General features: G+C 41.3%; 1 protein-coding gene and 2 pseudogenes across 4 annotated transcripts; all 3 read left to right on the top strand.

Moving 5' to 3' along the window:
• The first annotated feature begins 1,451 nt into the window (after positions 1-1,451).
• LOC150002604 (small ribosomal subunit protein eS6 pseudogene) lies at positions 1,452-2,242 on the top strand (annotated as a pseudogene).
• A 23,770-nt stretch (positions 2,243-26,012) lies between these two features.
• On the top strand, positions 26,013-94,254 carry ARK2N (arkadia (RNF111) N-terminal like PKA signaling regulator 2N). Of its 4 annotated transcripts, none has more exons than XM_090285564.1 (6): positions 26,013-26,315; positions 50,064-50,836; positions 73,721-73,903; positions 85,582-85,708; positions 88,711-88,771; positions 93,859-93,921. In XM_090285564.1, exons 2-5 carry the CDS (start codon positions 50,122-50,124, stop codon positions 88,736-88,738), a joined length of 1,053 nt encoding a protein of 350 aa, XP_090141690.1. In that variant the 5' UTR covers positions 26,013-26,315; positions 50,064-50,121; the 3' UTR covers positions 88,739-88,771; positions 93,859-93,921. The 4 variants fall into 4 exon arrangements, with proteins under 4 accessions (XP_090141690.1, XP_090141691.1, XP_090141689.1 ...); XM_090285565.1 differs by having other exon boundaries at positions 88,711-88,778; positions 93,859-93,919; XM_090285563.1 differs by lacking the exon at positions 88,711-88,771 and having other exon boundaries at positions 93,859-94,254.
• Positions 59,160-59,836, top strand: LOC150002603 (uncharacterized; annotated as a pseudogene).
• Positions 94,255-139,424: the final 45,170 nt, after the last annotated feature.

Genomic DNA, 139,424 nt, shown 5'->3' with positions numbered 1-139,424 from the left:
TTCCTGGCTGGTTTGGCTCAGTGGATTGAGCGTCGGCCTGCGAGCTAAGTGTCGCTGGTTCGATTTTCCAGTCAGGGCACATCAGAGAAGGAAAACTCTGACTCCAAAAAACCTCCGCTGCCTTGCGGCATACCTCTTCAGGGGAAAGGCTAAGGGAGTAAACCCCGACAGAAAATTCGGAGCCCGGAGTCCCTAAGGCGGTTTGACGTTGTAGTCAACACCGGCAACTCCTGCGGCGCACCTGAAGCCAAGCTGTATTGACTCCGTCTTTCCCTTGGACCCTTCAGCTGCGAAGAGAGGGGGGGGTCTGCTGCATGGGCAACAGCAGACCCTCCATATCACCCTGCCCAGGCTCTGTAGCTTCAGCTTCACTGGAGAGGACACTCCAGCGTCATCGCAAGATGTCGATTCAACACGGGAGGAGACAGATACCGTGTCACTCCCGAGTCGGACTGCACAACCATTCTCGGCGGTGCAGATAGACTCTTAAGAAGCTACACCATCGCCTCTCGAGACGGACGGCTGCCGACGACGACGATAATTGCCCAGGCTTGCTGCACACAGAGTTTCTAGTCCATAGCTCAGGGAGGGAGAACCCAGGCAGCCTGGCAGTCTCATTCAGTTGAGGAGAATCATGAGAATTTCAGGAAACCAAAGTAAAATTTGAAATAAAATCCTGAAGTGCTCTGGAGAATCACAGAGGCATTTTCTCAAGTCTGGTTGAGCTACTGATTTACATATACACACGAGGAGACCACATGAAGCCAGTGGAAGAACTACTGAAAATATGGAACATGCAAAAGGCTGGACTATTTCGCATTCCTAGGAGCCAGAGTGGGACCACTTTCTACTACAGAGAACATTGAGTAAGGTCTTCTGAAGGGTATTTGCCTTAGTGGCACCAGTGAGTGTGGCTGTGTTCCAGTGAACTATTTACAAAAACAGATGGCAGGTCAGATTTAGCTCACAGGCAGCAGTTTGCCAACTCCTGCCCTACAACAGTAACTACAAAACTAAAACAAAGGGGTATAGCTGACAAGCTAATCATGGAGATAAAATGGAAATATGAAGAAAAATGGAAGAGAAGGCAAGAAATGAGGGGAAAGGAACTAAGGAGAGATGAGACAAATGGAAACCAAATAAAATGGTAGATTTACACAAAATCATATCAATAATCACATTAAATGTAAATGGCTTAAACACTAAAAGGCAGAGACTGTCAGCTTGAATTAAAAAATCAAGACTCATTTAAATACTGTCTACAGGCAACTCACTTTAAATAAAAAGTTAAAAGTAAGATCATGGAAAAGTATACAATTAAACAGTCTCTGGTAGGGAAGGCCAGAGGTGCTGCTAAATATCCCACAATTCACAGGTCGGCCCCTCACAACAAAGGATTAGCTACTCCAAAATGTCATTGTTTTGCTCTTTTTCGTGGCCCCTCAGAGACATTCGGGTGCCTCAGAATGAAGCTGAACATCTCTTTCCCAGCCACTGGCTGCCAGAAACTCATTGAAGTGGATGATGAACGCAAACTTCGTACCTTTTATGGGAAGCGTATGGCCACAGAAGTTGCCACTGACGCTCTGGGTGAAGAATGGAAGGGTTATGTGGTTTGAATCAGGGGTGGGAACGACAAACAAGGTTTCCCAATGAAGCAGGGGGTCTTGACCCACGGCCGCGTCCGCCTGCTGCTGAGCAAGGGCCATTCCTGTTACAGACCCAGGAGGACTGGAGAGCGAAAGCGCAAATCTGTTCGGGGCTGCATTGTGGACGCCAGCCTCAGCGTTCTCAACTTGGTCATTGTGAAAAAAGGGGAGAAAGATATTCCTGGTCCCATTGATACTACAGTGACTTGGGGCCTGGTGCCCAACAGAGCTAGCAGGATCCGCAAGCTTTTCAACCTCTAAAGAAGATGATGTCCGCCAATGCGTTGTGAGAAAGCCCCTAAACAAAGAAGGTAAGAAACCTAGGACTAAAGCACCTAAGTAAGATTCAGCGACTCGTTACTCCACGTGTCCTGCAACACAAACGTCGGCGCATTGCTCTGAAGAAACAACGTACTAAGGAAAATAAGGAAGAGGCTGCAGAATATGCTAAACTTTTGGCTAAGAGAGTGAGGGAGGCCAAAGAAAAATGCCAGAAACAGATTGCCAAGAGACGCAGGCTGTCCTCTCTGAGAGCTTCTACTTCTAAGTCTGAGTCCAGTCAAAAATGAGGTTTTCTAAGAGTAACAAATAAATAAGAAATAACATTTTTTTAAAAAGTCATTGTTTTATTAATCCTTCTACTATCAATGGATATTTGTGTTGTTTACCTTTGAGGTTCTCATGAATAAAGTTGCTATGTCTGTTCTCATGTCTTCTGGTATGTAATGTGTTTGCATTTATGTGACGTATATACCTGGTACATTCAAATTTAGAAAACACTGCCAAAACGTTTCCTAAAATGATTGTATTAATTGACACTCTTATCAGCTGTGTTGTGAGAGTTTGAATTTCTCCACATCTTCCTAAATCCTTGGTATTGCCATTAAAAAAATTTTTAGACCATTTTGTGGCTGTTATTAGTGTTTCATTTTAGTTTTAATTTGCAGTTTTTTGATGATTAAAGAAGTTGAGGACATGTTCACATGCTTGTTGACTATTTGAGTACTTTTTTGGGTGTGAATTACCTGTCTTTTGCCTAATTTTCTATTAGTCTGTTTGCCTTTTTTTTAAAAGTGATTTGTAAGAGTTCTTCATACAGTCTGGATATGAGGTCTTTATCAGCTATAAGTATTGCAAATACTGCCTCTTGTTCTGCAGTTGGCTGTTTTACTCTTTCAAGAACATCTTTTGGGAACAGAATTAATATTAACATCTAATTTCTCCATCTTTTCCTTTTTGGTTAATGCTTTTCACCTTCATTTTAAAAGCTATCTTCACTGGGTTTAAAGTTATATTGGCAAATATTTTGTCTTAGCACTTGAAATATATAATTCAGATATTTTCTTACTTCTATTATGTATTAGTTTCCTATCAATGTATAATTGATACATTCTAGATTAGGGGCTGTGAATACAGGTCATCAGCATCCACTGGGAACTTGTTAAAAATGAGAATTCTTGGTCCTAACCCAGAGCTGTTGAATCAGAAACTCTGGACAGGTCCCAGCAATCTCTGTTTTAACAAGCCTACCAGGTGATTCAGAAGCACATTCAAGTTTCAAGACCACTGCACTTTATGATACCATCTTCCTCCACACAGGATGTCTCTTTAACTTCTGGCAGACAGTTTGAATAGGAGCAGGGGTTGAGTTGAAGTAAGGCTGAGTTTTAGCATGAGACCTATTTCATTTCCCATATGCCCTTACTTCGAGGTGTAGTCCTTTGAGCTTCCTTCACACAAGCCCTCCACTATGGTGGCCCTTGAATTCCCTTAACTACGAGACTGCTGATTCCCGGACTCAGTCCTCTACCACTTGACCTTAAGGAGAAAAAGCAATTCAGACTGTTGAGTTCACTTCTCTGAATTTTTTTTTCTTTCTGGATCTTGGCATCTCAATTTCTGACTGCTTTGGTTTTCCAAAACTCTAGGTTTTTTTCTTCCCAGACCATTGAGACCACCAAAAGCTTTGCTCACAGTCCTACCTCTTGGCAACCAATTTTCATTCAGCTTTTCAGCCTCTCTATCCCACAACATTTATGATTCAGCACATTCCTCATAGAGGGAAGACATAGACATTGCTTAGCTCCTAGAGTTTCTCTTCTCTCTGGAATCTTGGCTCCTTGAATTCTGGCTGCTTGGGCGGCTCTCTGGTGCCTACAAACAGAATTTCCTTTTTTCATTTTTCCAGCCTTTCTAGTTATTATCAGCAAAAGGATTGGCTTGAATTTATACTTTCACATAGATTTCTCTGTACCCTACCTTGTCTGAAGTTTACCACTTCAGTTCACATCCTTTTAAAGGAAGCAAATGTCATCTCACAACCATGCTATCAATCAGACATATATTTATAACTGACTCATAGGCCTCAGCAACACTGTGGACATATAAGTGCAAACCCTGTAATCCATTTTTCATCTCCCCTTTTATTATTTACATGGGAAGCAGGTAATAACACATCTATTCAAATCAACAATAGGTAGATGAAAACCTGGTGGGAAGACCTCCACACCTTTCGATCATCTAATAAAATCATTGCCTTAGGCGAAATTTCAGAAAGGAGGCATTCAGTCTGGTTCTCTGAGCAACAGCACCTATTTGGAATAAAATGAATTTCTCAGGAAAAGTCATGATGGGGGGTACAGCTTGGGGCCTCTAAGATGACCTCCAGTGACCCAGCCTTCTGGTACCCTCTTCTTTGTCTAAACCCCTCACCTCAAATGTGAGCTGAGCTTATTGACTTCCTTGTAACAAATTGAACTTATGGGACATAGTTACACTAAATTTTTCTTTGTCATTTATCTGAAATTCAAGTTTAACTGAGCATCTTGTATTTTCATTTGCTAAACTGGCAAGCAGTGTGTATTCTTAACACTGCTGGTTTCTTTAAATTAGAATTCTAATCATGGGCAGCCAATGTTATAGAAATCTTTTTTTTAAAGATTTTATTTATTTGTTTTTAGAGAGGGGGAGGAGGGGGAGAAAGAGAGGGAGAAAAACATCGATGTGTGAGAGATACAGAGATACATCAATCGATTGCCTTTTGCATTCTCCCAACTGGGCACCTGGCGCACAACCCAAGCATGTGCCGTGACTGGGAATCAAACCAGTGACCTTTTGGTTTGCAGGCCAGTGCTCAATCCACTGAGCCACACCAGCCAGGGCTCAATGTTATAGAAATCTTGATAACGGGAGTCACAACTTTGATTACTCATTAATGCAGCTAAAAAGTGGAAAGAAATTAGATTTTGAACCCAATGTTTATTGAATTCTCTTACTGTTCTAATACTTTTTCAATTGATTCTCTTAGCTTTTCCAGATATGTAATTATTTCAGATGCAAATAATGATAAATTTACTTCCTCCTTATCAATTTCTGTTCTTCTCTTTTTTTTCCTTAGGAGGTACTGTCATGTTATGGTAATATCAATGTGGTAATGACGGTAACAGTAAATGTTTTAGTCATTATTGTTGTGTAACAAACTATCCCCAAATGGGCATAAAACAATCACAGGTTCTGTGGGTGAGGAATCTGGACAGGGCACAGGGTACATGGCTGATCTTTGCTCCTTACTACCTGGTGCCTCAAGCTAGGAAAATTTAAAGGCCAGGGATGATTCAATAGCTGAGGGCTAAAATCATCAGGAGAGCCCTGGCTGGTGTGGCTCAGTGGATAGAGTGCTGGCCTGGGAACTGAAATGTCCCCAGTCTGATTCCCAGACAGGCCATATGCCTGGGCTGCGGTCCGGGTCCCCAGTTGGGGGCGTGCGAGAGACAACCTAGTGATGTATCTATTGCACATCAATGTTTCTCTCTTTCTCATTTTCCCTCCCTTCCTCTCTCTAAAAATAAATAAATAAAATCTTAAAGAAAAAAAGAAAAAGAATCATCAGGAGATGTCTTCAATCACGTGTCAGAAAAATTCTGTTCACTCTTGGCCAGAGTCTCAGTTAGGCTGTTGGCCTCTGGCTAAAACTCTACACATGGCCTCTCTGAGTGGTTTCTCCATGGTGGCTGATTTGGGCTTCTTCCCAACATGGTAGCTGGCTTTTACTAGTGAACATCTCAACAGAGCAAAGCAGAAGTGTATAGCATTTTTATGACCTGACCTTAAAAGTCCAGATGCATCACTTCCATCATATCAAATCAATTGAAGCAGTCACAAAAGTCCACCTACAGAGTCAAGATAAAGGGACAGAGACTCCCTACCCAGGGGGTGTATTGTCAGTATTACACTATCAGAAGAGCAGGTGGGATGGGAGATATTGTGGCCACTTTTGGAAACCGCAGTCTTCCCAGAACAGCCTGCTGTGTTTGGCTGATCTCTGCCCTCTAGTGGAAATTCTTCCACTAACAGGGCTTTTTACCTTTTAAAAATTATTTTTATTTATTTATATTTAGAGGGAAAGGGAGGGAGAAAGAAAGGGAGAGAAACATCGATGGGAGAGAAACATTGATTGGTTACCTCTCATAAGTGCCCCAGTCGGGGCTGAACCTACAACCCAGGGATATGCCCTGACCGGGAATTGAAATTTTGACCTTTTGCTTTGTGGGACAACATCCAACCAACTGAGCCACACATGTCAGGGCAGAGCTTTACCCTTTGAGGCATGCCTGCAATTCATCCATTCATTCAATAAGTATTTATGAGCACTTACTGTGTGCCAAGACACCTTCCTAGGCATTAGGATAAAAAACACTGGGCCAGAAACGAGGTGGTTACCAACCCTCAGGAAATTTATAGCCAGAATGATCCAGATCCAATTAGCTACTTGAAGTCTAGTTTTTGTGCCAACAAACACAGAAAAGAGGTATTACTGCCCACTCTCCCACCTAATCCCGAACAAACTCAGTAATCTGATCCAGTAACTCATTCCTGTGACACCAAGTCACTTGTCTGGATCATATTTGAAGGGCATGGGTCATTTACATATATAATTTTAGCCACTAGAGGGCAGTCATGCTTTAAAAATACCCTTAAAGGAGAGGAGAAAGGACAAACGCTTTTTGTAAAAAGACTGTATACCTGGGGTTCAGGAGCCAGAATCAAATCACTTGGTGCGATTCACTTCTAGATGGGGCAGAGACCAGCCAAACACTGTCCTCCTTCAGACCTGCCGACTGCGCCAATTCATCACCACGCTCCAGTCTCTTGAGTGGAGGATTATGTAATGAAACTTGACCAGGCCATAATGAAATAGATCAGAGGGTGGCCCAAACCAAACACCTCGGAGGAAGTTAGCTGCCCAGGAACCTGTAGAGGGAGGCAGGAGGCGTTCCCACCACCTTTCAAATCCTCACTGAAAAGAGTTAATTAGCATTTGTTGGGTATTACCTCCTCTATTCAACAACCAGCTCTGTACTGGGCCGCAGACAGGCTTGTTTGGTTACAGACAGAGGCCTCGCTTGCACAACATTCTGAGACAGCAGCCCCAAGCCAGTGCCCAGTCAGGCTGCCCCTTCCCACTGGGAGACCGCCCAAGACTCCAGCTTCTCTAGGCGCAGCGGGCAGCCCTTTCCCATGGGGACCTGCCAGCATAGATGTGCTCCCAGGACCCCCAGCCCATCTTGCTCCTCTCCCTAAGCCTAGGGTGAGGGATTTATTTCCAGTATTTTATTTATGGGGGGATGGAGGGGGGACAACGATGGTGGGTGGTGTTTGCTTGTCAGAATGGTTCTCAAAGCTCTACATCCCCTCCCATAACTGGCTGGGGCTTGAGCAGCTTCGGGAACATATAAACAAGATTTATAGGCTCTTTGATTTCTCAGCCTCCTCCCACCCCACATCAGTGACTGCAGAGCCCACCTGAATGAGAAGAAGGAAAGGGGAGGAAAGGAGCTAATATTTCAAAAACATTCTTCTTCCACTGAGTTATGAGAGTGCACATGACTTAGCATAGGGCAAGAACTCAACAAATGGTAGTTATGTGTCCACAATCCCTTCCTGGAATCTCCAGGGCCCCCAGAGCTCTGAAAAGTCAATGGTCTTTCATAATTTATTTGGCAAAACCTAATCTGATCTGAATTCATATGGTGGCAAAATCTCACCTGAACCACCATGCAGCTGAGTGCTTGGCATAAGTACTCATATATTTATTTCACTGATTATAGAGTGCCGTCCAGACTCCACTGAAAGTTTGTAAGTCTAGGGTGTAAGCATCTGAGTGACTTGTAAAATCAGGAACATTCTGAATTCTGAAACATAACTGGCCCCTGGGACCTATTGATGGGGGACTCAAATGTTGGAAAATTTTAGTTTCGGGTAACAGCTAATAAGCTTAGTAATCAATGTAGGTAAAAAGCTATTGTTTCAGGAACTGGATGTATGACTCATCTTGACTCCAGGAGACCATAAGCAGTCCCACCTGTGTGCCTCAGGAGGCTTGCAAGCCATCAAGACGGTATCTGAGCCACTGTACTCCTGGGTGAGAGACCACCGCCCAGGGCACAAAGACCAGGACACAAAGACCACCGCCCAGGGCACTGACAAAAACCTCATCCGGGATACAAAGAAAGACCACTGCCCAAGGCACAGATGAGAGAATGCTGCAGCTTTTATCTGATTAATTTCTCCCTGAATTCCAAACCCCTCACCTGCACTTTCCTTCTCCTAATAAAAAGAGTCCATTTATAATGGAATTGAAGACAGTCTGTTAGGGTACAAACCCACTGTCTTCTCAGATCACTGACCATCTGAATAAAGCTCCCATGAAGATTCAATCCCTGTCTCTGCTTATTGGATCTGGTAGATGACAGGCAGCATGAACACCGGCATTTCTGGTTTCACTATTTCTATATGAAATCTAGTTCCCATGTCTTATCACAGCTACTAGCTAGGTTTATGATGTTAGATGTGGTAGACAAACCCTAGGGGAGCCCTAGGATTCATATGCACTATTCATGCCCAGTATAATCCCCTCCCTTGGAGTGTGGGTGGGATCTGTTATTTGCTTCTAATAGAATATAACAAAGATGATGGGATTTTGAAGATGTAAGATCTCAAGTCAATTGGTTTACTCAAAGGGGCCATTACCCTGGGGTGGGCCTGTCTTAGTAAGGGAAAAGCTTTTAAAGGGGGAAATGGGCCTTCCCTGAGGTCAGAGATTCCCAGTTGTTGGCTTTAAATAAGTTGATAGGCTCTGACAAGGCCTGTGGAGAGAGCTATTTGGTAAGGAACTGTGGGTAGCCTTTAGTCACTGAGGGCATGTAGCTGACCACCAGCAAGAAAATGGGGACTTCAGCTCTGGCCAGTGTGGCTTAGTTGTTTGGAGCGTTGTCATGTACACCAAAAGGTTGGGGGTTTGATTCCCACTCAGGGCACATACCTGGGTTTCGGGTTTGATCCCTGGTTGGGGTACATATGGAGGCAACCAATCAATGTTTCTCTCTCACATCAATGTTTCTCTCTCTCTCTTTCTCTCCCTTCCTCTCTCTAAAATCGATAAGTGTATTTTTTGAAAATTTAATAAAAAAAGAAAGAAAGAAAATGGGAACCTCAGTCCTGCAACTGTGAGAAAATGAATTCTGTCAATAATTGGGGAAGATTGGAAGATCTTTCCCTACTTGAGCTTCTGATGAGAAAGCAGCCCCAGCTGATCCCTTGACCTGGTGAAACCCTGGAAAAGGGGACCCAGCTAAGCCAAGCTCAGACCTCTGACCCATGGAAACTGAGCTAATAATAAGTGTGTGCTGTTTTAATCCACTAGACTAGTGCCATTGGTTATGCAATATAGAGAACTAGTACATTACAGCCACCCCTAACCCTCCCTGGGCTCCAGTTGGTCATCTGTAAATTGGGGAGAAGGTTGGACTATGTCTCACCTAGGAGTCTTTCCAGCTCTACCTTTTGGAAATTCTCTGAATGAGGCAGATGCTGGGTGTTTGGGTGTTGGAAAAGGGGAGACTGGTCCTATTGGGAGTGAGCAGATGTGGGGCTGGGGGCTGTGAGTGCCAAGAAGGTATGCTGTTGAGGCAGATGGTGCACAGGCAGAGAAAAGTGCAGACAGCTGAAGACTCACCCTGAGTTCCCAATGACCCATCTGCCAGGCTAGATGCTGACCGCAGCTGGCACCGCTCCTGGCTGCAGAGACGATCAGTTTTCAAAAGCAGGAAAAACAAGCATCCTCTTTTCCCTGCTCTGTAAGGGAGGCTGTAAGGGAAGCTCCACCACGCTGGGCACCCAACCCCATGTCTGCCAGTTTAGGAGGGGGCAAAGGGTCCATCCTCAACTCTCTTCATCCTGAGACACCTAAATCTGATGACCATAGGAACTGACCTAGGGAATTCGCAGAAAGCTGAGTCAGAACAGCATCGGGTTTCTTGTCAGCTCTTGGTAAACGCTGCAGAGGGAGGTTGTGCTTCTCTGTCCTCCCACCAGGCTGGCCTGCCAGGCCTCCCTGCTTTCCACACCTCTCTCCCTGTCGCAGGGATCCCAGACCACCGACGTGTCCCAGAGGTGGAGCATCAAATTGCTGCCTTCCTCCCCCAAATGCTCTTTCTGCTACAGCTGACACTCATTCTACTGGCTGGAGCGATTGTCCTTTACTGAATTCCTGGGGGGATGATCTCATTAAGTCCTCTTATGGGTCATTTCTATTTCAGGGAGAATGAATTGGTGAGAATCTTTCTATGGGCAGCAAGTTAATTGAAACTTGAAGTAGGGGTTGCCGGAGGGATAGGCTTGGGTGGGGTGGTAAAGAAAGCCTGAAAGGGTGGGGCATGTGACTGGCTGAATAAGGAGCTGGAAGCTAGTTGAAAGAAGGCAGAGGATCCATATGAGGGGAGCCGATAAGGCAGAAGACACAGGCTGTGGAGGGGAGGGAATAAGAACAAGTGTCCACCACAGCCTGATCTGCTGAGATAGCCTCCTAGCTGTCTCCCAGGCCTCAGTGCTCAACCCTGCCCAGACACCTGAGTCCAGACCAACATGGAATGATAAGGGTCTAGGCCAGGATTGTGGCAACAGAGATGGAAAAGAAGGAGATAGGAAAGAACTTGGAAACAAATTTGATATAGAGACACATGGAGGAGAGGAAAGATCCCAAGATGACCTTAAAAGATGCCTGGAGAAAGGGGAGATGGACCAGAGTACAAGGAACAGCCTTGGCCTGGGATCAATGCCAAGTTCACAGCTCCATTGTTTGAAGAATCCCTCTTCATCCACTTCTGAAAACATGACATTTTCTATCTCCAGTCTTGTGGCTCTTCAATCATTCATTCATTTATGCATGCATGTATGCAGCTAACATGAATTGAGTACTTACTGTGGACCTTTTGCAGATATAAACAAATACACTTCCTTTAAAAAAAAATTATTTATTTATTTATTTCTAGAGAGAGGGGAGGGAAGGGAGAGAGAAGCATCAATTGGTTGCCTCTCAAATGCCCCCAACTGGGGGCCTGGCCTGCAACCCAGGCATGTGCCCTCACTGGGAATCAAACCGGTGACCTTTTGGTTCACAGCCGGGGCTCAATTCACTGAACCACACCAGCTAGGGCACAAACACACTTCTTAGATTGAGTGAATGAGTCCATTCAAAGAAGTTAGCCACTCTCAGAATCTCTTTTACTTAAATTATCTTTCAATCAGTGTGCTGATCTTTAGGATAGGTTCTACAGAGAAGATATAAAGATGAAGAAAGTTTTGTGTTGGGGACCTTAAGTCAAATGAACTTGTACATTTGGTAGTGACCACTAACCAGTTGGTTGGCTCTTGGCTCGTCTCTTAAACTTATAGGCTTGGATTCTTTCATCTGTAAGAGCAGGGAGGAGGATTAGGTGATTTTCCAGAACTCTTATATCTTTCTTTCTGTGCTTTGTTTTATGGATGTGAAAGTGCTTTGGAAAGTTTGATTTGTGCCTAAGTGTGAGAGAGCCCTTCATTTCAGAAAGCAATAGTAACCAATGTGAGCACACACACACACTGGATGTGGGGGTGTGCCGTGGAACCTCCATTTGTACCCCTGTATTTCTGTGTGGAGGGCATTCCACTGAGCTACACTCCTGGGGTCTCTGGCCTCTCTACTGGGGAGAAAGACCTATCTGATTGGAAAGTCTGAGGGAAGGAACTGAGCATGCCCTACTAAGACCTGCTGGGTACTTGTTATGGGCTCAATTGTATTTCTCCCAAATATATAGACTGAAGCCCTAACCCCCAGCACCTCAGAATGTGACTGTATTTGGAGATAAGGCCTTTAAAGAGGAGATTAGGTGAAAATGCGGTTGTTATTTGGGCCCTAATTCACTATGACTGGCGTGCTTATAAAAGCAGATGAGGATGGAGACAACACAGACTGAGGGGTGACCACATGAAGAAACAGAGGGAAGGAGGCCATCTGTAAGCCAAGGAGAGAGGCCACAGAAGAAACCAAACCCGTTTGACACAGGGAGCTTAGACTTCTAGTTTCCAGAACGGTGAGGAAATAAATTTCTGTTGTTTAAACCACCCAGTCTGTGGTTCTTTGTTAATGGAAGCCCCAGCGAACTAATACAGTACTCTCTTTCGGACATGCCTCCCTACAGAGGGAGTATATTCTGGGCTGTTCGTCCTGTAGCAAACCTGCTGGTGGGGGAGGGGAAGGGCTGAGGTTGTCCAGGTCTATCTGCAGCTGCGTGAATGTCTGTCTACAGAGGCCATGACATATTAGGAAGTCCATGGGGACTGCACGTTTGCATTTTATCTACCATAAGCTTGACATGTAAATGTTTACCCATTTCCTGTGTCTTATTTCTCAATTGGTTCCAAACTTGAGGAGAGGAAGAGAGAGGGCTATTTTTTTCATTTCCACTCCCTCCCCAGCAAGAAAAAAAGGAAAAACCATCATAGCCTTTCTTGGGGATTTTTTTCCTAAACTCCTCTCTTACTGTTGCTCTCAGCCAATGAACACTCTGCCTCTTGTTCCTTGAAGAATGGCTTAGCATTTTGATTCAACTCTGGTATCTGCCTAGAATGCATTTCCTTGTCTTCTTTCTGCTGCAAAATTCTCTTCATTCTCAAGGCCTTGGCTCAGAGGTCTCCTCCTTAGGCGAGGACTCCCTGGGGCACAGGCCAAGTTTGTAGCTTCCTTGTCTCAGCTCCTGTAACTCTCGGTACATATTTCTATTATGTTGTCATATAGCCCTAATAATAGATGACCTCCTGTCTGTCTTCCCCATTAGGACAGACTAGTCTGAGCACTGAACCTGGGAGAACTTCCTCTGGCCACATCTGTGTTCCCAGTGCTAGCATGGCCGTGGAGCCTGGCTCCAAAGTAGGTGTCCATAGAGTGCAGGAGAATGAATGAGTGGCAGGATGACAGTTTGACATATTAAGTTGTGTGTTCCTCATAGTATTTTACCTACTCTTCTATTTCAAGTAGACTGCCAGGTTGGTAATTCCTTGTTTCAGAGATTTGGGCTTGGCGAAAAGCAGAAGGACCCTGAGGTCAATGACCGCTCCTGTCCTTTGAAACAATTCTAAACTCACTGGGTTTTATGTGTGTTGTGGGGGAAAGGGAAAGGCTAGGGAGGGGAGACCACGTCTGAGAGAGAAGAAATCATGAGGGCCTGGGACGGGAGAGAGTTGTGGGTGCGCTCTGTCCTGCACAGTCATCCGTGATGGGGGTGACCAGCAAGGCTTCACGCGGAGAGAGGCCTTTGGGGATCCCAGCCTTGGCAAAGATTTCTGCTCCCCATATTTGAGACCAAAACAGAGCCCAGCTACTGTTTCTTCCATTGTGCCTTGGAAAATGACATATCTATGAGGACGGAAGTGTAGACGCCACCCTAACTCTTCAGGCACTTGGGTTCTAGGGGTCCTGGGTGGGGGGGGGGGGTGAGGCCTCAGCAACGTCTGATGCGGACTTTCCTGCCAGGTGAGGGCCTTCGAGTAGAAATTAAATTGATTTACAGTCTAGAGAGAATGGTGTTTCTTACACACTTGAATTAGAGTGAGACAGGGTATGTGGCTAAACAAAACGGCTGTGACTGATAAGAGCTACAGGGACTATGGAGGAGATAGGAAGAACCAACCACCAATGAATTTATGGCCTAGAATCAGCAGAAGACCAGCTCGATACAACATGGTTACTAATTTCACCTTGTAGTAACCCCTAGCCTCATTATACACTCACTGTAACACATTAGCACTCTAAATAACACACCGTGACGCCAGGATCAGAAATGGAAAGCCCATAAATGGTCACAAAATGGCCAGTGCAGCTCTTCGGAGAAGTCTCCACCCTTTTCTCTGAAAAATCCTGAATGTTCCTTTCTCTTATTTAAAGCCCCAGCCCTCAATTAAATGAGCCTCAATAAAAGAAGTAAATTCTGCTAGGGAGGGGCTGCACTGCCTATGGAGTAGCCTTCTGTCTGTCCCAAGGCTTCGCTAATAAACTCTTTCATTTTAAACTCTATGCTGATTCGTATTTGAATTCTTTCCTATGTGAAACCAAGAACACACAGCGGGTCGTGGACCCTCCAATGTCCAGACCCCCAGAATACCTGCACCTGGAAGACCAGATTATTATCCAGTACAAATGAATTCTGGATCTTTAAAAAAAATGATTTTTAAATTTTTATTTATTATTTTCAGAGAGAAGGGAAGTGAGGGAGAGAGAGAAACATCTATGTGTGAGAGAAACATCAATCAGCTGCCTCTCGCTCGCCACCAGCTTGGGTCCTGGCCTGCAACCCAGGCATGAGCCCGGATAGGGAATCGAACCAGCTACCCTTTAGTTAGCAGGACGGCACTCAATCCACTGAGCCACACCAGTCAGGGCTGAATCTTTCCTTTTTTTTAAATGTTCTGAATTGTTGCTCCCCCTCCCCTTCTTTCACCCCAGAAATTTTTCCAAGGCCTGAGCTGACCCAGAATTTACTCCATTCTCTCCTCACCTGTTGCCTAGAATGTGGCAGATTGAGGAGTGTTTATCATTCTCTAGACTTATGGTAATATGTTCTGGAAGCAGTCTGAGACAGCCCCAGAAGGGGAATTATTCAGCTGATGGGTATTTCCTGCCAGAGACTGAAGGGCTCAGTAAAGAAAGTTCTATCTGTTGTTGCCTCAGTGAGGATGGAAAGTGAAGGGGCTGCTCAAGGTCAAGCTGCAACCACTGGAGGGAGAGGTACCCTGGGGAGGCTGGAGAAGAAGGCTCCAGGAACATGAGCCCAGGTGAGATGAGATGGGGTGCTGGGGGTAGGGGAGGTTGTGCAGGATGGGAAGAACCCCTCCAGATAGCACCAGGCCTACTTCCAGAGAATAAGATACCCCAAAGAACAAAAGATAAATAGATTACTCTCTCAAACCTGACTAGTGTTGGGGTTCAGAATGAGTGCCCTAAGAGATGCCACTCTGGAGTGCAGATTATTTCAAACTGAAAACAATCAAGGCACAAAAGTTTCAGGAGGAAGCTTTGACCTTCCCCTTTACTGCCTAAGAGAATTTAGACAAAGGCCTTGCTCCAAGAAGAAAACTATCATCACAGTTGATTATATTTTAATATCAACTAAGTGTGATTGACAGGGAGGAACCTAGCAAAACCCATTTGACCAAAGTCCTCTCTATGCTCTGTTGTTTCAAGATGGCCCAAAACACATTTGTCTACTAAACAATAACTCTTTTGTGAATTGCCTTACTTCCCCTTCCATAGTTCTGAATGACATATATACATCATTTTGCCTTATTATCTTGGGAATCTTCATACTCATGTAAATTCCCTGTGTGCAAATATTAAAATGTAATTTTCTCCCATTAATCTGCTGTATGTCATTTGAGTTATTTGACCAGTTAAAAGAACTAAGATGTTAAAGGGGAAAGTTCCCCTGTACTTGACACTAATCACTTCTATCCCAACTAAAACTTCTTAGAAATGTAACTTCACAGAAATGTCATTTCTTTAACATGACCCTTTCTCCTTTCTGTCGGTCCACTCCTTCCTTAATCATTAAGCCTTAGGACATCAGATTCTAGTCAACATCAAACTGTCTTAAGAACAAAGCCTCAGGTCTGGTGACCACAGAAACAAGAGTTTCAGTCAAGCGAAAGACAACATCTTGACTTGCGTTGTGTTTCATCCCCAGGCCCCGGAAAGTAGAATGGCCTGACATATCATACCCGCATGAAACCAGGCACAACACTGCCATGGCTGATATCAGCACCTGAAACAATGATCAACAGCTCCCTACCCGGGCCCCAACCACTCAGTAGAGCCCATGACCCCAACTTGCTTAGTCACCAGGTTTAATGATTTTTCTCCTATATAACCTAACTCCTGGAAGCCATCGGGAGAGCAACAACTTACCCGTGGACTCTAGGTTTGGTGCCATTTTCTCGACAAATAAACCTCCACATTGCTGCACATTCCTGTTCAAATTTGATTAAGCTTTGATGCAGGAAGGTGAACAAACCCCTTTCATGTGGTAGCAGAAACCACAAGTGTGTCTGTCCTCTCCTTACCCCTTGTCCCTGCCACCCTCCTCTACCTTGATGTGATGACACAGAGATCAAAGCTCCCAAGGAAGAGTGTGCTGATGGAATCTCTGATTTCCTCACACTCAGTCAGCCTAGAACATACTGTCTCCAAGGTAGACTGGGGAGGGTAATATACACTGAGAGGAAAACAGAGCAGTAAAGAGAAGAGGTTGGAAGCCCAGCAAGAACTGGGAAGGAAAGGAGATTTGTGGCTTTGGGTTCCCCTCAAAGCAGAGTTGAAGACAAAAAGCTTGCACACAGACAGTCAATTTTAGGAAGTACCCCAGGAATAGGAGGGTGGGACAGGGAATTGCTGCACAAAGAAGGAAGGAGAGGCATTCCTGGGGTGTTGTGTTACCAAGTTAGTCTCCATGGAGGGCACCTGGGGTGTGGTCTTGCTGTTTGCCTCTGAGGATCCCTGAAGAATGGGATGGAGAAATGTCCACCCAGGGGAAAGAAGATGAGATGTTTACCCACCAGTTCTTGACCCTGCTGGTCAACTGTCACCCTGTGGCCCTTCTCTGTTCCAGGTTTGTTTATGGTCAGTCCCAGTGTCCCAGGAGGGAAGTCCCAGAGCAGGTGACAGCACACAATTGGAGTAAAGATATTGTGGACAAAATGAGGATACATACTACAGTTGACAAGCTCAGGGGAGGCCTTACAAACTCAGAGACCTGAAGTTACTACATAGGATGGTCTTAAATTAAAATTGTTTAACTAAAAGAAGTTTATGGTGGGTAGGCAGGTCCTAAGCTAGAATCTTCCCTGATGAAAGTCAGCCTTTACCTAAATTGAGCCTGTCCATTGTCTTCTTTGCATCTATGATATTGAAACCAGAAAAGTCAGTGTTCATGTTGCCTGTCACTGCCAGAACCAATAAGTAGAGACAAGGATTGAATCTTAATGGGCGCTTTATTCAGGTGGCTGGTGATTCAAGAAGACAGCGTGTTATGTACCATCAAAAACTGTCTTCACATCTCATTTCAAGCTGACCTTTTTATAATGAGAAGAAAGGGTAGGTAGGGGGTTTGGGAAAAAGCTTAATTGGATGAGAGTGGTAGTCTAGCACAATTTTCCTAGTATTCCTTTATCTGTTGATTAACAATTCTTTATCTGCATCACAGGCACCTGGTCCATGGAACACAATGTCTCAGATACCATCTCCATCACGCAGAACCCTGGAACACAAAGGTTGAATTGCTTGTCACTTCCTGGAGTCATGTGGTCGTGCATTCCAGTTCCTGGAATAACAGCTTTCCACATGCATTAATCACATAAGCCAATCAACTAAGGCTAAAATCTTTAACTTTTTAACCCTATCAGTAACATACCTTTGGAATGTCAAAGTAATTTGCCTTTTTCCAAACCTCTGGGCCACAACCACCATACCAGAGACCACAAATCCTGTATCCACCTATATAAAAGAAGTATGTGTCTATCATTTTACTCTTTTATCTAATCCCAGAGGTTTTCTTGCTTTGCTTTCTATCACCTCCCTAATCTATCACCAATGGATTTCAGTAGCCCCCTTACGCCTCCTCTATTGATTGTAATGTATAAAATAAGGTGCAAAACTGCCATATTCAAGAGCATTTCCTCAATTTGTTGAGGTTTTGCTTCCTAGCAATTGTCGGTTTGACTCAAATAAATTCTTATAAATTTGGACATTTCTTACATTGATAATGGGAACCGGGGTACAACACAAGAGAGGAGAGTGAAGAAGATACAGTAAAAGAATGGAGACAGGAAGGAAAGGAGAGAGTGGTAATGGGGAGGAGAGGACAAGATAAAGATGAACAGTCCCTGTTTTGTGGAAAGATTCAGCAGGGCAGAGGCAGTCCTTCAGCAGCTGGGGATGCTCTGCAGAGCTCCTGGGACTGGCTGTGGTAAGCCTTTGGTGTCACAGTCAGGCCTACATGCAGGGACAGGGTAGCCTTGGCAGTGACTGTACCACCCCACCTCCTTGTAGCCAAGAGCAATCTCTTTTGGGCCTCCCAAGAAGATAAGCTGTGTCTGTTGCATTCCTGGCTCTTCCAGTTCAACATGTTGACTTTGGGTTTCTGGGCACACGATTATACAAAAGGATCACAGCCTGCCAGAATGAAAGCGAGCTTCCTTCAGTCCTTGTGGCAATGGGAAATTCAGTTTGGATTATGGTTGTCCTTCCCCAACCCCTGACGTTGGGTGGGTTTGAAGAGACAGGCTTTAAAGCTCCTGAGGTTTAAGTGGAAATCTTGGGAAAAGTAAGGCTTTTGCCCTTCTGGTGACTTGAAGGTCTCATGGCAAAAACTACAGCAGAATTAAAAGACAGAGCAGCTCTAAGGACTTTAAGTGACACATTTTTTCTAAGAAGTAAAATTAGTAAAAGATACCATTTTTCTGTAAAACAAGAAGGTGATTTCTAAGGCCCACTTCTTGGCCTGATGGATACCAGTAAATGGCAATTACTCAAGAGGTGGAAATGCCTTGGAAGTTGGTTGAGGTCCTGCTGTCCTGGGGGCTTGCTTGCCTCGTTGGTGGGGGCCCTTCCAGCTGCTAGCTCCACACCCATTCTATAAATCTCTGCTTTGTCTTTCTTCTAGGGGGCCCCATCCTGCTTCCTTAGGTCCTGATGCCTTTGCACTGACTCCTCAAGAGAGGAGTCACATGAAATACTTTGCTTCCTTTAATTTGAAATTTTTGTTGCTGCTGTCAGTCTGTTGAAGTCTTTTGATGAATGCTTGCATTGTTCTGACACCCAGAGCCTTTTTCAAATGATCAGTACATTATAACACACAACAAGTCTAATTCCTTCCCCAACACACACACACACACAATGGCATTGCTAAGTCCCCCAGGTATACAGTTAAAGTAGTAAAAAGAGTCTGGGATTGGAGACAGCAGAGCAAGTTTTGGTCCTGACCCTTCCATTTAGTGCTGGTGACCTTGGGCAAGCCATTCCTTCATTTATTCATTCGTTATTTATGGAGAATCTCCTTGTGTCAGTCATGCGTATAATCTTTGCAAAGTTTTATCAATACCCACCCTCACTACCTTTTAGGACTGTTTAGAGAAGCCAATGAAATCATACTCTGAAGTATTCAAGGTAAGCTCTATACAAACGTATGTTGTTGGTACTACTCAGCAAAAAGATAAAAACAAAATTGGAGAGGTAGGGGATGAGGGTCCAAACCATAGCACTTGATAGATCAGTTCTACGAGAAAAACACCTATTCTGGGCCCTCAGGCTGTGCCCTGCACTCATGCCAGACTTCGCCCAGATACCGTTCTATTCATCTTCATCCTTGGACATCCTGCTTTTAATCCAAGGCCGTGGTCAAAAGCTTTCTCTTCCACAAAATCCTATTAGTTCTTGGGAATTAATTTCACTCTCCTACACGTCCCTTCTCTGCTTCGCAGATCACCATGTTCCACCTGTAAACTATTGCAATTTGTTTCCAGGTTGAGCCCTGTTACTAGACAGACAATAGTGTTCTTGAGGGAGGAAATGTGTTCTCTTCCAGGAACCCTGCCTCTGCCCCTTTAGCTCATGTGACTATGGTCCAGTGTACTGTCTTTCCCAAGCCTCAGTTTCTTCCTCTGTAGAACCTGCTTTTCCTTGCTGCCTATTGTGAGGATTAATGAAATATCACTTGTCAAGGGCCTAACACTTGTGCTTAGTGGGCAGACTTCCAACAGATGTCTTTTGAATGAAATTGAATGGCATGCATACTTTATAGGGCCCTCCTAACAAGATGGCCACTTAAAATGTGCAAATGAGGGGTGTTGAGACAATCCCCACCTAGTAACATTTTCCCCACCAGGATTTGGTACCTGAAATGGCACTGGGAAAGACTAATGATTATTTCCTCCTCAGAGGTTCCTTTGTGTTACAGTACTACTGGGAAAGGCAAAGCATTAAACCAATTCGCCTTCTGAGTTTTGGGTGATGGCAGCATTAGCTGTCAACGAAAAGGTGGACCCAGTCACAGCGAAGGACGAATCTGAAGAGTTGGCCTGGGACTGGTCTTGCTTAATGCAAGATGTTTGTTTAAAACTAAATATAACACTTATCAAAAGTCAAAGTTTTAGGATCCTTTGTTATTATTTTCTGATACCAATTCTCTGACAATGACTGGGTATACAATAATTCAGTTCAGTTCTGACATCGCCTATCCAGAGTTAGTGCAGACCCCATAGGTTTAGGGCTCAGCCCCACCAAACTGTCCCACTTCAGATGCCAGCCACAAGTGGGATCCCCAGACTACCCACTTACACTCTGCAGACTATAATTTCGGGGACTGCCATGACTCCTCTTCAAGTTCTAGAACACAAGAATGCATTTTACTCTTGTTGGTTTATTGGAAAGAATCCAACGCAGGAACAGCCAAATGGAAGAGAAACATGGTGGTGGTGGCAGGGGGATGGGATAGGACGGGCTGGCACGGAACTTCTGGGCCCTCTCCAGGTGAGTCACCCTCCCAGCATTTCAATAAGTTCACCAACCTGGAAGCTCCTCAAATGCCACCATTTAGGGTTCTTTATTGAGGTTTTATGATGTAGGCATGATTAATGAAATCATTGGCCATGAGTGATTGAACTCAATCTCTGGCCCCTCTCTCCTTCCTGGAGATGTGTTTGGGAATGAAAATTCCAATCCTCTCATCTTGAGGTTGGTTCCTCTGGCAACCAGCCCCCATCCTGAAGTTACCTAGGGGCTCACCAAGAGTCACCTCATTATCATCAACTGAAGTTGAAAGTGGTTCCTTAATTACTGAAGGCACTCTTATGGCTCAGAAAATTCCAAGAATTTTGTCCTCTGCCAGGGACTGAGGACAAAGACCATCTACATACTTTAAAATTATACCACAGATCCCCTGATGTTGTTATTACTTAAATACCATCGTTTTCAGAGCTGAGGAGGAGAAGGTGGAAGTCAGGGGATATCCTCCATAAAGTTGGTGTTTCAGTTGCTCTGAGGTCCTTAGAAGTTCTTGAGTCCTTTTCTTTCAAATCACAGTATGCCTTTGAGATGTCTTATCTGCCAGGCACAAGGAAGCTTCCTACGGTTGCAGGCCCTTCCCTACTTTCCTAATTAATGCTTTCCCTTCTTTCTCCCCTTCCAGCTGTGCCCAGTTTTAGCCCTTCCCTTTCCCGAGACCCGATTGAGCTTGGGCTCAATTGCTCTTGCCTCCCTATGTCGTCAGTGGGCCAGGGAGAGACCACTTTCTGCTGGTCTTGACAACAACACTCATTAGAAGACTAGGTGAGAATGTCATACCTGCTTCCCCATTACTGCTTAAAAAATGAAGCCCAGACTCCTTACACTCATATTCAGCTCCCCCACCTCCCTTCTGGCTTGATCTATCCTCTGCTGCCCAGCCATAGGCCCTCGAGTGGTCATCCTCCGAACAGCCCAGGGGATTCTCCACCTCTTCCCCCTTTTCCTTCTCTCCAGTTCGGCTTCTCTGCACTCTTGTCCTTTCAGTCACACACATATTTGTGGAATGTATCCTGCCTACCAGACCCTGTGCTGGATACCTAGGGCTATGAGGAAGGATGAGCTCTGTCCTGAAGGCACTGACTCTCTTCCTCTTTATAAACAACTGTCAGGCAGGCTCCAGGTTCTCCCCGAGGCATTCCCCAGTTGCCCTCCTCTCAGCCTCTCACCTACTTGGCACTTAGCACCACTTCCTTGTTCTGACATCCTTTCAGGTTTCTGAGTCTCCCCAGCTAGATGCTTAGGCGGACTTCCTCCATTCACATCTGTGTACTGAAGTGCCTGCCCCAGAGCAGGACAACATGGTCTAGCCCCTGCCCTATGGTCTGGTGTGTCGAACGGATAAGAAAGAAGAGTATGTATAACAGGTACACAGGAGGGCAAATGCTGTGAAGGGAACAAACAGTGCCGTGATGGGCAGCTGGTTCAGATGGGTTATCAGAGGAGCCCCTTTCTTTTCTTCCCACCCTGGGTGTCCCATGAGGTCAGGTGTGTCATACAGAGCTGTTCTTCTCCTTGAAACATGAAACACCGATACGTTCTTGATGAAAAAATTAAAGATGTCCTTTGCTTTTATTTTGTTTTTATTAGTAGTTACAGATTTTCAATATGGGAACAGTATCAGAATCGCCTGATTGGAAAGAGAGACTTGGAGCCCAAGACAGAGGAAGCTGAATTATCCCTCCCAGAGAATGGAGTGAGCTGGGGAAGATGTTCTTCCCAGTCATCCTTGGCCACTGAATGGCTCCATGTTCATGACATCCTTGTGCCCTGTTTCATTCTGGTTCCACATGAGCTTGTTGCTCTGGAAAAATTAGTCCATTGAGATGGCAATGCCACTGTACTTGGCCAGTGTATTTGTGTCTGTTGGAGGTGCTGGCCTGGAGTATCACCATCAGAATAATGGTCCTGTTTATAGAGCATTCTCTCTGAGGCAAGAATTATACTGAGGACCTTACACACATGAGATATTTCACCTGCAACCCTCACGAGAGTCTGCAAGGTAGTATCAGGGGTCACCTGCATTTGACAAGCGAGGACGCTGAGGCTCGGCGAGATTATAAAATTGAGGCAGAACCAGATCCAAATTCAGATCTGTCAGACTCCAGAACCCCTGGTCCTGACAACCAATTCAACTTCTGCTACTCACAATCCTTAGGATGCTTCTAGATGGCCTTCTATATGGAGCATGTAATTAAAGTCTGTGGAATAATGCTCTGAGGCAGAGCAAGTAATGTTAACTCTGGAAGTGGTGACTTGTCTGAGGTTACACGGCCACCTCAGTGCAGAGGTTCATTTCTGTCCGCAACCCCAATCCAACTACCTTGCAGGGGTGCTGGGAGATCTAGTGGGTGCTAGTTACGCTGGGGGCATGGGGGGGAGTGGTTGTGCTGAGGAAGGGGTAGCTCAGTTTTCAGCAATCTGATACAAAAAGAGGGGGTAGTCCAGAGATGAGGATTCTGCCTGTGGACCCCCCATGTTCCTCATCTAAAGAGTGATTTTAATAATAGTGTCCACCTTACAAAGGAAAATGGTAGAAGTAACCTGCTGGATCAGGAGGGAACAGACTACAGAATAGTTAAAGCAAGGCCAGTGACATTCTGGTGCTACTGCTCAGGTCACGATTTCTAAGAAGCACCTGCTGCAGGCCCAGACCCATTCCAGGTGGTGCATCATGAGCAAACAATAATACTGACAGGCTTGGCCTTGGCCTCTGGGGCTTTTAACGGAAGTTGAGAGGAGAACGACCAATATGATTTCAGTAGTAACATAGCAGAGAGGCCAAGGGGTAGACATATTTGTAGGACAGTGTCTGTGAGCAGAGAACACTTGACAGAAATTTCTGTAGAGACACCAGGATGGAGGGGGCTGGTAGGGGGTTGATGATGTGTGTGGTGTCAGGGCTGGGCTGGTTTTATGCAGGTGAAATTTCAGGAGCTAGGTGAGCTGACTATACGATGCACAGGAGATTCTAGGAGACAAATCTGAGGCAGCAGTAGAATCAATTGTCCAGCTCTTCATGTTCCTACAGAGGGGGCAGACGAAAGCAACTGTCCTTTTTAGCAATCTAAGTATGACAGTAATAGGGATAATTATAATTAGGTTACCAAATGCCTCAGCTTCCAAAAATATGCACAGTCCATTCACTGTAGGGAATTGATTTGTTGGTATTGTGGAAGAAAAGCAGCCACATATTAACCTGACAAGCTCCGGGGAGGCCCGTGTGGCAGCCTTACAAACTCAGAGACCTAAAGTAATCACAAAAGGTGGCCTGAAATGAGAACTTTCTAACTAAAAGCAGTTTACGGCAGTGGTCATGGCCAAGGCCGGTATTTTTCCCTAACAAAGGCCAATCTTTAAAGCCTGTCTGTTGTCTTTTTGCATCAATGAGAACACACCTTTGGAATGTCAAATTTCCTTTTTCTGGATCCCCCAAAGCACAGGCACCGCCCAAGGAGGAGACCACAAATCTCATTGTTATTGTTTTCATGTTAATTGTTGACTATTAACTAGTTATCCTGTACCCAGCGGTTTCCCTGTTTTGCTTTCTCTCACGTTCCTAATCTATCACCAATGAATTTCATGTAACCCCTTACGCCTCCTCTTTTTGATTCTAATATGTAAAATAAGGTGCTAAACTGCCATTCTCCGGACCAATTTCCAATGTGTTAGGATTTTGCTTCCCCGCAGTTGTCCTCAGTTTGGCCCTAAGAAACTCACCAAAAATTCTCTACAGGCCTGAATATCTCTTAAGTTAACAATACTAAACAGGAGAAGGAGCCAAGATGGTACATCAGGGTCCTACATGAGTATCTCTATAGCATTAACAAAATAAGACCATCAAGGAGCTGTTTTAAAATTGAATATATTAGTACACATTCATTCATTCAAAACCGACAGCTGTGATTTCAGTACTTATTTTCTTTTCTGTTTCTCCTGAAAGAGCCTGGGCTCTTGTCACCACCCCACAAACTCTCAAATTTCTTGAGGACAAAGGTAGCAGGGGAATGGATGAATGAATGAATGAGTGAAATAACCTGTATAGACAAAATGTTTACCTGACACACAGTATGTTTTCAGTTAATTTCAAGGAGGCAGTTGGTGGTAGTGGTTGAGAAGGCAGGCTCTGGAGTTGGGCTGACTATGTGGGAGTCCAGTCTTGCCACTTAACTGATTTGTGACCTTGGGCAGTCCATTTATCACTCTGTGCCTCAGTTTCCACATTTGTCACCATGGGCCAGTAATACAACCAAATCCATAGGGTCGTTGTGAGGCTTACATGAATCAATTTAAATGCATAGTAGGCATATAGTAGTCATTCAATGAAAATTAGCTATATTATAAAATTATTTTATCAACTTATTCACGTAGTTGGTGATGGGAAACTCCCAGGTTTACAGGCAGTCAGAATAAATGAGTGAACTGGGGGGAGCTGAAGGTCTTCATTTAAAGGGGAGACTGATTCTAATGGTGTTAATGGGAGACAGGCAGGGGGTCTGTGATTTTCAGAATCTCCTCCTAGGGATAGTCACACACGATCCCAGCACGGCTCCTGAAAATGTAAATACCTTTTACACTTGCTTCTCAAGTCCTTATTTATTTATTTCTCAAAACCCTGCTTTTACGGAGCGCAGCCTCTTGGCCAGATCTTCAGCAGTGTGGTCTGTTCTCAGCCCTCTTTTACCTGTCAGGTGGCCTGTGCCCATTTCACCTTCCCTCCGGGGTCCCGCGTCCAGCATGTTTCTCCCATGTCACACCTCGAGGAAGGGACTCAAAAACTCATATTGTGCGCCGGCGCGTCACCCTTTCCAGGGAGAACTGCAAATCAGAGGAGTGACTGTGGCAGAGGTGGAATTTGGGCTTCTCTTACGCGCCGAAGGGCGGAGCGGGGGTCTCCCTCACGGACCCTGTATCACCCAGCAGGTGGCGGTCTACCGGCGAGACCTGCAAGGTTCTCGTCCAGAAACTTGAACGGGATGGTGACGGCACTGCGTGAGTACAACCCAATCTCCCTGAGCTGAGCAGTGGACATCCGCGAAAAAGAGAGGAGAGAAATGTGGGGACTCCTTGTTGGGGTGACTCAAGCATTCAGACCCGACGAGCTTCACCCAGGAAGGCTTCAGAAAGGGTGAGTACGGAGCAGCCCACGGAAAAGGGAGCGCCGTCCTTTTCTTAAGGCATTGCCCTTGTCTTGCACTGACTGGCTTTCCGAACCTCCGAGAAAGATATTTCTGGAACGGAGGTGCCTGATCAGATAGAAGCAGCACGAGAAAGAATCCTGGGAAGGCAGTGCCTGAGCGCCCGGCTCTCTGCATCGGGAGGAGCGCGGATTCCCTGCAGACAGATGGCGCTGTCTGGCTTTCCCTTGGCCTCCTGCTCAGGTCCCTAGAGGCTCCCGCCGCAGCGGCCGCTCTAGCCGGCTGGTTTGGGCTCGGTGGTTCCGGGCGGAAGTGAGGCGCCGAGCGGGACGGCCTCTGGTGACATTTTCTCCGGGCGGCGCGGGCGAGTGAAGGGACTTGGTGGTGTAGCCTGCAGGGGTGGCGAGATTTCCTTTGGCCCCGGCGGGGCTCTGACCGCAACTCTCTGCTCGCCAGCAGGGCTTGGGCCGAGGAGGAGAAGGCGCCGGCGGCCGTCGCTTTCCGAGTCACGGCGGCCGGGAGAGTGCCGGCTGGGGGGTCAGTACGTGTTCCGACGGGGCGCGCGGAGCGGACGAAGAGGTGCGGAGCCGCCCCGGAGAGCAGGTGAGGCGGGAAGGGGCGCGGGGTCGCGGCTCGGCTACGGATCGAGCCGCGGCATTCGGGCTGGTCCCGGGGAGGGGTCGGGTTGAGGCGTAGGACAGCGGGCCGTGGGTGAGGGCTCTGCGGCGTCCGAGGGCCGGGCTTGTGACGGGTCCACAGGCGAGTGCCTGGACTTGGCGGGGGGCGCGGCCCGGGTGGGGGCTAACTAGAAGGGTTGGTTGCTCGCTCGCCTGTGGGTTGGTGACCCTCTCGTCCTCCCGGCTCGCTCGAATTGGCGGGCCGAGCCTCCCCCTCCTTCCCAGAATGCTGGGGCCCGGGCGAGGCCGGTCCCCTTCCCCCGGGTCTGAGAGGAGGCTGGAGGTGCCGCAGCTCTCGGGCCGCGCGGGGCAGCGGCTTTACGACCCTGGAGTTGCCTTCACGCAACTTTCCTGCGCCCGGGCGGGCGGGGGAAGCGGCGGCTGCGGCACCTCCGCCAACTCTGCGGGCTTCGCCTGCCGGGCTCTGGCGCCGACGTCTGCCCGTACTCCCGAGAGCGCAGGCGGCCGCCCCAGCACAGCGGTGGCCTAGGAGGAGGAGGGAGACAAGCTTTCTCAGGCGTGGTGCCTTCTGCCTCTGGGCGCTTTCTTTCGGTAGGCAGACGCCTCTGGTCCTCGGGAGGGACACGGCAGTCTCCAAAATTGACCTCTCCTGGCGAGTTTGTCAGTTCGTCAACTTTATTTAGAAAGCCGGCGACGATGTAAAGCGACGAGCCCCACGTTAAAGATCGTCGTCTTCTCTGACTCCTCCCAGAGTTTTCTCTTTTCCGCAGTAGCACTTGGTGCTTTATTTCTTGTACCACCGACCTCAGTGTCTTGTTGGAGCAGCAGCCCCCAACAGAACCAACGGCACGCCATTCATTCTGCCTTTTAGACCGGCCTCTTCGCTGTCGCGGAATAGAGGCTCGCAGGTCGAAGGAGTGAACGTCCGTACTTGTTCTCCCGCATTGAACCGCGCGAGCAGTTTATCCTTGGATAAGCTGTGGGTTTCTTGCTTGAGCTTTTGCTTTCGGAGTCCTTCCACGCAGTAGGATGAAAGTTCCACGGGTGATACTTTGTCACGGGGGACCTCTTGATGACAACTGCGTCTGGCAGTTTCGCTTGGGCTCTTGTTGTGTAGTGTCGTTGGGCACTTGCTAACCGTTGGAATCACTCCTTTTCTTCTCCTGGGATGTTTAAGAATGGAGGCTGTTAACTTTTCCAGTGTAGTTTTGCTGATCCTGGCAGTTTGGATTTTTCTAGTAAGAGCATTGCCTTTTGGTTTAACAAGCATTTTTAGAGGCCTACAATGGATAGTTATTACCCGATGTCCTGAGCAGTCACACTGCTAACCGTTTTTTAGTACGAAGTGTAATATTTTGGCAGAGTAACCTGGCCAATACAATGCCTAGTTGGGAACTTTATGCTCAGTAAATATAAAATTATGAGCTAAATATGAATTCAGGAAACTAGACACGCTTTAGATAATTTGTATGCTACTTTAAAAAGAGCCTTAGTGAAATTTCATACAGTTCCATGAAATGAGAAATAAAAATATTTGTAGACATTTCTAAACTACATTCTTTCAGAGTACTTTTCAATATCACTGTAATCTTAAAACTTCAAACTGTATCTTTTTCATAATGTTAATATTATAGACTTCAAAATAAGTGTATACAATATGAAAGGCAGGGAGAAATATCATGGTTATTATACCTAAAGCATCGGCTAAATATGATTTCATAATGGAAAAAATTTTTTCTGACATATTTTGGAGCTGGAAACTTTCCCATTATTAATTAGCTTCATATTAAGTTCACAGTATAGCTGTTAGATTACTCACTAATCAGTTTATATTACTCTTAAATGCATTTATGAAAGTATCATAATACTTCATTTTATAGTCTTCACGATTTATTCAAGACCTATATATTAAAGATAAATTAGGCTTTAAGTTCTAATTTAAGACAGTTCTTTTAGAAGTGAGTGCTCAATGTATGTCCTTCAAATGTTTCTACTTTCATAAATGACATTGGTACCTTAAATCTCCTTACTATATATGTGACTTAACTTCTGGGAGCATGTGTAGTCACTTATTATTTAAGGGATTGTTTTGCTGGAATCTTCAATCTTATGGTTTTGTTCTGATGTGTGCATGAATAGACTTGATATATGGGTAATTAGGATGTTTTTGTTTTTTCTCTTTAAAGTTCGAAGTTGGTATATGCTAGAGACCCAAACAAACCCTGTTTGTAACTTGGGTAAATCACTTGAGAACTTACTGATGTTTCTGGTTGTAACTAGGGACATATTTACTGAATTGATGATACTTGAGAAAACCTGTAAAAGATGAAAAATGTACTGTGGTATGTTTTCTTTTGAACCATATTTATTTCAACATTCTCCATTATTTTAGGAAAGAGTTTGGGGCCAAATAAAGTTTCTTGAGTTGCTGTAATTATATAGTAAAAATGAAATAGACATATTAATAACTGAGTAAAAAGCTCTGAGACTAGAAAGGTGAAAAAGCTATTGAGAAAACACAGATGACAAAACATTCAGTGGCACCTCTTTATTCTCACAACACTCATTTATTGATTGCTCCTGTGTCCCAGTAGTGCTTTATTTTCTAGAGCTGTAGTGGTGGAGAAGATTGACAGGCCCTGATGCTGTAGGAGCTTACACATTTAAACCTGAGGTTTGAGCTGATTGCCAGGTGCGACTTGCAGGCTAGGGAACAGCCTAAGCAAAGTCATGAGTATCAATGATCTTGAATGGTTAAGTGTGGCCAGTGCCCTCAGTTTACAGAGGGATAGGTAGTGTATAAGAAGGTAGGCCCAGCTTGTGAAAGTACGGTACCTTAGTCTTTTAATGAGTTACTACTTCTTTTGCACTGGGTGGGAGGGAACTCGGGTGGAATATAAGAGATCGGTATTCCTTTAGCCTTTATTTCAGTGAGTAGAAATTTTATTCGTTTTATTTTTTTATTTGAGGTTGACTCTTTGATAGTTATTTTTTAATTGTCAAATTTCAGTCTTATTTAAATTTGACTGTTGTCATGGAACTTTTCTAAATCTGTAGCCTTCAGCTTTAACTGTACCTACTTTCCCTACTGTTTAGGACTCATGATTGAACTTAAGGGAAATAGTGTTTTCTGCTTCTGTGTGGGCAGCTTCTCTCAGCAGAAGTGGGATTGATGTTCAGTCAGTTTTCACACCCAGCCTACAGGTCCTTGTGGGAAAAAGAAAGGAGCAGGGAGAAACTAAAAAACATCTTGCTTGTTTTATTTTCTTCTATATTCCTGAACTGCTGGGGAGGATTGTGTTGTATGTACTATATGTATTTATTGTAACATTAGTAGCAGTTGATAATAGTAAATGTAATTTTAAAGTACTGTAAAATAACCAGTGTAATTCATGTTCGATGGCTGTCATATTTAGGATTTGTAGATTTTATTTACAGTGTTTTAAGTTTTGTTTCTGTTCTCTTTCATGTCTATTCAAAATAGGGACCTCATTCCTCTTTGCTCTGATTCTTTCACTTAATAGCCAATAGACAGATGGTGTAAATCCTGTTATTATTTTGACTTTATTTAATTTTAAAACTACCTGGATCAGTATTTTCTAGGAGAGATTAATCAAAAGTAGAACTCTTTCCACAGAACTTAGTTTTATTTGTATGTGGGGGTATTTTTACCTGGTTAAATAAAAAAACCTCATTTACTGTCCTGGCTGGGTGGCACAGTTGTTTGGAGCATTGTCCTGTACACCAAAAGGTTTTGGGTATGATCCCTGGTCAGGGCACATATGGGAGGCAATCAATCAGTGTTTTTCTCTCTTACTCAGTCTCCCATTCCCCTACCCCCCAATCTAAAATAATTAAAATGTATCCTTGGGCTAGGATTTAAAAAAAAACCCACCAAACCATTTACTGAGCACTTAGGTGCCAGGTGGGATGGGTACAAAGTTAAAAGAAATCATTTCTGCCCAGGGAACTCAAATATAATGAATCATGATTTTTAAGTTTCTTTCCTGTTCTAAGATGTGGAGAAGAAAAGTAGGCTATAGGAGAAAAAACTACTGTGTAACAAAACATCTCTACTATGGAGTTAGTCTTCCTTTATTAAAGTCATTTTAAATAAGGATTTGGAAGATAGCTAGCTCTTAAATGGGTTTCTAAGCTTAAAAGAAAATGATTAGAGTCTTGAATGTTCTTTTCATACTGCCAGTTCACTTAGAAATTACTTTTTACTCTGCCTGGAATTCAAGACCATTTTTTACTGAATTAGTTCTGATTGTTGTTCAAAGAGGAACAAACTTAAGTCTATTAAAACTTACAGTGTATACAAGAAAAATAACAATTTATACAGCTATTCCCATGAATCTGGATTAACTAGGATTGTGTTTAGGTAATCTAGAAATTGAAAGTTTTCATTAACATAGTTAGCATTAGGGAAACAAGATACTAAAAGGATCAGTGGAAGTTATTTTTTACTGAGTTGTCTGGTTTAAAAAAAAGACTTTTATGATGTCCAGAGTCAGCATTTTGTTAGGTGCCTTATAATTAGAGAAAGATATTGTTGAGGAGAGGGAAGTTGGGTGTGGACTAAAACTGTAGGAAAACAGGATTGTTTTCCTTTCTGTATTAAGACCAAAACCTCATGTGGTTAAGATTGTAAGCAGTGTCCTGTTTGCCCAGAGTATAGAAGTATAGTTTATTTTTAAATCAACATTTTATCATCAAGGGTTTCTCATTATTTTCCTCTACTGCAGTCCACTGGAGAATTTGCTCTGTGGCTGAGGGCATGTGTAGTGGGTAGGTTCTTGGCCACATTTGTCTTTGAGACCTCAGGGCCCAGCATGTGGTGGCCCATCTTTTGTGGACTGTCTTCTTGGGGGAGCTAGAAAATGTCCAAAACAGAACTCTTGGAGGAAATCTAGAACCTGTGTTTTAAATTATTCTTGATTCACACTGTTGGTGCTTTTGAGTCCTTAGAGGGTCTCTCATTGGCGACGGTGCATTCTTTGCATTTGGTAACTTCTTGGCTTCCTACTTGAAGCTAGTTTATATACACAGTCCAGGGACTGGGCCAGAAACAAGTCAGTAGTGGTAGTGTCTGCCACATGAAGTGATTTGAGCAGCCATGATCACTTTTGGGCTATTTATAGAGCTTATATCAGTGGAGAAAAGGTTGGCTGGCAAGCAGGCAAAGCTGCTTCTCTCTTCCTGTCGTTGCGTTCTCAGAAGTTATGTTTCAGTTCTGGGTAGGCCAGATCATTGAGCTGCATTAATTTTTAGTGCTCCCCCAGTTTTTTAATCAACTTCACTCTTGAAGGAAAAAGAAAACCAAATAACTATTATCACACTGAAAGATAATTAGCAATAATTTCTTAATATCGTATGATATTCGGTGTTCAGATTTCTCTATTATCTCATAAATGTCTTTTTACAGTCATTGAGATGAAGAGTCAAATAAGGTCTGTGCATTGTTTTACAAACTATAGATTCCCCCTTCATTTCTTATTCCTGGCAAATTATTTGTTGAAGAAATAGGAGTTTTCCCAGTTTGAATTTGCCAGTTAAATTCCTGTGGTGGCGGTATTAAATGCGTTCCTCTGTCCCCTGGGTTTCTTGCTAATTGGCATTAGGTTTAGAGGCTTGATCAGATTCAGTTTCTGTAGGTATAGTCTCTTTCTTATTTTTTCTTTTTCTTTTTTTCCTTTGAGGGGGCAAAAATACTCTATAGTTGATGTTGAGTACTTGAATCAGGAGGTACATAAAGTTTGGTTTTATGTGATACTAGCAGATGTTGATGCTTCTTGACTAGCTCCATCAATTTATTAGTCATGATTCCTCACTGGGAATGCCTTTTATCATTCTCAGTTCTGACTCTTTTATACTGTGTCTTGTTTATAGCCTGTTCAACCTCTTCCTTTTGAGAGCTAAGGGAAGGGAAGGGAAGAGTTGCTGTGGAGAAGAGGGCCATCTTCTATATTGTAATTCTGTAATGTTTTTACTTCAGTCCTGATCTTCAGTTCCTGCATTGTCCAGGCTACAAGTTCTCAGTGGAAAAACTAAAATCAAATCCTGACTCAAAACAGAAAGATGTCTTTTGAAAGCAAAATCTGTTTTGCAGTTGGTGCTTATATAAGATAAGAGTACTGTTGTCATTTTAGATTAAGTTAGTGTTTATATATAAGAATTAGAAAAGAGGTTAATTTTTCTATTTAAAAAGATTTGGGCTCTGGCTGGCATGGCTCAGTGGATTGAGCACTGGCCTGTGAACCAACGGGTGGCCAGTTTGATTCCTAGTCAGGGCACATTCCTGGGTTGCAGGCCAGGTCCCCAATTGGGGATGTGCGAGAGACAACCACACATTGATGTTTCTCTCCCCCTCTTTCTCCCTCTCTTTCTCTCTCTAAAAATAAATTAATGAAATTTAAAATAAATAAATAAAAGATTTGGGACCATCATTGTTGTAGATACAATGGAATCTCTTCCGAGATCTAAATGCCTGGGAAGAGGGGGCTTCATTTTGGTGTTTAGTAAGATACTGCTCTCTACCTCTTTAGTTTTGTAGTGTCTGGTTTTTGCATCTTTATGCCTTAATACACAATCATTTTATAATACAGTATTTTAAGTGTATCGAAACACTTTGCTAGACTATTAACAGTTGTGTCAGTTTTGTCTTATGTTTTTATGTGGAAAAATAAAAGGAGAGTTACTTTATCAGAAATCATGTTGATCTATGTAATGGAATACATTTTTATATACAAATCAATAGTACTACTTTTTAAGCAAACAATGTATTTTATTAATGTCTGGGTGATTTTTAAAAATGATTCAGTTCATCAATTCAACAAATATTTATTAAATTTTATGTATTGGGAACTATGAGTGAACTGAAGATGATTAACATAATGCTTGTTTTCTATGAAGATTTGTAATATAATGGGGCTGAGGAGGGTGAGTGAAAATATTTACACCAATAACTTGGAGGCAGAAACTTCTAACGTAAGCTACATTTCTGTTGGTGGTTTTATGACTTTATTTTGTTTTAAAAGTTCATATAAGAAGTGTTTTCACAACAGTTTAAAAATAGTCTAATTGCTTTGATTTTTATTATTAGGAGTGCATCATTTTTTGACTCACAGATTCAGTAATAAACATGCATAGTCAAGTATTTAAACTCTGAGCCAGCTAAGGATTTTTAAGGTAAACCTGTTAAAATAACTTTTAACGATGTTTTTATTCTAGACTGTTAGAGGTTATTTAAACTGCAACTCTGTTGCTTAATAACTCCTTCCCTCTTTATATGGCATAGTTTTTACTTTTATTGAGTAACCATTTGGTGTGCCTTGGGCATAATTTAAAATAAGTACATGGAAAAGTATATACAGTTTTCTTCCAATATAAAGATAAAGAAATGATGTGGTTTCTATAAAATGAATCAAAATAATGGATGTTTTGTTTTTAGGGAACATTATCAAAGGAGTAGTCTTGTTTACCTTCTTAAGTGTAAAATGTAGTTATGCCTTAATTTATACAAAGGATATATTCTTGTATATTTGTGGGCAAAACCAAATTTTAAATATCAAACTTCAAATACATCAGGAAAACTTATTTTAAAGGAGTCTGTATTAAAACCTGACCTTTTAAATATGTAAACTTATTTAACTTTTGTAAAGATGCAGATGTTCAGAACTATTTTGGTTAAGAGGAAACTACTTGTGTAGGATGATCTGGTCTTAGGTTAAGAAGCAGGTTGGAAATTCAGAAACTGTTCTAAATATATCTGTCTAAATTTATCTAAATATATCTTAGCCATTGACCTACATATATATTCTTTTATTAGAAATGAGGATTATACATTTCAGGTTAACTATGAGCAATAATTAATAAAAATAATTTTAAAAGTTCTGAAAACCTAAATAGAATTGTTTAGATAGTTGTCAGTGTGGTTAGACCACTTCTGTGTGTCTTATTAAAGTACAACTTTTAAAAAATTATACAGACATGCAACAAAACCTTTATCGATTAAAAAAAAAGTTACTAATGACCAAAGCATTCTTTTATTGGGTTGTATTTTTAACTGAAATTGCCTGTATCTGCTTTTTAAAATATCACGTGAAACTCTGAAAACTTTGAGGTCTTAGAGAATTCGTGGTTGAGTTTTTATGCTGTATCTAAAATTGCCCAACAGCATGAGTAGTGCCACTTGGAGGCACTAGTTTTCCAATGCTGGGAAGCAAAGGCCAAGGTAATGCAGCTTGTTCTTATGTTGCCTTTTCCGTGAGGTCTACAAGTACAACCTTACCTACAGTGGTTTTCCTGTATGCTGTGACCCTAACACCTACAAATATGTTTATGCAGAAGATAACTAACACACACACACAATAGCTTTACATGCAATTTTTAAAAAAGATTTTATTTATTTACTTTTAGAGAGAGGGGAAGGGAGGGAGAAAGAGAGGGAGAGAAACATCCATGTGCGATTGGTTGCCTTTCCCACACTCGCAACTGGGGAACCTGGCCTGTAACCCAGGCATGTGCCCTGACTGGAAATCAAACCAACAACCTTTTGGTTCTCAGGCCGGCACTCAGTCTACTGAGCCATACCTGCCAGGGCTCACATGCATTTTTAAAAAAGCAAAAATGAGATTTAATCGGTTCATCTATCTGTGATAAGACCAGTGTGCAACTGGCCTCTGGTTTATTTGAATCTAAGAACTCATTTGATATCTGGGCACTATTTTTATCTCTCTGTGTGCTGACTCTACTGCTTTTCTTTGGGGGCTTTATTTTTTTGCTAGGCTTTTCTCTTCTGAGGGCAAAGTTGGCCCCCCGTAGCTCTAAGCTAAATGTTTCCTCAGCATTAAAATAATTTAATAATACACTTATTTTTTTTTAAAGATTCTATTTATTTATTTTTAGGCAGAAGGAAAGGAAGAGAGAAAGAGGGAGAGAAATACTCATGTGTGAGAGTAACATTGATCAGTTGCCTCTCTCACGCCCCCAAGTGGGGGGCCTGGTCAGCAACCCAGGCATGTGCCCTGAATGGGAATTGAACTGGCGGCCTTTCAGTTCACAATCCGGTGCTCAACCACTGAGCCACACCAGTCAGGGCTGAACTTATTTTTTTAGAGCAGTTTTAGGTTTACAGAAATACTGAGCAGAAAGTACAAAGGGTGTCTATACCACCCCCCCCCTCAGTTTTCTCCATTTATTAACACCTTGCATTAGTTTATGTTTGTTACAATGAAGAGCTAATACTGCTATATTATTAAAGCCCCAAGTTTACATTAGAGCTTACTTTTTGTGTTGAAAAACAGATACTGTGTTGAATAATATGGGTTAACAGTTCTGTGGGTTTTGACAAATGTCTAATGCCTGTCATTACAGTATCTAATAGAATAGTTTCATGGTCCTACTTGGCACCATCCTTTCTCATGTCCTATGTTTACTCTGTGATCTCAGGTTCATCCACATCTCTGTTGCCACTGCCATTCAGTCCAGAGCTACGGTACTTTTTTTGCTTTGCTTTCAAGTTATTTTACTGCAGTCATCTTTTTTTTTTTTTTCATTCAGTCTCCATTGTGCAGCCAGAGTGGTCTTTTTGAAGTACAAGTCATTTTAAATCTGTTTCTCCTCCCTTGTTAAATAGGCTCTTACTCATCCTCGGGGATGACTTCCTTGATCCCCTAGGCTATTACATTCCTCTTCCTGTTTTCCTTTCATGGTGCCAACATACCTTCCCTCTACCAAACATACCACAATAATACATTTTATATTTATTTGTGTGATTATTTGATTGGCTTTTCTTTAAACTGTAAGTTCTGTTAGGAAGGTAGTGTATATTTCCTAGTGCCTACTATAGTAATTGACACTGTGTGCTCCGTAAATATGTGTTGAGTGTATGAATGAACCCAGATGACTTTGATCATAGGGAAGTGGCTTACAAAGATTAAAAAATACTACTTTTTCATCCTTGACTTTGTGCTTGTTTTGCACTAGGTGCTTTAATGTGTTACTCATTTCATCCTACAAGGACTGAAGTTTTACAAACAAGGAAACAGAGGCTTAGAGAACATTAATAATTTGTCAGGAACACATAACAGCACTCCAGGTTCCCTTCTTTTCTAGCCTTAGCTTATATGGTGTTTTTATAAACGTTTTTTCTTTTCATTTTTAAAAGTTGTTGGATCGCCATATTCCATGGCGACCACCATATTGTATTAGGGCTGAGAGTGACATCAGTTTTGTTTCTGCAGGCTTATTGTCTTTATCAAAATAGAACTCTCATCTAAATCTAATCATCTTTTAAGTGATCTCAAATGAAGCTTTGAAATCCTTTCTTGAGTTTGAGTTTAGTACCTGTGAACTTGTTTCTTTTGATTTTTCTCATGTTTCTTCATATGTAGTACATAGCTTTGAAATTCTGTAGTAGACCCATTTATTCTTGTTTTTATTTATTGATATTATTCTTACCTTTATCGTCGTCGGCAGCCGTCCGTCTCGAGAGACGATGGTGTAGCTTCTTAAGAGTCTATCTGCACCGCCGAGAATGGCTGTGCAGTCCGACTCAGGAGTGACACGGTATCTGTCTCCTCCCGTGTTGAATCGACATCTTGTGATGACGCTGGAGTGTCCTCTCCAGTGAAGCTGAAGCTACAGAGCCTGGGCAGGGTGATATGGAGGGTCTGCTGTTGCCCATGCAGCAGACCCCCCCCTCTCTTCGCAGCTGAAGGGTCCAAGGGAAAGACGGAGTCAATACTGCTTGGCTTCAGGTGCGCCGCAGGAGTTGCCGGTGTTGACTACAACGTCAAACCGCCTTAGGGACTCCGGCTCCGGATTTTCTGTCGGGGTTTACTCCCTTAGCCTTTCCCCTGAAGAGGTATGCCGCAAGGCAGCGGAGGTTTTTTGGAGTCAGAGTTTTCCTTCTCTGACTTTATAAGACCAGTTAAATTACTATTCTCTTCATATACACACTTTTTTCTAGTTCTGAGTTCTTGTTTTTTCTTTTTGTTTTTTTTTAAGATTTTACTTACCTATTTTTAGAGAGAGGGGAAGGGAGGGAGAAAGAGAGGAAGAGAACCATTAATGTGTGGTTGCCTCTTGCATGCCCCCAACCAGGGACCTGGCCAACAACACAGGCCTGTGCCCTACTAGGAATTGAACCAGTGACCCTCTGGTTTGCAGGCCAGCGCTCAATCCACTGAGCCACGCCAGCCAGGGCAAATTTAGAGTTCTTTACACCTCTCCTATAGTACTTACCCAATTCCGTCCTGCTTGTACTCATCCAATTCATTTGTGTGAGCTTCTTACTCTCTTTATAACTGCCCTGAAACACTTTTAACAGTATGTTTTCAACAGATATTTGTTTTTGATTGTATTCAAGTGTGAGTACTGTGACTTACTCATTTTTTTAAAGAAAATTTTTATTGATTTTAGAGAGGGGAAGAGGGAGAGAAAAAGAGAGAGAAACATCAATTTGTTGTTCCACTTATGCATTCATTGGTTGACTTTTGTATGTACCCTGACTGGGGATCAAACGCACAACCGTGGTGTTTTGAGATGACGCCCTAACCAACTGAGCTACCTGGCCAAGGCTTGATTTATTCATTTTTGTAATCGCAAACCTAGCATGTTGCCTGACACATAGGTATTTGATACCTATCAGCTGAATTAAGTATCTTCTGTCCTGGTCTTTCTGTTTAAAATAGTTCTGTTTTTTTAATGAGTTGAGCTGGTGGTACAAGATCACATTTTCATATATTTTAAATATCTTATTTATTTTTAGAGAGAGGGGAAGGGAGGGAGAAAGAGAGAACGAAGCATCAATGTGTGAAGGAAACATCAGTTTCCTTTTGCTCACTCCCAGCTGGGTACCTGGCCCACAATCCAAGCATGTGCCCTGACTAGGAATTGAACCAGTGTTGGTTCACAGGCTGGCACTCAATCCACTGAGACACACCACCAGGGCCAGAGTTTTTAACAGAAACAGTTCTGGTTGCAATTGTAGTGATCAGGAGTGGATGTGGGGAGACCACTAATGTTATAATATTCTAGGCAGTAGTAGGTCATGGTAGCTTGAACTAGGCAATATAGAAATGCAAAGACTTGAAGATATTTGGGTGGCCAAATTGATAGGACTTGGTCATGGAGTGTAATTTGGAGGTATGCGTTTGGCTTTGGTAATGACACCAAATTAATTGCACATTAATAGTTTGGTAGGGCATGGACAAATTTGGCTTTTTTTTTAGCATCTTAAATTTGCAATATCTTTGATATAATTTAAATAGAATGTCAAGTAGACGATTGATCATCTGGGTTTGGAGATCTTTGGAAGAGCGTTTTGGACTAAAGGTATGAAATTGGGAGCTAGGAATGTGGATGATATCAACAAGATGTAAAATAAGAGAAAGAGAGCCTAGGACTAGGTCAAATTTAAAGAGATGAGAAGAATGAGGCAACAAAATAGATATAAGTAGGCCGAGTTGGAGAGGAAGGAGGCAAAACCAGAATAGTGTATAGTGTGATGGTGTAGAAGTCTTTGGAAGGGTATTTTCAAGAAGTGGAAATGATTAACAGTATCAGATACTGCTGAAAGGTAAGGAGTGAGAACTAAAAAAGTCTTGGATTTGGTGATATGAGATAATGGTAGAATAAAGGGAACTGTGGAAGATAAGGAATTAGAAATGCTGACAGTTCTTTAAGTTTGGCAGTTGAACTGAAAACAGAGCAAGAAAGATGTGTACTTTCTTTGTTTTTTAAGGTAAGACTTAGGCATACTGTTTAAACGTTTTATTCTCTTGACTCTTGCAGAGCACAAGTTTTTAATTGTAATAAAAGTCTGTATATCAGTTTTTTCTTTCATGCTTTGGTGTTGTATCTAAAAACTCATTGCCAAAGCTAAATTTTCTCTTTCAAATAAAAGTTTTATAGTTTTTTCATTTTTCATTTATATCTGTAATCCAGTTTGGTTCAATTTTTGAGAAAGTTGTACGGCCTGTGTCTAGATTAATCTTTTTTTCATGTGGCTGTTCAGTTGTTGTTCCACCACCATTTATTTAGAAGACTTTTTTTCCTCCATTGAATTGCTTTTGCTTTTTTGTCAGAGGTCAGTTGACTCTGGGTCTATTTTTGGGCTCTATATTATACTATCTTGATTACTGTAGCTTTACAGTAAGCCTTGAAGTTGGGTAGTGTCAGTCCTCCAATTCCAGTATTATCCTGGGCCTTTCCATATAAACTTTATGACTCATAATGTCAATATCTACAAGATAACCTTGCTGGAATTTTGATTGGGGATACATTGAATCAGTGAATCAAGTTGGAAAGAATTGCCATGTCAATCATAATGAGTCTTTCAATCCATGAACACAGAATGTTTATGTGATCTTGAATGTTAAGAACAGGAAGAATTGATTTGTGGTGGTAAAAGTCAGAATAATGATTACTTTTGAGGGACAGGTAATGTCCAGAGAGTGGAACAAAGCCTTTGGAATTTGGGAAATATTCTGTATCCATTTGCTCATTCCGTGGACACGTTAATTTTTAAAAAAATACACCAGGTTGCATGCTTATGATGTCTGTTCGTCTCTGTGCTAATATTTCAATAAGACTTTCTTAAAAAAGAAAACTTTGAGGACAGAATCAATTTTGATTTAAAGAGCAGGAAATTCAGCATACAAGTTTGTTTTGTAGTGGCCTCACGCCCACTTACTCGTACTTTTGAAAATTTGTGGGTATAGATTTTTTTGAGGGGGGCAGGGGAGGGAACTGGATAAAGAATCTAAATATTGAAAATAAGCAGACTCACTTGAAAGGTTGATCTTCAGTGTTTCTTGTGAAAACTGTGTTTATGTTGGATACATACGTTGATCACAGATATAGATAGAATTTTTATTATCAATTTTAAATAAAATGAAGGATACAGTAGACTAAATCTTGGAAAAAACTATGCCATAAATTCTGTTCGAAACAGTGTTCTCAAGGGAAGTTGGTATACACTTTATCACTTGGTTTTTGAAGCTAGAGTAGATGAAACAGAAGGTGTTCTATTTGGACCATTCTGCATTGCAAAGGAATAGACAGGATCACTTGTAAGGCTTTTTTTTTTTTTTTTAAACTAAAATTTCTGTGATGGGGAAATGTTATAGCCTCTATTCTAGTGTGAAAAAGCATTCTTGTTTTGTTAGTAAAGCATTGGCCCTCTTCAAAGTTGCTTTTTTGTTTATTAGTTCAGAATATTGTTTTGAGCAAGAGAACAAAGTTGGAATTCAGAGTTACCTAATACTATGGCTTGTACATGTGGAAAATCAGTGTAACTTAACTGGTTCATGTATAGATCATTTTTGAGGCATTAGCTGCTTGTATTTCTTCGAGTTTAGGGTGGTGATATGAGTAAACAGATGCAGGAGTGCTGGCAGTTAGAATGCCCCATTTTACATGATTGTAGAGCAAAATCTTGCCTAGAAGCAGTTTAATGGGCTGTGCTTCTGTCAGCTTGTGGTTTTAACTGAAAGTGCCTGTAGCAACAGTAAACTTGTAACAGCAAATTATTTCAGTTTGCATTTCTCACATCAGGAAGGACAATACAATATGTTTATTCATTCATTTTTGTGTCAGTATAGTGGTGTTAAAGATGGTTGTGCTCACAAAGGGTAAAATTGAAAGGGTTAAAAGGCAAGACTTTATTATGTTCAATGCTTAATGATTTTATACTTTGCTATGTCAAAACTCTCAGGAGGGTTTCTGTACATGTGGTTGGCCTTAGATAAGACCTCATTAATCTTGGTCATTTCTCATGGTTTAAGTCTATAGGAAATTGTTAAACATCTGAGAATGTATTGCAAGAAGGAAGACTTTCTTCTCTGTTTGTGCTTTGTAGATATCTTTTCCCTCCAAGATAATTTCTTTCTTTTTTTTTTTTTTTTTCAGATTTAATGTGTTTTATTGATTAAAATATTACATTTGTGCCAATTTCCCTTCCCTCTGCTCCCCTCCACCCGGTGGCCCCCCTCCCTCCAGTTGTCCCCCCCTTTTAGATTATGTCCATTAGTTGTGCATAAAGATAATTTCTTACCTACCAGTTTATACAATAAAGCAACTGGCTTGCTTTTTTCTTTTTTTTTAAACTTTAAAGTCTGTTAAAGTCTTTTTCTGTTTATGCTTTCTCCTTAGATTTACTGTTATACTCAGCTACCCTCTCTATTTGTATTTGTTTCTTTTCTTTGAGAACTTTGTGAGCATTATCTAATTCAAACCAAAGTTATTTTTTTCTCTTCCTGTAGTCCACATCTTAGTAATTTTTAAAAAATCCTTACCTGAGGCTATTCTATTGATTTTAGAGAGAGAGAAAGGGAGAAGCATTGATGTGAGAAACATTGATCGATTGTGTCCTGTGCGCATCCCAACTGGGGATCAAACTCGCAGCCTAGGTATGTGCCCTGACTGGAAATTGAACCCTCAGCCTTTTGGTGTGTGGGATGACGCTCCAACCATCTGAGTCAACAGCCAGGTGTATAGTCCACATCTCGCCCTATATCCAGTTGTATATGCCAGTAACCATCCAGGAAATGAAGTGTTCTATATGTAATTTGTATGGGTTGACTTGGTTGATAATGTTCAAACCTTCTATATTTTTGTTGATTTTCTGTTTAGTTTTATCACCTTAAAACTAGGAATCAATCTATTAGTGTTGAATTATCTTTTCATTCTGTTAGTTTTTGTTTTATGTATTTTAAACCTGTTAAGTGCATATATTTTTGTATATGATACATGTATAATTTTAATATTATCTTGATATCATTACAAAGTGTCCCTCTGTATCTAGTAATATTGTCAGAAGTTTATACAGACATTTCAGCTCTCCTATAGTTGCTCTTTGCATAGTATATCTTTTTCTATTATTTTCTTTCAGCCTAGTATATCTTTGAATCTAAGGTATGTCTGTTGTAGAGTGCCTACAAGTTGAATCTCGTTTATCCAGCCGGACAATCTCTGCCTTTTGATGGAGTGGTTAGGCCACTCAAATTTAATGTAATTATTAATATGGTTGGATTTGCAGTTGCCATTTTGTTATTTACTTTCTAATGTCTCTCTTTTTTTTTCCTGCCCCTTTTTTTGTTGTGATTCCTCTGTATCTTCTTTACTGCCTTAGGGGTGGGGGTCGTTAAATGATATTTTTTGAGTCTTTTTTTTAGTGGTTGCTTTAGGGATTGCATCTGTGTCTTTAGTTATCACAGTTGTCTTCTAATTAATATTTGCTTAATTCTAACAAAATATAGAAACATTGCTCCTGTATGGGAGAGCGTAATCTCTCTCCTTTTATGCTATTATGTTAATATATAACATTTATGTGTATTATAAACCTTGCAATACAGTGTTACAAGTATTGGCTTTGTACAGTTATACATTTTTAGAAAAAAGGTAAGAGAAGAAAAAATTACTGTAGAGTCTTTTATGTTAATATGCACATTACCACTTTTTGTTGTCTGTATTTGTTTTATGTATTTGAGTCATAATATGGTGTCATTTCCTTTCAGCTTAAAGAATTTCCTGTAAATTTAGGTCTACCAATGAAACCCATTCGTCTTTGTTTAACTAGGAATTTTCTTTGTTGTTTCTTTCCTTCTTCATTTTGAAAGAGTAGTTTTCTTGGATCTAGAATTCTTAGCTGATACCATTCCCTGCCCCTCTGACCTGAAGAAGGAGGGGTAAATGATTTTCTTGTTCCTCATTGCCACTTTTTCAGGTAATTTTTCACTTCCATTTGTCCATGTATTCTTGTCATCTTTTTACCCTGACCAACCCTTTAGTATTGTGATGATTTTTGTTCCTTGCTTAGTGTCATTTTGTCCACATTTTACCTTACTTTTTGGTGACTTGAATATATGCATAGATGATTCTTCTGATACTGCCTGTTCATTCTCCATAATGATTTATTCTCCACCTTACCTCAGCCAGTGTACTCCCATAGTCACACTTTAACCAACGCTTCTTGAACTATCTGTTGTGATGTCCAGTATGTATTTATTTCTGATGCATCATTGCTAGATTTTTTTGGTAAAATACAGTCAAAGTCAATTAGTAGGAAATTGAAATGCTGTTTGGTTATCACAACAATACCAAATTGTTGTAGATTTCTAATCATTTACTCTAATTTCTGCACTTCTTTCTTTGCAGTCAGTCAGTCATTTAGGGCAACACCTGGAGTAACACTATTTTAGGTCTTGTCAGTTACCAATAACTGCAACCCTTCTCTCATCTCAGTTTCATTCACGATCTCTTGGCACTACTGTCTGTCGTTCCAGCTCACCGTCTCTAGTACCCTGACTCCACTGGGTTGTCTGTTCCATTGTTGCTACCACATTTTTCACTGCCTTGTACCGTCTTAACGTGACCATTAAAGATCTTTTCCTTGCACACACACTTCTTTGCTTCTTTCTTGCTTTGTTCTATTAGCTTGGCAAACTGCAATTCTGATTAAATCCAGTTTCTAACTTCTTTGCCCTTGGATTTATACTGCTGAACTTGAAAGGAGAAGAACACACCCATGGGTCTCACTTAAGTTCATGACTATACGCTTAAAGTGGACCGGTGTTGTCTGGAAACCATGTACTGTACTTCTAGTTTCTTCATTTCTCACTATTGTTTCACGCCTGATCCTCAAATCAGCCTCAAACCACCTCAGTTATCTCAACTTTTAACTGATGACCTTGTCTACTTCCTTGATAAACTTGCTATCAGAAGTAAATTCTCACAGATTCCCTTTATGTCTGTCATTGAACCATGCAAGATTAGAATGACACTTTTTGTCTTGATAATAACTTTTACCTTAAGGTATGTTTTTGCCTGTTAATCATTGTGCAGTTGGGGTGGGGGGGTTCGTTATATAATTTTCTCTTCCTTTAAAACTTTGTGTGTTCTTAGGTATAGGGGATGGACATTTATCAATAACACAATTAACTACAGTTATGCAAAGTGCCGTGAGGGAAAATATGTGTATAAAATGTTTATTACAGGGTTTTTATTAGTCTGTAAAGTAACAAAGGCTACCCTAAGAAAGTAATAATTTATTCTGATATATATATGAAAAGTAGCAGTAAGAAGGCAAGCACAAAATGAGTGTGAAAGGTTAGAGATCTGAAAAAACTGTTCATGTGAAATTCTTTGTAGCTGGAGAGAGCTAGGGTATGAGTGGCTCTAGATGAAACTAGAGACACGGGCAGAGATTTTGAGCAGGGGAGAGCAATCACATCTCTCCCCCTTGCTCCCTTAAGTTTGTGTTAATAATCCTTACATAGTTTGGAAATCGAGTATTGTGAATTGTCGCCCCCCCCCTGCCCCCCCAATCCTCTGCTGAAGATATGTTTTTTGATTTTAGAGAAGAAGGGAGAGAGAAACATTAATGTGAGAGAAATATCAGTCAATCAGTTGCCTCCCCTATGCACCCGACCACGCTCAAACTTGCAACCTAGGTATGTGTCCTGTCCGGGGATCAAAACTCCAACCTTTTGGTGTATAGGATGATGCTCCAACCAACTGAGCCGCCTGGCCAGGACTGAATCGTTCTATTCTGTCAAATTTTTCTGTAACGTATGTTACAACCTTTTTCCATTTCTCACAAACTCTCATACCTGTCTTTTCTTTCACCTTGTATTAAGCTTTGCTTACTAAGGAGGTCTGACATGAAACAAACTCCCTCCAGATAGTCACAGTATCCTCATTCAGCCTTATACTTTCCACTTCCCTGTCTCCTCAGAGGGGGCAGCATATTGCTTCCTTTCTGTGGTTTAACTCTTATACCTGCCCCCATCTTAATTTCTTAACAAGTACAAGGACTGATAAATGCTGCATTTTAATTGTCCAGAATTAACATCTGGTTTTAAAAATTATTGCATATAATTATTTTTAAAGAAGAGAGAGAAAAATAAACAGATAAAGCTTAAGTTGTCTTTAACTACTCTCCTTTTGGTCATCCGTCTCTTCTTACCCTTTATAGGACATTAAAAAAATACTTTATATATGTAATTAAAAAAAGTTTCCTCGTATAAACATGTCATATTTGCCTTGTAAAAATATTGCTGTAGGAAGAACAGGTTGGTTGGTAGGAGCGTGACTAAATACAGAGAGACATGAGGTGATTGTCAGTCATGCCACTGAAGAGTAAATGGCGGTGGGTTGTTTTTAGAGTAGGTAACTGTGGAGATGAAAGACAGTGGATAGGCTAGAAATTTAAGGAGGTAGGATTGATAGGAGTTAGTGATTGAGGGGATGCAATGATTAAAGGAGAAGACATTATCAAAGGTAATCCTTAGGTTTTGGACAAGAGCAGTTGAGATAATAGTGGTGTTGTTTACTGAGCTAGAGAAGCTAGAGAAGGAGACAGATCACGAATGTGGTTTTGAACATGAAGAGATTGTGGTGCCCTTGTGAGATCTAAATGGAGATATTAGGTGGCCATTTGGGTGGATTGGTTTAGAGCTCAGAGAAGGTCTGAGATGGAGTGACAAAAATTGTTAACATAGGGATGGTATTGGAACCTGTGGATGCAGAAGAGGTCACTTGGGTGAGTAAAGGACCTAGTCCTAGGACTAACTGTTAAGATTTGGTAGAGAATATTAAGCCTACAAAGTAGGCAGAGAAAGAGCAGCAAGAAGAATAGGAGACATAAGAGCCAAAGACATTAGTTTAAGGAGGAGAGGTAGCAGTTAGGCATAGAATGCTGCTTAGACATTAAGTAAGATGAGGGCCAAACTGCGTCTGTTGGATTTAGAGATGTGGGGGGTCTTTAATGACCCTGGTAAGAAGTGTTATACTGGCTTTATAGAAGCAGGTATCACATGGGACTGGGTTGGAGAGGGAGGAGAGGTAAGGAAATAGAGGCAGGGTGTTTAGACAACTCTCTTAAAAAGGTTGGCTTTGAAAGAAGAGTGATACCTGGAGGGGAAGATGGGAGATTGAGATGGTAGGCAGAAGGAGGATTTTAAAAAATGAATAAACAATGAATGAATGGATGCATGTCCAGTTGAATGTGAGATATTAATAAGAGCCAAGGAATAATCACTAATGTAATGTTCTAGGGAGATGAGGGGGGGATGATTATCCTATATCATATTATATCATATCATATCATACCATATCTCCATATAGAAGAGGATTGCCTTTAGATTGGAAGGAAGAACAGAACAGGGGAAATGGCTGTTCTAATCCTATTTCATTGTAAGTTTTCTGTGAATATATAAACCAGAGAGTTGAGAGCCTTTTATTGTGTTTTTAAGATGCAACCCCCATGTGATAATTTTACCATTTTTTTACTGCTATCTGCTACTTTTGACTACCTGTACCAGAATAAAAGACTCCCCTCCGGCCCCACAAAAAACCCCCCACAATATATGCAGTAAATTATCTGGTTGGGCAGATTAATCTGTACATAAGACTTCATTCCCCCCTGTGTTTAGGGTACTTTATTTTTATTCCACTGCAGGGAGTTATTTCACGACTTGTATTTCCACTTCCTATGACTTTTCCCCCTTGTGTTTTATGAACTATAACAAAATTCCTCTATAGGAGGAAATTCTAGTAGGATTCATTGACCAAATTTGACCTGAATAGTAGTTGGTGTCATGAGCAGAAGCATAACTCCTTTTCTTCAGAAGACTTTTCATTAGACTTCTGTTTGAGTGGATTTTTGAATAGAGAATACTTGTATGTGTTATAAAATTCGAGAGGTACAGAACTACATACAGTAAGAAGTCTTTGATTCCTGTTTCCTCATTTATTTTGTTGCCAAGGCAGCTGGTGTTACCCTTTTCTTAAGTATCTTCCCAGAGAATCTGTGCATCTGTAGACATACTTAGATGTAATTTTGTCCTTATTGCACAAATGGTATAATGTACCTTTTTGATTCATTTAACATTATATACATATTTAAAATTGCTCCATATTAGTGTATAAAGAATCTTTATGTTCTTTGTGTCCACGTTGTAAGGACATTCCATAATCTAATTATTTGTGTTCTTTTTATGGTTGATGTCAATGTTTACGATTGATTTGGGCACATTTAAATGGTATGGACTGCAATACTGGTTTTTTTTTAGGCAGCTAAAGTCATTATAAATTTTAAACATTTAAATTTAAGAAACTTGAAATGAAAGGTAATTGATTGGTGTCATTGAAAGACATTGATATTATCATGTTTCCTTAAAAGGAATATAGACCAGATTCACTTACGCTATCCACACGATTTATTTACAGAAGAAACAATTTATGTTATTGTTAACCCTTTGAGTGCTAACGTCTCTGTGAGCAACGCTGACAGATTTTCCCAAAAGTGCCAGCTGTTGCTCCCATCAACTTTTTTCAATGGCTATCAATGTAAATAACAATGGAATACTTTGTATTTTATGTTTTCTTCTCTTTTTTTGTACCTCAGGTTATATATTGATTTTTTTTTTTTCTCATGTTCCAAATTTCGAATTACGCATGGCACTCAAATGGTTAATAAATTTACTTTTTAACCCAATGTTATATTATATACTTTGAAAAAGTCCAGTGCTTTCTGCTTTCAAAAGTTAATTTGAGGCTTTTGACACTTGTGCCTTATGGTTCACATTAATTTCATATGAGTATATTTCTCAGATAGTTCAACGTAAGGGAAAATTTTATTCCACAACAGATCGCTTCATTCTCTACAGAAGAATCAACTCTCATTTTTATTTAGTTAGGATATCTTGGTTTATTCCACATACCCAGGGGTATTTCATGTCTACGAATATTTTATTTCCCGTTTGTGTTGCAGTATGCTTTATTTATGACACTGGCAGTTTGTTGGTTTCACTTTTACTCCCTCTGTTGGCTTTCAGAGATGCAACATGCCTTTTGTAATGGTGTTAGGAATAACACTTATACTTACTTTCATTTAATTTAAGAATTAGTAATGACACAGATACACTTATGAAATAGGCTACACATGAGATTATTTAAATAATTTATTTTTAAATTTATTTATTTTTAGAGAGAGGGGAAGGGAGGGAAAAAGAGAGAGAAAGGGAGAGAGAAGCATTGATCCGGTTGCCTCTTGCATGTGTCCCACCAGGGATCGAACTGGTGACCTTTCCCTGTGCAGGATGACGCCCAACCAACTGAGCCACACTGGTCAGGGAGGGATTGTTTTAAATTAATAAATGTTTCTAGTGGCTATAAATGTTTTGGTTTTCATGAATGGGTTAAGGAAACTTCATTTAAATGCCTATTTTATCAGCAGCTGAGAAGAGGGCCATGGAATGTAAAAAACAGGTATACAGAAAATTTGTGTTTATACTAAGCAAAAAGTAGATGTGGCATGTTCGATTAATAAAAGGATTTTTCAGATATTTTCTAGTTGCTGCTTACCATATATTTAATTATCAAGTAACTTGGAGTGAAGAGATGTCTTATTGCACTTGACTAGCATACCATCTCGCTTAATATTTGTGTCTGTGTGTGACCTATTGGACATCATGATAATTGCTGCCTTTAACATCACATATACAGGGTGAGGTATTCACTTGCTTTGCACATTCTTAATATCCTCTTAAAAACTATCAGTTAATGAAGTTTGTACTGTGTGGGTCACAACTCTTGTGGTTAAAGATTATGTCCTGTTTCTTCATGTAAGTGGAATTGTAGAACACACAGTGGGGTAGGGTTGTTAGCTTCAAAAGTTGGTGTATAAGGTGGAAAACATGTGTAGGATGTTTTCTCTTAAATCCCTTAAATCATTCTTGGAATAGAGTGCACTAGGTTTTCTGGGTTTACAAAGTAGTTGATCGGTATTTAGTGGCTATTGCTTATGAAATAAAACATGTTTAAACACTAGAGTCATATTCAGCATGATGAGAGGTCTGTGGGAACTAGGACGACTGAGGAAATAGCAGGCCATTCATTCTAATGCCCTCTAGAGCAACTCCTATTGAGAGGAATGGCAGACAGGTTTGATGCACGTAATAACTTCGCTTGCACATTTGCCAAATGTACCTAGTTGAAGGTTTTTTCTTTAAATATAAGTGTATGTTTGATGCTTCACCACTGTAACTTCCCCTCTTGCCTTTCTTTGATGATTTGAGTGTAAAAGTAATCATTTCAGTTAACTTGTTTTCTAGACGAGTTTTTTAAGCATTTTTAAAATTTTGTTAAAGTCCTAATGTGCATAATAACTATCAAAATTTTGAGGATCCCTTTTGTAAACACAGTAAGTTTTAAAATTGAAAATCCTTGTTTGGTTGCTTGCTGGCCTTGCAAGTTCAGGAACAGAGGATTAATAATGTGCCATTTTTGGTAGCTGTGTATGCTAGTATTTGGATAGTAGTAAATTCTTTGAATTTGACTTTTTTTAAAAAAGGATTTTATTTATCTATTTTTAGAGAGGAGAAGGAAGGGAGAAAGAGGGAGAGAAACATCAATGTGTGGTTGCTTCTTGCATGCCTGCAACCGGGGACCTGGCCCATAACCCAGGCATGTGCCCTGATGGGGAATCAAACCAGCAACCCTTCGTTTTGCAGGCTGGCATTCAATCTGCTGAGCCATGCCAGCCAGGGCTGAATTTGACTCTTGGTGAATATATGAAGATACATCTGTTCTAAAGGCCTGTATGATGATAACTTTTGCTACCCGCTTAGAAAGGTAGGCATGTTGTGTTAATTAAATAATTTGCCATTTCTGTTTATTGATTTTGTGTGTTTTTGTCCAGGTTGCATCTTTGACATAGTTTCCTAGACCCTGCTCCATGATTATCTCAAAAGTCTGAAATGAAGATGGAGGAGGCAGTGGGAAAAGTCGAAGAACTCATTGAGTCTGAAGTCCCACCAAAAACATCCAAACAAGAGACAGCTAAGGAGGAAGATGGATCTGTAGAACTGGAATCTCAAGTTCAGAAAGATGGTGTGGTGGATTCTGCAGTTCTTTCTTCAATGCCCTGCTTGTTGATGGAACTGAGAAGGGACTCTTCTGAGTCTCAGTTAGCATCCACAGAGAGTGACAAACCAACAGCTGGCCGAGTTTATGAGAGTGACTCTTCTAATCACTGCATGCTTTCCCCTTCCTCTAGTGGTCACCTGGCTGATTCAGATACATTATCTTCTGCAGAAGAGAATGAACCTTCTCAAACAGAAACAGCTGTAGAAGGAGACCCTTCTGGAGTGTCTGGTACAACAGTTGGGCGCAAATCTCGGCGGTCACGATCTGAAAGTGAAACATCTACTATGGCTGCCAAGAAAAATCGGCAATCCAGTGATAAACAGAATGGCCGAGTTGCCAAGGTTAAAGGTCACCGGAGCCAAAAGCACAAGGAGAGAATCAGGCTACTGAGGCAGAAACGGGAGGCTGCTGCGCGTAAGAAATATAACCTGTTGCAGGACAGTAGTACCAGTGATAGTGACCTGACTTGTGACTCAAGCACGAGCTCATCAGATGATGATGAAGAGGTTTCAGGGAGCAGCAAGACAATCACTGCAGAGATACCAGGTAGAGGATGTTTTTTAAACTGACTGTAGAGCACCTGATGGCATTTCTCAGCTGTCAGACTCAGTTAGATGAGTGACACTTGAAAAAATCCAGGAGACCTGCAGCTCTGTGTAAATTTGAAGACTGCAGTGTATTACAAGACATGGCCAATTTGAAAACCTGTTCTGAGGTTTCCAGTGCACTTTAGCACATTAGTAAAAATATATTTAAATGTTTGATGGTAGGGACAAGATTATTTTTAAGTAATGGAATTTCTCAATGTCTATCTCTGTAACACATTACCTGAACTCCCATTATTGCCTTTTTAGCACTGCTTAGATTTAATACTCACTGCTCAGCATTATTACTAAGTACATTATCCTCAGGAATAGGCACCTTGCTTTATTATATAGTCACTGCACTTGGGCTTATGGTGTCTGAAAGAACATAATCCTATCTTCCATTAAGGTTTTCTGATAACTGTTTCTCCTAAAATAGTAGTTTATGTGTTTTTTTCCCTCATTCAGTGCATGATAGGCTAATTACCCTTGTTACATATTTTTCTGTTCTAAGTTGTCACTGGCATTGAAAGAATGTTTTGTTTTGCAAAATTTCCCCCTTATTCCCTGAAGCTTTAAAAAGTTTGATAGAAATCTGCTTGTTCCAGCTCTCACTGGTATAAGGGTCTAGTTTATTACATTTGACATATCTGCTCTTTCTGTATTATCACATCTGGTACTGTGCACTACATAGGCAGTCTTGAGATTTCATAGTGAAAGAAAGATGAAGTCTGAGTGCTTCTTAATTGGTGAAATCTCATTGAAGAGATTTGTGATTAGGAACATTCTGTGAACTACACGGCACTAACAGATCACAAGAGCATTGTTTGTTACTATATTAAATGGGGAAGTTTTGGTTTTCAAGGTTTTATGGGTGACACTCTTTATTTTTTCTAGTTTTCTGAAAGGTTTTTTTGTTTATCTACACATGAAAACAACGTTGTTAATAAACAAAGAATATTTGAAGAATAAAATATTGGTTAATTAAACCTGTAGCTAACCAAACTTATAAACGCAATAACAAGAATGATTGTTTTTAAAGCACTTTATAGGTCTTTAAATTATAATAAAAATCTCATCCTTATGGTATGTTAAATAGAGTTTTACAGTCATTAGAAACGCTTGCTGTTTTAATATCTATTGAATTCCTATGGTAGCTCCTTGTGTTAAAATTAATGGGGAGGGGATTTAATTGAATCTTATCACTTGAGTACATGAGAAAAGCAGATTTTGAGGTTGTTATAAGACAGGTTCTAGCTATATTTCAGTTTTGCATTTTAACATTTTTAAGAAAGCCTTTAATACTTGTAAAAATTGTTCATGTATTCTTATGTTCTAATCTATTAATCAACAACATTATGCACATCCTGATACAGTGCTTAATTTCACTCACTAAAAAAAATTTTATGTAACCACCCCAATACTTTGCCATTTTATGGGAAGAGAAAAAGAGTGGGTGAACAAAATTCTCTATGATGATAGAGACCCCATTCTAGAGGTAGCATGAGAAATATCTTCATGGGCACTCTCCCTATTTGGCTTACATGGGTTAGGTGTGCTTTGTTCATGTTTTCTAAATCTCTCTGCTATTTGAAAACTTTGACCAGTGTTTAAAACTAAAGTTTGTTTCTTGTCTATTCTGAATTGTATACTAATCAAAACCTCAGTAAATTATTTGGATCTCTAATTTAATTTCTGTTGTTCACACCATTTAGTAAGTTTGTGGCTTTTGGAAATATGTAGCTTTCTATGGTAATCTTGGAGAATCAGATGGTAGGTAAGGTGTAGAGTTGCTGTATATGACTGCCTAAGTTTCAGGAGGTGCTGTTCACTAAGACAGATAAGAATGGTCTTTCCTAGATTTCTGCAAAGCTGCGAAGATGGAATAGCCTATGTTTAAATATTAGGAAGTTCATTTCAACTCTCCATATTATTACCCCAGAAAAATTGTGCATTTTTGATATAAAAATTTGTACCTCATTCCTGAGTCATATGACTGTGGAGAAGGAAGATACACTCAACCTTATAGCAAGGGCAATTGAAAAGTTGTGTAAGTTGTAAAGCTGGGATAAATTAAGAACTGCCTTGAGTGCAACAATGTGGACGTTCAGGTGAACCTTAACTGGATGTGCCTAACAGAATCTCTTGGATGTTGAAATTTGAATCTAGCTTTTTACACAGAAATGGAAATCAAGAGGAAAAGTAAAAACTGAGATTCTTGCTATAATCTTTCATCAAGGTAATTTACAATAATTTAATAATTCAGAAAATGCTTTGTTTATAAGCTTTTGTCAGCAGCTTAAACAATGAAGGAATTATCTAAATGTTCTCTTATGCCAAATAATTCAACAGTAATGGATAATGGGATTTTTTTTAAGTGAAAATAAGTAATGATGCAGGCTTATATAATACATGATCATGCTTAATAATTGAGTTTGATATCTGGACAACAGGTGTTCATAAAGACTTTTTAGTTCACAGTTAACTAGCAGGCAGCTTAGTATGCACATTCTGAAGTCATTTTCTTCCTGAAGTTTTTGAAAATATATTACTGTTTAAAAAATTTGTTTGAAGGTATCCTACAAGATAATTCTGGCAATTCTTACATTTGGGGGATTTGGATGTGAGCAAATATAGAGTATTTTGTCATGAATATTAATATAAAAATACTCTATGTGGTGGTGATGAGTGTTCAAGGCTTTTATCAAATGTCTCATTTATCTTTACAGATGATCTTACACTATTAATCACTTGGCAGTTTTAGGAGTAGTGCTTTTTCGTGGAGGGGGGGTTTCTATGTAAAATCACTAAGTTGAGACTAGATTTTGTAAAGTTTGCTCTTGTAGGAAATTTTGATTTTAGTGAATATGAATAATGAACATCATACTTCATTCAGTTTAAGAAATTCTCTGAACAGATTAACTTATGTGCATCAGTGTACAGGGGTAGTGGGAGAAAGTTTTTTCAATAACTATTATTTTTCATAAATATTTACCCTAGAATAAAACCTCAGGGTCGCTTCACCTTATGTTGGCTAAAATGACCTGCTTTTGTGTGATTTAATAGTCACCATAGAAATGCCTACTCAGACTGATGTTCCAAAAATGTACCCACCTTGGTAGATAAGGGTCAGTTGTCTTGGCTGGTTTGCATTTCAAAAATCTGATTGGCCTGTTTTGGAGAATGGGAAGCTGTTGAGGACAGCTGTCTGAGATCACCTGAATTCTCAAAATGTAGTAGCCAGGCCAGGTTAGCTCCAGGAAGCCAGGATCTCACTGCCCATTATTCACCATGCACATTTATGCTCTGAAATGCATCATGATAATCTATCATCTCACCTCACAGTTTTTCTGAGGTAGAGACTTATTCTTGATCAATTAATTCTTGCTTGGAAATTTAAAAATAAACATTTTGAAGTAGTAGCCCTGGCTGGTGTGGCTTAGTGGATTGAACACTACCCTGCGAATCAAAAGGGTTGCCAGTTTGATTCCCAGCCAGGGCACATGCCTGGGTTGTGGGCCAGGTCCCCAGTTGGGGGCATGCAAGAAGCAACCACACATTGATGTTTCTTCCCTTTCTTTCTCCCTTCCTTCCCCTCTCTCTAAAAATAAATAAGTAAAATCTTTTAAAAAAATTTCTTTTGAAGTACAGTATTCCCTCACTTATCACGGGTATTACGTTCCAGACCCCCCTGTGAAGTAGGAACCTTATATTTATTCTACACTCTTAAACCTACATAACTTTAACAACATATGTATACAGTACCGCAAAACCCCGCGATGTAACGAAAAATCTGCGATAAATAAATAAAATATTTTAAAAAATCCTGCGATACAGTGAGACCGCAATAAGTGAATCGTGATATAGTGAGGGACTACTGTAGTAAATTCTTTGAAGAAATTTTGCAAATAGAAAAATGTGAAGTAGAAAATTAAAATCACTCCTAATTCTTTTGTTAACATCGAGTATGTTGCCTTCCATAATACATAACAAAATTTATCCTATTATGTTTATGTACTTCTGTTTTGCTTTCCCTCTTAATTGCATTTTGAACATTTAACCAAAACACAATATTCTTTCATGTATTTAAAAAAATAATAATTTAGCTAACTAAGAGAACTTCCCTAACGTTGGTTCTTTAGACTGTTCTTAGTTTTTGCTGTTATTAAAAAAGGGTAGGAACACTTGAAGGATCTTGACACACACTGCCAAACTGCTTTTTAAGAATATATTGTTTATTCCATCTAGGAGCTTCAATATTTGTTGCATTACATTCTTGCTATTTAGCGTTTTAAAAAAAAATTGATCATTAGTAGAATTGAAAAATGCTTGGCCACTTGTATTCTTTTGGTAAATAGTCTATTCATGTTCTTGGCATGTTTTCCTCCTGCCACATTTGTGTATTTAAGCAGTGGGGACTCATGGTGGAAGATAAGACCACAAACCCACACTGGGAATATCATGACCTTTTTCTTAGATTGACTATGAAGTGGCTAAAAGCCCCATATCCCCACTTTAAGCCTTCTATAATCTGGTTTAATTTTAGTAGCTATTTAGGAAACTCACTAAATACATTGGTGACAGAACAATGAGGTGGAGTACTCAGTTGATAACTGTCTATTTTCAGCTTAGTAAATGCAAATGAGGCAGGTAAAATCACTGCGGTTTTCAATCTGGCTGTATATTAGCATCACTTGGGGAGTACTAAAAAACCAGGATTCCCAGGCCCCACTTCAGACCAGTTAAATCAGAATCTCTGGGTCTGACCTAGGTTCAGCATTGCAATATAATTGACATATATAACATTATGTAAGTTTAAGGTGTATAACATGAATATTGGATAAATGTTTATATTGTGAAATAACTATCACAGCAAGGTCGTTTAATACACCTATCACTTTATGTAGTTACAGTTTGTTTATTGAGAACTCTTCAGATGTGTTCTTGTAGCAACTTTCAGATATACAGTACAGTAAATATTGTTAACCAGCACCATGCTATATTACATCCCTAGAACTTACTGTCTTATAACTGGAAGTTTATACCCTTTGATCACCTTCATCCCTCCCACCCCCAATCTGCTCTATTTCTCTGAGTTTAGTTTTTTAAAATTCTACATGTAAGTTAAATTATACAGTATTTGTCTTTTTCTGTCTGACTTATTTCACTTAGCATAAAGGCGTCAGCATTTTCCAGTTCCCCTAGTGATGACAGTCAGTAGCCAGGGCTGAGAACTCGGTTGAGCAGTGATATTTTAAGTCATAGCTAAACATCAATTGTGAAGCTGGTAGTCGGGTTCAGTTAAGCTTTGTTACTACTAATGGGCATCAAATTCTGAACAGGGGAGTCCAGTTTTTAAAAATTGTATTAGTTATAAAAACCAAAGCACATATCTATATTAGTTAACAAGCATAAGCCCTTTTACTCCATTTAAGTGATAATTTTAAAAGCATGCATTGTTTAAATGTGGTTTTCTCTATGCTGCAATGTCTGGATAATGTTACCTTAAAGTTAGAATCTTTGATATCCTTACTGGTGGCTATCCTTAGGCAATCTCTGATGCTAAAGTACCAAAGTATTATTTTTGGCCTGCTTTTCCTAACTTATTTCCTAAAGCGAGTGCCTATATTAACTTATATATGCAAAAGCATAAGCTTTGCTTTTGATAAAATTCTTTTTCTCAAAGCAGGATATATCTTAGCATTAATAAAAGAACATGTGTGTTTAAGGTGAGAATATGGTTCTAGATTTTAAATTTTTTAAATAGACTTTATTTTTTAGAACAGTTTTAGGTTCACAGTAAAATTGAGCAGATGGTACGAAGATTTCACATATGCTTCTGCCTCCACACATGCACAGCCTCCCCCACTATCAGCTTCCCTCACCAGAATCATGCATTTGTTGCAACTAATAAACCTACATTGATGCGTCATTGTCACTTAAGAGTCCATAGTTTACAGTAGGGTGCACACTTGGTCTTGTACATGCATTGGGTTTTGACAAATGCATAATCTCTTTTATTGACGATCTGGAATATCTTACTTATCAGTGTTGATTGCTGGTAGTCATTTTTATAAAGCTGCATCTTATCCAGCATAAGTATTTTCACAACATTTTCTGAATTCAGCTTTAAAATACCCTTTTTCATTATTAATTGAAAAATTAGTAGTGCCAGAATCTGTAACAAATCAAAGTAGCTATCTGATTTTCTATCCTATACAGTTAAGTTTACCCAGAATTTAAATGGGAATAAACTGCTTAAAGAAAGCTTAATATTCCTTAAATTCTACTTAGTCTTGCTATAAGTTAAGAATACCACCCTCAGGGGAAAGGTACATCTTCCTTGAAGAAGTTTACGCATAAACTATATATATTTTTAAATATGAAGGAAGGAGATGGAGTGATCAGGGGAAAAGGAAATAAATAAAGTTAATTGGGAAGATTGGTAACAAAACTTGAGGAGATTTTTATTTGCTAGGTAGAATGGGGCTAAAGATTTGTCCCATAGGTTTTTAGGCATTGAAAAAGGTGGCATGATGCATTAAGCAATTCTCATTGTCTAAGAGAAACGCTTCATACCAAGAACTGGGGCCCTGGCCTGGTACCTCAGTTTATTAGAGTGTTGTCACAATATACCAAGGTTGCAAGTTTGATATCTGGTCAGGGCACATAAAAGAATCAACCAATGAATGCATAAACAAGTAGAATAACAAATTGATGTTTCTCTCAAAAAAAAGACAAACAAAAAAACCCCACAAACTTGAGAACTGGTTAATTTTTCCTTTGCATCTTTGTAAAAAGCCACTGTGAGATAAAGTGAACCATATTTTCAGAAATATCTGGAGTCAATTACAATAGAGCATTTCATAGGGCTGTTATTTTTATAAGACTTCATGATACAGGTAGACGGTATAAGGCCAAGACTGATTGATTCCATCATCTTTTATGCAGCATTGGGAATGCAACTGTGAATGTAACTAAAATTCCTGCCCTCATTGAACTTAAGTTTTTTTTTTTAAAGATTTTATTTATTTATTTTTACAGAGAGGGGAAAGGAGTAAGAAAGAGAGGGAGAGAAACACCGATATTCAATCAGTTGCCTCTTGTCACACCCCCAACTGGGGACCTGGTCCGCAACTCAGGCATGTGCCCTGACTGGGAATCAAACCAGTGACCTTTTGGTTTACAGGCTGGTACTGAATTCACTGAGTCACATCAGCTAGGGCTGAACTTAAAAATAAATTTCTTTTTTTTTTTTTTTGAAGAGACAGATAGTAAATGAATTTTTAATATGCTATCAGGTAGGAATATCTACTATGGATAATAAACACCATTTTAGATAGTGTAGTCAAGTGGCTGAGGAAATATCATTTTTAATAGTTCTCTAAAGAAATGAAGAGTTCAGTATAGTATTTTTTAGAGACCCAAACCAAAGATGATCTGGCCTAATTCAAGAATAAAACAGTTTATGTAGAGAAGCATATCCTAAATTGAAATCCTATGAAATCACTATTTACTGGAAATTAATAGCTGTACACTATGTACACATCTGGGAAGTGCTGCATCATGTGGAAACAGGTTTCTTTACTGTAAGACAACTCAGCCATTTAGAGGGGGAGGGTATGATTTGTAGCATACTCCAAACTTAACCCCAAAACATTCTTTTTCGTTCTTTTTTTTTAAAGGCATATCTTGTAACACCTTGCACAGACTGGAGAGTTTGTAAAAACCTGACTCAGAGGTATACATGGGTTGTGTATATTCTTTATGGGGTTTTCCATAAGCAATTTTTTAAACTTAAAATGAGCATTTGATAAAACTGTCAGCTGAGAATTATTGTGTACTGATTATTATGGGTCAGCTACCAAAACTGCTTTTAGAATTTTAAAGTCAGAGCAATAAAAATATTCAAGGGTACAGTGGTTCTCAACTAAGGCTGTACATTCAAATCACCTGGGGAGCTTAAAACAAAACAAAGCAAAACAAACCTACAACGCCTTGGAGCCCTGCTAGATTTTGGTATTTGGTAAACCACTCCTAATTTTCTTATGTTGTTACAGATTACTACTTAGTTGTATAGTTACAGAATGCGTGTTTCTAGGCAGATATATTGAAGCTATGAAAAACGGTAGTGTTACTTTATTTTTCTTGGAATTACTTTCGTTTGGTTAATTAAGTGCTGCTTATCAGTGCTTTATTTATATAGCTGTTCTTAGTAATGCTTATGCTGTTTTCCTGAATAAGCATGTCTGAATAAAAATGCAATTTTCTGAATTAATGATGTTTTATCAAATGGCCTCAATGTCTTTATAAACAGTCATGCTGGGGGTTCTAAAGGAGTGCCCAGGGAAATTCCAGGATTACTTGACAGGGGTGCTGTGTGTAATAGAAACTGCATAGGCAGTGTCCTAGAAGAGGCCATGAGCTGTTTTTCCGAGATGCAGAGGCAGACAGAGCAGAAGTTCTGCGTGTGGATGGAAAAGTTCACTCACCTTGACACTGGCGAAGAGAACAAGCTGCTTCTGGAACCCAGGGAACTTAAGATGCAGCTAGTTGGCCAAAGCATTTCCCCTGTTGCCTCACCAGGTGCTTACATTCAGGTACCTGGTTCCCAAGAACTGCCACAGCAGCCCTTTGATTCTTATGTGACTTGACCAAATGTTGACAGTACATTAGAATTCCCGAAGACTTGTAACAGGTTTTCAATTAACTTTGCTGAAAATGGGAATATTTCAGAAGAACCCTTGAATCTGTCACAAAATTAATTGTGTTAAGTATCTGCTTTTTGGATTGTCTAAGAAAGAATATGCTTTTGCCCATTGTAAGTTTCTTTTGATGATGTTTTAAAAGTTACAGTAAACAGTTTCTTTTTAAGAAATTAGATATTCAAAACAAAGTAGAGTTTGACAGACTTCAGCTTGAGTTGCATATATGGTTGGAACATAGAACCATATTTATATAACAATGATCCTCATTTTATGCCTTTTCATGCCAAAAATATAAATAAGATATGAAATAAGGACTCTTAGTAAATACAAATAGGTAAGTAGTTAATTCATTTTATCATTTGTTTTCTACAAACACTGTTCAGTCGCTTTTGATTCCAGTGGGGGTTATCACGTAATTAATTCCACTCTGAAGACTATAAATGAACATACTGCATGAATGTTTTCATATCATTGTTCCATATATCATTTAATGAATTAGTTTGATTCTAGTCTTTAATAAATTATTAAATAGCATTTGTATACAGGAAGATTGAATTAATTTTTGAGCAAATATATACTATGTACCTACTGTGCAAGATACTGCAGGGAAAGCAGATTAGACTGGCATTTGGTATCATGCATGAGAAAAATAGTATTTTTCTTTGCTCATAGTTGAATTTTTATCTTGAGTTTTAAAGTAAAGCTCAGTGCCTGAGGCAGTAGTCTGACAGACATCTAGTGAAATTGTCTCGTACCCTAACTTAAAGGGTACCCTCTAGATGAGACAGATTGACATGGTCACTATTATGGGTATGAACTGAGTGAGTTTTTAAGTTACTACTGACTAAGTGAATTAGCTAATGCATTTTTGTTTTCAATCATGGACTGTAAATAAGTGGCCTTGGGCATGTTAAAGGGCCAATGGAGTGTGTCAAAGGAAGAACATATTCACAGGATTGAAAGTCTTGCAACATGGTATCTGTTTGTATGTGTAGTCTAGGATTGGGAAATATGGCTATTTTTTCTGCATTGCTGGGAATATTGTGAGAAACAGCTAAATTAGGATGAAATTTTTCAATAGGAATATGCTACTTTACTAATACTAACTTTTTTTAAAATTGCTTTATTGAATTTACTTAAAATAAAATTTTATTAGTCTTTTCAGTTTATAACAGTCATTTCTCAGCATAAAAAATATTAATTTTAAAATTTAATGAAGTTGAAACTTTGGAAAAATATAATTTTGTATTTTATAAGAGGAAGGATAGATATTATTTGGAGTTTCATATATAAACAATCAAAACTCAATTTATCAGTAACTTTACTCAGAAAAATTGTCACCACTCTTTCAGTTTTAATTCAGATATTTACAACTGGTAAATTAACTGTAATAGACTGAACCCATTTTTTTCTTTTTCTAGCTTTGAACTGAAAAATAACTGTGATTTGGTGTTTTCTTTTTAGAACTCATTGTATGAGAATTGGGAATTAACTTTGGGGAAGCCTTGTTAATGTACTCAGGTCTCATTTAAGAATATATGCATGAATTGATGAAAAAGACTAGAAGTTTTGTCTTTATTATGTAACAACTGTCAGATGTCTATGTAAAATTTGACAAAGCCCTGACCTGTGTGGCTCGGTTAGTTAGGTGGTGTCCCACAAACCGAAAGGTTGTCTGTGTGATTCCCAGTCATGGGACGTGCCTGGGGTGCAGGTTCAATCCCCAGTCGCTGATCAATGTTTCTTTCCCTCTCTTTCTCCCTCCCTTGCTTTCCCTCTAAAAATAAATAAATGAAATCATTAAAAAATCTGACAAATAAGGGTAAGATTTGAACATCAATGCAACTTAAAATATATTTCTTAATATACTAAGCCCTTGCATAACATTAGTATGAATTTTTAATATAAAATATATAGGCGTTTATTATAATGAATGAGTTTTTCTCTGAAATGATAATGCAGCACTTAAGCTAATATTTTTAAAATTGTTTTATATCAGTGGGAAGAGCATATTGGTTTTGGTTGACTGACCAGATTTTAAATAATTCATAATCTTGAAGTTGAGATGTTTTCAGGGAAGTTTGTTCTGTCTTCAGCTTTTTCCTGGGGTCATAGATTTCATTAGACATGGAATTCTAGACAAAAGAAAACATTAACTTAATTTCATCATGTTAACATGACTACTTTCCTATGCACGTATAAACTGCTCAACCATCTAACAGGTTTCTTTTTGTTTTATGATTTAACAGTTGATGTATCAAGCATGTTCTGAAATGCTTTTTTATTTTTAAAATAGGAAATATGAATTCATTTTGAAAGGGTAACATAGACAAATTATACCTAATATTCATTGGATATGTTCTAAGTTTTGTTACTAGATAAATGAGTAAGGGGTCTAGAGTTTTTTTTTCCCATTAAGATAAAAATGAAAAATCACAGTGGAATGGATTATTGAAGATTATATTTTATTTTTATTGAGGTGAAATAGACATATAGCAAATAAAGGTATATAACATAATGATTCAGTATTCGTATATATTGTACATTTATTACAATAAGTCTAACATCTGTCATACACAGTTACAGAATTTTTTGTGATAAGAGCTTTTTACATTAAAAAATATATATTTTATCGATTTTGCTATTACAGTTGTCCCAATTTCCCTCCCTTTGTACCCCTCCACCTGGTAACCCCATTCCCTCTAGCAATTCCCCCCTTAGTTCAATATAAAAGTTCTTTGGCTACTCCATTTCCTATACTGTTCTTAACATCCTTCTCTCTATTTTGTACCTACCAATTTGCACTTTTAATCCTTGCACTTTTTCTCCTCATTCTTCCCCTTCTTGACCCCGCCTGATACCCTTCCAAATTACCTTCATGTCTGTGATTCTGTAACTGTTTTGCTTGTTTGCTTAGTTTGTTTTTCAGATTCAGTTGTTGATAGTTGTGCATTTGTTGCCATTTAAAAGAAATTATTTATTTATTTATTTATTTATTTATTTACTTATTTTTAGAGAGAGGGGAAAGGTGAAAGAGAGGGAGAGAAACATCACTGTTTGGTTGCCTCTCACTCACACCCCCAACTGGGGACCTGATGTGCAACCTAGTCATGTGCCCTGACTGGGAATTGAATGAGCGATACTTGGCTCAATCCATTGAGCCACAGCAGCCAGGTCTCCCATTTGTTGCCATTTTAATGTTCATAGCTTTGATCTTCTTTTTCTTATATAGTTCTTTTTAACATTTCATATAATAAAGGCTTTGTGATGATGAACTCCTTTAGCTTTACCTTGTCTGGGAAGCACTTTATCTGCCCTTCCATTCTAAATGATAGCCTTGCTGGATAGAGTAATCTAGGTTGTAGGTCCTTGCTTTTTATCACATTCAATACTTCTTGTCAGTCCTTTCTTGCTGGCAAAGTTTCTTTTGAGAAATCAGCTGACAGTCTTATGGGAACTCCTTTGTAGATAACTCTGCTTTTCTCTTGCTGCTTTTAAGATTCTTCTTTATTTTTGGCATTTTAATTATGATGTGTCTTGGTGTGATCCTCTTTGGGTCCAACTTGTTTGGGACTCTGTGCTGCCTGGACTTATATGTCTATTTCCTTCCCTAAATTAGGTAAGTTTTCTTTCATTATGTTTTCAAATAAGTTTTCAATTTCTTACTCTTCCTCCTCTCCTTCTGGCACCCCATGATTTGGATGTTGGTATGTTTGGAGGTGTCCCAGAGGCTCCTTCTTGTTTTTTTTTAAATCCTTTTTTCTTATTGCTGTTCTTGTTGAATGTTTTGTTCTTTCTTGTGTTCCAAATCATTGATTTGAATCTCTGCTTCATCCCGTTCTTTGTTGGTTCCTTGTGGGTTTTTAATTATTTCACTTACTGTAACCTTTATTTTTGCCTGGGTCTTTTTTTATGCTGTTGCAGTACCCCAGTGATTTCTTTGAGCATCCTGATAACCAGTGTTTTCAACTTTACATCTGATAAGTTGCTTATCTCCATTTCATTTAGTTGTTTTTCTAGAGTTTTGATATGTTGTTTTTTTTTTTTATTTGGGCCATATTTCTTTGTTGCCTCAGTTTGTCAGTCTCTCTGTGTTTGTGTCTGTGTATTAGGTAGAGTTGCTTTGACTCACTGTCTTAGTAGCGAGGCCTAATGTAGCCAAGGCACCCATCTGGATGAATGTGGTTTCTTTAAATCCTTAGTTGTCAGATTTCCATACAGCTCGATTTTCAGATGTTTGTTTGTGTAGTTTAGTTGTAATTTTTGCTGTAGTTGTGTGTGGAGGTGAAGTGTGTTTACAACTTCCCCTCCATCTTGGCCGGAAGTCTCTGAATCTGCCTGAGGTCAGCCAGGTGGTCCAGGTGGCGGCGCCTTCTTTTTGTGTGATGAGAACTTTCAAGATTTACTCTTTTAGCAGGTTCAAATATACACAACAGTATTGATAATATGACTTATTTGTATTGGAACTGGAACTTTATACCTTCTGACTCCCTTCACTCACACACCACACCCCCATTCCTCTCCCCTTCACCCTACCTCTTGCCCACTGCCCCCTGCCTCTAGCAACCACCAATTTAATGAACTTGGTTTTGGTTTAAATTTGTTTTTTAGATTCCACATATAAGTGAGATCATACGATATTTGTCTTTGTCTGTCTTAGCATAATGCCCTCAAAGTTCATCCATGTTGTTGTAAGTGGCAAGAATTCATTTTTTTTAATGGCCAAATATTTGATTCTATATGGAACATTACTTTGTATTTATCCATTGATTCATTGTGGATAACATTATTTTCATGTCTTGGCTATTGTAAATAATGCTGCATTGAACATGGGGGAGGGCGGGCAGTGCATGTATCTTTTTCAGTTAGTGTCTTTGTTTTCTTGGGATCTATACCCACAAGTGGAATTGTAGTTTTTTATTTTTTGAGGCGCCTCCATACTGTTTCCATGGTGGCTGCACCAATTTATGTTCCCTTCAGCAGTACACAAGGGTTCAAATATAAGCTTTTTAATAACTGATATTTAAGATAAGAATAACATTTTGAGTATTTATTAGTATTAAATTAATAGTTTTGGGAAACCTTTCTATGTAATTTTGGATAAATATTTTGTGGAAAGATGTTTTTGTGAAAAGTGAAACACCAGAATACGTTGACTTATATAGAATATATGCCAAAATCTTAATTTATTTTAAAGTACAATGTGATATTTTGTGGTTTGGAGAGTTTAACATTAAGAACAATGTAGCAGAGACATATATACGAACTTTATCTTGATTTTCAGTTTCTCATAGGGCCTTGAAAATGTGTTGCTGTCTTAAGGAGTATTGTTTTGAAAATCAGTGTTTTTATGAATTGTGCTTTAAAATAAGTAGACCTTTTCCAGATTGCACAATTTAAAAAGTCCTCTTTCAAAAGTATTTGTTTCTTAATAATGCAGAAACATACGGACATTTAAAGAAACATCAAGTATTGAAAGTAGTTTTAATACTGTGTTTTTTTTTTTTTTTTTTAACATGACTGCTCTTGGAGGCTATTGAATTCTTTTACTGAGGCAAAGTCTATATTCCTAGGATTATAAGTACTTACTATTACTGTGAGGTGGGAATTACTTTTGCATTGTGTGGTGGCATTTAAAAAAAATTTTTTTTAATCCTCCACTGAGGATGTATTTATTGATTTTAGATGGGGGAGAGAGAGAGAGACAGGAAGGACTGAAGGGAGGGAAGCAAGGTCAATAGGTTGCATTCCATACGTGCCCCCACTAGGGATTGAACCTGCAACCTAGGTATGTGCCCTGATGGGGATCGAACCCAGAACACAGGATGATGCTCCAGTCAAGTGAGCCACCCATCCAGGATGTGACATTTTTATGTAGGTGTTGTTTTAGAAATGCCTAGTAGTCTTCCCTTAATTTCCCTGAATTCCCTTAATTTTTCTGGAATTTTAAGAAGGGTAAGAGTGTATTCTATTTGAACTCTTTTGTAATTTTTTTTTTCTTAAGATTTTATTTATTTATTTTTAGAGAGTGGGGAAGAGAGGGGAAAAGAGGGAGAGAAACACGGATGTGCAATGTGTGAGAGAAACATTAATACATGGTTGTCTCCCGCACACCCCGAACTGGGGACCTGACCCGCAATGTGCCCCGACTGGGAATCGAACCAGCGACCCTTTGGTTTGCAGGCCAGCGTGCAAGCCACCGAGCCACACCAGGCAGGGCTCTTTTGTAATCTTACAAAGGGCTAATGCTGGAAAGAAACTTCTTTCAACCCATAACATTAATCTAGACATGGTTGAAATGCTATTTATTTAAGAGTAAAATCTCATATCTGGATTACTTCATTTTTCTAATAAGTGCATATGGAATTTAGTTGCTGGTATTAAAAGAAGGCATTATTCCCTCACCAAAGGTAAATGTGTTTTCTGATAATGTCTGCAGATTGCTTTCTGTCTTGTTTGTACTAATTCAGTGTTCTAGGACAATAGAGATCTAATTATTTTAAGCAATTTTTAACCAGCAGATTAGAATGATCTGGTTGTTTGAGCCATTTATTAGATAATAACGCTTTTAATTCTATTGATGCATATTTGTATGTATTATTAAAATTGAGTGTAATAAGAGCCCAAATGAAAATTTAATTTAGAACACAACACAGTGAAATTAAAATCTTAAGATTTAGTATTTTGCATGAAGTGTTTTTTTTTCCCACTTAGAAGTAGAATAAAGGATGCTGTCTTTTAGGGGCTTCAAGAGAAAAACCTGTTTTTTTAGTTATCAATTCAGAGGAATGAGCCTAGTCTCAAGGGTGTGTATGTGGACCTCCTTCAGAATTCTGTAATCATTAATTCTGTGTTTTTATTAACATTATAGTTGACAAGTTGCTAGTGACAGCTAACTGTGCAGTAGTCTACATGGATTTTAATGGATTCATGTCATTAATATAATATCCATTGTTGGCTTCCTAAATGTAAGAAAAATTGTTGCCCACAGTAAAACTTAGTTAAGAGTTATTAAATTGGTAGGGAAAAAAAGTCATTTTATCTTTTTCTTTTAAAATTGTCTTTGAAGGAAGGGTTTTGGACCTCTTGTTTGGTTTCCCTAGCACACTGAGTAAAAGAATATAGAATTTATTTTGCTTTGTTGTTTTTGTCATTCCCTACTGGTATGTATGCAAAAGTCTTTGAATATAGGTATATCTCAGTGTACATAAACTAATATGCAAGCCAGCACATTAGAAATGAAATCATTTAAATCTGCTAGTTAATGAAAGAAATGCAGTAGGAATCCTTTTGTTGAGCAAACAAAGCATGCCAACTTGATATTACTGATAATTTTTTTAAAATATCAACTGATTTTGCCTGATGGTACAGTTAAATGGAAGTTATAGGAAAGATGGTATATAGGCTTTGTGTTATCCTCACTTGTTTAGAATAACAAATTATAGGCAAGTTATCTTATAGAAGGTAACCTTTTAAGTAGTTGTATCTGTTATATTTTGTTTAGCTTATATTGATTTTCTTTCCTGTTTGTATTATTTAAATGGTACATTGAGTGCACAATGAAAAAGATTTCATGGAATACCACATGGCAGAAAATACAGTATCAAACATTTCAGCAAAATTATTAAATTTTATTTATGATTAAATTTGTTATATAAAAATTCTTCTCAAAGAAAAATTCTTCTCAAAATCCTTTCCAAAAATGGTGTATATGCCCTCAATCATTGTATTGGTAAGAAAATTGTGTTTAAAATGTCTATAACAGTTATATGAATTATAAACAGCATGAATAACTTCCAAGTTTCTATGCATACTTTTAATTTTTTTTTATTTCTGTTTTTAATTCCTCTGAAGTTTAAGAAAGTTAGTGGGGATTGAAACCGAATTTTAGTGTACTAGTATTGAGTTGATCTTTTCGTATTATATTAAATTACCACAACATGGAATAGACTACATTCTAAAGAATGAAAGAATAATAATCCACAAGGAAGCTTATTATTTGATAACAATAATGTAATATTCATATTATAATACATAATATTCATATTAGAACTTCAAGATTTGGGAAGAATGTTATCAAATTACTTTGATTTTTATTTTATTGTAGTCTCTTTATATCCTTTATTTAACTGTGCATTTGAAGTATAATAGCTCACCTACATAAATAAAAATTTTAAAAAGGAAATGTTTCTTTTTACTCTGTTGAGGAGAGTGGTGTTATTTTAGCAATTCCCTACAAGTTAATTCACATTAGGTCTTCCTGAATTAACAGACCTGCTTTTCCATAATGAAATGGATGGTATTAGTTTGTAGTTAGTATAACTGATGATAGATTTTACATGTATTTGGGATAATTTTAGGTTTTTGGAAATTGGTATTTTTGAAAAGGAAAACAACAGAATACCAATGTTAACATTAAAGGTCAAGATTCTTTTCCTTTATATGTCCTACAGGTTATCCTATTAAAAATTGAAGAATATTTGAAAATAAAATTTAGACTATTCTGTGGAGTAGTCAAAATGGTGGAACAGATGAATCTTTAGCAGGGTCTGTCAGACATTTGGGTATGGCTAAAATCACATCTAATTTCTGTGTTTTTCCTTCATGGATGTACTGCAAGTATTTTAGTTTTGTTTTCTATAAACCTGAATCCTCAAAGCAGCAGGTCATGGATCTGTCCCTGAAATAGAAAGATGAATTGAAAGATGGTGACCTCTTCCAGTGCCCCGTTTTCTGTATTTATAGGTTCTCTTGAATATCAAGATAAATGACCTGTTACCTTTTGAATAACCTCTTGATTCAGTTTTCCCAAGTATATAGTTAGTAGTGAAGGGTTAAATTTAAATTGTTTTTCTTTCTTGTAATCAACTTTTTAACTACTGTGATAATCTTAAATATTTCCTTTTACCTTTCCTTTGATTATTCCAAAATGAACTCTTCATCAGTATTGCAGGTAACTTTTCTGAGTGAACAAAATGACCTGTCATTTACCAGGATTATATAAGGTCAGCCGTGTCCTTAAAATTTTATTTTTTGCTTATAACATCTAAATTTTTAGTCATTGAGGATGAGTATAATGGGAAAAGTACAAAATAGACATTGTTTTATTTAAAAAAATGACTTAACTCCCAAACATAATTTCAGTGCATATTGCTGCATTTCGTTTCTGTTTAGCCCTACCTTCTTGACACTTTCCTCTTTACTTAAATAGGTTTATTATGTTATTCTGAATAAGATATACACAAGGCAGTTTCTGGTATTTAAAGCTGTTTCTCTAGAGACAGCACTCTTTTTATATAGATTTTTGTCTTTTCTGGTTGATGTGATTATTCATCTTTTCTAAGAGATACTTTGAAAATGACAGCTTTTTATTTTTTCAAATTGTTAAATGTATATATTTTTAATTTTTTGATTGATAGTAAAAATACAGCATAAGTATCCTCATAAGTAGTCTTATTTGCAAATTTAAATTTTCATCTTGGTGAATATTTTGGTGTGTAATGAAAAAGCCATTTTTTCTTGGATGGGTTCTCCCAAAATGCAAATTCCTTTCTGCAACTCTTGAGGTTGCCCTTTTCCCCTCAATTCCTCGTGCCCACACCTCATTCAGCTGCTACTATTCCCTTATTTGGCCACACAGTCTTCCTCCTTAGATGCTTTGGCTAGGTAAGTGCTAAGAACTCTTTCAGGTGTAACTTAAAAAAAAAAAAATCTAACTAGTATCTGGATTGAGGCAGTGTGATTTCTATCCCCTTCCCCTTCTCTTGATGTGGTAGATAATGGCGCTGGGCCTAGGTCCTTTAATGACTGGGGCGACAAAGCCTGTATGGCATCTTTGGCAACCTAAAGGTAGATCTTTCCTCTCCTGGTGAGGGATTTTGAGAGATTGGCTGGTAGTAGGATGGAGAGAAGGAATTTTCTCTCGGCTTTATTGTGTTACTATAGCCATAGAAATGGGTGGTGAAGGGGAAAACCATGTATTGGTTCGTTACCCCACCCAAGACTTAGCAGTAGAGGAAGGAGGAAGAGGGACGTTTCCAGGTACCTGGAGGATACTGGAGGAATTCGTCTTTCCTAGGTCTAATTAGATTTCATACTGGGAGGCTGATAACACTTGAGTTAGTGGAAGGGCTCTCTGTAGGCAAAGATGATACTAAATATGAAATAATTTAAAATAATCTCTATTTGACTTTGAGACACTTTTATATGAATACATCCAAGCTGCCGTTTCTTTTGAAACAAAAACAAAAATAGGAAAGCCACATTTGTGATAATCCCATTAATTCCAGTGAAGCATTTGTTTAACAAGTTGGGTTAATCTATGACTAATATAAGGTAACAGCCCAGGCAGTGAAGTTTTCTCAGAGCTTTCATGCATGAATGCCACATATAGCAGAGTTAGTATACAAAGATAAGCAAACAAATAATGAAGTGGGGCAGGTGCTAATTATATGGAAAGGTGAGGCAAGGGACCAGTATTTGAATTCATATTGTGTTGTGTTACATCTTTAACCCTCACCATAACCCTGTGAAGACACTGAGTCATACAATTAGGAAAAAAGAGACAGGACTTCAATCTATGTGTTTGCTGCCAAAAATCTGTGTGCTTCCTATGCTGCTTAGTCTCATCCTGTATATTCCTCGTTCCCTCAACAGGGAGAACAAATGTAATATATTCTGGTTCCAACTCACTAGGATTCAGATTTCTTTTTTTTTTTTTTTTTTTTTTTTGTTTATTTTTTTTAATTCAGATTTCTTATCTGTAAAATGAGAGTGGTAAATTATGTAATTAACTTGTATAGTTTCAAAATTCTGTGCTTTTGATGGTTGGATTTGAAAAGAGGGATTTTTCAGGGATAAATGTAAAGTATTTTAGGTTTTATTTTGCTTTGGTTTTTGTTTTTGTGATTCAAATAGTTTCCATGAGATTAAGAAGAAAACATATTTGAAAGAAAACTAATTCATAAAATAAAACTTTGGATGACAATAATGCAGAAGGTTTAAGGTGGTGAAAGGGTTAAACCTCACTGTGTTAAGGAATGTGTGATGACACAGATACATCTGCATTTTGGTATTTAAAAAGGTAGATCCTATTTATAGGCTAGGAGGTCAGTAAGAGGGTACAAACCTATTTCTAGCATAAAATGGATGAGTTAATGTTCTTAAAGGTGGATTGCTCAACCTTTAATTTTTCTTGCCTTTCCATTGTGACAAGCAACAAAATTTCAAAATATTCCAATCAGGAAAAATAGGATTAGGGTTAAGGACAGACCAAAGAGTACTTAACTAATTGTGTTAAATATGCCTTTATAGAGAGATGCTTTTAATTATTGTAGAAAAACTAGTGAGTTCGTTATAAACTTCTGTTTTAAGATCGTAACAGAGGTTAGTTAGATAGGAGACTGTGTAGTTTGAATAACATGGAATATACTTACATCAATGACAGTTTTAAATTGGAAATGTGTCCATGTGTAACATTACTGGAAGTGACTAAAGTGGATGTTTCTGAAAGTCAAAATCATAGTAGTAGTGCTGCTTATTAATAGCATAGATAATCAAGGAGAGGCAGGACAGTATTTCCATGTTTATTCCCTCCTGTAATAAATTGATCAGTTATTGGAAGCATAGATTGCTGCTTCTGATATTAATGGCTGAGTTTTCCTAGCTCCTCCTCAATGGTTTTATTTTTCTTTTTCCCTTCAAGAAATATTTTTAAAAGACAGATAATATCACTATAAGACCTTAATTCTGGCATGCATCAAGAGTCACATTTTAAAAGAATATTACAAATTACCAACCTTCAGTAAACTAATATTCATTTAGTGGTTCAAAGTCCAAACCCTGATGCTGAGTGCATCAAACATATCTTAGTTAATCTTTGTTTGCTAATGATAAGTGTAAGATGACTTTGGAACACAAGATCCTTAATAGTGGATTTTTGTTGAAAGACAAAGTTGGAAATGCAACTAACTATTCCTTTGCTTTATTAAAGTTTGTATAGTATTGACTTGTCATCATTTGACTATCCTGGAAATGAAAAAATGACAGTGATAATCATTTGTTTTAACTGTTAAATGTAATTAAAATATGAAAATATTACTGTCTTTGTTTATGATGAATACTAAATTTAAGCTAAGCTATAAGGTGTGCTGTTTGGAAATATGGAAGATACAAGAATGAAGCCAGATAACAAGTTTATGCTTGTATTTCCTACTGATGAAGACTTTCAGACAAGTTTTTTCCATGGGTAGGTGATATCACTCTGCATGTACATATACACTTAATACTTTTTTGCATGATTATACATGTAGGAGTGGTACAATTTTGACTTGACTGTTGACCTGTTGCTTCAATTTGGTAATTGTGGTGGGGAATGTAGGGGCGTGGGACAAGTGGTTGTGAATGGTATTAATGATACAAATTTTAAAATCACAAGTTTTTTGTAAAAACGAAACACTTAAAAAATAAAGCCCTTTAAAAATAAAACATTTGGTCAAATAGTCAATATTGTACTTGACCTTCATTATCTTCTGCACCCAAATTTGGACATCACATAGTATCTTTATTCCATAATAATCATTTTGAACTCTGACAAGAACTGCATAAATGGTACATCTATCTTTGTTTTTTAGGAAAAAAAACCCTCAACATGAGCCAGGATTTTTTTTTTTTTTTTTTGCTATTTGAACTAAAATTCTTTGCCAACTGGTACTGAGGTCACTGTTGAATTTTATGAACTTGAACTTGATTTAACCTGCGGGAAATAGAAATTATTTTTAAGTAGTCAACAAATTTTATGATCATCAGAATTTCATATTGTGACATGTCTGTTCTTTATACAGTGGCACTTAACTCATTTGCCTTTATGTTTGGTCTTCTGTTTTGTTTTGTTTTAAAAATGTTGGTACATAAACCTCTGGTTTGAGAACTTTGTTTTAAGGGATAAATACCCCAAGTGTGTTCCATGTTTTGTTCAAGGACAATTTACACAATGGATGTTTGTATTAAAACAGTAATCTTTCATTGTGTTTTAGATTAGTGATTGGCATATGTATTTCTTTATAGTCAAAACCTCATAAAATAGGTGTGTTTAATGTTAATTTGTTGGGTGATATTAAAAAATCTTTATTGAAATAAATAATTTGCCTGCACTTCATAAATAGTTGTTGGGGGGGAGAAACAGCATTCTGTTATCTCTGCTTCTAAATTGAAGGTGGTAGTAAGGAATGTGTTTCATACTCGAATGAAAACTTTTGCTTTTTGCTCTTATATTAGAAAAAAGGTAACAGCATTTTAAAGCATGTATCTATTCTATAAGCATGCGTATTGAGTTATTTTAGCATGAATCTCTGAAGTGTAATTACTTTGGAACTCAGCTACCTTTTTTTTTTAGATAGGGTGATGTGGAGATAGAAATCTCTTATTTCCAATAAGAACTTTAATATATTCCTCTAAAATAACCCATTCCTTGGGGTGTGAGCTTGTTGTCTTTCTCAGGAAGCAGAAAATATAAATATCCCTTACAAGACATCCAAAGCACAATCCTGAAGATTGATTTTGTATTGCCTTTTTGTGGAGTATTGTAAAATGCACAACATCCTTGATACTATAAAAGGGTTTCCTTGGAAATGGATAAGTCAATCAAGTAGAGCTCTTAGTGTTAACCTTATTTCTTTAGAAAGTAGGAAAATACATATTTGATTTTCTTCTCTGCATCTACTGGGGAGTTTTAGTATTAGCTAATAAGAGAAGGAACTAGATTCACTCTTTTAAAAACTATAAATTGAAGTTTAATAGTTAGCATCTGTTTTTCCTTTTAAAAATCAGTTTCACTTTCTCTGGAGTCTTGCCTGTTTTCTTACTCTTTTGCTCTTTAAGAGTATGATGTCGATTCAGTGTAACATTGTTCAGTATAGTCTTGTCTTTTGTTCTTCATAACACTCCTTTTCCTCCTTCCCAAATGTGTCCCTCATCTTTGTAAGCTTGAGTTATCTTTTCCACTTTCACATCATGTACAAAATATTAGATGCAGGTAGAGTGATAAAATAAAGACAAATGGTGTTTAGAGGGCTCTTAGTTTTAGAAGGATTTTTCACCCCACAAGTTAGATACAAGTATACATTTTCTTTCCTCCCTAGATGGACCTCCAGTTGTAGCTCATTATGATATGTCTGACACCAGCTCTGACCCAGAAGTGGTAAATGTGGACACTTTATTGGCGGCTGCAGTAGTTCAAGAGCACAGTAATTCTGTAGGAGGCCAGGACACAGGAGCTACCTGGAGGACCAGCGGGCTTCTAGAGGAGCTGAATGCGGAGGCAGGTTGGTCTCCCTCCCCTTCCCCTTCTCTAATGTAATGTGCATGTGTCCTGGCAGCTGTGTTCCTTACAGTGGGCCCTGCTGAGGTGAGCAGGCTAACCAGAAGCATCTGATGTTAGCTGACTGACCATCCAGGGTGCCTTTTATAACTAACTGAAAAAGAGATTTGGGTAACATGTCATTCATTTTTCCTCATCAGGAGGAAGCAAAAATGACAACACATAAAACATTAATTTTAAGCATAGGTAGGTTTTAGTATGCATATTTCTTGGCTTAAAAATACCTGACATGTAAAAACCATCCTGATGACCTAATATTCCCCTTCAATCCCTTTCCCTCATCCCGTCCCCTTTTCTCATGGGTGCACTGAGCTGCACAGCAGCCTTGCAGCTTGAGGAGGGGGGGCTGTTCCTAGACAGTGCTGCCCCGTTTCTTCCACCTCTCGGTGTGAAGCATCCCTATTACTTCCTTTGCTGTAGTTCTCATATTTGTCTTTTCTAACCGTTTTCTTTCCATTTCTGCCTCTGTTATCTCAGGAAAATCTCTCTCCTTGTTTTGCGTTACTCATTTTGGTTCTGTGATGATACTTAATAGCAATATTATTTATTCACTAAAAACCCCATTATACTTAAGAGTGGTATTATTTATTCACTAAAAACCTCATTGTGCTTACCTCTGAAACCTTGCACAGGTGCCTTCAAGTTTCCTTCAATATGTTTCTCAAAACTCTTTCAACATTCTCATTTAAATGTATTTCTAAAACTATTAGTACTTAGGTTTAAGAAAAGGGGGGGGGCTGTTGGCAGACTTTATGTAGTGCATATTATCTTTCCTGTTATGGAAAGATTATAGTTTGCTAGTTAAATTATAAACTGAATTGCTTTATAAGCGAATCTAGTAACTTAATCACTACCTAAAATGTTTATAGGAAATGAGTTTTGAATTACACAAATAACAATGGATTTTAGCTTATAACTTCTATTGAAATTGTTAGGAAATAAAAAAGAACTCCACATAGATCATTGTCCTTAATTCTTCCTTTCATACTTTTTGATGAAAGTAAATAAAAATTTCATATTGTTGAGCTTCTACTTAATTTATTTTGATTAATTTTGGAGCAGGCCCTGGATTTAGTTTTAATTATGTTTTGACTGCTAACTGCCTGTTTGACCTTAGACAAGCTATTTCTCCTGTGGACTTCAATTTTTATATGTATAAATACTTGCTTTGCCCAACAAGGGTCTTTAAAGATTTATTATTATGTATAAGTACTTTGAAAATAATTAAGTAACAATACTTTATGTCAAAAGACATAAGTTTGACCACATTTTGTGCAATATGTATTTCAAAGTTTTATAATTTGTTCTGTATATTGGATAGTTTGTCTTCACTTTTTGTTCATTGACAATTAAGTGGTCAATTCTACTTCAGTTTTATATCCCTGTTTCCTTAATCTTGCCATTAAGCAGACCACTTTATTGTAAATTCTTGAGAAGAACATGGACAATTACCTTTTTTTTTTTTTTTCATATAGAGAATTTTATTAATTGGAATTGTTAATATTTAACTTTTGACAACAAACCCAGCAATTTCATATGATTAAGCCTAATGGTACAATTAAAGTATCATTAAAGTTACCAGCCTTGGGGATAGCATCACATTTTCAGATTCAAGTAATTGTTAGCTTGCGTAGTGAAAGCATCACTAGCTTTTGGGTGCTTAATTCTATATTTGGTTGCTTTTTGTATTTCAGTCACACAAAGTTATAAAGAATAAATCACTTAGGTGTCTACCACCATTCTTCTTAAGAAATAAAACATGACAAAAATATGTGAGGAGGGAAACACCCATAGCTTCAAATCTGTTGACCTTCCTTTTCCCCTTTCCACTTTAAAGTGGTCCTGGATTTGGTTTTGATGTTGGGTATTACTCTGCATTTCTTTATATTTTTATTGCATTTGTTACGTATCTGTAAACAATCATATTTTAATACTAATTGATATTACATTGAAGATAATCACTTGCAACTTGGTTTTTTAGTTAAACATTTTGTGAGCTTTGTTCTTGTTAATAAATGTGGCTCTAGTTCATTCATTTTTTTACTGCTATTTAGTATTCCACTGTATGAACATATCACAGTTGACTTACGCATTTTCTTATTGGACATTTCAGGTGCTATTCCAAATAACACTGCCATTAACATTTGTTGTATGTGTCTCTTGGTACATGTGTGTGATCATTTCTCTAGGATACAATATATAGAGAGAACATATATTTGTATCAGGACATAAATTATGGGTAGATTTTTGTATATCATAGGACATGGTCATCACTGTTCAACAGGTTCCCATGACATTTTCTTATGAAGCTATTTCTTGGCTCATTCAAGGTCTTTCTTCCTCTAAATATGGCAGTGCAGGCGTGTGAGTAAAAAATAGAACTTAACACACTTGAGTTTTTGTTTTTGTTTTTTTTAAGATTTTATTTATTTTTTAGAGAGAGGGGAAGGCAGAGAGAAAGAGGGAAAGAAACATTAATGTGTGGTTGTTTCTAGTGTGCCCCCAACTGAGGACCTGATCCACAAACCAGGCATGTGTCCTGACTGGGAATCAAACTGGTGACCATTTGGTTCATAGGCCAGCGCTCTATACACTGAGCCACACCATCCAGGGCCACACTCCAGTTTTAATGTAATTGTCATTGTAGAAACTCATTTTGTGATTTTGAGTATACTTAAAGGGTTAACAAAACATTAAAAAAAAATTATCCTCAATGGCTAGTTTATAGTTTTGAGACTTGACTGTTAGTACCAAGTGGATGATCATGCTTGTGGTTTGAGTTTAAGATAAATGTTCTAAAGGTTAATCTCTTCCAACAAAATAAAAACCCAATCACTGAACAGACTGTTCAGGGTTTAATCGATAGCAGCATCTCAAACCAAGTCAGCAAGCCTTGCTTCATTTAGGAACATCAGATAAGTAATCATTGGAGACAGTAGTTTGCCTCTTTTTCCAAGCAGTTAGATCATGTTCTTGTATGCAAAATAGATTTTACTCTTTAGTTTTAACTTTAACCAAGGCAAAAGAGTTGAAATTAGGAAAGCCTCTGGTCAATAAAAGACCTAAACTTTCCGTTTCAGCTGTTGTCACGTGTTTACTTTTTCTTACTTGATGCTAGAACTGAACAGTAAAGTAGATGCCAACAAACATCCTGGTTTTGAACCAGCAGCCACTTACAAGTTGTGTGACCTCGGGTAACTTATGTAAAGCCTCAGTTTTCCCTTTTTATAAACTGGGATAAAACTAGTATCCACCACAAAAAGGTTAGTTACCATTAAGTGAAATAACATATATAATGCGCTTAGTTCAGGATACAGCCCACTGTAGAAATACTAACTAGCATTATATTGATGTATTTATGCTGAAATAGACCAATTAACGAAATGATTAATGGACCCAATCGGTGGATTTCTAATTTACTGTCCTGCCCTGGAATGAGTTGTTCTTATACAGTATTTCCTAAACTTTGAGCATAGAAAATTACCTGGGGTGCTTATAAAAGTTCAGGCTTGAAGGTTTTGTAAGTAGATCTGAAATGGTGTCTGGGAATCTGTTTTTAATAATCACTCCCAGGTAACTCTTGCATTGGACATGTTTAGGAAATTATACCTGAAAATGGCTTAATTTTTGTTTACTGCTAGTAATAAGTTCACTGTAAACATAAATGTGGATGAGGCTAAGAGAAGCGGAGGTCTGACGTTCTCTTGGTATGGAAGGCTTATAATTGTGGTAAACTAAATTTTATTTAGAGTCCCCCCGTCCCCTAGGAAATTAAAATTTCTAAACAAATGGTATAATTTTTTCCATCAGCCTTCTTGTCAAGAAGGTAGGCTATGAGCATTGTCCCATTCTTAAAATAGGGATGATAATCTTGATTTGTCCATTACATAAGCTTAGTTGTAGTGCAGAGAAACTAATCTTGGGTTTCTTGTCCTTAGTGTAGGGCTTTATATAATCAGACCAGAATGGCCATGTTTCTATTATTAGCACTTTACATTCAATCTATCAGTCTTCTGAAGGAGATCAAGTTTGGTCAAGTTCTCTTGTTTACTGCCTTCATATGGACTGAAGATTTTAGATTTCTGACCTCCACTTCCACTTTGTAAAGTTGTTTTTAAAGGTGTTGTTGAATAGACTAAACATAAGGTAATAACTTGTTTTAAAGCTAAATGAGTAGTGACTTAAGATATTAACCTGTTTTATAGCTAATATGCCCGTTGCCATCCAGTATGTAATACTTTTAATGTGCTACAAATAGACCCAGCACTAGTTCTTCTCCAGTAGATTTGTGTTTAAAAAGTAGCTACATTATTTCTTTACAAGACAAAAAGAGAATGTTTGCCACGATAATTTAGTTACTACTTTTTCTATGCTTCTTTTCTGACTTCTGTATTGGAAAGGTCTATAGTGGAAGGACATAAATTTACAATTTTTTCAGAGTGGATGAAGTTAGCTACACAGGCAAAGACCTACACAGAGGTAGCCAGCTGTCACATAGTTAAATATAAGTCCTCTGATTTATTTTCAGTTTAATATATGGTAATTGTGGTATTTACACTTTTTCTACAGGGCTTATTCTTGTCCTAGAACAGGAAACGATTATAGCCACTGACAGTATTTGAAGAACCTCATAGCACCTTTGGCTCACTTTTGTGTATTCTTTAGGCAGTGTTCTGCCATTGGATTCCTGTGAGATCATGGGATTGGGAGGCAGTGGGAAATGGTTCAAAGGCCAGAGAATGTCATGCTCTGTACAGGAGCTCCCAAAGGAATGTGTGCCATGCTAAAGAGGGTTACATTGAGAAAAAACAACTGATGATCCTGGCTGTGAAACAGAAGGGGAGGCATGCATTCCTGGCTATTAGAGAATGAATGCCTTGGTGTTTCTTGAAGAGCAAGTCATCCCACACACTTAGTGTGGGTCTCAGCTGACCTGTTTTCTGAGTGACATATTCTGTCTAATGGCTCTGATAGGAAATGTGGCAAAATTCTCACACCATTAGTCTGGAGTTAACATTCACCAGGAAATTTGTATTTAGCCGCCTATCACTTAACCTCATTTGCCTTATTTGATTTTGTACTGATTTTTAGATGAAGTAATGAAAAATATTGGCTACAAGAGCATACCCTGGTTTTACATAAGTGATCAGTTTTAGAGCATTATACAAGTTCAGGAGCAATATTAAATGCCAGAAGGGTTGGATTACAATTTTTATGGCTAAAAAATAACTGCCAAAATGGTTTGGGTTGATCTAATAATTAATAATGTAAAAGCAATATGTAAATCATTTGTTTCTGGATCCATAATGGATGAATAAAGTTAGAAGAATCTTAAGTGTTGGGATGATTGCCTTGCTCTTAAAATATAAAACTAAGAGCAAAATTAGCATAGTCATTTTTCGTTTCTGCCCCCTTCTTTAAAGAACAAAAAGGCAGAGTGATGGTATTTCCAGATCTGAAATGAGGCTATGTAGGTGGTAGGGTCAGCATGAGGGACCTAATCAGCAGTGATTGGTTTTCATAAATATTGATGACTGAGACATTCCACAAATTGGAATTATAAATTAGAACTATGGAGATAGAACTGGCCACAGAGATACTAAGAATTAACTTATTATGTTGTATTCTTGTTGCATTTTCTTAATTACCGTTGTTTAAAAACATTGAGTAATCAAGGAGAAAGAGTTTCGTTATAGCAACCTTAACTCCTACAATTCAGTTAGCTTGTTTATTTTTAGAATGGTAAGGGCTGAGCCTCTTGCTGTGAGTCCACCACAGGGGGGCTTTAAGTGTCTTTTGGGGCTCTCCACTCCTTGCTTCCTAGTAGGCGTGGAGAACTTTGGGGTGGATGTACATATAAATAATGGATATTCATATAATGAGTAATAATGATGGCAGGACTTGCGGTGGAGAGAGAGAAAGAAACTAAGCCATGGGCCGATAACATTTCACGAATGAGTGAAACTGTCCTGGAGTCAACATGACAGTGAAAGGAAAACACCCTGAAAGATAGTCTGTGTGAGGATGGGGGATTTGTAAGGGATCCTGATACCAAAGTTGAGGTGTAGGGGCAGCTACAGACGACTGCAGGGGAAGGTGATGTTTTCTGGAGAGTCAGGTTTCCATGAGGAGGTGAAGAAAAGTTCAGTACAGTTTTCCATGGAGCTGACATTCCAAAGGGCAGCAGAAAAGTTCAAGAAAGGTAAGTAATGGGTGGCTGGGGCAAAGGAGAATAACACCAGAGTGGAGGATAAGATGAGAGAAAAACAGTTCCAGAAGCTTGTATTTTGTGGGTGGCCAGGAGGGTGGAAATATTGTGTTTCATTTTTCATAACTATATATTTTCCTCTTCCTAATGTTTCCTCCTTGTCCACTGAGGGGTTTCCAGTACTCTCATCCTTTTACCTCCACTCTGCTGCTCTATTCTTTTGCTTCATTGAACCCATCAGCCAGTTTTGATCAGTCCCCTCTTAGTTCACTTTTTTCACTGTCTAGCATATATAAGCCCAACTCTCCTTTGCCAATATCCTCAGCTCCTTGTAATGTTGGCTTTCCTGTTGAACCCAGCCGGCAAAGTCTGATCCCTGGGGTCACTCTTGGAGCCTGTATTCACACTGCTAAGCATAGCTGGAGAAAATCACGTGGTTGCAGAGGTAAGGATTGCCTTAACTTTCTAACCTGGAACCTCATCCTGGCTCTCAGTGCTGTCCTAGGCAGCATTCGTCATAGTGACTACCCTACCCACACCTGTGCCTTGCAGGTGGCCTTGCTCAATTCTTCACAGGTTAACATTACCTCCGTTTTTTGCCAGCAAACCTTTTTGTTCTGTGCCTTTTTTTCTAAATATGGCCAGTTCTCTCCCATCTTTAAGAACTACATACATGTACATCCCCGTTAAACTCATCTTCCTCTTTCTGTCCCATCCTAACACCTTTTCCTCCATAGCCAAACTTCTTAAAAATGTATCCAATCTTACCTTTCTTGCTCCAGCTTTGCATTGGACATTGGTAAGCACTTCTTCCTAGAAATACTCTTTCCCTGGTGTTCTGGCTTCATATCTCTGGGATTTCTTTTTTCCTTGCATACCTTGGTAAGCTCCCCTTCCTCTGTCTATCCCTTAATTGTCGGCATTCATCATGGTTCTGTTCTAGGCTCCCTTTCACTCCTCTGGATGACCTTTATCTTCCCACCTATTGCTGAGTACTTACCAAATCTTTATTTCCTTTCTAGACCCCTGATCTGAGATTTAGAGCAGTACCCCAACTACCTGTTGAACATTTTGGAGGCACGTCATCAGTGTGCCCCAAGGTATTCATTGGTGCACTGAATGGCATTGTAATTCTATCCAGTTACCTAAGTTAGAAACCTAGACATCATTTTCTACTACTTGTGTTCTCACCTTTTTCTGATTTCAACATTACTAACCTTCTGCACATACATGCACATAGAGTATTCCCCGTTTTGTTTCTTCCCTAATTCAGCCATAATCATTGTCTCACCCAGGAGACTACAATAGTCTGTTTTCCTTGTCTGTAATATTCCTTGCACTCTCTTAATTTCACTTTTACACTCCAAAAGGAAATTTTTAAAAGAGAAAAACCAGATCATGTCACTTCTCTGCTGAAATCCTTCCATGGCTTTCTACTGCTCAAGGTCAAGTCCAGATTTCTTACAGTGATCTCACTTATGCTGCTTTTGCCAGCCTTGTTTCTCATTTTACTACCATTACTCCAAATCTCAGCAAACTTTTATACTCTAAAGAGTAATACAATGTTTCTCTATTTTAAAGTATATTTTATTAATTATGTTGTTAAAGTTGTCTCTCAATTTTTTTCCCTTTGCCCCAATGCGCCCGATAGCCCTCTTCCCTCCAGCAATCCCACCCCCCTTAGTTCATGTCCATGGGTCGTGCATATAAGTTCTTTGGCTTCACCCTTTCCTATACTGTTCTTAACATCCCCCTGTCTATTTTGTTCCTACCAGTTATGCTTCTTGATCCCTGCACCATTTACCCCTTTCTCCTCCTTCCCCCTCAGCGGATAACCCTCCAAATGATCCCCATACCTATTGTTCTCTTCCTGTTCTGGTGGTTTGCTTAGTTTGTTTTTGTTTTTGCTTTTATATTTTAGATTCAGTTGTTGATAGTTTTGAGCTTGTTGTCATTGTAATACAGTGTTTCTTATGCTGCTTCCCCGTACCTGTGCCTACTACCAGAGCTCAGCTTCCTTGATTATCCACAAGTATGGGGAATGTTTCTTTTCTGTGCGCTTCCGGGGCACACTCTACCTCCTTGTCAGAGCAGTTTTCAAGCCATTGTGCAATGGACTGCTTTTTATATCCCTTGAATATATTGTAAGCTTGTTGAGATTTGAGAGTACACCTGCCTTGTTCCCTGTAGTACTCCTAGTACTTAGCACAGTGCATAGCATATTACATAGTCCCTCTCTATATTGTGGTTCACTTATCGTGGCCTCATTGTATCGTGGAATTTTTAAAAGTATTATATTTAATTATTTATCGCAGATTTTTTGCTATATCGCGGGATTTTGCGGTACTGTATACATATGTTGTTAAAGTTACATAGGTTTAAGAGTGTAGAATATGTTTAAGAACATAAGTAGTGTTTATAAAAGTGTGGAAAAGGTTAATAAGGGAGTGGGAAAGGTTTATAAATGTGTGGAAAGGGTTTATAAAGCTTTAAAATATATATAAATACTAAAATAAATGTAAGGTTCCTACTTCGCGGATTTTCACCTATCGCAGGTGTGTGTGTGTGTGTCTAGAGGGTCGTCGTCGGCAGCCGTCCGTCTTGAGAGACGATGGTGTAGCTTCTTAAGAGTCTATCTGCACCGCCGAGAATGGCTGTGCAGTCCGACTCGGGAGTGACACGGTATCTGTCTCCTCCCGTGTTGAATCGACATCTTGCGATGTCTCTGCAGTGTCCTCTCCAGTGGAGCTGAAGCTACAGAGCCTGGGCAGGGTGATATGGAGGGTCTGCTGTTGCCCATGCAGCAGAACCCCCCCTCTCTTTGCAGCTGAAGGGTCCAAGGGAAAGACGGAGTCAATACAGCTTGGCTTCAGGTGCGCCGCAGGAGTTGCCGGTGTTGACTACAACGTCAAACCGCCTTAGGGACTCCGGCTCTGGATTTTCTGTCGGGGTTTACTCCCTTAGCCTTTCCCCTGAAGAGGTATGCCGCAAGGCAGCGGAGGTTTTTTGGAGTCAGAGTTTTCCTTCTCTGATGTGCCCTGACTGGAAGATCGAACCTGCGAGCTAAGTGTCTAGAGGGTAATACCTGCGATAAGTGAGGGAATACTGTATGAACAAGTATTTATTGTAAGAACAAATAGATGAAGTAAACTGTTAGAGCTGCACAAAGCAAAAAAATAATTGAATATGGACAAAGTGAAGGTGTGGAAAAAAGAGAGGCTTGTCTATTTATATTTCTTCCTAGACTTGGAGTAGGAATAGTGTGCATGACAGCAGTGATAACTGCAACACTGAAGTAGAAATTGGATAAAAGACTTGGCCACAAACAAGGTATTAGAGCCAGAACAAGAATCTAGTTTTACCAAATCTAGACTTAACCAAACTCCATTTAAGCAGCTACCCTAGATTCAACAAAACTGTGTTTTGTCTGGTGAATGCCACCTTTTGTATGCTTGTAGGGTTCAAAGATGAGTGCCCACTGCCAAAGCTACATATAATCCTATCTAGGTTATTTTTATACAGAAGGTTAACAAGCCCATGCAACTAATATCTCAATCACCAGTTGTATCTAGAAGCCATTTTAAGCCTTTTTTTTTAGTTTTCTGCTTTCTCATATATGCATTCATTTTCAACAGAAAAAAGTTAGAGTAATATTAAAGAACTGTAAAATAAAGACCCACAGTCACATTCAAACTTGATTACTTTTCACAGCTTTTATCCAGCACCTGCATATTTTTATAGTGTCATGTGTGATACTTTTATGTTCATAGATTTACCAGGTTTCTACATAGCACTGTAGTGATTACCTTTGGACATCATAACATTTTGCTTATTTTTTAAGTTTTTCCCCTTAGGCTGAATTGTCATGGTTGGGACTAGAGAGGGTCAAATGGTTACCCTAAAAGTTGGCAGAAGTATGAAAGTACAGTTTCTCAATGACCTTTAAGCATTAGAGCAAGTGAGATAAGGGCTAGGGAGAGTTGTATGTCTGTAAATCACATTGGTTTAGTTTATACAAGGCGTCACAAAGGGTATTTTAAAAATGTGTAGAAATAATTTGGTATAAAACAATATATTTAAATAAAAATACCCTTTAAAGAATTAATTAAATTTGTACCTACTGTGGTTGCTTATTCCATGCTAACTCCTAGATATTCTAAAACTCATCCTTTTTTCTTCTTTTTTTGTTTTTGTTTTAAAAAATATTTATTTATTTTTAGAGAGAGGGGAGGTGAGGGAGAAAGAGACGGAGAGAGACATCAATCGGTTGCCTCTCGCATGCGCCCAACTGGGGACGTGGCCCGCATCCACGCATGTGCCCTGACTGGGAATCAAACCAGCGACCTTTTGGTTTGCAGGCCAGCACTTCAGTTCACTGAGCCATACCAGCCAGGGCAAAAACTCATCCTTTTAAGTCAGAACATTCAAGAACTGGGAACATAAGCTGAATTTTAACTCTTGTTAGAATGGTTTTTAGAATTGTGGGCTCTGATGCTATATCATTAGTCTTTTTTGAGAGAATTCTGTGGAAGCTCATGCTTTCTGTGATGTTGGAGAATGTGTTTTATTGCACTGTGTAATAGATGCTTTATGAAGGCGCTTGTGAAAAAGTCCTTACATGTCCCATTGCCACAAACTTGTGCTTTTCCAGAGTTATGTGGTTTGCATCTGTCTAATGAGAACTGTCAACAGCATATAGGTTATGTTTTAGTTTCTCAGAGCAAAAATTGTAATCTTCCCTTTTAGATGTAATTTTGGGTCAGATTTTGTCAAATCTACATTCCTTTATAGAAAATTGTTAAATTTGTTTAAAATTTAGAGAAAATTATTAAATCTTTCATAAAACATCCTAGTGTAAACATGATATTAATTATTCTATTCCATTTATACCTTTGAGCTTTTCAGTAGGATTTCGTTTTATTAAAATGATAAGCTATAGAGAACTCCATTGCCCTATAGGTGATGACAGAATTGTTATGTGGGTCATTTAAAAACGTACTGTGATTGAATGCAAAAAGCATTATGGAATAAAATAGAGTGTATTATTACAGTTTATGATTTACCTATATTGAGATTTAAGTACTTACCAAAGTATTCCCAAATTTTTTCCCCTAAGGAATATGAGTAGAGAGTGAGGCTTGAAGTTCTTATTTTTATGTATTTTCCATGTTTGTGTTTGAATGTTCTGTTAGCCATGAGTATGTGGTCTGTTTAAATTTTTTTTAACTTTATTTTTAAATAGAACACTGCCCCAGCTTATTTGACATGGGTAACAGTTTTGCTGTGGCAAGATCTCATAAGAAGACCATTCTGTTTCTGTGATTGAACCTGGATGAGAAGTCTGTCAATGAGTTGTTTTCTGCTGTTATAAGAAGTCAAATTCTAGTGCTTATTTTTCCTCCCTTCTCTCTTAGGTCATTTGGATCCAGGATTCCTAGCAAGTGACAAGGCATCTGCTGGCAATGCACCACTCAATGAAGAAATTAATATTGCCTCTTCAGATAGTGAAGTGGAGATTGTGGGAGTTCAGGAACATGCAAGGTAGAATATTAACTGGAGTATTCTGATATTTTAAATTGTGAATTTTATTTAACTACAAAACAAGCAAGAAGGAAATGGCAGGCATCACGGTAGCTGCTGGCGTGAATGGTGGGAGCTATCTCTCAGCTTCCTTTGGCTGAAGAAACACTTTTTAATTAGACGTGATATGAGTTTCAGAATGTGTTGCATATTGTCTCATACCAAGAATATTGTGACCATTCGTATATGTGAACTAGAATTGATGTTTTTCTTATCTAGAATGATTGACAGATTTTTCTCTTAGAGTGTAAGTATCAATATCACTGTACTCTCCCTCCTTTAATTAATATATTTTTTGCCTTTCATTTTATCTTGAAATATATTTAGAACAAACAATTGGGAAATATACCTCACATCGTATCTCTTTTGCTTGTTTCTTAGAGCACCTCTCCTTGCCTTTCATTAAAACTTGTGAAGTTACTTTGGTCAGTATCTAACAGAATATATTATTTCTAGTGATGTTTATGTGATTCAGGGAGTTCTTTTTCTTGGGATTAGAAAAGAGCTACAAGATATCCAGTTAGTCTGTAGCATTGTGAAAATAATTTATGAAGTTTGGAATTTTTTAAGGTAGATGTCAGCAAACTAGCCCAGTGGCCAAATCTGGTATGCTGCCTGCTTTTGTATGGAATGGACCTTGATCTAAGAATAAGAATGGTTTTTACATTTTTATTTTATTTATTTTATTTTTTAAAGATTTTATTTATTTATTTTTAGAGAGAGGGGAAGGGAGGGAGAAAGAAAGGGAGAGGAAATATCTAGTGGTTGCCTCTTGCATCCCCCATTTGGGGACCTGGCCCTCATCCCAGGCATGTACCCTGACTGGGAATCAACTGACCAGCCAGGATGAGAATGTTTTTTACATTTTTAATGGTTGGGGGGGGGGAAATCTAAAGAAAGTTTTGTGACATGTGAAAATTATATGAAATTCAAATAAAATTCATTCATGAATTAAATTTTATTTGGGCAGAGCCGTGCTAATTTGTTCACATATTGTCTTTGGGTTTGTTTTTTCGCTCCAGTGGCAGAGTTGAGAAGTTTCAACGTATATAGCCTTTAAAAGCCTAAGATATGCACCCTGTAGCCCTTTGCAGAAAAATTTTACTGACTCTTGCTTTAATAAGGATTGGTTGCAGCCTCCTCAGTGGTATTCCTGAGGAACATTTAACACACACATGTAGATACAAGACAAAAATTTAGACTTTGGAAAATCTGTGTTTTGTATAGCAAACAACTTTTCTCCAATGCCACGAGAGTTAAGCTGTGGCTTCCTGATTTCCATGATGTGTACATTATCTGCCCTCAGATCTGATTTTACTCTATATTTAGCAATAAAACATTCACCAGCATTTCTTCTGTTGTTATGAAACGTGAATTTAGATATGGAGAGAGGGGGAGAAATACACATGCACATAAATTGAGGCTGTCTTTTTCTAATGAAAACTGATGATACTCTGAGAGCATTTTTTCAGTTAAACAATTCAGACTTGAAGGACCTAGAGTTAAGTCATGGTTTAATGTGCCATCTCTTCCAAAGGGACCAATTCTTTTTATCAGAACTAGTATTATCACAGCATTCTATTCTCTATCCTATTTTTATGCCATAAATATTCCTGTGTAGCTGTTTCCTTTTTTCTTTCTTTTTTTAAACGGTTATTTCCCCTATTCCAGTGGGAAAAAATTTTTATTCTTTAATCTTTTCTTTATCTCATATTTTCCTCATTTTTTCTGTCTATTCAAAAACTTTTTCCTATTAAGTTCTCTTTCATTTTCCTATCTATTTCCTTCAAGTTGCCTTACCTATTAGATGAAGTAGAACTCCTGATTTATTTCCTTACCTCAGCATATGTTTGCTGTTCGTTCATTTCATGATTGTGCCTTAGAATATAGAAGACATTGTTTTCCTTTTAAGCCTCATGTCAGGATCTTTCTAGACTATTATAATACTTTTTATTTCAGACTCTTTATTTTGAAACTTACCCTGCCTGTTGGCAGATTGATATAGGTAAATTATCTTCAATTGTGCCAGGAACACATTATCCATTCACAAGTTTTCTTTTGAGTTACATTTCAAATATTGATTCACTGTTACTCATGTGTTCCTACTTAAGAAGGAAGAAGTAGGTAATAACCTGTGTTGTTTATTCAGTCTCTTACTCTGCTGCGACATCACTTGGTCCAGTTCTCTAGTAACTCCTACCAAGTCTCCCTCTTTTACTATTTTCTTATGCCTAAAATGTTACAGCGGGAGCCACCTTTCTTTTCAGCTTCTTTGTTCAACTTTTCTTCCATCATGAAACCTTTTCCTTCTTTTTCTACAATATTGTATCTGGAGTTAAAATGATTGTTATATTTCTATTAAAACTTGGAAATTCAAATTCTAAGTCCCTCTTCATCTCCAACACACACACAAATTATCTCTAGTACACCCTTCTCTGAACTTGTTAGGTTTTTTATCCAGATTGTCATTTTACACTATAGATATGTTTGTTCTACTCTTGTACTAAGTCAGTGACTTTGGCTGCATTTTAAATGATATGCTATAACATTACAATCAAGGACTTTTTCTTACAGGATTTGAAGTATAAAGATGTGTTTTATTCTGCCTCTGGTTTGAATCCTGGGGAAATCTCTCTTGGAGGTGAAAATCCATTCTTAAATCTCAGTTGGTTATATTGTTTGTACAATGGACTGTAGAGTTGACAGATCCTGTTGGAGTACTTTGAATTGACTCTTGCATCATTTGGGGGCTATCTTTTACTTTGGTCTTTGGGTGTAGACTGAGTAGAGTCTCACTGACTCTTCTGTCTGAAAACTGTTTCAGCAGTTTCTTTAGAAGCCCAATAAGCTTGCAAATATTGAGGATAAATAGCTGAGAAGCAAATGGGGGAGAGGCTTTCTCGGTTGCTTCAGATTGCCCCTTTGGCTGCCTGTATCTTATCTGGAATTTATTTCTTTTACAGGTCTAGGGTTGCAGTTACGAAGTATTGATGGGCTTCTGGCAGGGTTATCGCTTGGAAAAAGGTTTTAGGTTTTAATCAACATCTTTTTGTTATTTGATTTGCATGCACAGATGTTTTGTTTGTACTTAGCCGTCCTGTCCTTATTTTTTTCTTATGATATTCTGTCTTGTTGTGGGCTTTCTGAGAGTTTTTAAAAAACTCAGACTTGGTCCTTGAGCTCTCTTTGGGATTATGGTTGCTCTGACTTGCCTTGGGTGCCATACTTGGAAGCATTTTGTTTGACCTTTGTACTTAGTAATTCTAGTTGTGATGTGCCCCCCCCCTATTTTTGAATAAACATTTGTTTTTCTTGCATGTTACTGTTTTTTCCTGCTCTTTTATTTTAGATTTTGACGTGTTCACTTCTATGTTTCTTCTAGCCATAGACTAGAAAGCATGCTTTCTGAACTAATGATTGAATGCATCTTTAATGGCTGCTTTGTATTGCTGTGATGAACTCCTTACCTAAATGTTGTCATTTCCAGGTGTTAATTGTCGGACAGTCCAGTTTCACAAGGTGTTCTTTGCCAATGAGAGACTTTCCCAACATCTTTAATTCTGTGCCACTTCATTTTGCCCGCAGTTTTAATTTATGACACACACCCCTTGCCCCCTGCCATGCCAGTACATTTCTTGGTTCTTCATCCTTTTCCCATCTCTTCTTTTACCAGCCTCATTCATAATTGCCCTAGGAAATTGAATCCATGTAGCACAGATCTTTCTGTCATGGAAATGTGTTGAAACAATTCCTTCAGTACCTATTCGCTGAAGCTTTTGTGATAATTAGACCTTATCTCATTGCACTGTAGTCTTTGGTTCTGTGTTCATTGGTATTAATGTTGGTTCATCCCTCAGCAAAAGAATTCAAATGGGAAGGCTTTTGCATTTTAGACTGGTTGCTTCCTAGAACCAATTGCTAACATTAATCCTAAAGCAAGGGAGGCAGATGAATATTTTCCTAAAGCCACAAGGATTCATTTCATCCTCAATTAGGAAAAATAAGTAGAAGTGTTATCTAAGAGGTCACCTTCAGGCTCTGTAAATGAGAGCAACAATGATTAATTTTTAATGTTCTCTTAGAATAACAAGTTAACTATATCAAAAGTTGACCATCAGAGCCTGCCCTCTTTCTGTGTTTTCTTCTTCTTTTTTTACTGTGAAGTCTCTCCTTTATTGGTTTTGGTGTATGAAGAGCAGGAAATTATTCTATCAAAAGTTATTGTTTATAAGGTGTTTTATAAATTTTTTTATTTTTATTTTTAAAGTGAGGCCTGCCCTGGTCACATGGCTTGGTTGGAGCATCATTCCGTGCACCTGAAAGGTTGCAGGTTTGGTCCCTGGTTGGGACACATATGGGAGGCAACCTATCGATGTTTCTCTTTCTCTTTTTCTCTTCCCCCTCTCCTTCCTCTCTCTTTAAAAATCAATGAAAGCATGTCCTCGGGTGAGGATTAAAACAAACAAAAAAAGTAAAGTAAGAACTAAGCATTTTCTTGGTTATAAGACTCAAAATATGAGTAGGTAGTGCTTTATACCTATTGACAGTCATGCTGATGTGAGAACAAAGCCTATATCTGCACTAGAATTGGATTGGACCAATTAAAAAATACCTAAGTATGCTCCTAGCCCATGTCTTTTATAATGTAGAGGAAGAATATGTGATAATACATGAAAATCTGTGCCTTATGTTAATTGCCTTACAAAATTATGAGCCTCTCACGTTTTTCTTTATAGGGCATCTCTGTAGGGCTTATAACAATTGTGTTTCTATTTTCCTTCTAAAATATTTTTCTTCTTTATCTGGTGTAACTTATTCTGTAATGCACAGCATCTTATAAAATAATTGAAATGTTACTCCAGTAGCCTTTTGTTTATTAACTTGACCTTTTTTATTTGTACTTAAAAGAAAAGCCTTGTTCTATCCTCATCCAGCTCCTGGCTTCCATTTATTCAAAATAGTTGAGGTCATTAAATCATAAAGTGTTTTTTTTTTTTTTGTTTTTTTTTTAATGTCTTATTGGCTTATAACACACGGAAAGGTCATAGGTGTACTTTAAAAAATCCTCATCTGAGGATGTTTATTGATTTGAGAGAGAAAAGAAGGGGGAGGTGGAGAGAGGGGGTGAAGTGGGGGCGGGGGAGACTTTGATCGGTTGCTTCCTTCGAACTTGCAACCTAAGTACATGCCCTGACCAGGGATTAAACCCATAGCCTTTTGATGTGTGGGATGACACTCCAGCCACCTGGGCCACCCAGCCAGGGCTATAGGCGTACATTTCAGTTTTTGCAAACTGCTCATATACAAGTAACCAGCACTCAGAAAATGCCCCTTTTACCACCTTCTGGTCATAACCTTACCTGACCTCGTTCCTTATAAGTACTATTCTAACTTCTAACAGGGAAGTTTTGCCACTTTCCATGGTGATTCTCCCTTCTTTGGGTACTGCCCTTCCAGTTGCAATTAACAGGGGCCTGGAAAGCTTTTGACTGAAGATGGGATCCTCACATTCTCCAGAGAATCTAAAAATTTGAACCAAGAAAAAACAGACTTGAGAGTGTTGGGGCTTGAATCAAATGAGTGAGGCCTCATTGATCTACCGCCCTCATGTTTGTTGTGGCCCCCCAGTGTCTTCCAGCAAATTTCCCTCATTTGCTTAAAGTAGTTCAAGTTGATTTTCAGTAACTGGAACCATTTGTAACATAGCTACAGAACTGATCTAACTTAGTTGAAGAAGTGCCTCATGTCCTTATTCTTCTCTCTCCTTCATTCATTTCCTCAGTAGTAAATACTGTCCCCAAACCTCTCACTCTCCTATTCTGGGCACTTTCTAGAATCTGCATTACAGTTTATTGAATGACCCCCAGGAGGAGGTAGTGTCCTTACTCTCAAACACAGTATAATAATTCAGGTGTAGTCTGAGGAGGGCATAGTTATTTAGTGGGGAAAAAACCTCCTCAGTGGAGACCTGATTTTATTCTCGTTCTGTGCTTAACTTGCTTAAAACCCTGGGCCTTTGTCTTTTCTATAAAGTGAGCAGATTGGATCAAATTCCTTTTAAAACAACTACCTAATGTTACATTGTATGATTACTTTATTAGAAATAAGTATCTCTTTTACTTTGGAGATATTTCTAGGAATTTGCCAGAGATTACATTGACTTTATTTTTAGCCATTCATTCCCTGAATTCCTCCTAGGTTTGTAGCCAGCTTTACTTCAATTAGTACTTGTACAGATGAGCCTTTGAACTGTTGAAGAACTTTTATTTTAAAATTGTTAATCTGAACCTATCTTTGCACTCTGTTGATTGTTGCTATTTTCCTTAATGTAATTTAATATACACATTTGTGCCCCGGCTGGTGTGGTTCAGTTGGTTGGGAATCATCCTGCAAACTGAAAGGTGGTAGGTGGTAGGTTCCATTTCTGGTTGGGGCGTGTGCAGGACGCAACCGATGTTTCTCACTCCAATCGATGTTCCTATTCCTCTCTTTCTCCCTCCCTTTCCCTCTCCCTGGAATCAGTAAAACACACACACACACACACACCAACATGATGTGGAAAGCATTGGACCCAAAATCAGACCTGGTTTGAAGTTCCTTGGCCAACCACTTTTCAAGCAATGTGAACCTGGGCAAGTCATGTAACCTCTTCAACATTTCTATAAATATTGAATGGGCTTCTTTGGCTGAAAGTCTTCTATGACTACATGGTCACTTCATCTGAGTGTATTAATGGGTTGGACAGATTTGGATTAGACTTTGAACTTTATGTCCCTTAATGCTTTTTACTAATGAATTTTTGAATGTATTGAGTAGCCCCTGGGTTAGTAGCTACTTATCTCATTTCTGAACAGATGACAGGTCTCTGGTACTGTAACAATCTGCATCCTGCCCTCTGCTCTGGCCCTGTGGGATCTGTTTTTCAGTATCTGTCTTGGACGAAGTTGTTTTTAGGCTTGGAGCAGGGCCTCTTTCAAGAAGCTTAAGGTCTTTGGGGGCAGTTCTGCGACTGAAGATTGTTAACCCTAATGTTCTTTTGAACTTGGTAGTGCAGGGAACCTTGAATCAGGTGAGCCAGCATCACTCACTGTATGCTGGTTGTGGGAACAGCTGCTCAAGATCCACTGTGGTAGGTTATATGGCTAGAATCATGCCATTTATCACCTATCACATGCTACTTCAGGACTCTTCATCTCAATTGCAGGTGTGTCTATCCTCAAGGAGGTGTGAATCAGTGTTTCTTCATCATTCACTTGCATGTGAGAACATAAGTAGCAATGATAACTTGAGCTGCCTACATTCCTCTCATTTGAGTCAAAACTTAGTGGTTTAAACTGGAGGCTCACAGTCCTGTCATTTGACTGGAAGGTGAAATTCAGTGTCAGTGCTTCTGAAACAGTTTGCTTCTAATGAACTCTTGGTGAGTTTCATCAGCAAGGCAGTTCTGTCCCTCTGATAGAGTACTTTTAGAGAAGCTGAACTGAGTACTTGTTACCTTTAGAGAATCTCAACTGAGCTTTGTTAACTTACATTGGACTAAAGCATAAGAAGTTCTGATGAACGAGCCAAGTATTTGTTTTGACCTTCAGAATGAGGGGAAATTGATCCTTTATGCATGACCTAGTGCTTACAGACTTTCAGAAATCTCATCTGTAAGGGGAGATTACTATTATTGTCTTTGAAGGTGTTATTATCAAATATGGCATAGAGCTTATTTTAAGAACAAGTTTCACTTACATGTCATACTCTTTCATTTGTTCAGACTCAGATTATTTGGGCATATTCATTTTGTTCTGAATCTATATGGTGCCCTGTCCTTAAGATCCAGAGTTTTAAATGAGTTCGGAGAAACATCATCTTTTCCATTGTCAGTAACAGTCCTAGACATAACTCAGGAGTTTCTGACTGAGACAAAACTCTTGGCTTTTTTTTAGGCCAAACTGAGAGGAGGGGGAGGGAGGAAAAGGGAATGATATTGGTTGTGGTTTTGCGAACTTGCACAGTAGGTTGATCTTAGTTAAAAGTATTGATCAATACTAGTGAAGATACATCGCCTTCTATCTTTCCTCTGGTATGGTTAACCATGCTTTTGCTCTTCATCTCAATTGCAGGTGTGTCCATCCTCGAGGAGGGGTGATTCAGAGTGTCTCTTCATGGAAGCATGGCTCAGGGACACCGTATGTTAGCAGCCGGCAAACACAGTCATGGACTGCTGTGACTCCCCAGCAGACTTGGGCTTCACCTACAGAAGTTGTTGACCTTACCTTGGATGAGGATAGCAGACGTAAATACCTACTGTAATACAATGTCACTGTGTTCCCTCTGCACTGTTCCCTTCCACTTCCTTCTCCTCCTTTTTGTGACATGGAAGTTCATTGTCATAGCTTCAATCTCAGAAGCTGTTTGTGGCATTTGTATAATCAAAAATTATGGATAATTGCCCCCATCCTTTTCCTTTTTCCTTTTTCCTCCCTTCCTCCCTTCCTTTTCTTTCCTATTTTTTTTGTTTTTTGGTAAATTAAAAGAAGTCACTTAGGAAAATAATTTATCACAGAGAAAAGAATTTCTTCTTTCCTTCAGTAGGAATGAGAATGATTAATTAGACTATTTCATTTTACTTGGTAACATTTTTCTTAGGAAACTGTCTTCCTCTTAGAATAATATTTTAATTACCAGGTGAAATGAATCTTAGTGTTTGAATCTTGTATTTATTTTTCTGTGTAATAAAATTAATATCTAGACTTGACCACTGTCAGCCCACCCATTGGCGCTCCCATCTTAGGGCATTTGCACACATATTAGTTAGGTCCTTATTGGCACCTAGTAGGGCATGTGCATTTGGAAACCTGTCCTTAAAAATAGAAGACAGAAGTGTTACTTTTCTTTTAGCTTCTTTCCTGACTTTGCTCCTGGCTGACTTCCCACAACACATATAATTGACATGTCCCTTTGTGTTTATAAATACTACTAAGATGACTTTATTGGTCTCTTTGTTGCAATAATTGATAACTCTTTGGACAGTGTCTCCTTTTGTGGCTGAGGCATTTTGGATGGATAACCACCACAAGGTTTTCTGGGTGTATGAAGAGGGTATTGAGAGAGCAGTAGGAAAATCTCTTTCCCTCAACTTTTTCCCTTGGTTTATACAAATAACAGGAGAGCATAGGAACCTGTTACTTAGGTAGACTATAAAGAATTGTGTGGCTTCTAAGGCTATGGGCATTTGCAAATCTGAGAGGAAAATGCCTTTTCATAGCTGGTTTCTCCAAAAAGGATGTACAGCTGTTCAAACTCGAGCTGAAATTGACCTGATTCTGTATTTGGGTGTTTTTCTCCTCTACTTTCTAAAATTGGAAAAACCAAAATGCACCGTAAGAAGCCAGATGCAAAGCACATTAATGGCACTGTAGGTTTCACAGTATCCAAAAGGTATAGCAAAGGGCAGTAGGAACTTCAGGGAATTCAGGAGATGCCGTGTTGGAGTTGGTGGCATTAGTTACTACTTCTTTTCCCTGTGACATGTTGTAGCTACTAGTGAATTACTTTACAAGCAATACCTAGAATTAAAACACTATGTACTGTGCACAAGAGGAGCGAAGTAATACTGGCTTAGAAGACCTCACTTTTTGTTTTTTCAGTTTTTGTCAGCCTTTGTTTTGTTTTTTGTTTCATTATTACCATATAATATTGCTGAAGCCCGTTTCCTCTCTCTGCAAATCCGTGTTGGCTCTTCCTTGACATAAGAGCATGAGAACTACCGTTTCTTAGTTTTCATTCAGTGGACACTCATTTACTAAGTGCCTATTCTGCACAAGGCACTGTGCGGGGTGGGTGCTGTGGGGTTGCTGAGATGAATGAGACACCCCTGCGTGCGCATGCTCTGGGGCCTGCCTGGCTCCACCTGCCTGGCCTTTTCTTTAATGTTTCAGAAAGACTCAGTTGTTCCTTTACCCTTCTTCCTGCTGCTGTACTTCTTCCTCCATGCACCTCTTCCCTGAGAGTGTATTTAAGCATGTGTTCTTGGAGCTTCTCTGATAACATCTCCTGTGATGTGGCCTCTGTTCTTCATCAACTTTTTATTTTTCTATCAATCTAGTTTTACTGGATCAGGCCTTTAAAAGATCGTTATTAATCTCCAGTTTTAGCACCTCATATCTCAGATGTCTCACATGGCCCTAGTTCTAGACAAAAACCAAAGACCCAGAGGCCAAAAGTGAAATTGGACCTTCTGCAGATTCACTACTGGTGTATCATTGGACCTTCACATTTTACTTTAGGATTAATTTATTAAATTTTACTGTTACATGTTGTTTTTGACTTGAATTAAAATGCTAGATAACGCAGAAATGTACAGTTTCTGGTCTTTGTGTTCCAGGAAAATCATTGGGAAAAGAATTGAATAGATTGTATGACTTGAAGTTTTGACTTGAAGTTTTTACAGCTTATTTTGTCCCCAATTATCAGGGCAGAGCCCTGTTTCAAAGAATGTTTTGCATTACATACTCTTACGTTAACAGTATATTTGTCCAGTTCCATACAGCAGGCGATTTCCCATTAACATATTTTCTTTAGCCTCTAATAGTCATCCTCTGAAGAGAATTCTTTTAGTGTGCTCTGTGCACTGCAGATTGGAAACAAAGTGAAGTTGTGACCAAGCTCTTTTCTGGCTGTTTGCTTTTATAGCAGGTTGCACTTTGCCCTCACCTGTCCCTTTCCCAGCACCCGGCCTACCTGAGTTGATGTATCAGAACAGAGATTTAGAAATCAGATGCAAAAGGGCAAAGGAAAGGGATGGTAGAGACAGTCAGCTTTCCCGCTAGTAGGTTGGAACTTTTCCATCTACTGACTATAGAAAGGCTACTACGTTCCAACTCCTCTTTCGTTGCCAGATCCAATAGAACGTGGATGTGGTTTCTGGCAAGGTATTAATGGTAAAATTCTGTGGTAAACAACTCCTGTGACATTTGAAATTTTTTTTATGTAAGGGGATCTTTTCTAAACAAAGTTTTGCATTTGGTAGCATAAATACTTCTTTATGCCTCATAGGACATTGTCCATTCAAAGTAATATCTCTGCTAATTGGTGCATTTAGGTCACAGATTGGTGTATGGCACTAATTACGTTAAGTCTCCCCTCCACCCAATTTGAAACCACAGAGCAGTAACCAGCTATTACATCATCACAAATGCCCTATAACATGTCACTGCTGCTCACCAGTAGTTGTCTTTTCATTTGGATGAAGGGGGCCAGACTGAATGGACTCCATTATTTACAATTGAGCATCCCATAAACTCTGTTTTTATTATTATCAGTTGTGACTATAACTGTCTGATTTGCTAATTTAGTCAGTTGTTCATTGTCACTTTTAGCAGACTAGCACCATAGGTAATTAAAAAATGAATTTGTTGCCTGCTTTTTTGTACTGTGTCACAAGGCTTGTGAAAAAGCTGGGGTCACAATTTTGTCTTTCAGTTTAACTTTTTTTTTTTAAGGCAAAGAACCCCTAATTCCTGTTTTCCAGTATGTGTATGATGTGACTTCGATGTATATATAAAAATGATTGCACCCTAACCAAACTTCCTCAGATTGTGCACTGTTTGTTTAAAATAATCACGTATTTTAGTCCAATGCTGTTATATTTTTTCATTTTATTTAAAACACTATGTACCTATTCTTTTAACAAACTTTAAAAGGTAGTGATCTTAAAAAGAAATCACTGGATAACTAGGAAATGTTTTTCGTTGTTTTTTGTTTTTGTTTTTTAGAGAGTACAAAGGTCATTGAAACCTTTTGCTCCTCTTCCCGTGAAAATGTTAGCCATTGTATGGCTAGGAGTCAGTGCACTTGGTGGTTAGCAGATCTGCTGTTGCTGGAGTGTGAGCGTGGACTTGATGCAGTGACGACAAATCATTGCTTAGAATTAATGTTTTAAAATGTGCAACTCTAGTTTTTAAAACAAAATTTGGTTCTTTACATTCATTATCTAGTTTTTGTTTCCATTTAGTATTTAATGGTCTTTGGAGAAAAAAATAATAAAACAGAGTGTTATATATATATATATTTTTTGGTGCAAGATAAGATTTTCTGTTTTTTGAAATAAGTCTGTAGCCTAAAGGTTAAACTATTTTAAGACAAAAATAAAATAGAGTGTATTTAAACAATGATAATTTCTGAGGATTTTTTTTTTTTTTTCTATCTGCTTAGAAAATTAGATTGTGCCTAGAGCAGCTCTCAAGTTAGTTTTGGATGTAAAAGTGGATTATATTTTGTTAACAGATCATATTGTTATAAGATGCTTTTTTTCCCTCCAAGCAATATCTGTATTCTACTTCCAAAGTGTTTTGTACATGACCTTTGGTGTGTTAGGTCTAGATAAAAATAGCTTTGCATTAGCTTTCCTGGAACCCCCCAGCTCCCTTTCCGGCTAGGACCATGAGATTTCAAAGAGTGCTGAAGGCTCCCTAGTGCTAAGTAAGCACCTTTGTTCCTGGGACTAAAACTCAGCCGACAGTTACTTCCCAGAGGCAAGTGCACTAGGGTAAGACACAGTGACTGCATGCACTTTTGCACATGGTTGAACACAAGCAAAAACAGGGTGTTTCAGAAATAATCTAACTTTTCTGCACTTATTTGGTTGTATTTTCAGATTTTCTTATTTGGTTATCAAAGTATTAAGAGCTACCATATTAACATCTCATGACTTTTGTAACTTCACATACAGGAAAAAGGAACCAGGGAGAGTGAGGCCTATATTTATTAAAACATACACTCCTGGATCTCTTAATGTTCCCAATAATTTTTAGTTCTACTTGCACTAGAAGGATATCTGTTAACAATTAGAAAATACTTTCAGTTTTTTGAAATTGTTCTTCTATACTGTCTTGTATCTGAGACCCAGTATTAGTGTTATGATACACTTTTTTCATGGACCTCAGAAGAACATTGTTTACCTAAGGCCTTGCTTTTGAATCCTTTTGCTTTTGGATGCTGTGCTTCTGAAGACTAGACAAGGCATGAGTAAGTAAAATAATCCACGGGTAATACTTAATTTCATTCTGGCCTCCTCCTCTTATCTTTGCTGGCTTTTGGCCTTGCCTTCCCTTATTTGTATGTTTTTCACATTAGATCAGCTGTTCGTGACCTTTCTGGAACCAGGGATTGGTTTTGTGGAAGACAATTTTTCCATGGACCGGGATGGGGACAGGGCAGATGGCTTTATAGCCTACCAGCAGATGCAGCTTAATCATCACTTGCCACTCTCTGATAGGGTTTTGATATGAGTGTGCAAGCAGTTGATTTATTATGTCTCTGTGCAATCAAACCACATTTGCAGCCGCTCCCCAGAGCTGGTATCACTGCCTGAGCTCCACCTCAGATCCTCAGGCATTAGATTCTCATAAGGAGCATGCAACTTAGATCCCTCATGTGCACAGTTCACAGTAGGGCTAATGCTCCTATGAGAATCTAATGCTGCCACTGATCTAACAGGAGGTGGAGCTCAGGTGGTGATGTGAGCAATGGGGAGCGGCTGTAAATACCCATGAGGCAGGCTTCCCTCGTTCCCTCACTGATCGCTCACCTCCTGGTGTGCAGCCTGGTTCCTAACCGTCCATGGCCTGGGGGTTGGGGACCCCTGTATTAGATGACAGCTATTTTATAATTTTAGTCCAAACAGAGAAAAATTATAGATAAATCTTTACCAAATATATAACTATCTCTTCAGTTCCAGTTTTGCAACAAGAGTGAGTATCTTCTAGGTTTTGTTTTAACCATGTTACTGATTTATGAAGGCGTGATCCTCTTAGGTCATCGGTAGGTATGATTTTCTTTGCTTGCTTGACTTCATGTTTGAGAGCACCAATTAACAGACTTAGAGAAGGTCTTGGGCTACAGTGGCGCTTTGGCTGGGAGAATCTGCCTGGAGGAAAAGAAGGCAGTAGTGAATACTGGAAGGCGTAATGAGCTCAGTAAAAAAATGCAAGTGGTGACCTCGAACCTCACAGAGATGCAGAAAGCACACACTGGTCCAAGAGGTGTGACACTGTGGGCTCAGTTCAGCAGCCATTGTGGTACTCTGTAGGTGATGTGCCTTCTAGCTGGAGATGGCTTTAGGCAGCAGGGGTCTCTTTCTGTGAAGACCCGAGAGCCCATTTGGTAAGGGGGTGGTATGAGTAAAGGAGGAGAGTGCCTGCTGGCAGGGGAGGCAGGCCTCAGAAAGAAGGTGTGGCAGCAGCAGCTGGTGTGATCTGCTCCAGATCCGGGCCTACTGGTTGGGAACACCCTTTAGTTGTAAATTATATTGACCTAGCTTCTTAGTCTTTAGTAAAGGAAGCTACTCGGTACCAGATTTTTCCTCTGTGATTTGGTAATTGACACTTCATAGCAGTCATTTCTGTTTTCTTTCCATGATTGCTTCATTCTAAGAGTTCGGGAAGGTGAAGTATTGTTGACTGTTGAGTCCTAATTTTTTTATTTTAGTCCTCATCGATGATATGTTTTTTATAGATTTTTAGAGAGAAAGAGAGAGAGAAACATCAATGTGAGAGAAACATCTATCAGTTGCTCTCATGGGTGCCCCAACCGGGAATCAAACCCACAACCTTTTGGTGTATGGGATGATGCTCCAACCACTGAGCCACCTGGCTAAAGCAAGCAAGCCTAACTTTAGGATGGATCTCGGCACTGGCAGCCTGAGGGGGATCAGAGGACAGGGTTACTAATGTTTAAAAAGCCTGAACTAGAGAACAGGAGACTCCAGAAAGGCCATCTGACCACAGAGGGATTTGATTTCTAATACCTATAAAATGAAGAATTTCTGAAACTGAAAGGAGATAATTCGTTGTTCTGCAGAGCCATCCAGCTTTTTAGGCAGGAATTCAGCAGAACTGCTTACTACAAAAAGCTCTTCAGAGGACCACAGTTCTGTCATCTCACTTAAACTTTCGAACGGCATTGGATGGACTAACTCACAGAACCTTGAATTTCTATGAACTATTTTCAACGTTTAAAAGAATGTTTTATTTCAGAATTTCCACTTGGAGGTAAGAAGTGGTACAGATGTTAGCCTAATTTTGCAGATTGGAAGACAGAACAGAAGAATAACAGCTTATCTAGATTTACATAGCTAGACTTTGCAAGAGAAGATTTTTTTCCCCTAAGTTTCAAATTGGGGCTTTTTAGCATTAAGGAAAAGGGAAGGGAAAAAAAAAAAAAGACCTCTTTCTTTTACTTGGCTGCTGCTGCTGCTCCTCCTTCTTCTCCCTCCATCTCCTTCTTTTTTTTTTTTTTTTTGCTGCTGCTGCTGCTGCTGCTGATTTACTTGTTCTGGCCTGACAAAAAAGTCTTCCTGAGAAGTACTGTTTGATTGGTTCCCTTTTCAACAAACAGTCGCAGATTTAAACACCAGAACCAAACACCTGAGTATGTGTTCCAGCTCAGGCTTTGGAATAGCCATGGAAACTTTCTGCTGATAGACTCCCTGTCTCATAGTTTATGGAGTTAAAAAGTATAGATGGCCAATAAACATAGGAATAATGCTCAGGCTCACTACTAATTATGGAAGCGCATACTTATATTACAGGATGCCATTTCATATAAGTAGAATCAGATAGGAGTACATTTAAATCCAAAAAGGCGGCAGAACAATGGCAGCTTGCTTGTCTTGTGTGAGCAGAGTTTGCGACAACTCTTTTGGAAAAGGATGGAATTTTCTAGTAAAGCTGAATATGTGTATACCTCAAGCTATAGACTGAATGTTTGTGCCCCCCCCCTCCAAGTTTTAATGCTATAAAGCCCTGCTCCCCAGTAGGATGTTATTTGTAGGTGGGGCCTTGGTAGGCAATTACATTTAGGTGAGATCATAAGGGTGTAGCCCCCATGATGGGATTAGTGCTCTTACCAGAAGAGAAGGAAAATCTGTCTTACACAGGAGGACACGGTAAAAAGGCCTGTAGGACAGGAAGAGGGTTCTCACCTGAATACAGCCATGCTTGGCACACTGATCTAAAGCTTCCGTCTTTAGAACTGAGGAAAAAAAGTGTGTTGTTTAAGCCACCCGGTCTAGAGTGTTTTGTTATGGCAATCCAAGCTAAGACATCCCATGAGTGAACAATTCCAGAATGATACTCTTGAGCAGCTTTTATTTATTTATTTGTTTATTTATTTATTAAATATTCACATCTCGTGCCCTCTTTCTTTTTTAAAGATTATTTATTTAGTTTTAGAGAGAGGGGAAGACAGAGACAGGGAAAGAAACATCAATGTGTGACTGCCTCTGGCACACCCCTTACTGGGGACCTGGCCCACAACCCAGGCCTGTGCCCTGACTGGGAATCAAACCAGTGACCCTTTGGTTCACAGGCTGGTGCTTATTAGTCCACTGAGCAACACCAGCTGGGGCTCTTGAGCAGCTTTTAAACTGGTGCTTGTCTATATAGGGAAGTCGTGAAGTCAATTCAGTGTCTATAAACTATCTTTCTATATGTTTAAGGAAATATAGCAACATAAAAGATAATAGCAGGCAATGTTATGTGTAACTTATTATGTACTGCTACAAAAGGTCTGTCCAGAAGGTATCCAGCCATGTACTATGAAAAATTGAGACATTTATTGAAGAAGATACAAGATACAAGAAACATTGTACATAGGACAATGATGCCTCAGTCCCCTTCAAAGTAGGCACCTTGGGACCTCACACAGTTCTCCCAGTCGTCATCAGCTGCCCCATTGTATTTTCCTGAATCTCATCATGGTCTGAAATCTCTTCCCTTTCAGAGGTGATTTTAGTTTTGGGAAAAGCCAGAAATCACAGGGTGCCAAATCTGTGTTGTTGGGGGACTAAGTTGCCTGGGTGATTTAGTATTTTGCCAAAAACCTCTGCATGAGACGTGATGCAGGAGTGGGCACATTGTCCTAATGAAGCTGCCAACACCAGTTGCCTGTAAGCTGTGACTTCCTGAATAATCCAGATAGTTTCCATGGATTAAAATGCAAAATGTGATGCAGATTTGTAGCTCTACTCGCTCAGTCACTTTGAATGCAACAGTCACACAGTACATGTCAGTCAGTGATGTCTACTGCCCCCACTGACTAGTGCAGTGAAGTTGTCATTGTTCTCACATGCGCATTCCAGTCCACTCTCCTTGGCTGCCAGGTTACATCGATGTCGCACAAACCATTCTCATTATGTTAATAATGGCTGGACTTTTTCTGGACAGACCTCGTGCATCTACATAAAAATATATGTATAAGTGCATAGGGTTGAGATATAAAATGTATTTTTTACTGTGGGCTGCAGTCAAAAAGATAAGTAAAACCATGGTTCTAGGGAAACTAGTTCTGTGTGCTTAAAAACATTTCGTGTCATTTTCCCCAGTTTTGACCATTTCCACATAGATATCCATCCACTGGATGGATAAGCAGTGTATTTATACAATGTTCAACCACTGTGGAAGTCAATGACATAGAACTATATTTATATACTTATACCAGTTATATCAATATGAATAAATCTCAACCATGTGCAGGAAAGCAAGTTGCAGAATATGTACTACATGATGGTTTATATGAAGTTTAAAAAACAGACCGATACTAATTGATAAGTGATACATACACATGTAGTAAGAGTATAAAGAAGTACATGAGAATAATAAACACCAACGTGGAGGTACAGAGGGGTCACAGGGACTTTATTGGTAAAGTTTCTTAAGTTGGGTAGTGGGGACACAGATGTATATTATTCTTTGTACCTTTATGTATATCTTAATAAAATCAAAATTTTTTCCATCTCAAGTAGAAAGGATAAAAGCTCTTTATGACTTTCTAGATGGTATTAGTAGAAATGAATAAGAACTGAAACTCATTCCTTGTAGGTGCCCTCAACATTTATTGGATGTATCACCATGAGCACAAGCAACAACAAAAAAAATTTTCATTAATTGTACTTTATCAAAATTAATTTTGTGCTTCAAAGGATGATATCCATCAAAAAAGTGAAAAGACAACCCACAGAATGAGAGAATATATTAGGAAATCTTATATCTGATAAGGGACTTTATTAAAATATATAAAGAACTCTTACAATTTAACAATAAAACTAACAAAGGATCTGAATAGACATGTCTCCACGGAAGGTATACAATTTTTCAATAACACATGATGCTCAACATCATTGGTAATCAGGGAAAATGCAAGTCAAAATCACAATGAGAAACAACTTCACACTTACAAGGATAGCTAGAATCAAAAAGTCAAACAACAGTTGGTGATGAAGTGGAGAACTCAGAACCGTCATACATTGCTGGTGGGACTGTAAAATGTGCACCCATTTTGGAAAATAGTTTGTTCCTCAAAAAGGTTAAACATAGTTACCATGTGACTCAGCCATTCCACTGCTAGGTATACACCCAAAAGAAATGAAAATGTCCACACAGAAATATACACAAGTTTCTGTAGTAGAATTACTCATAACAGTCAAGGAGTGGCCACCTCCCAAATGTCTTACAACCATACCATTGAGTATTATTTGTAAGTAGGAATGAAGTACTGATACATGTTACAGCATGGATGAACCTTGAAAAATGTTAAAGAAGACAATTACAAAAGACCACGTTATATTTTTCATTTATAGGAAATGTCCAGAATAGACAAATCTTAGAAACAAAGTAGATTAGTGGATGCCAAGGTCTTGGGGAGAGGGGGGGGTGCAAAATAGGAATTGCTAATGGGTAAGAGGTTTTTTTTTTTTTGTAAGTGAAGAAAATATTCTAAAATTGCGTAGGGTGATGGTACACCGTTCTGAATATACTAAAAACCACTGAATTGTGTACTTTAAAAGGGTGAATTTTATGGTGTGTGAATTATATATCAATAAAGCTGTTATAAAAATGCCAGTTACCTTGGGAATTGAGGGTACCATGCTTTAAGATGTTAATATACAGAAAATGGGTTTAGGTAATGGGGCATGAGAGTAAGAGAAGTTGCAACCCAGCTATGAAGAGGGACTCAGGAGACCAAGATGATAGGGCAGTAACTGCAAGGCAAGAATGACCAAGTTCCTCACTGAGCGCAGACTGCCCTGCCCCTGAGATGCAACTTGAGGAGGGACCTACCCTCTGGGAAGAGATGTGACTTGCTGAGGTTTTCATTGCTGTTCAAACCCCGGGGGTGAAGATTATTCAGAAAGAAAGCCACCATTGCCCACTGAGATGTGAGTGCCTGCCCTCAGGGCAAGGTCAGGACTGTAGCCTCTGAGCTCCTGGGACCTGCCCCTGGCTGTTGCTCAGAAAGTTTGCAGTTACCCTGACGGACCATTTCTGACAGCTGACTTTGGGCAGTGAGTCACACTGGGATGGGATGGGCGGCAGTTTCACATTCTGCATGCCCTTTTCCTCTGAGTTCCTGCTGCAAGCTGCCCAAAGTCACTGCCCCTGTGTCTGCTTGGAGTGTGTGGAGTCCCTCAGAGATACTGAGGCAGAAAGTGTGTTGGGACCTTGGCTTTAGGTGCTACTGGGTAGTGTCTCTTCAATTTCATCCATTTAGTAATTTTCTACATTCCAGAGTAGATGGCTAAATGCTGATAAGCTCTTCAGGTTTATGACAGAGTACATTTGTTTGTTCTGACATAAAAAATGTGTACCATTAAAAATGCGAACTTATCACTCAGCAGTGAAATCCTTTCAGCACAGACATCAACCAGTCAGGGCTAGTGCTGAGAGTGTGGCTGGCCCAAGCTCCTGTGGCAGCTGTGGGAGTAACCCAATCATTGTAGGGCTGGGGACCCTGGGGAGCCAGCAGGGTGATGGGGAAGGTGCTCTAGAGGCCCAGGGCAGGGGCTGTTTGCCAATCGCAATTTAAATGTGTCTTATTTTAGCAACTGCAAGAACCAAACAAGTGTATGCTATTAGAATATCAGCCTTGCATTCACCTAGCCTCTCTATGCCTCAGGCTCCTCACCCATAAAATGGGGATAACAGTACCCACTGTATGCACGCATTACAAGGTGAAAATGAGTAGAGGCCAAGTCCATGCTGTCAGTCTTGCCAGCCCCGCACCAGTCCTTATTTGGCCAGCTCAACCAGGAAGCATGTAGACCAAATAAAAGTCGTCTGTAGGCTGCTGACAATTTCACAGCAGCATTTTGGAAACCAAAATGTATATGATAATGCATCGAGTGGTTTAAAAAAAAAAGTCCCAAGATCTGGATTTAAGCTCTGCCTTCATTGCTAACCAAGCTGTGTGACCTACCAAGCTCAGTCACCTCTGTGGATCTCACCTTGTTCATCTATGAAGGGAGGATACTTTCAGGCCTACCATTGGGGTAGAGGCTAGGTGATTACATAAATAGTATAGGATGGTTCAAAGCCCATTAGAAGTTAGGGATTCAAGTGACTACAGGGGCAAAGCTTGTACTGGAAGTAATAATACATTCAGCTGGACAAGGAGGAAGGTACACACAGGGGAAGACTATATCCCTTGCCATGAGAAAGTATAGGCTTGAAGTTGCCAGATGGATGGATTTTTCAACCAACCCCCCAGCCCCTGAAATCTGGATTTAAAATACAAATGTGAAATTTCTGATTTATGGATGTTCTAGTGTGGTCATGGTCAGACCTGCTGAATGTTTATCTGTTGGGACAGGAAGAAATAAAAATAGGGTGGACCTGTGCCACCCCCTTCCTCCCCTCCACCCCATCCCCTGGGTCCTGGCCTAGGATGAAAAGCGGAAGGCCTGGGGCATTGTGGTGCTCCCACCCTCATTCTCTACAGGCTGCTGAGACCTTGGTGCTGCAGGTGAGTCGGCTGTAAGGGACCGAGCGCACCCCAGGGAGCTGTGGTCGCTGGTATCCTTGGGCTGGTGTATTGCCTGAGTACACCTCTCTGTTTAGACAGTCAACCAGAGGGAACGGAGGCCAATTCCGTGTCATCTGTCTCACCAGCCCTGTAACCTGTCAATCCCATTTGGCCTAGCTCAGCGAGGAAGTGTGTGGGCCAAACAAAACTTGTCTGCAGTCCTGATTTAGCCTGCAGGCTGCCAGTTTGCTACCTTTGTGCCATGCAAATGTCACTGGTTCAGCAAACAGTAAACACTTGCTATGTGCTAGGCACTGAGCCACACCCCAGGGTCATGAAGGAAACTGGAAACCAATCCTCACCCTCAAGTAATTTGTTCTGTCTGCTGTAACAGACTGTTGTCACAAAGCCTGACAAACACTAAGCTCAGTGCAGGGGTTGGGGGTAGTGGAGAGAGGAGGCTCCATAAGCTAGTGTTGGGGTGGAATGAGCAAATGGGAGAAATAGTACTTCAGGGGTGATGGTTGAGCTAAGTCAGTGGGATAGGGAGGAACTGTGGGGTCAAGGGAAGAAGAGAATGGAGGGTGTGGAAGGGTGTCATTTTAGGTACAAAGCTCAGGCAAAGCAGGTAGGAAAGAAAGCATGGCTCAGTAGGTGGACCGCTAGTTGGAGGAAGGGGTGAGTAGTGGGGAGTAAGTTGGAGATACAGTTGGGAGCCACGTGGCAAAGGGCCTCACTGACATCCCCAGACACTGGGTATTGGTCTCCACCAATAGAATGTGTATGTTACCCTCACGAAGCCTACATTCAGAGGCAGAAAATAAACAGCTAAGTACATAAATACATTCCCCTGAAGTGAAGGGAGCACTGAGGTACTGTGTGGAGGGGAGTGGTAGAGCAGCTCTTCCTGGCAGTAAAATGGGGGCATGATGTAGAGAAGCACTGAGGTTGGAAGTGGGGAATTTGATTAGGAAGCATCAGCAGTTGAAGAGCAATGAAGAAAGCGGAATCAAGGTGGCGGGAAGGAGGGCAGGTCAGAACGAAGAAACAACTGTAAGGTTAAATCTTCAGGATCCGGTTGACCCAGTGTTGGGGATCAGCGGGCGTGCAGAGCATAAGAGGAGGGACAAGTCAGGAAGAGAGGCTCCCAGGTATTGCATCCACGGAGTAGGAAATGCCGAAAAGGGGGTCAGGTTTGGAGAATGTAGCAGAGGCTTTTGCTGTCCCAAGTCACACCGCTCTCAAATGAGGACAGGTTTTTGCCCTTTGTACCCTTTGCCATTAAGGAGACAGCGCTTGGCGAGCCTCGTTGGCGTTGAGACACGATACAGGTCATTTTTGGAAATACTGCTCCAGCCCATTCACTGAGTGACTTGGAGCAAGGGAGGGCTCCGCAGCAAGCCCAGGCTACCAGGCCAGCTGCCCTGCTGCTTGGACTATATGACCTCGCTGTCCATTGGTTCTAGAGGTAGTCACAGTGGATAAGGATGCAGTGTGGAGTCTGGCAAGCCCCAGTAGGAAAGCTGTCTCCTGGACCGTATGGGTTTTGAGGCAAGGCCGTGCCGTGTGCAGCAGAGAGCTACTTACCATTTGAAAAGCAGCTCCCACCGTACTCTTGGGCCCTGACCATGGCACATTAGTGGACGGAGGCATCAGAACTGCTCATCGTGAGCTGGGTCTTGTACCATTCACCTTAGAAATCCAGGCAGGCCCAACAGCAGTTTGTTCTGAGATGCAGGTGGTACATCTAGGATTGGAGCGAGCAGGGCCAGAGGGCACAAGTAAGACAAGCAAATAGACTAGCTGCACATGCTTCTTCCCCAGACCTCCAAGGCATACCTCCTGTTGCGTCAATGAATCCCTCCTTTCATACCAGGCATTTTTCTTGTGACCAGCTGATGGAGGAAAAAAGATCTCAGGCCTGTTCAGTGTGTTGGTGTTAGCCAAAAGCAGACTGATGGTTTCACTAGAGGCCCAGTCAGGGTATCTTTTAAAGACAGTAGTTAGAGAAGCTCTCCCAGTGGGCAGAACTTCAAGCAATGTACCTGTTCATCAGCGTGGCCTAGAGGGAGAAGTGCTATGTATTCCATACAGATGCATCCCTTGGGCAGCAACATAGGGCTTGGCGTGTCTGCCAGGGGCCTGAAGAAAAGAAAAGAGGTCTGGGGAGGGGGCATGTGGGTGATCCAGTGGGAGTGGGTTCAACGTGTGTGGGTCTTCCTGTTCATGCTAATGCTTAGCACCCACCGCAGCGGAGGTTCTGAACAACCAGGCGGATGACGGGACACCCTGTGGAGCTCAGCCTTGTCCTCAGCCATCCCGGGGCTTGCACGATGGACCCATGAATAGGGTAGCCATGGTGAAAGATGGACGTCAGGCCACAGCTACGGCTGACTGATCTGTCAGGCCAATCCCTTTGCTAGCCAGCTACTTAAGGGAAGTTGATTACATTGGGCCCCTTCCACCATGGAAAGAGCAGCAAATCCTCTTCCTGGGATTGATACCTACTCTGGTGTTAATCTGAGGGTTTACACTACAGAGTGCCTGATTTCTCTACATACGATGCCTCGTAACATTGCCTCAGACTAGGCCCATTTTATGGCAAAGGAAATGTGACAATGGGTGTGTGATGAAGGGATCCTCTGGTCTGGTGTACTGTATACCGAATTGTTAGAAGCACTGGATCTAATAGACTGATGGAATGGTTTATTAAAAACAAAACTCAGCTGAAGTCCCAGTTCAAGGATAGCCCTCGAGTTGGATGCTCTCATCCGGAATATAGCTGATGTCCAGCGATGTATCCCCAACTTGTAGACTATGCAGGTCCAGGAATCAAGGATGGATGTAGGATTGGTCCTTCTCACCATCACTCTCAATGGTTCACTTGCATCAGGTGAGAGAATGTCTAGAACTTAGAAGTTTCACTCAGGGATATACCTGGAACTCAGGGCTTCCTGCAACAACAGTGGCCTGACAAGGCCAGATCGGCTGAGGGCTCAGACCCCTCAGGGACGTAGGTCTGGGTCATTCCATTGGTCAAGCAACCTAGACCAGCTGACAATGAGGAAAATCTAGAATAGGTGGTAGAGAAGGAAGATGATCAGTAAGTTTAGTTTCTAGACCTGCTCTAGCAGTGAGTGCGGTTGTAGCTACTCCCACTCACTTTCCCATACAAAGTATTTTCACTAGATTACGGCTGGCCACTGCCTTGAAGACTCAGTGACTGAGTAGACTTCATGTGGGGCATACAGGGAGCAGAGAGGTGCCAGGGGCACCCTTTCCACAACCTTTGATTTCAGCTGCAGCCATGGTAGACAGTTCTTTGTGAGCTTGGACTCAATGCCGGCAGCACCCGTTCTGAGTGCAGGAGTGCATCATTCTGGTGTCTAGTCTTGGGCCTTCTTCAAAGCCACAGAAGCCTGTGGCTTGTGCGGCTCAAACACAACCCAGAAGTTAGGGGAGTTAATGGCCCTGGGATAGCCTTCAACCACCGAGGATGGGAGCTAGTGGATAGATGCCCATTCCTCACATACCTTGGCCAGGGGAAAATCATAACTCTGGTTGGGCAATTCTCGGAGACATTCTCTATACTTCTCAGGAGATCCCAGTGGAATTGAGCCCCCACTGCTCACAGCAGTAATTTTGGTAAGGGGCCTTATATTAGCTTTTCTTCCTTTGCTTTCTCACTCGTTCCCATTCTTTAAATCTCTTTCTTGAGACTGCCTCCCACTTAAATCTCCTACACCTGAGTTCTTACCTCAGGCTCTGCCTCTGGCTGAATCCAGACAAAGACATGGAGGAAGAGGCCAAGTTCACTCTGAGCTTGACATGCAGAAGAGACCGTGTGCAAAAGGGCAGTAGGCAGTGGACACATGACTTTTGGAGATGTGGACCTTATATATTAGCAAAAGTGACAGGTAAAACCACAGGCCCTTGGACAACATATTTAAGAGGCCAGTGGAAGAGGTTCACCCTTCTAAGTCAGTGGTTCTCACCCTGGGGCCATTTGACAACTCCTGAGGACATTTTTAGTTATCAAACGTGGGTGGAGAGCAAGACAGATGCTGCTACTGGCATCTAGGGGGTAGAGGTCAGGAATGCCACTCAGCGTCCAACAATGCACAGGCCAGATCCCAAGAGCAAAGAATTAACCCCAAATGTCAGTAGCTGAGAAACTGTTCTATGAAGACCGCAAAGGAGCACTGAGAGTTGCAGGAGGAAAACCAGGAGAGTGGCACTGTGAAAGCATGTCCCCAAGCCAACAGGTCAGGGCTGCACAGGGGTCAGGGGACATAGGAGCCCATAACTGTCTATTTAGCAACAAGGACCGTGGCTAAAGCAGCAACATGGGACAGAAGTCAGTTTGGAGTAGGGGGAAGGTGTGGCTGGAAGGCAGCTAGTGACGACAGTATAGAGTTTCTTCAGGGGCTTGAGCTGAACAAAAGGAAGGGGTGTTTGAATGAGTTAGAAGGAGCTATAGACTGAAGGAAGAGTTTAAGAGGATACTGTAAAGACAAGCATCCTGTTTATGCTGATGATAAGGACCAGCAGGGATACAGGAAATGGGATCATTGATGGAAGAGAGAGCCCAGGGACAACTAGGGTAGCAAAACCCAGAGCACAGGGCCACTAACGTGGCCAGCTAAGGAAGCCTTCCTTCTGAAGCTGGAAGGAGGCAAGCGTGGGCATAGCTATACATAACGTTGGGGAAGGAGTGTAGACTGTTGAGGGGTTCAGCTGGGGCGTTTTTGGTCTTCGTCTAGGAGACGGTCATCTGCAGCGTGTAAGGGGAGAGAAATGGGGTAAGAGGCTTATTATTAATAACTGGATTGATTATATATGGGTGTTTATTATATTGCGATTTGTATGCTGTTCTCCTGAGTCACCTTGCGAAGTCTGTCCTTTTTCTTGCCTGGTGTGTGGCAGAGGTGAGCCCAAGGCTATTGTGGAAACTCAGGTTTTCTCTGAGACATCAGCTGAAACTCCCTTTCTCTGTGGAATGCCCATGGAAATCCAGAATTCTCTCCAAGATGTTTGCAGACTTGGGGTTTAGTTTTTTAGGACTACCTCTGCTTCCTGGTCCCCGTGTCTAGAGGTCCTCTCTCTGTCCTGCTACAGATTTAAACTTGGACATGAAAGCCTTCTTTCATTCAATAAAACCACCTCACACCGAACACTGGGGTGAGCGGCTGGGTCTGGGGTCTTGCGGTGCCCACTCTTGTGCCATTTTGTGAGCACCTTGTTCTTCCTCTTCCCTTCACTGCTCAGTATTTCCCACAAATTGTACTTACCTCTAGGTCCTTCTCTCTATTTACTCAGCCCTCCTGAGCTCCCTACCCCCAAACTGCCTTACAGAAACCATCATGGTGTACAGAGGACAAGAAAGATTCCTATTAGATTCCAAAAGAAGGTGTTCATGTGTAAAATGATGAAAATGGGCTTGAAAAGTCAGACGACAACTTCAGCAGTTAGGGCTTGGGGATCTAAGATTTATGCCCAAACCCACTGCAGCTGCTCACTGTAGACAGGTAGGCCCCACTCTTCAAGACCATCTTCTCACCTTGAAAGGGATTAGCTCTACCAGGGACAGTCTGCTGAGAAGTGAGAAGGCAGAGCAAGGCTAGAGGAGAATTAAGAGGCCCCGCTGGGAAAATGGTCCTAGCTGATGCTTCTCCTCCTCCCCTCGACTCCGTCTCCAGAGGCCTGGCCTAGAGGTGAGAAGGCCCTGCTTCTAGAACCTGTTCCTCTTGTCTGCCTTGTGATCTTAAGCCTTGGTGTTCTCATCTGCAAAGTGAAGATGACAAGGGAGGAAGAAAAACTTAATGAACCAGGATCTGTGAATACCTGCCTCGTGGTAGCTACTTAATATGTTCCAGATGCCACAGCCCCTTCTGCTTTCGCAACAAGACCGGAGCCTCAACGTTCCTTGCCTGGGTTCTCAGAATCATTCGCTGAGCGTTTGGTGATGCTAGACAATTTCCTTCTTCAGTGCTGGTCAATCAGTCAGCACATGAGGGCCGAACACCCACACAGTACCTCTCCAGGAGGTCTCAGCTAGAGATAGAAGAGCCCAAGTTGCCCTCAGGAGCTTCAGCCCTCCCTGGGGAGGTGACATGATTGACAAAGTGAAGACTGAATATGGGACTGATGACCAGGGCAGTGTTTATTTAGGAAATTAAAATGACTTAAAAAAAATTTTTTTAATTTTCTTCTCTCTCGCTGTGTCTCTCCTTCTTTTTGTTGTTGTTGTTGTTGTTGTTATTTTGATCTGGTCCCATGAGAAAATTGATACCACCTCCCCAGACCCAGAGACCCTCACACCCACTCGGGGCCTGAGGGCTCCTGGTGCAGTGCTGGCGGCGTCCAGTAGGGGGCCGCCGCGCTCTTCTCCGTCCTCGTCTCTGAGCCACGTGGAGATTTGTTGAAGGCTCGCTCTCTGCGCTAGGGTTTGGAAGACTTTTGACCATGTTCCGCAGCTGAACGTGCACTTTACATCAGTGTAGGCTTACGCAAGTGTGTATTTTTCTAAGCAATATTTACCCTTACTAATGGCTGCACTCTGATCTATTTCTAGTTCAGTTCTGTCCAACATTTGGTGGTTTTAAAAGTGCTGCTCACACTCACCAACAGATGGAGACCTGTACTCAGAAACCCTCTGGGAGTCTAAGCTAGGGGAGTGAGGGATGGAATTTGGGGTCACCTAGTAAAGGGCCTCTTAGTACAGCGGTTAGAAGTGTGAGCTTGAGAGCCAGGCTGTGGCATGGAATCTGGGCTCTGCCTTTTTCTCCATCTGTAGCCCGGGAGGTGTATTCTACCCTTCTGTGCTCAGTAAAAGCACTGGTTATATTAACAGCTCTTTCCCACTCAGAAACAAGGACTGCTGCAGAGTGTCAGTCACAGCGGAAGCCTGTCTGATACCTCGTGGATTCAATGATCCAACATGTGTTGACAAAGCTCTGGGTCTGGCTAAGGTGGCCCAGGCAGCTGAGGAGCACACAGACAGTTACAACGGATGTGAAGTGGTAAGGGTGGAGGTGGTGATTAGCACTGGGCAATCTGGGAACACATGGGCAGCTGGAAGACTCTTTAACTCAGTGACTTTAACCCTGATGTACAGGATCAGAAACCCCAGGGATGGGCCCAGCCCTCCCAGTGATGCTGACGCCCACTCCAATTTGAGGATGGTTGCCAGTAGTTACTAGATTTTGCTGTACTTTACATCCATCTGGGGGGGCATCCAGTACCAATTTAATCACAATGTCTAGGAGCAGATGCAAGCATTTGTAGTTTTTAAAGAGCTTTCAAGGTGATTTCAATGTGCAGCAAAGTAGGGGACCCTGTGCCCCAACCCAAGCCTGGGACTCTGAGAAAGCTTCCTGGAGGGGGTGTCTTATAGGCAGAAACTTTAAACGCACCGGGGGCTTGTCATGGAACATAGGGTAGAGGAGAATGTGGAGGGCTGATGGGGCTGCTGGTGGCCATAAAAAGTTCAAAGGGACTTAACGTAGTGTTGAAAAAGCTGGCCTCTTGAGATAAGCCCACTGGGTACAAATCCTGTGGTGCCCTTACTAGCATGATCACAAGGCTAGTCATTTCACCTCTGTTCCTCATCCTTGGGGTGGGAGGGGGTGTGTCCCATGAGACTTCAGCAGATATGAGAAATGTCACTTATTACTGTTGGAATGGGGGTGCATTACAAATTGAGCTAAAGGCCCAGAGATGAGCCAGGCATTCGTGGGAGCTAAGTATGACAAGGGGATAACTCAGTCACAGAGGCTTTATCACCACACTGTGACATAAAGGCTCTGGGAAGCCACTGGAGAGTCAGGTGTGGGGCAGCCATGTGCAGGTGTGTGTGGAGAAGGTACTAGAAAGCAGACAGAGTCCCAATGCTGGGCATGGTGAGAGTGCCCCCCTCCCCGCACACGTACTTCCCAGGACCTGGTTGAGTATTTCGGAGTCATTCCTTGGTTGAAGGCAGTGAAGGTGCATCATGCAGGCTCACGTCTCGTCGCTTGAATGTGTGATGCATCTTCCTGTCTCCAGGCCTTTGTCCATGCCTCTGCCTTCCCTCCCCATCTATCAGAATCCTGCTCTCAATCCATCTCCCTCCTTCACACACAGACTCCAGGGTTCTCCTCCTTGAAGCCCTCCAAACTATAGTGATGGTCCTGGAAAAGAGAGCCATCACAGATGTGCCACCGAGTTCTGTCACCAGCCCTGTACCTGTGGCACCTGCAGGCTGAGAAGGGCCTGCTTGCCTCTGCCCCTCCCAAGCTGCTGGGCCCAGTATTTGGCAAAACAGATGTGGGGGTAAGGCACCCTGACCCGATTGGGAAGAAAACACATAATTTAATTACTCAGCAACAAGGATTGTAATTGCCAGCCAGGAAGGCCTGGTTGGGAATTAGATTATCCGAATTATCAGCTGGGGCCTCAGCCCCTAGGGGCTCCATGGGAGACAACCGAAGGTAAAAAATTTTCACAGTGTCGTCCTCCCGGCTCCCTGTGTCTCAGGGGCTTGGGTACCTCCCTCTGGTTTCTGTGATGTGGTCTGCCCTTCATCCTGCAGTGAGAGGGGAGACCCCTGGCCTGGGCCCTCTGTGCACACTGCCCAGCCCCTGCCAAGGCAGCTTCTCCCTGCGCCTGCTGGTGGAGGTGACAGATGCTGCCAGCCCCCGGCGAGGGGTGGGACCTGGGCAGTGCTCAGGAAAAGCCACTTAGCCACTAAGAACCCACTGCCTGTGTACCTATGGCCACAGGAGGTGCCAGAAATGTTAAGAAACAATAGGAGAATGGCACTAAGTGAAGGGCTTGCACCTGCGGGGAAAGGGAACTGGAGCTCGGGCTTCGACCCAGACAAACTAAGGGTGCTCGCCGCTGAGGGACGGGAGCCACGCAGGAAACTGAGCCTCTCGGAATCGCACTTCACTCATCTGCTAAATGGGGATGATAATAGCACCTGCTATTTAAGTGATTAAAACTTAAATTCTATATATTCAAAAGTCTGCTACAGTGATAATCAGGTGATGCATGTGATAAAGCACGTCAAGTCCTTCAGCGACGTGTCTGGCACAGAGCAAGCTCTAATAAGTGGTAGTTATTACCATGGTGGCTGTTCCGTTCTGGCTGTGAATGATTGCAAGAGTCCAGGAGGGGGCACAGCCAGGAGTGATCCCGAATGGCCTGAGGAGACAGGACCCCTAGGATGGGTTAGAGGCAAGAGGAAGGATGAACCAGCCAGAGGGAGCAACATGTCCTGATTTTCAAAAAGAGAATATGGTTTCTGGGATGTGAGCTTAATGTCACTCAACTGCATTCTAGAATTATTAAACAGATGGTCTGGGAGCATGTTACAAAGAACCATACTTGTTCCAGAATTAATTCATTAAATCTTGTCCCAGTGACTTTCATTAGCAAAGTTTTTTGTTTTCTTTTTAATTCACTCAGCATATTTATTATCATCATGATTGGAAAGCAAAGGCTGTCTTGGTGATGCACTGAATGAAGGTGCCCATACTGTCTGCATGGACAGGAGAGAGAAACGTGAGCAGGGAGATGCATAGCTAGGTGAGGTTTGTAACAATATGAACAGTGTCTCCCCAAGAACTGGATGAGTTCATGTCAATTGGGAGAGCTGTTCCTGGTGGCAGGCCACGGGGTCCAATCCAGTCATGGAAGAGCCAGAGGAAGCACGTGGTGGGGAGAGATGGCACAAGAGAGTATGTCATTAGCACTTAAGTACTCAGCTAATTAGGAGCAAAAAATAAAGGATGGGGCAAAAGAAGGTTTACAGTTCGTATGGAAAGTAATATAATAATAATACTACAATAAACTTTGTTTTGCGTACTAACAACTGTAAGCCTGCTTTCACCCCACCCTGGAATTAATAGCAGAACAGCAGAGAGGAGTAACATAAGCTCATGGTAGAAAACTTAGGAAACAGAGAAAATGATAAAGAAGTAACTGAAAGCCACCTGTGTGTCCCTTGAATGGCATGGTTTAATAGCATGACCACACAGAACAATGGTCAGATGGGAATTCAGGTAATATTTAAAATGGTGGGTTCAGGATTGTTGAACCTAGAAAACAGTTCATGCTATATCAGTCTTTAAAGATGTGACAGGCTGTGGGGAAGAATGTGTAGGCTAATCTGTACTGTTCAAGGGGGCAGAGCTAGGACACGGAGGCTCCCAGAAGCCAGTCTCAGCTCCATGAGAATTACAGAGCCTTCTAGGAAGTAGTTCGGCCCACACGTGGGACAGGCTGCCTTGGGAGGGCCTCCCATTCATTGGCAGTGTTCAAGCGGAAGCTGGCTCTTAGTAACGTTCTTCTCTGAATGTTACTGAAGATTTCCTGCTCTGCTCTGGTTCCTTTTGACTCTAAATTCATGTATCCAGAGGTAAAGTTAAGGAGGAAGAAAGAAATGTGTTTTGTTATGGTTTGCAGAAACGAGCGTGTTGCACACAGGTGCTCTCAGTCTTGTTGGGAGCGTACAATTAAGCATACATTCATCGAAAAGAGATGGCAAGAGACCGATTATTATTGCTTGGGCTGTAGGAGATGCTTTTCACCTCTTGGGCTGTTTTGATTTTTCCAAGTTTTCAGCAATTGACTTACTTTAAAATCTAATAAATGTCATAGTACAGTAAAGTAAATATGTCTCCTGTACATGTGAGGATACTTTCTTGACTGAAAAAAAATAGACTAGGGACGGGGTAGGAGGGTGCATATTCTAGACAGATACAGAGGGTGGGGTTGATGGGAGAGGGTTTGAAAATCAGAACTTTTTAGGTTTGATGGTCACGACAGTGGCGATGATAATGACCGCATTTGCCGAATCAAACTCAGGACAGCTAGGGTTAAGTGAGATTTATTTATGTGGTTTGCAGTCACTTCCGTTATTAGCTTGTTGCTAGTCATCCCAGTGTAGGAATGGCTTCTGGGAATATTCTTGTGGGTCACTGTGAGCAGCATGACCCGAAGGTGCAGGCCAGAGGTTGCATTGCAACATGAGCGTGTCCTTTGAGGCAGGACATGTGGGTATCGTGGGAGATACAAGGTTTGAAACGATGGAGCCAGAAGGTAATCTGGAGAACATTATTCTGACCATCAAATGCCTAAAATCAGAAACTTCGGTTCTCATCAATCCCTATTCAAAATGGAAATGCAATCCTATAATTGACAAAGATTCTCCCTTGGACCAAACTCTAGTCAGGCTCCTCTGAACTCTTATTCTCAACGAGGCCCTCATTGTTGGGCTTCCACATTCTTCTCTTCATTGTCCAATTTTAACAAGAATCCTGCTAAGTCAGTTTGGCAGAATTCCCCATGCTCCATATCTGATCACCCCTCATTTTCCCCCGACTGTGGCCCCCAGGTGAGCCTGATCATCTTGGCCTGCCTTCCGTAAGAAGGCCCGTAAGTCAGTTTAGCCAGAATCCCTCCTTACTCCCGTTGTTTCTTTTCGTAATTTTCCACCCCCTAACTCCCAACCCCGCTCCTACCAATTCCCACTTTCCCTTGTATTAACCCTGATGTCACTCTTCTACTGAAAACTCTAGTAGCCCTCCTTGAATAAAGTCTTGTTACCATCTTTAACAAGTGGCATGAATACATTTTTTAACATAATACCTGCATATCTTTTTTTTTTTTTAAAGCAGGGGTCCCCTGAAATAGAATTTATCAGATTTTTGTGTTTAAATTTCTGGCTAATTTGAACAAGAAAGTGTGAACTGCCCTTAGTTCCTCTAGCCCACATACAAAGACACTAATAGAGATTTTCCCAGGTTTAGCAACAATCCTAAACATTTAGATGACCATAGCAATACTTATTTGTAAACATGAACATTTTCTAAACTATCCATCATGAAAAAACAAATTTGGATCAAGCATATTTGAGGAAGAACTACAATATCTTTCTCTGTTTTCTCTATGGAAAAAAATTACCAAGAAGAGGTACCCAACGTGGATGCAGCCAAAACAATACAGAGGAAAAGTATAACAGAGGTGGATTCACCTGTAAATTAATACCAGAGTTAGGTTATTTTGTGGGTTTTGTGATATTTGTGGTATGTCTCAGCTTTTTAGCATTTGTAATTTGCTATGCTTGCTTTTCTAATTTTTGGTAAATGTTCATGTTGTACTAATTTTGTATTCTTTTTGTTACAGAGGCTCTTTCCTTGACAGAACCCCCCCCCCAAAAAAAAAGAAAACACTGTATAAGTGTCATCCCTTCTGTTCCTGCCCTACAGATCTGTGACTTGGTGACTTTCTTCCCAGTGTACTTAATTCTGTGTACTTATTTCTTCCCAATCAGGGCTGGTGCCCTTACCTTCACCTAGACCTCCCTCCGGGGGAAATTGAAGAGAGGAGTCAGTTGGCCCCGCCACCGCCCCCCAGGTCTGCAGAGGCAAAGCGCGTGGCACCCACTGTTTCATTTGATCCATACTGCAAACCATTAGGGAACCCCCCCCCCGACTTTTTTATACAGAAATGTTCAGAAGTATGCAGAACGGGTGGGATCATGGGCAGCCCGTGCCGCAGGCGGGGCTTGGTGAGTCAGGGGAGGAGCAACAATTTCCATCCCGCGGTCCGTCCAGATTCTCTCTCCACGCTGCCCCCACGTTTCACGGCGCCTCACACATATGACTGTGGTCACATCTGCACCCTTTCTCCGAACTCAGGCTCGGAAATGGGCAGAACCTCTGACCGGAGGGACTGGACAGGCAGCCAGCAGGAGCGTTGGGGCCCCTTGGGAACACGAAAGGGACTGAGGCTGTTTCTCCCAGGGGCGCGATGGGCGCAGATCTCCAGAGGTCCAGGCCTGGGGAGCGGGCGGGGACAACCGCAGAATCACTGGGGAGCTTTTCCAGTTATGTGCCGTGCCCCTCACCCCAGCCTATTCTGATACAAGCCCAAGTGGGGAGAGGATAGGCTCGTGTTGGAAAGTTTCCCAGGCACATCTGATACGCACCCACTTTGGGGATGAGACCTCGGCCGGTGGCTCGTGGGAATAGCGGAGACCCTGTGGGGGCCCAGACTGCTCACCGCTGAATGGAGCCATCTGCTCCGGACGGAGGGTGGCGCGGGGGTTGTATACGTAGCCGGGCTCGGGGCCAGACTGCCCGGGTACATCCCTGCCCCACCGCCGCGCTAGTCCTTTGACCCTGGAATCTGCCTGCTTCTCTATAAAATGACAATAACGAAGCACCTTACGTCACATGTGATAAAGCACTTAGCACAGAATTGGACACATAGCGCTCAAACTTGCTGGCCCGTGCTGTACTCTCCTATGCGGCCACCAGCCAAGGGTGACGAGAAAGGTATATTCCCTTCTCTGAGGCGCAGGCCAGGGCAGTCTCCTCTCCCCCCTTCACCCAGAGCAGGCAGGAGGCAGCGTGGCCACGGCCAGCCTTGACCTGAAACCCAGCCCGGACGCTCGGATCTCCTTTCCGCTCAGCAGGGACCACCCTCTTTTGTCCGGGTCTGGGGAGACCGGTTTGGGGAACCAGCCTCTGGTGCCACCCTTGCCCACCCCTTCTGCGGGCAGCTGGGGGGCTGTCCTGCAGACAGTGTTTCCTTTTCATCAGGAACAGGTGGGAAGCCTGGAACCAGAGAGGGAGCTGGGGGAGGGGCGGGGGTGGCGCCGGGCGGGCGTCTCCGGCCGCGCTGTGCAGGCGGAGGTTTTTCTCAGGCTTCCAGCCTCCCCCTTTTCCTCCTCTCCGGCAGCCGCGTCTCCAAGGTGCTCAGGCCCCCCTCACGCTACCAGAGTACCCGTTCAGGACACTTTCGCGAGGGAATTAAGGAATGCATTTCATTTAAGACAGAGCCATGCTTTGTAGTGATTTTCCAACGGCAGCACAATCCTTTCTTCAAATGCTGTTTTTCAAGTGCTCAGACTGGGGATGGACTGATGGGTTGTCACCCTCCCTGAGAGGGCTCTGTGGGACCCTAGGGCTGGGGAAGTAGTTTTGAGAAGCACAGCCAGTCTACAGGGAAGGTCTCCTCAGCACATCACCCTTCCTCTCCTGAAGCCAGTTGGGCAGTGTCAGCACTTGAACTCAGAACTCTGTCCCACTACTGCTGGGCCCAAGGCAAGTGGGCTGTGGGGGCTGAGGAGAGGCCTTCTTTGTTGCCCACCCGGCTGGGCTGGCTCCTGGATGTTTGGGGTATGGACCCAGGGCCAGGCCCACTGTGCCTCAAAGCCCTTCTCTGGAAGTTTCTGTTCCCTGCTCCTGGGACCTGGGGGGAGGGGACAAAATATGAAACATGATAGGTGCCTTATGAAGAGGGACAGGGAGAGAGGGTGTGGCTTCTAAAGGAAATGAGAGGAGCCCTGGCTGGCGCTGCTCAGTTGGTTGGGTGTTGTCCCACAAAGTGAGAGGTGGAGGGTTTGATTCCTCCTAGGGGCACATGTCTGGGTTGCAGGTTTGGTTCCCTCAGGGCAGGTGTGAGGAGCAACCTATAAATGTTTCCCTCTCAAATCGATGTTTCTCTTCCCCCCTTTCTCCCTTCTCTCTTTAAAAATAAATAAATAAAATCTTTTAAAAAATAAAAGAAATGATAGGCAAGAGAGGGAAGAAGAAGAAGAAGGGAAGGAAGAGATGAAGGGAGGGAAGGAAAAATCTTTACGAACAATCTCTGAATGATTCTTCTGGGAATAAAGTTTGGATTTATTGTATTTTAACGTGTATATTTTTCACATGAAAACAAAGTACATACAATTTCAAAAATGGGAAATGTATTAATTTTTCAAGGGCATAGTTTTTTTCTTTTGTCCAAAAGTCATTTCAAAGCTTGCAGGATAAAGGACAAAGGACAGATGCAATGTTCTCTTTAAAACAGTTAAAAACAGAGAAACAAGTATTTCTACATACAGGAAAAGGAGCATCACGGAGCCAATCACAGGTGAGCGACAACTGGTCACACTGTCCCCACGACAGTGCCATTTGACAATGCCACTGTGAGAGTCAGACTTTGAACAGGTGAAGGTACAGAATGGTTCCATGCTGGGACCCAAACCAGGTGGAAAAAAGAAGAAACAAGAGTGGAGACTTGTGCACACTCTGCCCTAGAGAGTTTTACTATAATGAGGGAGAGGATTCCTGGAGCCTAAATGACACTGGAAACTTCCATAGATCAAACATGAACCAAATGTACAAGCCCTCACTGAGGCTTTGCATGATTGGTTGTGGTCAGGGGGTGTTAATCCAGCAGGCTTCCTGGAGGAGGTGAGTACTAGAAGCCTGAGACCAACACAGTAAATATTGTCTCTGGAAGTAGGGGGTAGCTGATTTGGATCCCTTGATCTGTACAGGGACAGATGAGACCATCCTCCCAGGTGCACTCCCTTAATTAGCCCTCCACAGCACCACTGAAAGGGCATGAGCCCAGGAGCTGGGGCTGCTCCTGGAGCTGGGCACCGTTCCTTATGCTCTGTAGGAGTCACATGCCTTTTGGAGGCTTCTCTGTAGGTGACATGTTGAGGGTAGGTTGGAGCCTCCTGTTGAGCTGGCCAGTTTGCATGCACTTGCCTGTCTGTGTGCAGGTACATGCAAATGTGTGCGTGTAGACGGTGGTCAAGATCCAAACTTACCAGCAAAGAGAGCTCCAGTTTTCAGTTTTCTCACCAGAAAATGTGGAGATCCAGTCCCGCAAACCCCAGAACAGGACTCAGGAGAGCAGGCTCAGTTTTGCAGAGGCCATGATCAGCAAGGGAAGAGCCAGAGTATTATGATTCCAACAGGGCCCATTAAAGGAAAAGGGCTCAGGGTCCCAAGTACCTGGAGGGGTGGCCACCATCCTAGAGTGTGAGTGGAAATAACATGTGTCACTACTTCTAGGCTGGGGCTTTTAAGCAGTGGGCAAGTCTCCTCCAGGTTCTCTTTCTACCAGGCAGTTGCAGAACCACAAAAGGGAATGAGTCTGGGGGCCTGCATCGCCAGGCTCAGACTGTGCCTTGGACTGGGCCATGAGAAATGGATTTCTAATGTGTTCCAGCCTAGTCTGTACCCAGGATCTGCTTACCACAGCCGTTTACTGCCCTCGCCGCTACACCTGCATCCTGACCCTCTTGTGTCTTGTGGTGTCAACTTAACTCTTCACAGCTGCTATGGACCTTCTTCAGTATTCACGCAGTGTGGAGTGCTGGATCCCCATCTTCTTCTCGTGTTGCACACACTCCCCACTGCCTTTCCAGCTTCTCTAAATCCCACTCAACTTTCACAGTCCGCTCCAGACCCCAGGTCTGCCCGGAAGCCCTCCCTGACCACTACAGGCCAGGGCTCTGATAGGTCTGGCCCTCCCTGCCCGGGTCTGATCCTCCCTGCCCAGCCACTTCATGAGTCCCCTTTCTGTCCTGATCAAGAGGCAGGGGAGACAGGAATGTGAATGGTCCCCAGCCTGGGGTGGTAGGAGTCTCCGCCAGCAGAGGAAAGGCAAGAGTTAATTTTAACTACAAACCCACAGGTTGCAGGCGTATGGCGCAAACATGACCTCTTGGTAACGGATTCTGTTTCTCTTGGGTGTTCCTGGGCACGTGCCCCATGCATGCTCCCTCTTGCTTTTTCTCATTCTCTCTCTCTCTGTCACACACACAACGTCTTCAGTCCCACAAACAAGACAGCAAGGCCAGTTGTGCCTGAAACAGCTGAGCAGTTGGGTCCAGAGCAGGAAAGTGCCGTCCATATCCACTGCCTCACTAGTCTAGCCAACTTGGGTAAGTAAGAGCAGTTGTGGCAGCTGACAGGCCTTGGCTGACCACAGGCCAGGCAGAAGTATGACTCCATGCAAGGACACTGGAGTGGCCCAGGAAGAGGGCTAGAGGGGAAGGGTCTGAGCTTGGCCTCTGAGCCCACAGGTCAGGGGTGTTGACCTGGGCTACCTCCTTCTCACCCCCACTCTTTCCCCACCTGTGCCTGTTTGCCTTTCTGTTTTGCAGTTTTCATAGCTTTCTAAAGGTCACCTCCTCTGTGAAGCCTTCTTGAATTCCATCAGGCAGAGACCTTTCTCCTGCCTTGCCAATGGGTGTTCCTTGTGGGTGAGGGTGCGGAGAAGACCGCATTGAAGAAGCAAGTGAGGTTGCTGTTGAGTGGGATGGGGCCACATCTTAGTGTCACTCCTGGCCTCTTCTCCACTTTTCCAAGAGAGAGTGAGCCCTGCTCAGGGAGAAACTTACTCCACGTGCTCTGATCATTGTTTCTTCCTGTAGTCAAACAAGGGCAGGGACCATTCAGCTCATTCTTCACCAAAATGAAAGAGATGGGTGGGTTGGGTCTAGACCATCAGGTACCTGGCTACCCACCAGTGGGGTTGGAAGGCCAGGTGCAGCATCAGGGTAAAAATAGGGAGGCACCTGATGTCTGTTCCAGGGATGTTCATGTTACGTTGTTGCTGTCAGAACACCTGTTGGCCAAAGAATAAAGAGGTGCTCTGATTAAAGCAAGGTGGTTGGACCCCCTCCCCCCCATCCCTGCCCCCGAGGGACCTCCACTCAGTCTTAGAGCACAGCATGGAAACCTCTGCCCTGGTCACTAGTAAAACCTCCATCTCCCCTGCCCCTCCCCCAGGTTTCCCTTCCATCATGAGTCTGCCCTTGACATTAAATTCGCTTTGTTTCCCCTGGACTGTCAGCATTTGGACATGCACCTTAGCATTTGTGCCAACTCAGGGACTGCAGCCAGACCTGGGACTTTCTCGCTGCAGGCGCTGGGGGTGGGGGGGGTGGGAGGGGCAGGGACTTGCCTTGCTACCACTGGGCACAGGGGGATGGAGTGCGACACAGAATGTCAGTGTGTCTTGGGAGGAATCTGACCTTTGGACAGTGTCACCAGGGAGTTTGTCTCCAACACTCGTGAGAGTGGAAGAGGACACTATTAATAACTACACTGGGTACCTCTACCCAGCAAAATGGGGGGAAAGGTCTCTTGCCTTTGGAGGATCCATTAAAAATGAAGGTAAAACAGGCTTTCAAGAGTTCATGTGCATTGGTGGGTGCAGTGGGTTGAACAGGGGCTCCTCAGAATTTATGTCTGTGCCCTTGCAGGGTAGCTCAGTTGGTGAGAATGTTGTTCCAATATGCCAAAGTTGCGGGTTCAATCCCCAGTCAGGGCACATACAGGAGTCAACCAATGAACGCATGAATGGGTGGAACAACAAATGGATGTTTCTGTCTCTTCTTCTCCCTCTCCCTCTCTCTGCCTAAAAAAAACAATAAAAAATATGTCCAACCATTGGAATTTGTAATTGTCACCTTATTTGGAAAAAGGATTTTTGAAGATGTAATTAAGTTAAGGATCTTGAGATGAGATCATCCTGGATTAACCAAGTGGGCCCTAAATCCAATGGCAAGGATCCTTAGAGAGATAGAAGACGGAAGACACAGGGACCCAGAGGAGGCCAGGTGAAGACACAGGCAGGGATTGGAGTGATGTGGCCACAAGCCAAGAAATACTTGGAACCACCAGGGTAAGGAAGGATTTTCTCCCAGCTGCTCTGGAGGGAGCACCACCCTGTTGACACCTTGATCTTGAGCTTCTAGCATCTAGAATTGTGAGAGAATTAAATCTCTTGTTTTAAGCCACTAGGTTTATGTACTTTCTTGAGACAGTCCTAAGAAACAGAGTGGGCCAGGAGGGCTTTAAAGTCACATCTCTCCAGAAGCTCTGTCCTTCCCGGTGACTGTGTCCCAAATTGCATGGTTCCCATGCAGCAGAGGTCACCCACCACCTCCCACCTCCTGGGTCCCCTCGTGGGTGTCAGCCCTGTACAGGGAGAAGGTAGGGCTCCAGGCCTGAAAGGGTCCCTCCGGGAGCTCTGAGCTGCTGTAGCCCCTACCGGCTGCCCTGACCCCAGCTGTGAGGAGGAGCAGCTGAGCTAGCAGCTGAGGATCTGTGCATGGCTCCGTGTAGTGGAGAGAGAGGCCTAATCTGCTCTGCCTGATGGGGCGTCTGGCCAGGGCTGGCCAGGACAGGGGAGGGAGTGGGACCCTTCAGCAGGACTGGCCAGGATCCCAAAAGAGGGAGCAAGGGAGGGTGAGGTCAGACCACCTCTAACCTCCCCAGCTGCGGCCTTTTCTTTCTTCCTGACCACAGGCATCTATTTCCCCAGAGGACCCTCGGCCCTGCCCTGCCTTCACTCAGCCTGGCCCCTTTCATCTTAGAGGCTCTAATAAACTTTTCTCCCCCTGGGCTTGATTATAAAGCTTCTCCTCCCGAGGCACGGGATGGGGAAGGCTGCCTCCTGTTCAGGGTGGAATTTCACATACTATACCCAGTCTCCGCGGACTCATTTTAGGGCAGCGCCCTCCCACCAGTTCACTGGAGGAGGCGTGGTCCTTCATCATGCTCCTCCCACTGTTTAACGTCTGGAGTTTCTGCATAGACACGCACAAGATCTGCAGTGCCCTGTAGTAGTTTTTACTATGCGACTTTTGTGACTGAAGCCGCTGAGAGCTCCTGTCTGGATTCCCTGATGAGGGGAAGCAGACCCCTGGAAGGAAGGCAAGAAGAAAGGAGGAGAGGAAGGAAGCGGAGGAAGCCCAAATAAACTGCATTTTCTTCTGCATCTCACCCGAGTCAGGACTGGTATCAACCAAGAGAACAGGAGAAGTTAGAGATGGTTGGGAAAAGTTTGCATTCGTATTTCTAGTGGCTTTCTTCTTTCTCCACCCATTTCCACCCATGCTCTTCTGTCTCACCTCCTATTTCCCCAAAGCTGGAGCTCAGGTGCTGGCCGGCCTGCATGCCTTGGGGTCTCACATCCAACCCCCATTTAATTGTGTGACCACAGACAAGTGATGCAACCTCGCCGAGCCTCTATGCCTTAACTATAAAATGGGGACAAGTGTTCCAGCCTCAGAGGATCACGGCATTAAATAAAATAATGCGCATGAATGCTGAGAACGGTACTAGGATCTACCAAAAGCTCAAGAAATACAGGTTTTCCATGTGAACCAGCGTTTGCGTCCATTGATTTTATCTATTGTTTTTCTGTTTTTGGTTTTATTGATTTCTGCTCTTTATTAGGTAGGTCTTTTCTTCACTTGCTTTGGGTCGGTTTGCTCTTTTCGCCCCTATTTTATTAAAGTGAAAACTTAGACTACTAATTGGAGACCCTCTTTCTTAATCAAAGCATTTAGTATAAATTTCTCTCAAAGCACTACTTTACTTTGATATCTTGTGGTAGAAAATCATTTAAATAGCGAACAAGGTATTTTTTAAATAGCTGGAGATGGGAGTTGGAAAATAAAAGGCTTAGACACAGACTGGAAGGTTGCACAGGGAGCTGAGACCACTGGTGGTTGGGAGTGGGGTGGGCAAGGCTTCGATGAATGAAATGGGCTTTTGAGATGGTGGCAAGGCTGAAGATTGCCTGGCCAGTATCCATCCCAACACTCCTCCCTAGTTACAGAACCTTGAGCAGTGTGCCCAGCTGAAAAGACTACATTTCCCAGTCTCCCTTGTATTTAGATGTGGCCAGGAGCCTGGCTTCTATCAGTGAGATGCTGCAGAAGTGGTATCTGTGACTTCTGGAAAGCCTTCTTAAAAGAAGTGACTCACGGGGGAGGTGTGGCCTTCCTTCTTTCTGCTTCCTGGTAGTCATCTTGGTCCAAGAGGCAACCTTGGATATAGATGGTGCACACTGAGGATGTGCTAAAAAGACAGAAGGAGCCTGGGTCCCTGATGCCTTTATGGAGTTACCATATACTATCTCTGACCACTCACCTGTAGGAAGCACACACCGATTGTCCAAAAAGGGCTAGGATATGGTATAATTCTATTTATTATCTCAGAATTCTTTTTTTTTATGTCACAAAAAATTATTACTTTAACCATAATAGATTATTTTTAAAAATTACTCAATAAATTAAAAAGTTTTTCTCACTAATACTAGCATGTCACTTGGATTAATACAATTTCAGCAGACCTTCAGCCCTTCTCCACACATCAAGCCAGAATATTTCCTGTTCCCAGACGTACTTTACCCAGATAGACTGTACCCTTGGGTGTTTGAGCCCCTCTTATTGGGGGAGGAGGGGGGTCACTTATAGGCAGCTGAAGCCAATCTTGATACTGATGAAGAGGGTTTGGGAGGTAGAGAGGAGGAGAAAGGGCATTTAGCAGAGAGGTGGAGAGCAATGGCTGGAGGAAAACCGGAGAAGGTCAAGCATGTCACGTAGAGGCCAATTTGTCTGTGCAGGGGAGCAGGGACAGGTAGAGCTGGGAAGGTGGGTGGGAACCAGACTGTAATAGCCTTGAAGGAACCTGAAGGCCACTAGCCTGCTGGCAACATCAGGGAGTGGCTTTCCTTCTCCTGGCCTGGGATTTATGTGGGGACTTGTATTGATAAAACCTGGGGATTTACTTAGATCGGAAGCTTTTAACCTGAAGTTTGTGGACAGATTTCATGGGGTCCAAGAACCTCCTGCCAAATCTGCATCTTTTTCTGGAGAGAGGCCCACAGCTGCCATCAGACTCTCAGTGCTCTGTGGCTCCCGGCGTGAAGTGTCACTGCCCCAGATGCCTTCAGCCTGAAGGAGCTCCCTGACTTTATTATATGAACGGAAAAGAGCCTTTGGTGTCAAGCTTTTGGGGGTAGGAGAGTGAACACAGTAAAATTAAGGTTTTTGGTATCTGAAAAGAATTATAATCTGGTAACAAAAGCCTGTAGAAAATGTGTTTTAAAAAGCTGAAAAGCACAAAAAGAAAATGAAAATTTCCCCATAATTATTCCATGCTATTATCATTATGGATATATATATGTAAAATCTCACATATACCACAGTGGTAGTAATGTTGTAGCTATCTTAACGCAGGCATAGCAGGACATACTACTCGTGTGGGTGTGGTGACACTGGTATAAACAAACGTACTGCACTGACCATTGTGTTACAGTTGCCTATGGTATTCGGTACAGTAACATGCTATACAGGTTTAGAGCCAAGGACTGGTAGGCTAGACCATAGAGCCTAGATGTGGAGTAGGCCAAGCTATTTAGGGGTGCTGGGGAAGAGAATCAGCTCCTCTTGTTGTACTTGGGCTGGGGGATTTGCTGCAAACCCCAGCAGAAAAGCCACTAAGCGTTACTAGCCTGGGTCAGCTTCCCCTTCCCTGCCTGGGGGCTTTCTCAAGGGAGGAGTCCCCAGGCTCACAGCTGCTCCTTGTGCTCTGGTGACAGGTAGCCAATAGGACAGCGCTAGTCAGGAGGTGGGAAGGGCCCCGCGCCCTGAGCTGCAGGGCACACGAATGCTGCACTCTCTGTGACACGCACTCTGCACTCCGAGGGACTCAGCCTAGTCTCTGGTCTTCTTGCTTCCTCCCCTCCCCGCCTTCCCTTGAGTGGAAGGGACCTAGGATGGCTTTACAATGAAATGCAAAGGACTGAGTGGTCCAGTGGTTAGTTGAACCTGGCTCTGCAGCCAGAGTTTGGGGTTGTAGCTCAGCTCCTCCACATCCTGGTTCTGTGGCTTTGGGCGAATGATTTAACCTCAGTGTGTCCAAGACCCTCCTACCTGTAATCTACAGCATAATAACAGAGCTCAGCTGTGGGGTGGAAGAGGGGGAATCGAGTTAACAGTGTCAAATTCTCAGAACAACGTGGGCACGTAGTAAGTGTCCAGTAAATGTGAGTGATTATTATTGTTTTCCCATTACCTGTGCTGGGCTGCTCTAATGGTGGAATTGCTTACACCTGCCAACAGGGAACATTTTAAGGAACAGGGAGTTCTCAGGGCCATTCTCAAGTTTGTACATTTGCAGGTAATTCCAGCCCTAGTCAGAAAGACTTCTGTTTCTCTTGTGTCTCTAGGTGGAGGAAGGATTTCTGGGAGCATTAATCTTTCCCTCCCCCTTGTGTCTTGTGACCCCTGGGACACCTGGGTCAGTTTAGGGGTGGAGATAGGCCAGGTCTTTTGCCTCAGTAAGGCTGAGCTCAGTGTACTACTTAACACATGCAGACTGGCTGGGAATTATGGACCTGCTGACAGCAGGCTTGGAGGGGGTGTGTGTGTGCGTGCATGGGGGTAGGTGGGGGGTGGAGGGGAAGAGAGAGAGAGGAAGGACTTGATGTCCATCAAAACTTTGTGCTTCTGCTTCCTTGGTCTATAGTTGTCACTAGTAGAAATGCCTGTTTGGCTGCGGATAACATTTTCAGACCTCTCCTCTTTCTTCATCTGGATGCAGCCCTGTGACTAGTTCTTGCCAATGACACTGAGTAGAAGTGATGGCTCCCTTCCCAGATAAGCATTGGCTGTTAAGAAGTAGGTATGCCTTCTCCCTGCTCTCCTTCCCACCTGCTGAGAGGAGGTTGGCAGGGTTGGCAGGAGCCTGGGACCCAAAATCACCAGATGGCAAGTGCTAGCTAGAAACACTACTCTCTGCATGGACCAAATATCTATGTCCCCCCAGTTCATATGTTGAAGCCCTACCCCCAGTGTGATGGTGTTAGAAGGTGTGGCCTTTGGGAAGTAATTAGGTCATAAGGGTGGAGCCCTCAGGGATGAGATTAGTGCCCTTATAAAAAGAGACATGAGAGAGATGATCTCTCTCTGCCATGTGAGCGCACAGTGAGAGGACAGCTGCCTATGAACCACACACTGAATCTGCCGACACTAGAGCATAGGACTCTTAGCTTCCAGATTGTGAGAAATGCTTATTGTTTAAGCTACCCAGTCTGTGGTATTTGGTTATAGCAGCCGGAGCTGACTAAGACCACCACTATGATAAGGAAGAGTAGTCTAAAATGTTTGAGGTTTATTTTTTACAGCAGCTAACATTACTCTAACTATCATGGGAAGGTGGGGGTGAGGAGAGGCTTCACAGAGAAGTTAACCTGAGCCAGGTTTGAAGAATGAGTAGAAATTGCAGGGGTGGCTTCAGGATGGGAGAAAGAGATGAGCAGATTCCAGCTCGATATAAGAGAGAATTGTTGGCCCTATAAAATTTCTGTTTGCCAAGTTTCTTGGTCTTGGGGACATGTAAGTAGAGACTGTCAGAGATGTCACCCTAGGTTGCCATTAGCTCTGTCCCTTGCAGAAGGAAGGGGTGAGGTACTCCACAAGGTTACCCAGAGAGTCCCACACCTTGCTTCAGGGCTCTCTGAGCCTGGACGGAGAGCCCACTATTAAGTGTCCACAATGACCATGTTAATTGGGTATACTGAGAAGCCACTACAGTTACCAACATTGTGACCAGGCAGTGTTCCAGAAATCTCCATGTGAGCCAGTTGTTTGGAACTCAGAATGCATTTTCCCATAGAAACCAAGTTATAAATGGTGGTTGGTGTTTCAGGCCAGTCCACAGATTTCTATTTAACTCATAATGTTCCTGAAGTTTATCATTAACAGTGCAATGTTAACTGCACTTGGTCAACATTTAAAGCAGGGTATATGTGAGAAAATGCATTTCAGGTTCCAGTTTGGATTTTAGGTATGCATCTTACTTCTAAGTGGTATCAGGAGGTTGGGGGCGGGGCAACTGTTTGGGGTGCCAGGAACTCCTTACTTCTCCCCCACGGTGGGTGGACAGAAGGCTGAATTGGGGAACAATAGTCCAAGTCTCCACAGTGAGATAGGGCAGGGGTAGGAATTCAGACACATACCTCACCTCGTTCGAGCAGATCAGTCATGGTGCCTGCACACACTCGAAGGCCCTGCTCAGGAAAGTAACTGAACCCTGGCTGGTCCAGGGAGGTCCCTGATTGCAAGCAGCCTCTGTGCAGGCCACTTGGTGACTATCTGGCTGGAAGAGCTCAGCCCATCAGGAGTGATGGAGGTGTGCAGGGCCATCCACTTGGCTGCCTCCAGAATTTGGACTTTGGAATAGGGAGGGGCCAGGTCAGCTGGGTGCCTGGAAGGACTGGAATGGAGATATGCATTTATCAGCCAGAGTCCCAGGGTGCAAGCAACAGACACCAAGTGGCTGGTGAAATGGGAAAGAAGTTTCTGAAAAACAAACCATAGAAGGCCCTGTGAGTGCCCTGCCCAGACCACCTTGCATTCACCACCATAGTCCACTTCATGGGACAACGTATGGGACTCTGGCCACAGGGATCTCTGTTTGGCTTGTGTGCAGGACAGACCAGAAGGGCTGGAGAGGTCATGCCCCTGGAAGCAGCTCTCAAACTGTGATGGATGGAGAGTTGGTGAATAAATACCCCAGTGCTCTGAGGCTGTTCCACAGTGTCTCCCAGAGCTCCCTGACAGGGTTGAGCTCCAGTGGCCCCAAGTGATAACTAACTTGATATAACACTTCTCTATTGCTATAGAACAAACAATCCAAAAATTTTGTGGTGTAAAACAACAATGATTCATTATTTCTCATGATTCTGTGGGTTGGCTGGCAGCTCTTCTGCCTTCTCACCTAGGCTCCCTCATGCACCCACATTCAACTGGAGATTGGCCAGGAAAGAGGGTCCACAACAGCCTTGCTCACATGTCCGGCAGTGGGCTGGGTGGCTCAGTTCCCTTCCATATGGCCTCTCATCCTCCAGTAAGCTAGACTAGCTTCCTTATGAGGAAGCTGTCTCTGGAAGTTCCCCATCTGTCCTATCCCATGCTAGTTTCCATCCTCGCATTTGCCAATCATCATGTCTATCTTTCTTTTTTCAATTAAAAAAATTTTTTCATCCTCACCTGAGGACATTTTTTCATTGGCTCTTTTGAGAGAGAGAGGGAGAGAGAGAGAGAGAGAGAGAGAGAGAGAGAGAGAGAGAGAGAGAGAACAACATCGATTGGTTGTCTTCTTATACCTATCCTGACCAGGGATTGAACCTGCAACCAGGGTACCTTTTGGTCTGTGAGATGATGCTTCAACCAACTGAGCCATAGCAGCCAGGGATCATGTCCACTTTTCTTAAGGAGGTTTGGTGAATCTTGGTATTTTTCTACCAAAGGAGACCAACTAACAAAGCCCAAGCCCCTGTGTACACAGACATCTATGCCATGGGTTAGTTGTCCCATGTGTGTCGGGAATTGGGACCATGAGACCTCCAACAGGTAGGGGGAGTTTCCTGGGTCCCAGCTATTTCTCACCAAGAGGCTGCCTGTTCTAGTGTAGTCGTCATCGCCTTGGCCCCTAATGGATAGCTTTTGTGACACAATACCAGTATCCAATGGGATCGTATGTGTATGTTATGTTTACCTCCGCTGGCTGCCTGGCTTTTCGGCTCCTTTGTTTACTCCACAAATGCTTATTGTATATGTTGGAAATATTCACCCCCTTGGGGAGAATCACACACCCAAAGCAAATTTGTGAATCTTTGCACAATGTTTACAAGTCAGTCAGTCTAATCAGACATTGGAACAGAAGAATTCCCAAGTCATAGCCTTCCAATATTGCTATCCTTTTATTTGTTTAATTTTAAAAGTTAAGATGACACATACACACATTTTAAGAAGTTAAAGAACACTAAAAGTCTTATGACATAATGTGGTAGTTAGTTCCCTGCTCAATCCAGTTCTCTTCCGTCAAGGCAACCCTGGACTATATTACCTGTTTCTTCTGGAATTTACCCTTTTCTATATGTCTGAAGAATATACATATGCTGTTTGTTATCTTTTGATTGCTTAATTATAGGCATTATCCATTGATTTCTTATTATGATAGATGAGGCTTAGTGATTTTACACAATAAGCTCTCTCCTTCCCCTCCGCCATCCTCCCAATATGGTTATTTTATAATTTTTGCTTAAATCAACATTCAGAGTCTAGTTATTATCCCTATTATGCTTAAAAATAATTCACAGCTGAGCATTGTAATGCATGCTATTGTTTACTTTTTTGCTTTTGTTTTTCCTGAAGTTAATAATTGTTTTGTTGTTTTCATCTGCTCAGCTTCCTTCGCACCCATTGCCTATTCTTCCCACAGTTGGCTTTTCCATAGTCAATCACAGGTGGTCACCTCTCCTTTCCAGTTCTCTTCCCTGGAATTGTTCCTCCTGGAGACGTTCATTTTCCTCCAGTCTGTATGTGCTGTTCCCTCCGCCCTCCAGATGTCATTCTGGGACTTCATTGTGGCGTCATCTTTAAAATTCCCTTCACCTTTCTTTTGAGTCAGGGGTCTAGGTGTCCTGGATGTCATGGCTTTCTCTTCCTTGGTTACTCCCTGGCTTTGATACAGCACACTGTCAGGCGGACAGTGTGGTCTAGCAGCAGAGGGCAGGATTATGACTGCTCTGGTCTGTATTGACTGCCCCCCACCCCCCACACCGGGGCCTCCCTCCATCATCCACCACGAAATTCCTTTGGCTTTTCTCTTGATTGGATCTCCTGTTTCCTGCCTCCCTCTTTCTTGGTTTTAGTGGTGGCAACTTCTTGTAGTTTCCTTAAAAAGGGTCTGCAGTGGTAATTTTGGAGACTTGGCATGGCTGGAAAAAAAAACACTCTCCCAACTTTATTGATAATTTGTTTGGATAGAGAATTCTGGGGGCCTTGCTTTATCATCTTCTCTACCATTGTAGATGCCAAGAGGCTCAAATCCACTGGCATCACTGATCCCTCATATGTGACCTGTGCTTTTCTCCCTGGAAGTCTGTAAGGTTTTCTCCTTGTCCTCAGTGTTCTGAAAATTTCCAGAGATGTGCACTGGAACGGGACTGTTTTTAGCTTCCACACTGGAAGCTCTGTGGGCTATTTAGTTTGCTTGGTGCAGAATTATCAAAAAGACCCTGGGTTGCCTAGATATGAGCCAGATGGACCTCAGAGTCCCCATCTCCTTGTAGGAGGAACTACACCTAAGCTTAGTTTTCTACAGGACCACACCAGCTTCCTCTCTCCCCACCTTCCCTAGTGGGGCCCTCGGGTACACCTACAAATTCCCACAGACTCCAAGGTCACCAGATGCTGGGCAGTTGGCCTTACCCAACAATTGCAGACATCAAGTACCCTGAATTCAATCTGCCTGGTGCCCAGTAGCCTATTATTACCCCTTTGACATAGCTGCTTTCCTGTAAAAGGGAGACCCACAGTGAGGGCGGGGGCCCCTCCAGTGCAACCAGACTCACACTGTGTCCCAGCATTACCCTGGCCCCAACACACTTCTCTGTGGAATGATGTGAAATTCAGAGGTTCTCACCCCTTGTCTTCATGTCTCTTCTTACAGACCGTGGCCATGTGTGTGTGTGTGTCCTTTTTCCAGTAAAGACTATTTCTTAACCACTTACTGGGAGATGCTGTCAAATTCTCCTTGAACCCTGGTGCATGTCAGAGGTGAAGACCCATGTTTACACCAGCATTATAACGCATGTTCTTCTGGGTGGAGAAATAAATTCTTAAGTTATTTTGAGAATGATTTAATCATCTCTGTTCTCTGTTTCTCTCTCTCTCTCTCTCTCTCTCTCTCTCTCTCTCTCTCTCTCTCTCTACTCTGACTCTGACAGGGAAGCTCCCGGATTTTCCCTTGTATTCGGCTCTTGGTTCTCCTTTCTGGGAGATTTCCTCAACTTGATCTTCCAAGCCTTCTTTGAGTTTCACATGTCTGCTCTCACGTTTTTATTTCCAAGAACTCTCTCTTTTTTTTTTGTTCTCTAAATGTTTCTTTTTAAAATAACATTCCGTTCTTAGTATGTACCATCTTCTCTCATTTCTCTGGGGATGTTAATGATCTTAATTTTTCTTCTTCTTCCTGCACAGTGTCTGCTGCCAGGCCATTTGGTCTTTGTATTAGAGAGGCTTTTCTAGGAAATCTGGTGACCTTTGATTGTCTGCTTATGATTGATTGTGGTGGCAGCGAGGGGGACCCAAAACGCTGATCAGAAACTCTAAGTGGTGAGTAGGGCACTTTGACTTTGAACTTCACTGTAGGGTGATTTTTGGTGAGCCCTTTGCTGGGGAACCTCTGGGTCAATGTCTTTATCTAGGTCTTTTCTTTTGGATGGTCAAATGCCCAGAGAGTTCTTTTTTGGTCTCCTATTTGGAGGGCAAATATCTGGTGCCAGTGCTAGGGAGGCTGAGCTGGGAGAACTTGGGGTGAGGGCACAAATTAATTCCCTGCCCTAAGATTCTCTGCTCTACCTTCTGCAGAGAATAAACCTCTAGATTCCCTGCCCTGATGGAGATGGGGCCAGATGTCCAGCACTGTGGAGTGCCTCTCAAATCTCCTAATTTTTAGCAGCCCCCTTACTCCCAGTTCTAAGGATACCATAGCAGTCAGCTATTGAGCCCTTTGAGAATTCTGCAGTGAAATTGGATCCTGTCTCTGTTTTTCTCCCACTGATTTAGGATTCGTTGCCCTTGGGGCTGTGCATTTCCAGTTACCTCTTGTCTACTTGCTTTGCAGCCCCCTCAGATTTGTTGCTGCAACATCTTCTCCTGTCTTCCCTGTCCTTGTAGGTTTATGTCTTTATAATTTCTGAAAATTAGTTTTAGTGAATTATGGAAGGGAACAAACTCAAGTATGTGTGTTCAATCTGTCATTTTTGCCTATCTCCCACTATGCTCTGATTATTCTACAATACTAAGTGATCAGATCCTTTTAAAGGCCTCAATCCTGTTGACTTCATCTCTGCAAACTGGCAGTTAGGCTAGGCCCCTGCTGAGCTGCTTCTCAGATTGCTGCAGCTGGGAGACAGGGACGGGTTCCTTAAGGATGGAACCCGCTCTTCCCTCCCCCCTGCCCCCCAGGCCTCTCAGAGCCTCAAAGACTGCAGCTCCGTCGCAGGGAGCTGAGATGGACCAGTGGGTACTACTTTGGTGAGAGGGGATGGAGTCCATCCAGGCACGGATATGGACAACCTGGCCTAGCAACCTGAGTGGGCAGTCCAGTTGCCTTCCTGTCCACGTGGCTGGGCACTGTGATAGCAGGGAGGATGGACCACTCACTAGAAAGACACAGACATTGTTCTTTCTGTTCTTTATTCACATACTTGCTTTTGGAAGCCTGATCATTTTGGGGCCCAGGTTCCTTCTTTTCAGAACTGGGGCTGACTCTTGTCTGTCAGGTCAACTCCTTCCTGATGACAATGTCCTCCTGTATGTTGGAGTCTGCAGCCTGTGTCTCTCCCTGAGGGACAGTGTTATTCATGGGACACTGTTGATGCCCGCCCAAGAGCCATGGCCTCGCTTCCTGCCTAACAGAATATTGATTGGTGCGGCTAGTATTGCGCCAGCCCCAGGTGGGTCATGAGCAGTCCAAGCCAGTCACAGCAGTCCCATTCCCCTGTGCCAAAACCAAACCAGAAAGGTGTAGGAGGCAGCAAGCAGAAAGAGACTAAGCTGGATTCTCCTGCTGCTACCACTGAGGATGTCAGGCCAGGTACGGGGCAATGCTATGGCGTACATTGTGCTGAGTATTGTACATTCAACTTGCACAGCAGCCACTTGTGGTGGGCAGTGGTATTACCCCTATTACAGATGAAACCGAGGCTCAGAGAGCTTCCAAGACTTTTTCATGGCAGCCCTGCTAGTAAGTATTGGATCCTGAACCCACACTTAATCACTCCACAGAGATACAGGTAATGAGTGTCCCTATTCCGGCCATGAATAAAAAGATATAATATGGCAGAGATAACAGGGAGAGTGCTGCGTTTGTTCAGTCAGCCAGCCAGGCAGCTAGTCAGTGGGTAAATGAGCAATTGATCACCCGCCGGTTACATAAACATGGGTTCATTTCATCATTGACTTGCCCCAAGCCAAGAGCACACACACTAGGTTCTGGGGTGGAACGTGTCCCTGCCCTCAGATACTCAGCAGCCTAGACACTAGCAAATGATGACTAGAGGCCAATGTGAAAGGCCTGCGTTGTCCTATGTGTAGGTGCCGCAGAGCACAGAGGAGGGCCTGGCTATTTTGATGTAGGAGATGAAGAGAGAGCTGGAGACTGAAGCTTCACACTGGAGGGGGTATTTTGTGGATTTAAAGGCCAAGCTCAGGAAACCAGTTTGATGGGTCCTCAACAAGTTAAAGGTAAAAATTATCACTTTACCCTGCAATTCCTCCCCTAGGTGTATACCCCAAAGAATCGAGAACAGGGACTCAAAGAGATACCTGTGTACCCATGTTCACTGCAGCCTTATTCACAATAGCTAAAAGGTGGAAGGAACCCAAATGGCCATCCACAGATGGCTGGATAAACAAAATGTTGTCTATCCATACGGAGGAATAATATTCAGCCATAAAAAGGGGGGAAATTCTGGTACATGCTACAATGTGGATAAACCTTGAGGACATTAAGATAAGGGAAATAAGCAAGTCACAAAAGGTCAAACATATGATTCCACCTATATGAGGTACCTGGAACAGGCAAACGCACGGAGACAGAAAGTAGATTAGAGGTGGCCAGGGGCTGAGAGGAGGGAGAATAAGGGGCTTAATGGGTACAGAGTTTATGTTTGAGGTGTTGAAAAAGTTTGGGAACTAGTGGTAATAGTTGTATAACATTATGAATGCACTTAATGTGAAAGTACTTAATATATATGTACACTAAAAATGGTCAAAATGGTAAATTTGATATGTATATTTGACTATAGTAAAACAAAACAAAACAAAACAAAAAAGCAAGGCTCAGATTTTTCCCAGGTTGAGAACACTTGCACCTCCCATTAGACAATGTAAGGAAACAAAAATGACAGACAGGCGGGGCATGGAAGAAACAAGGCCAATGAAGGGATTTAAGAGCACATGCAAAATAAGAACTCAAGGCTGGTTTAGCCTCGTGCTACAGTGGTGTGAGGGAGGGCCTGGGAGAGGGATGCGGGGAGGTGTCAATTTGGGAAGGCATCTTGGAAGAGGGAGGAGCCAGGAATGGCAAATTCTAGTGCTTTCAGGGCCAGGCAGGTAATGAAAAGAAATGTGTGAGTCTTGGTAGGGACTAAGAGCATAGCGAGTGGGATTATGTGGTGGAGTGAGGGGCTTTGACACAAAACTCCACCACCACCAAGGCTTGTTGGCTAAACAGTCACACACATAAATCCTCCAACTCCACTGCTCTAGATGTCCTGGGGCCTCCAGATTGTGTTGGCTAAGAAATGGCTGCAGGTCACATGTGCTCTCACCTCAGGTCATTTCTAGGTACCTCATTGGCCCCCTGGGCTATGGAAGAACCTGGGACTCACTCTCACAGCCTTATTTGCAAGCCCCTAGGAGGGACATATTGCAGACCTCTGGCTAGACACTTCAGATCTCCCTTCAGCCATTATCTCTGTAACCTCACTTAATGGCAAGTCTTCTGGGTCAGATGCCCAGTTAAGTTTAGAGATCTGAGGGTCAGAGAGCATTAGGACAGGCAGAGATTCTGGAGATGACTCCCTCAATGGGTAGATGGGACCCAGAAGGATAGTCACATGAGGGTAGGAGCCTTTTGTCACCTTTAGTATTTTTGCAAAGGCTGAGTGACTACTTGTAAGTGATGCTACAACGAAGATTTCCTTTCTGAGTTGGGGATGGATTTTGTGAACTAAGTCTTCTGGATCTGAAGAGTGTCTGATCCAAGGTCCCCCATGAAGCTGTTCTCCCTGTGGATGGAAGCTCATTTCCTTCTTCATTCAGTTTGAACACTCCCCATCTGGCTTTGCTTTGGAGTAGTTATTACTGGTAATCAACCATCAATCCAGCCCTAACTATGCAACCTGAACACATGCAGTGAAGCCTAGACCACATCTGCTTTCCAAGGGGACATCCCCAGGAGGCCTGGCTGGCCCTGACTTCTTCCCACCTCCCTTCAGGCCTTTTAGGGGGTAGGGGCCAGGTTTCTGCCCTAAGCCTTTCCCTTCCCCTTCTCTGTCTTAAGGACCAGCAGACCTCTCAAATTCACCCTTTTCCCTGACCCCTACCTGAAACTCTGTCTTTGAAGTCTGACCCAAGGCATGGAGACCACCCAGAGAAGTGGGGACAGGAGTTCAGGAGAGGGAAAGGGGAGAGACAAAAGGCTCTGGAGGTCAAGTCAGCTGACTT

This window comes from Furipterus horrens, unplaced genomic scaffold, assembly GCF_987537825.1.
Source record: "Furipterus horrens unplaced genomic scaffold, mFurHor1.1.pri manual_scaffold_8, whole genome shotgun sequence".
NCBI lineage: Eukaryota > Metazoa > Chordata > Mammalia > Chiroptera > Furipteridae > Furipterus > Furipterus horrens.
Note: the sequence above shows the minus strand (reverse complement) of the source record. Positions and strands in the feature narration are given on the sequence as shown.

Bases quoted from the DNA above. Each gene is read 5' to 3' on its own strand.
- ARK2N (XM_090285563.1), top strand. From the start codon at position 50,122: ATGAAGATGGAGGAGGCAGTGGGAAAAGTCGAAGAACTCATTGAGTCT. The intron at 50,837-73,720 runs GTAGAGGATGTT...TTTCCTCCCTAG, and splicing joins AATCACTGCAGAGATACCAG to ATGGACCTCCAGTTGTAGCT. The intron at 73,904-85,581 runs GTTGGTCTCCCT...CTTCTCTCTTAG, and splicing joins GGAGCTGAATGCGGAGGCAG to GTCATTTGGATCCAGGATTC.